The sequence below is a fragment of the Salmo salar genome, chromosome 09 (assembly GCF_965601325.2).
Source record: "Salmo salar chromosome 09, fSalSal1, whole genome shotgun sequence".
Lineage (NCBI taxonomy): Eukaryota > Metazoa > Chordata > Actinopteri > Salmoniformes > Salmonidae > Salmo > Salmo salar.
The window spans coordinates 156,972,717-157,116,895 of record NC_138299.1 but is presented as its reverse complement, the minus strand read 5'-3'; the positions used below and the strand labels follow the sequence as shown (position 1 = coordinate 157,116,895).

Genomic DNA, 144,179 nt, shown 5'->3' with positions numbered 1-144,179 from the left:
CAGTAGTAATGGCCATGTCTCTATCAGTAATAATGTCCATCTCTCATCAGTAGTAATGTCCATGTCTCTATCAGTAATAATGTCCATCTCTCATCAGTAATGATGTCCATGTCTCAGCAGTAGTAATGTCCATGTCTCTATCAGTAATAATGTCCATCTCTCTATCAGTAATAATGTCCATGCCTCTATAAGTAGTAATGTCCATGTCTCTATCAGTAGTAATGTCCATGTCTCTATCAGTAATAATGTCCATCTCTCATCAGTAGTAATGTCCATGTCTCTATCAGTAATAATGTCCATCTCTCATCAGTAATGATGTCCATTTCTCATCAGTAATAATGTCCATCTCTCATCAGTAGTAATGTCCATCTCTCATCAGTAATAATATCCATCTCTCATCAGTAGTAATGTCCATCTCTCATCAGTAGTAATGTCCATGTCTCATCAGTAATAATGTCCATGTCTCATCAGTAATAATGTCCATGTCTCTATCAGTAATAATGTCCATCTCTCATCAGTAATAATGTCCATGTCTCATCAGTAATAATGTCCATGTCTCATCAGTAATAATGTCCATGTCTCAGCAGTAGTAATGTACATGTCTCTATCAGTAATAATGTCCATCTCTCATCAGTAATAATGTCCATGCCTCTATCAGTAGTAATGTCCATGTCTCTATCAGTAGTAATGTCCATGTCTCTATCAGTAGTAATGTCCATGTCTCTATCAGTAATAATGTCCATCTCTCATCAGTAGTAATGTCCATGTCTCTATCAGTAATAATGTCCATCTCTCATCAGTAATAATGTCCATCTCTCATCAGTAGTAATGTCCATCTCTCATCAGTAATAATGTCCATCTCTCATCAGTAATAATGTCCATCTCTCATCAGTAGTAATGTCCATCTCTCATCAGTAGTAATGTCCATCTCTCATCAGTAGTAATATCCATCTCTCATCAGTAGTAATGTCCATGTCTCTATCAGTAATAATGTCCATGTCTCATCAGTAATAATGTCCATCTCTCATCAGTAGTAATGTCCATCTCTCATCAGTAGTAATATCCATCTCTCATCAGTAGTAATGTCCATGTCTCTATCAGTAATAATGTCCATCTCGCATCAGTAGTAATGTCCATGTCTCTATCAGTAATGATGTCCATGTCTCAGCAGTAGTAATGTCCATGTCTCTATCAGTAATAATGTCCATCTCTCTATCAGTAATAATGTCCATGCCTCTATCAGTAGTAATGTCCATGTCTCTATCAGTAGTAATGTCCATGTCTCTATCAGTAATAATGTCCATCTCTCATCAGTAGTAATGTCCATGTCTCTATCAGTAATAATGTCCATCTCTCATCAGTAATGATGTCCATCTCTCATCAGTAATAATGTCCATCTCTCATCAGTAGTAATGTCCATCTCTCATCAGTAGTAATGTCCATCTCTCATCAGTAGTAATGTCCATCTCTCATCAGTAGTAATGTCCATGTCTCATCAGTAATAATGTCCATGTCTCATCAGTAATAATGTCCATGTCTCTATCAGTAATAATGTCCATCTCTCATCAGTAATAATGTCTGTGTCTCATCAGTAATAATGTCCATGTCTCATCAGTAATAATGTCCATGTCTCAGCAGTAGTAATGTCCATGTCTCTATCAGTAATAATGTCCATCTATCATCAGTAATAATGTCCATGCCTCTATCAGTAGTAATGTCCATGTCTCTATCAGTAGTAATGTCCATGTCTCTATCAGTAGTAATGTCCATGTCTCTATCAGTAATAATGTCCATCTCTCATCAGTAGTAATGTCCATGTCTCTATCAGTAATAATGTCCATCTCTCATCAGTAATAATGTCCATCTCTCATCAGTAGTAATGTCCATCTCTCATCAGTAATAATGTCCATCTCTCATCAGTAATAATGTCCATCTCTCATCAGTAGTAATGTCCATCTCTCATCAGTAGTAATGTCCATCTCTCATCAGTAGTAATATCCATCTCTCATCAGTAGTAATGTCCATGTCTCTATCAGTAATAATGTCCATGTCTCATCAGTAATAATGTCCATCTCTCATCAGTAGTAATGTCCATCTCTCATCAGTAGTAATATCCATCTCTCATCAGTAGTAATGTCCATGTCTCTATCAGTAATAATGTCCATCTCTCATCAGTAATAATGTCCATCTCTCATCAGTAGTAATGCCCATGTCTCTATCAGTAATAATGTCCATCTCTCATCAGTAATAATGTCCATGTATCTATCAGTAATAATGTCCATCTCTCATCAGTAGTAATGTCCATCTCTCATGAGTAATAATGTCCATCTCTCATCAGTAATAATGTCCATCTCTCATCAGTAGTAATGTCCATATCTCTATCAGTAATAATGTCCATGTCTCATCAGTAATAATGTCCATCTCTCATCAGTAGTAATGTCCATATCTCTATCAGTAATAATGTCCATCTCTCATCAGTAATAATGTCCATGTCTCATCAGTAATAATGTCCATGTCTCATCAGTAATAATGTCCATGTCTCAGCAGTAGTAATGTACATGTCTCTATCAGTAATAATGTCCATCTCTCATCAGTAATAATGTCCATGCCTCTATCAGTAGTAATGTCCATGTCTCTATCTGTAGTAATGTCCATGTCTCTATCAGTAGTAATGTCCATGTCTCTATCAGTAATAATGTCCATCTCTCATCAGTAGTAATGTCCATGTCTCTATCAGTAATAATGTCCATCTCTCATCAGTAATAATGTCCATCTCTCATCAGTAGTAATGTCCATCTCTCATCAGTAATAATGTCCATCTCTCATCAGTAATAATGTCCATCTCTCATCAGTAGTAATGTCCATCTCTCATAAGTAGTAATGTCCATCTCTCATCAGTAGTAATATCCATCTCTCATCAGTAGTAATGTCCATGTCTCTATCAGTAATAATGTCCATGTCTCATCAGTAATAATGTCCATCTCTCATCAGTAGTAATGTCCATCTCTCATCAGTAGTAATATCCATCTCTCATCAGTAGTAATGTCCATGTCTCTATCAGTAATAATGTCCATCTCTCATCAGTAATGATGTCCATGTCTCAGCAGTAATGATGTCCATGTCTCAGCAGTAATAATGTCCATCTCGCATCAGTAGTAATGTCCATGTCTCTATCAGTAATAATGTCCATGCCTCTATCAGTAGTAATGTCCATGTCTCTATCAGTAATAATGTCCATCTCTCATCAGTAGTAATGTCCATGTCTCTATCAGTAATAATGTCCATCTCTCATCAGTAATGATGTCCATCTCTCATCAGTAATAATGTCCATCTCTCATCAGTAGTAATGTCCATCTCTCATCAGTAGTAATGTCCATCTCTCATCAGTAGTAATGTCCATCTCTCATCAGTAGTAATGTCCATGTCTCATCAGTAATAATGTCCATGTCTCATCAGTAATAATGTCCATGTCTCTATCAGTAATAATGTCCATGTCTCTATCAGTAATAATGTCCATCTCTCATCAGTAATAATGTCCATGTCTCATCAGTAATAATGTCCATGTCTCATCAGTAATAATGTCCATGTCTCAGCAGTAGTAATGTCCATGTCTCTATCAGTAATAATGTCCATCTATCATCAGTAATAATGTCCATGCCTCTATCAGTAGTAATGTCCATGTCTCTATCAGTAGTAATGTCCATGTCTCTATCAGTAGTAATGTCCATGTCTCTATCAGTAATAATGTCCATCTCTCATCAGTAGTAATGTCCATGTCTCTATCAGTAATAATGTCCATCTCTCATCAGTAATAATGTCCATCTCTCATCAGTAGTAATGTCCATCTCTCATCAGTAATAATGTCCATCTCTCATCAGTAATAATGTCCATCTCTCATCAGTAGTAATGTCCATCTCTCATCAGTAGTAATGTCCATCTCTCATCAGTAGTAATATCCATCTCTCATCAGTAGTAATGTCCATGTCTCTATCAGTAATAATGTCCATGTCTCATCAGTAATAATGTCCATCTCTCATCAGTAGTAATGTCCATCTCTCATCAGTAGTAATATCCATCTCTCATCAGTAGTAATGTCCATGTCTCTATCAGTAATAATGTCCATCTCTCATCAGTAATAATGTCCATCTCTCATCAGTAGTAATGCCCATGTCTCTATCAGTAATAATGTCCATCTCTCATCAGTAATAATGTCCATGTATCTATCAGTAATAATGTCCATCTCTCATCAGTAGTAATGTCCATCTCTCATGAGTAATAATGTCCATCTCTCATCAGTAATAATGTCCATCTCTCATCAGTAGTAATGTCCATATCTCTATCAGTAATAATGTCCATGTCTCATCAGTAATAATGTCCATCTCTCATCAGTAGTAATGTCCATATCTCTATCAGTAATAATGTCCATCTCTCATCAGTAATAATGTCCATGTCTCTATCAGTAATAATGTCCATGTCTCATCAGTAATAATGTCCATCTCTCATCAGTAATAATGTCCATCTCTATCAGTAATAATGTCCATCTCTCATCAATAATAATGTACATCTCTCATCAGTAGTAATGTCCATGTCTCTATCAGTAATAATGTCCATCTCTCATCAGTAATAATGTCCATGTCTCTATCAGTAATAATGTCCATGTCTCTATCAGTAATAATGTCCATCTCTCATCAGTAGTAATGTCCATGTCTCTATCAGTAATAATGTCCATCTCTATCAGTAATAATGTCCATCTCTCATCAGTAGTAATGTCCATGTCTCTATCAGTAATAATGCCCATCTCTCATCAGTAATAATGTCCATCTCTCATCAGTAATAATGTCCATGTCTCTATCAGTAATAATGTCCATCTCTCATCAGTAGTAATGTCCATGTCTCTATCAGTAATAATGTCCATCTCTCATCAGTAATAATGTCCATGTCTCTATCAGTAATAATGTCCATCTCTCATCAGTAGCAATGTCCATGTCTCTATCAGTAATAATGTCCATCTCTCATCAGTAGTAATGTCCATGTCTCTATCAGTAATAATGTCCATCTCTCATCAGTAATAATGTCCATGTCTCTATCAGTAATAATGTCCATGTCTCTATCAGTTATAATGTACATCTCTCATCAGTAGTAATGTCCATGTCTCTATCAGTAATAATGTCCATCTCTCATCAGTAATAATGTCCATGCCTCTATCAGTAGTAATGTCCATGTCTCTATCAGTAGTAATGTCCATGTCTCTATCAGTAATAATGTCCATCTCTCATCAGTAGTAATGTCCATGTCTCTATCAGTAATAATGTCCATCTCTCATCAGTAATAATGTCCATCTCTCATCAGTAGTAATGTCCATCTCTCATCAGTAATAATGTCCATCTCTCATCAGTAATAATGTCCATCTCTCATCAGTAGTAATGTCCATCTCTCATCAGTAGTAATGTCCATCTCTCATCAGTAGTAATATCCATCTCTCATCAGTAGTAATGTCCATGTCTCTATCAGTAATAATGTCCATGTCTCATCAGTAATAATGTCCATCTCTCATCAGTAGTAATGTCCATCTCTCATCAGTAGTAATGTCCATCTCTCATCAGTAGTAATGTCCATGTCTCTATCAGTAATAATGTCCATCTCTCATCAGCAATGATGTCCATGTCTCAGCAGTAATGATGTCCATGTCTCAGCAGTAATAATGTCCATCTCGCATCAGTAGTAATGTCCATGTCTCTATCAGTAATGATGTCCATGTCTCAGCAGTAGTAATGTCCATGTCTCTATCAGTAATAATGTCCATCTCTCTATCAGTAATAATGTCCATGCCTCTATCAGTAGTAATGTCCATGTCTCTATCAGTAATAATGTCCATCTCTCATCAGTAGTAATGTCCATGTCTCTATCAGTAATAATGTCCATCTCTCATCAGTAATGATGTCCATCTCTCATCAGTAGTAATGTCCATGTCTCTATCAGTAATAATGTCCATGTCTCTATCAGTAATAATGTCCATCTCTCATCAGTAGTAATGTCCATCTCTCTCTGTAATAATGTCCATGTCTTTATCAGTAATAATGTCCATCTCTCATCAGTAGTAATGTCCATATCTCTATCAGTAATAATGTCCATCTCTCATCAGTAGTAATGTCCATGTCTCAGCAGTAATAATGTCCATCTCTCATCAGTAATAATGTCAATGTCTCTATCAGTAATGATGTCCATCTCTCTATCAGTAGTAATGTCCATGTCTCTATCAGTAATGATGTCCATGTCTCAGCAGTAATAATGTCCATGTCTCTATCAGTAATAATGTCCATGTCTCTATCAGTAATAATGTCCATGTCTCTATCAGTAATAATGTTCATGTCTCTATCAGTAATGATGTGCATGTCTCTATCAGTAGTAATGTCCATGTCTCTATCAGTAATAATGTCCATGTCTCTATCAGTAGTAATATCCATGTCTCAGCAGTAATCATGTCCATTGTTACGCACGCCTCTATGAAGAGGGAATGCAACACCCTGCTACAACTCAACTCTCCGTGGTGTGAAAGAGGTGTGGGACTGTAGGTGCGAGTGAGGATGACAAAGGCAGAGAGTGGTACCGTTTACAGGGAATTAATTCCGTCACGAGGTAATTTGGGGGAAAAGGTGGCTGGACGGAACCAAAGCATAGAAAGTAAATATCAAAGCCCCCTCTCTTACCTTACCTGCCTACCCACTACTTACCTAACTAGCACCACCTGGTGCACTACCCAAAATACAGGGGATGGTCCTCCCAGGTCGTACCTAGTGTGCATGGACAGTGAATACTACGGGTTATGTATGCCCAGGTCTTACCTAGTGTGCATAGACAGTAAATACTACGGGTTATGTATGCCCACGGGCCTCTTGCCTAAGCACTTCCTAGGTGCCTTCCCCTTCCCCCCTGGGAACAAATGAAACAGAATAATCCAAATGTAATTTAAACAATTTCAAGAATCAAAAACACAGTTCTATTAGCACACACATACCTAAAATCAGCGGCTACAACAATACTTAACAAAAACCTGTCTCTGAGCCACAACCAAGACAGGACATCAAATCAGCTCTGTCTCTCAGCAACAACCACAGAACATAACCATCTCTGTTAGCAACAACCAACATAATGACCCTCAGCCATCAGCCTATTCTCTCAGCCATCAGCCTCCTCCATTAGCCATCAGCCTCCTCCATCAGCCTCTCCCTCAGCCATCAGCCTCCTCTCTCAGCCATCAGCCTCCTCCCTCAGCCATCAGCCTCCTCCCTCAGCCATCAGCCTCCTCCCTCAGCCATCAGCCTCTCCCTCAGCCATCAGCCTCCTCCCTCAGCCATCAGCCTCCTCCCTCAGCCATCAGCCTCCTCCCTCAGCCATCAGCCTCCTCTCTCAGCCATCAGCCTCCTACCTCAGCCATCAGCCTCCTCTTTCAGCCATCACCCTCCTCTCTCAGCCATCATCTGGATCTCTTCTGAGCAACAGAGCACTGCTTATATTGCTTCAGAAGGAGTCTGTAATTGAAGACAGCTAACGAGGGGGCGGGGTCAGCTCTCCAATCATCAATGGGGGGCAGACCAATCAACTGCTTGGGGAGAATTTCAGGAAGGCATTTCCTGAAACACACAAATTACAACACAGAAACTGGGGAATGTAACACCATGTCTCAGCAGTAATAATGTCCATCTCTCATCAGTAATAATGTCCATGTCTCTATCAGTAGTAATGTCCATCAGTAATAATGTCCATGTCTCTATCAGTAATAATGTCCATCTCTCATCAGTAATAATGTCCATGTCTCTATCAGTAGTAATGTCCATGTCTCTATCAGTAGTAATGTCCATCTCTCATCAGTAATAATGTCCATGTCTCTATCAGTAGTAATGTCCATGTCTCTATCAGTAGTAATGTCCATCTCTCATCAGTAATAATGTCCACGTCTCTATCAGTAATAATGTCCACGTCTCTATCAGTAATAATGTCCATCAGTAATAATGTCCACGTCTCTATCAGTAATAATGTCCACGTCTCTATCAGTAATAATGTCCATGTCTCTATCAGTAATAATGTCCATGTCTCTATCAGTAGTAATGTCCATCAGTAATAATGTCCACGTCTCTATCAGTAGTAATGTCCATCAGTAATAATGTCCATCTCTCATCAGTAGTAATGTCCATCTCTCATCAGTAGTAATGTCCATCAGTAATAATGTCCTTGTCAGCAGGCTGTTTCCAAAAAGAAGAAGAAATAAAGTCATTGTTCCAGCGGTGAACAGATCAATGGTCACATGGTACTGGTTTTGGTCTATTCAGTCCCTTGGAAAGTATTCAGACCACTTCACTTTTTTCCATATGTTGTTATGTTACAGCCTTATTCTAAAATGGATCTGTCACGTCCTGACCAGTATAAGGGTTAATTGGTATTGTAGTTTGGTCAGGACGTGGCAGAGGGTATTCGTTTTATGTGGTTCGGGGTGGTGTGTTTTGTTGAAGGGGCATTTGGTTTAAGTATTCCGGGGTTTTTGGGCACTGTTTGGTTTTCAGGTATTCTATGATTTGTCTAGTATGTCTGTTTCTATGTTTGGTTAATTGGGGTTGGGACTCTCAGTTGAAGGCAGGTGTTGTCTATCTGCCTTTGATTGAGAGTCCCATATATGAGGGTGTGTTTGTGTTTGTTATTTGTGGGTGATTGTTCTGTGTTGAGCCTTATGCTTTGCCAGACTGTCAGTTTATCGTTCGTTCTTTGTTATTTTGGTGTTTATTTTGTATTTATTAAAAAGCAAGATGAGCATACACATACCTGCTGCGTTTTGGTCCTCCATTTCCAACGACAAGCATGACAGTATTACATAGTTTTTTCCCCTCATTAATCTACACAAAATCCTCTATAATGATAAAGCAAAAACAGTTTTTTTGGAATGTTTGTTAGTTTATTAGTAAAAAAAAAAACGATTATATTTTAATTTACATAAGAATTCAGACCCTTTACTCAGTACTTTGTTGAAGCACCTTTGATAGCAATTACAGCATCGAATCTTCTTGTGTATGATGCTACAAGCTAGGCAGACCTTTATTTGGGAAGTTTCTGCCATTCTTCTCTGCGGATCCTCTCTAGCTCTGTCATCTTGGATGGGGATCGTCGCTGCACAGCTGTTTTCAGGTCAGGAGGGTGAAGAGGAGTCAGGAAGATGAAGAGGGGTCAGGAAGATGAAGAGGGGTCAGGAAGATGAAGAAGGGTCAGGAAGGTGAAGGGAGGTCAAGAGGGGTCAGGAAGATGAAGAGGGGTCAGGAAGGTGAAGGGAGGTCAGGAGGGTGAAGAGGGGTCAGGAAGGTGAAGAGGAGTCAGGAAGGTGAAGAGGAGTCAGGAAGGTGAAGAGGGGTCAGGAAGGTGAAGAGGGGTCAGGAAGGTGAAGAGGAGTCAGGAAGGTGAAGAGAGCTCAGGAGGGTGAAGAGGAGTCAGGAAGGTGAAGAGGAGTCAGGAAGGTGAAGAGAGCTCAGGAGGGTGAAGAGGAGTCAGGAAGGTGAAGAGGAGTCAGGAAGGTGAAGAGGGGTCAGGAAGGTGAAGAGAGGTCAGGAAGGTGAAGAGAGGTCAGGAAGGTGAAGAGAGGTCAGGAAGGTGAAGAGGGGTCAGGAAGGTGAAGAGGGGTCAGGAGGGTGAAGAGAGGTCAAGAGGGTGAAGAGGGGTCAGGAAAATGAAGAGGAGTCAGCAGGGCGAAGAGGGGTAGGAAATAGTAGAAGGTAAAGGAATGGTTAGATAGAAGAGATTAGAGGAGAGAAGAGAGGATGAGAGATGTGAAGATTGTCAGGGAAGTGATGCTTTAGCATAGCTGTCATTCCGCTGAATTCTGGGTTCTGGCCCACTCAGGAAGGCAAGATCTGGTGAAACTGACAGGAGCTGGGAGGCGTGGGAGGAAAGAGGAGAGGGAGAGAAAGAGAGAATAGCTGAAGGTTATCTGTGGCATGACTCAGCAATTATGCATGGGGGGGGGATTGCTTTCCCGATGCATACCTTCTTGACGCTCAGCCCACGTTCCTACAGATGTGTGGCCCTTGCCCTGCCTCTTTAACTTGACTAATTCACTTGGGAACAGTCACACACAAACACATCAACAACACGCGCACGCACACAGACACACCTCTGACTCACACAGCTGTTACCGTGACAACCCTTGGCATGAAACCCAGTGTCGTGCGTCAATCACAATCAGCCTCATAACAGAACTCATGCTTGACCTCCAACCCACTCTCTTCTTGTTATCGCTCAGATACTCTCTGTCTCCCGCACCTTGTCCTGTCCTGCCCTCTATGGAATTAGCAGCCTAGGGCAGAGCTTTCTCTATATTTTCTATCTTCTCTCCCTCTACCATCTCTCTCGCTCTCTCTCTCTCTCCCTCTACCATCCCTGTCTCTCTCTCTCTCTCTATCTTCTCTCCCTCTACCCTCTCTCTCTCTCTCTCTCTCTCTCTCTCTCTATCTTCTCTCCCTCTACCATCCCTCTCTCTCTCTCTCTCTCTCTATCTTCTCTCCCTCTACCATCCCTGTCTCTCTCTCTATCTTCTCTCCCTCTACCCTCTCTCTCTCTCTCTCTCTCTACCATCTCTCTCTCTCTCTCTCTCTCTCTCTCTATCTTCTCTCCCTCTACCATCCCTCTCTCTCTCTCTCTCTCTCTCTCTCTCTCTATCTTCTCTCCCTCTATCATCCCTGTCTCTCTCTCTATCTTCTCTCCCTCTACCCTCTCTCTCTCTCTCTCTACCATCTCTCTCTCTCTCTCTCTCTCTCTACCATCTCTCTCTCTATCTTCTCTCCCTCTACCATCCCTGTCTCTCTCTCTCTCTCTCTCTATCTTCTCTCCCTCTACCATCCCAGTCTCTCTCTCTCTCTCTCTATCTTCTCTCCCTCTGCCATCCCTGTCTCTCTCTCTCTATCTTCTCTCCCTCTACCATCCCTGTCTCTCTCTCTCTCTCTCTCTCTCTCTCTCTCTTCTCTCCCTCTACCATCCCTGTCTCTCTCTCTCTCTCTCTCTCTCTTTTAGTCTGACTCACATAGAGGAGTCGTGATGAGGAGTGTTTGGGCTGTATAGGTTATTTGGAGTGTGTATGAGTATGTTATTGTGTCTAAGTTCTCGTGTGTGTGTATGTGTGTGTGTGTGTGTGTGTGTGTGTGTGTGTGTGTGTGTGTGTGTGTGTGTGTGTGTGTACGTGTTTGTGTGTGTGTGTGTGTGTGTGTGTGTGTGTGTGTGTGTGTGTGTGTGTGTGTGTGTGTGTGTGTGTGTGTGTGTGTGTGTGTGTGTGTTGAAAGCTTCCTTGATTATACAGTATGTTTGTTATGTAGCCAGAGACATGTCTGGGGACTGATGGTTGGACTGCACGGTTCAACATAGGGCAGCAATCAGCCTTAACGACAATACTGACTATTAACCCTGAGCTAATAGGACAGGCTTAATAGGACAGATGTCATTGGACAGTTTTAATAGTACTGGTTTATTAGGATAGGTTTATTAGGACAGGTTTAATAGGGCAGGTCTAATAGGACAGGTTTCATAGGACAGGTTTAATAGGACAGGTTTACTAGGGCAGGTTTCATAGGACAGGTTTAATAGGGCAGGTCTAATAGGACAGGTTTCATAGGACAGGTTTAATAGGACAGGTTTACTGGGGCAGGTTTCATAGGACAGGTTTACTGGGGCAGGTTTCATAGGACAGGTTTAATAGGACAGGTTTAATAGGACAGGTTTACTGGGGCAGGTTTCATAGGACAGGTTTCATAGGACATGTTTAATAGGACATGTTTAATAGGACAGGTTTAATAGGACATGTTTAATAGGGCAGGTCTAATAGGACAGGTTTAATAGGACTGGTTTAATAGGGCAGGTTTAATAGGACATGTTTAATAGGACAGGTTTAATAGGACATGTTTAATAGGACAGGTTTAATAGGACATGTTTAATAGGGCAGGTCTAATAGGACAGGTTTAATAGGACTGGTTTAATAGGACAGGTTAAATATGACTGGTTTAATAGGACATGTTAAATAGGACAGGTTTCATATTACTGGTTTAATTTGGCAGGTCAAATAGGACAGGTTTAACAGGACAGGTTTATTAGGACAGGTATATTGGGACAGGTCTAATATGACATATTTAACAGGACTGATTTAATAGGACAGGTTTATTAGGACAGGTCTAATAGGACATAATTAACAGGTTGGTTTAATAGGACTGGTTTAATAAGACTGTTATGTGGCTATTGAAATTCAATGGGGACTGATAGATGAGAGGGGGTTGCACATTGATTATTCAGTGGTCCTGTGTACAGTATCACACACACACACACACACACACACACACACACACACACAGAGAGAGATACAAAGACAGATTGTAGTTGTTAAATCTCTCAGCGTATGTGAGGCTCTTTCCCACAGTCACACTCCACCACAGGCCCAGTTCTATCTCTCTATCAGGAAGGAATTTATGTTATCGCTGCTTCCTGTTGGAATGTTTGAATGACTGTTTCTCTTGGTTTAGAGAGGGGGGTCATAAAGTGTGGGATGTTTCTCTTGGTTTAGAGAGGGGGGGGGGGGTCATAAAGTGTGGGATGTTTCTCTTGGTTTAGAGAGGGGGGGGGGGTCATAAAGTGTGGGATGTGAAGGATGTGTGAGGATGTATGGAGAACAATATATATTGTTTGCACGAGTGTGTGTGTGTGTGTGTGAGTGAGTGAGTGTGTTTTGCTAATACCTCTGTATTTCCTCCAGATCCAAACTCATCTGAGGCTGTGGCTCTCTACGGACCTCACACACACACACCTCACACACAGACCTCACACACACACCACATACAAACACACACACGCGTACACACATACAGATGTACTCTCCAGTACTCCCACATACTCTTTCAACCAGCACTATAAATACAGACATGAATCGATGCATAAAGGAGGAAGAGAGGACAGTCCATCTCTCCCATCGTATTCACATCCAGGACAGTCCATCTCTGGTTTAACTGTTGGTGGGCCTTGACTTTTGACCTCACAGACAGACAGACAGACAGACAGACAGACAGACAGACAGACAGACAGACAGACAGACAGACAGACAGACAGACTGACTGACTGACTGACTGACTGACTGACTGACTGACTGCTCTCCCTCCAATCTGTGATCAGACAGTAGGCTAAGTGACAGCTCTCCCTCCTCTCTGTGATCAGACAGTAGGCTAAGTGACAGCTCTCCCTCCAATCTGTGATCAGACAGTAGGCTAAGTGACAGCTCTCCCTCCAATCTGTGATCAGACAGTAGGCTAAGTGACAGCTCTCCCTCCAATCTGTGATCAGACAGTAGGCTAAGTGACTGCTCTCCCTCCAATCTGTGATCAGACAGTAGGCTAAGTGACAGCTCTCCCTCCAATCTGTGATCAGACAGTAGGCTAAGTGACTGCTCTCCCTCCAATCTGTGATCAGACAGTAGGCTAAGTGACTGCTCTCCCTCCAATCTCTGTGATCAGACAGTAGGCTAAGTGACAGCTCTCCCTCCAATCTGTGATCAGACAGTAGGCTAAGTGACAGCTCTCCCTCTAATCTGTGATCAGACAGTAGGCTAAGTGACTGCTCTCCCTCCAATCTGTGATCAGACAGTAGGCTAAGTGACTGCTCTCCCTCCAATCTGTGATCAGACAGTAGGCTAAGTGACAGCTCTCCCTCCAATCTGTGATCAGACAGTAGGCTAAGTGACAGCTCTCCCTCCAATCTGTGATCAGACAGTAGGCTAAGTGACTGCTCTCCCTCCAATCTGTGATCAGACAGTAGGCTAAGTGACAGCTCTCCCTCCAATCTGTGATCAGACAGTAGGCTAAGTGACAGCTCTCCCTCCAATCTGTGATCAGACAGTAGGCTAAGTGACTGCTCTCCCTCCAATCTGTGATCAGACAGTAGGCTAAGTGACTGCTCTCCCTCCTCTCTGTGATCAGACAGTAGGCTAAGTGACAGCTCTCCCTCCAATCTGTGATCAGACAGTAGGCTAAGTGACTGCTCTCCCTCCTCTCTGTGATCAGACAGTAGGCTAAGTGACAGCTCTCCCTCCAATCTGTGATCAGACAGTAGGCTAAGTGACAGCTCTCCCTCCAATCTGTGATCAGACAGTAGGCTAAGTGACTGCTCTCCCTCCAATCTGTGATCAGACAGTAGGCTAAGTGACTGCTCTCCCTCCTCTCTGTGATCAGACAGTAGGCTAAGTGACTGCTCTCCCTCCTCTCTGTGATCAGACAGTAGGCTAAGTGACAGCTCTGGGAGTGATAAAAAGTGTTCCTCTTCTCACAGGAACAGCACCCATTTTCCCACGCTAATCATCAATCAATGATCAATCCATCACAAAAAAAATATGTGTAACAGCAACCCAGGCCTAAATGAAAACATAACAGATTATGCAGAGGTGTTGGCGGTCAAGATTAACGTCCTTGAGAGGAACCAAACTAAGCAACCTGGTGTAGACGTAACATGGCAAATGAAAATCCACCCTGATCATCCACCCTCCTTTCGTTTTTGCCTTAAGTAACCTTCTGCCTTCAGTAACCTTCTGTCTTCAGTAACCTTCTGCCTTCAGTAACATTCTGCCTTCAGTAACCTTCTGTCTTAAGTAATCTTCTGTCTTCAGTAACCTTCTGTCTTAAGTAACCTTCTGCCTTCAGTAACCTTCTGCCTTCAGTAACCTTCTGTCTTCAGTAACCTTCTGCCTTCAATAACCTTCTGTCTTCAGTAACCTTCTGCCTTCAGTAACCTTCTGTCTTAAGTAACCTTCTGTCTTCAGTAACCTTCTGTCTTCAGTAACCTTCTGTCTTCAGTAACCTTCTGTCTTTAGTAACCTTCTGTCTTCAGTAACCTTCTGCCTTCAGTAACCTTCTGTCTTCAGTAACCTTCTGTCTTCAGTAACCTTCTGTCTTAAGTAACCTTCTGTCTTCAGTAACCTTCTGTCTTCAGTAACCTTCTGTCTTCAGTAACCTTCTGCCTTCAGTAACCTTCTGTCTTCAGTAACCTTCTGTCTTAAGTAACCTTCTGTCTTCAGTAACCTTCTGTCTTAAGTAACCTTCTGTCTTCAGTAACCTTCTGTCTTCAGTAACCTTCTGTCTTCAGTAACCTTCTGTCTTCAGTAACCTTCTGTCTTAAGTAACCTTCTGTCTTCAGTAACCTTCTGCCTTCAGTAACCTTCTGCCTTCAGTAACCTTCTGTCTTCAGTAACCTTCTGCCTTCAGTAACCTTCTGTCTTAAGTAACCTTCTGTCTTCAGTAACCTTCTGTCTTCAGTAACCATACCAAACCTAACATATCACATTCATTTGAGTGTCCCGGATTTACATTTACTATGTTACATCTAGTCTATACTGTTCCTTTTCTGTTCCAGGTAGAACCCTTTTTGGTTTCAAGTGGAACCCTTTTGGGTTCGATGTAGAACCCTCAGTGGAAAGGGTTTTACATGGAACCCAAAAGGGTTTTTACATAGAACCCAAACGTTTTTTTTTTACATGGAACCAAAAGGGTTCTACCTGGATTCCCTTTTAGGTTTTAGGTTCTGTGTATGAGACCAGGCTGAACTAAGGGAACATTGAGGGTTCTCATGGTAGAACACTCCAGCTCTCTCACATTAGGTCCAGTCTTTATACAGTATATCCCTGTTAAAATGTCAGCCAGTTTACTGTCCCATGACCGACAGGTAGAACCAGACCTTTCTTTGTTGTCACATTTCCTCCTCTCGTATTTATTTTCCAGTCGATGTAATGAGAGAGAAGAATGCGGTGGTGCAGTTGAAAAAGTTGTGAAGCAATTGAGGTGATGATATAGTCTTTGAAACGTCTAAAGACTAAACAAACACTTAACACGTCTCATTTCCTCTTGAAAGACAATAAATCATTTCTTAAATTAATTAGATAGTACATTCATTAATTGATGAATTCCCAGTGTTCTGATCCAGCATCAGGAGATATGAAGTCCTGCTGTCTGTAGAAGGCTGAGTGGATCCCAGGGGAGTGGGGCTGGGAGGGATTTTGCGGAGAAGTTGGCCCTCAGGTACAGATCTAGGATCTGCTAAGCCTCTCACACCAATAAACACAAGCCATGTGTGAGCCATGCTGGGAAGGGAAACAGAGACTCTTGATACAGATACAGTAGGTAGGTTTTTAGTTATGGGGGTTACCAACTTGGCAGAACAGTATTGAGTGTGTTTGAATTTGATTTAAAACAAAAAACAAAAGCATAATCCTAAATGTATAAAAAGAAATGCAGCCAGACTACCATAAACTTTGATTGATTTAGTATTTTGCTGCCTAGAGTAATTTAGTTACATATTGTTGAATGGTGTTTTGCTGCCTGGCGTAATTTAGTTCCATATGGTTGAATGGTATTTTGCTGCATAGAGTAATTTAGTTCCATATGGTTGAATGGTATTTTGCTGCGTAGATTAATTTAGTTACATATTGTTGAATGGTATTTTGTGGAGTCGTGTTACAGTGCATTGTCTAGTTATTCAGATGTCTGCTGTGACTGAAGCTGTTTTAAGGTATAAATGAAATGGAATGTGAGGCATGAAACAGAAGTGCACTGTCGCTGATATTGGGAGAGCACCTCTTCTCTTTTTCCTCCCTCCCTCCCTCCCTCCCTCCCTCCCTCCCTCCCTCCCTCCCTCCCTCCCTCCCTCCCTCCCTCCCTCCCTCCCTCCCTCCCTCTCTCCCTCCCTCTCTGTCTCCCTCTCTGTCTCCCCCCTCTCTCACTCCCGCTCCCTCCCCTTTCTGTCCCACTCCCTCCCTCCCTAACTCCATCTCTCTCTCCCCCCCTCTCTCTCTGTCTCCCCCCTCTCTCTCTCCCGCTCCATCCCCCTCCCCTTTCTGACCCACTCTCTCTCTCCCTCCCTCCCCCTCTCTCTCTCCCTCTCTCTGTTTCTCTCTCTCTCTTTCTCTCTCTCTTTCTGCCTCCCTCCCTCTCTCTCTTTCTGCCTCCCTCTCTCTCCCCCTCTCTCTTTCCCTCCCTCCCTCTCTCTCTTTCTGCCTCCCTCTCTCCCTCCCTCCCTCCCTACCGAGCAAATCTAATCGTCTTCTCTTCAAAGAGGAACTGAAAAGGCTGAAAGCAAAACACGTTATTGTGCAACACACACACACACATGCACCTGCGCACACACAAAAACAATTAAACATGCTATTATAAATCTAACTAATGAGTAACTGTCTGACCCAATGTTCCGTTATCAGAGACACCTTAGGTGCTGTTCTGTTCTGTGATCATGTTGGTGTGCAAAAATGTATTACCTCTCAGAAATTACATTTGTGACACAGCACTTTCTATGTGTGTGTGTGTGCGTGTGTGTGTGTGTGTGTGTGTGTGTGTGTGTGTGTGTGTGTGTGTGTGTGTGTGTGTGTGTGTGTGTGTGTGTGTGTGTCTGTGTGTGTGTGTGTGCGTCTCTGTGTGTGTGTGTCTGTGTGTGTGTGTGTGTGTGTGTGTGTGTGTGTGTGTGTGTGTGTGTGTGTGTGTGTGTGTGTGTGTGTGTCTGTGTGTGTGTGTGTGTGCGAGTGTGTGTGTGTGTGTGTGTGTGTGCGTGCGTGCGTGCATGCGTGCGTGTGTGCGTGTCTCTGACTCCGACTGTCATTCACACCTCAGCATTTTTTTGTACAAAGTCTCACACATGCCCCCTACTGGTTCCAATAGAGAATTAAGGAAAGGACTCCCATTCTCCTTCAATTAGGGCAAAAGGCCATTTCCCTCCTATCAACATTCTTACAGTGTAGGAAATGTATCACTATAATACAAAGCAATAAAGATGTGTGTAAGCAGTGCTTGGAGCACGAGGCCATTCACCCCATCAATGAATCACCTTTATCCCCATTTCCTCCAGAGTGAGTGCGTGAGTGGAACCTGCTCGTACCAACACCACAGGAGGTCGGTGGCACCTTAACTGGGGAGGACGGGCTCGTGGTAATGGCTGGACCGGAATGAGTGGAATGGTATCAAATACATCAAACACGTGGTTTCCGTGTGTGTTTGATGCCGTTCCATTTGCTCCGTTCCAGACATTATTATGAGCCGTTCTCCTCTCGGCAAGCCTCCACTGCAGTTTACATAACTGATCATTTCACCATGGGTGAATCTCAATGTTTTGAAGTTGCCTCCTTGTCCTTGTCACTGATCTAGAAGAGCTGGACAGGTGGAAGCACACCCACCATTCAGCTGCTAGACTTCCACTCATCCCACTCTCATCCATCCTGTCTTTTCAGATCAATTCATGATAACCCAAGGAAACAAGGAGACGAGGAAAATAATCCATTATTGAGATGCACCCTGTGGTAATGCATACAGAACCTGGGTCAAAAAAAAACTGCATTGCACCGGGATGTGGGGAAGTGACATCATTCCCTGAGCGCCCAACCAATAGGCGAACATGTGTGAGGAGTCAAACACAGGTCACCGCGCTGAGGTCAGCCAATCAGCAGACGGCTCATGGACGGTAACAATGATGACCAAATCTGCATATGTGCAGCAGATGCTCCCCTGCGTGTGATTCATATGTACTCATATGTATACGTGGCTGTACTGTAGTAGGCTACTGTAGGACTGTACTATACTGTGAGTGAGTTAGATATGTATGAGAGGGTTTAGTATAGGAGTACAACAGAGGCAGAGGAAGCAGCTGGGAAAGGACTCCACAACCTAATACAATATGCACTACTGTTGCATTCTGGGACTGGGAGGTTATGACCAGAGACCAATGAAATGAAAGGAAGGGTGTTTATGATGGGTTTCATATCCTCTACAAGAACATTTCCCAGGACATAGACATGTCTAATATGGGTAGAAAGCTTAAATTCTTGTTAATCTAACTGCACTGTTCAATTTACAGTAGCTATGACAGTGAAAAAATACCATGCTATTGTTTGAGGAGAGTGCACAGTTATGTACTGCAAAATGTATCAATTGACCAATGAGGCACATTTGGGCAGATTTGATACAACATTTTGAACTGTAATGCAATGGTTCATTGGATCAGTCTAAAACGTTGCACATACAATGCTGCCATCTAGTGGATAGAATCTAAATTGTGCCTAGAGTCCCAAGTCATGTAATGGCCTTTGTCTTGCATTACAAAGATGATGGAACAAATAATAAATAGAAGGCATTTTTTTCTTTGTATTATATTTTACCAGATCTAATGTGTTATTTTCTCCTACATTCATTTCACATTTCACAAACTTCAAAGTGTTTCCTTTCAAATGGCATAAAGAATATGCATATCCTTGCTTCAGGTCCTGAGCAGGCAGTTAGATTTGGGTATGTCATTTTAGGCGACACTACAAGGGTTTATAATGTGTTAGTACTCTCTCTCTCTCTCTCTCTCTCTCTCTCTCTCTCTCTCTCTCTCTCTCAAGAGGCAAACAGCAGTGTTGAGTCAGGAGGAATACAATGAGGAGTGAGTCAGAGTACAGAAGGAACGGACAGGGGTAGGAGGGAAAGGAGGAGATTGAGAGAGTGGAGAAAGCTTATCATTGGAGGTAGAGAGTTGAATGACTGGGTAAGTGAATCATACACAACGCCTCCAAGAGAGTTGATTCACTGGGTAAGTGAATCATACACAACGCCTCCAAGAGAGTTGAATCACTGGGTAAGTGACTCATACACAATGCCTCCAAGAGTGTTGAATCACTGTGTACGTGAATCATACACTCCCTCTTCCAAGAGAGTTGAATCACTGGGTAGGTGAATCAAACACTCCCCCTCCAAGAGAGTTGAATCACTGAGTAGGTGAATCATACAATACCCCTTCAAGAGAGTTGAATCAATGGGTAGGTGAATCATACACTCCCCCTCCAATAAAGTTGAATCCCTGAGTAGGTGAATCATACACTCCCCCTCCAATAAAGTTGAATCCCTGAGTAGGTGAATCATACACTCCCCCTCCAAGAGAGTTGAATCACTGGGTAAGTGAATCATACACAGGTGAGTCACTCACTGCAGAAAGAGGGAGGGAGGAAAAGAGACATTTAAGGAGAAGGAATAGGGAAATAGACATAAACGTTGGAGTGAGACCAGAAATGAGAGAAAGAGATCTCTGATTTACTGTATATACTGTACATATATATCTCTATATATACTGTATATATATATATATATATATATATATATATATATATATATATATATATATTGCACACACTGTATATAGACTTTTTTTTCTTCTATTGTGTTATTGACTGTATGCTTGTTGATTCCATATGTAACTCTGTGTTGTTGTTTGTGTCGCACTGCTTTGCTTTATCTTGGCCAGGTCGCAGTTGTAAATGAGAACTTGTTCTCAACTAGCTTACCTGGTTAAATAAAGGTGAAATAAATAAATACAATTAAATATCTCTGATCTACTGTATATATACATCTCTGATCTCTGATATACTGTATATAATGTATATATCTCTGATCTCTGATATACTGTATATATTGTATATATATCTCTGATATACTGTATATAACATTTTAGTCATTTAGCAGATGCTCTTATCCAGAGCAACTTACAGTAGAGTGCATACATTTTATTACATTTTTAAATACTGGTCCCCCGTGGGAATCAAACTCACAACCCTGGCGTTGCAGGCGCCATGCTCTACCAACTGAGCTACAGAGTATAATGTATGTATATCTCTGATATACTGTATATAATATATATACATCTCTGATATACTGTATATAATGTATATATATCGCTGATCTCTGATATACTGTATATATATCTCTGATATACTGTATATATAAACTCAGCAAAAAAAGAAACGTCCCTTTTTCAGGACCCTGTTTTTCAAAGATAATTCGTAAAAATCCAAATAACTTCACAGATCTTCATTGCAAAGGGTTTAAACACTGTTTCCCATGCTTGTTCAATGAACCATAAACAATTAATCAACATGCCCCTGTGGAATGGTCGTTGAGACACTAACAGCTCACAGACGGTAGGCAATTAAGGTCACAGTTATGAAAAATTAGGACACTAAAGAGGCCTTTCTAGTGACTCTGAAAAACACCAAAAGAAAGATAAACAAGGTCCCTGCTCATCTACGTAGACATGCCTTAGGCATGCTGCAAGGAGGCATGAGGACTGCAGATGTGGCCAGGGCAATAAATTGTCTGTACTGTGAGACGCCTAAGACAGTGATACAGGGAGACAGGACGGACAGCTGATCGTCCTCGCAGTGGCAGACCACATGTAACAACTCCTGCACAGGATCGGTACATCCAAACAGCACACCTGCGGGACAGGTACAGGATGGCAACAACAACTGCCCGAGTTACACCAGGAATGCACAATCCCTCCATCAGTGCTCAGACTGTCCGCAATAGGCTGATAGAGGCTGGACTGAGGGCTTGTAGGCCTGTTGTAAGGCAGGTCCTCACCCGACATCACCGGCAACAACGTCGCCTATGGGCACAAACCCACCGTCGCTGGACCAGACAGGACTGGCAAAAAGTGCTCTTCACTGATGAGTTGCGGTTTTGTCTCACCAGGGGTGATGGTCGAAGGAATGAGCGTTACACCGAGGCCTGTACTCTGAAGTGGGATCCGTCATGGTCTGGGGCGGTGTGTCACAGCATCATCAGACTGAACTTGTTGTCATTGCAAGCGATCTCAACGCTGTGCGTTACAGGGAAGGCATCCTCCTACTTCATTCAGGCTCATCCAGCATGACAATGCCACCAGCCATACTGCTTGTTCTGTGCGTGATTTCCTGCAAGACAGGAATGTCAGTGTTCTGCCAAGGCCAGCAAAGAGCCCGGATCTCAATCCCATTGAGCACGTCTGGGACCTGTTGGATCAGAGGGTGAGGGCTAGGGTCATTCCCCCCAGAAATGTCCGGGAACTTGCAGGTGCCTTGGTGGAAGAGTGGGGTAACATCTCACAGCAAGAACTGGCAAACCTGGTGTAGTCCATGAGGAGGAAATGCACTGCAGTACTTAATGCAGCTGGTGGCCACACCAGATACTGACTGTTACTTTTTATTTTGACCCCCCCCCCTTTGTTCAGGGACACATTATTCCATTTCTGTTAGTCACATGTCTGTGGAACTTGTTCAGTTTATGTCTCAGTTGTTGAATCTTGTTATGTTCATATAAATATTTACACATGTTAAGTTTGCTGAAAAAAACCCGCAGTTGACAGTGAGAGGACGTTTCTTTTTTGCTAAGTTTATATCTCTGATATACTGCATATACTGTCTTTATATATATCTCTGATATACTGTATATATATATATATACTTGAATAGTGCAGTGAATTAAAGAATCTGCAACTCTATCATGTATATACTGTATATACTGTATATATATATATATATATATATATATATATCTGATATACTGTATATATATATATATATATATATATATATATATATATATATTATATATATATATATATATATATATATCTGATATACTGTATATATATTGTGGCGTACAGCAGGTCAGCCACCAGGGGGAGACTCGTCGAGGCCTGGTGACAGAACATGTACATCACGGGGCGATGACTCCATCTGCTGGACGTGCCAGGTGTCGACGGGCTCTCTGGCCAGGACTAATTGGGGCTGATTGGGAGTTGGTGAGTAATAAAGGGCTGATTGCTCACCAGCTGTGAAAGTCCCATAAAGGGAAGAGGAGGAGGGGGGAGGAAGAAGAAAGGACTCCCGTATAGTTGGGGACGGTTGCAGAGGTATGAGGAGGGAGTTGAGTTTTTGTTCCTGACCGGATACAGCAAGACCTGCAGCCCAGAAGACGGTATCCCGGAGAGGGTCTCATGGGGGAGACCTATTCTATCCTTTTCTTTTTGATTTATTTTTTAAATAAACACCCTTGAAAGCGAGCTAATACTACTCTGTCCGTGTCTGTTCTGTGTAAATGTCTTGACCAAACCCCCTGGTCTGCCACAATATATATATATACATGAAAAATACAGTGAATTTAAAAATGTGCAACTCTATCATGTGTCAAACTAAGTGGAGTAAACTCATTCTGAGGGATTTGTCAGACAGGTGACCATTGGGGCTGAGTTTTTCCGTCAGCGTTACCATCTGTACAGAAGAGTGCGTAGAGTCTCAGTAAATGTGCAGCCGGTGAAAGAGTAGATATGGGACCTGGCGTCCACATTGTAAAAGGAGACCTTCCCTCCCTTCATAACCCTTAAACACCCTCACCTTCTGGGGCTTCTCTCTCAGGGTGTTGTTACTTTAATGGGTTACAGAGTTAATGTTTACAGTTAATGCATTGAGCTGTATCTAAAGATATATATTTGTAATATTTTCTTTAAAATGAAGAGGAGCTGTGCGTGCTGAGGATGAAAAGAGTGGTTTTTTCCCCAAGTCCATTCTTGCTGGCAGCTACAATCAGGAAGCACCTGAAACAATATGAAACAGAACAACCAGAAGTTGTAGAGATACCGAGTCGCTCTATGTAGATGACTTGTAGATGTAGATGACTTCATTGCAAGTTCACGCAATGTTGAAGAGGCTTACCTTGTGACAACAACTGTCGATTACAGGCATGAACCTTTGCAAGTGGATGACCAACTCTCCTGAACTGAAAACAAAATGGGAGGAGAGTATGACAACTGACCACCCGTTGAAGGAGTAGTGCTGAAGGTTTTAGGTTTAGTATGGAGACCGGGAACAGATTACTCTTTGTGTTTGACCTCAGGCCACTACTGAGCATTCTAAAGCAAAAGGGAAAACACAAAGAGAAGTGTTCCGCAGTCGTCTGCACGTATCTTCGACCCTCTTGGTTTCCTGACCCCCTTCACCATCAGGATCAAGTGCATGTTCCAGGAAATGTGGAAGAGGAGACAAAGAATTACCACCTGATCTGACATGAGAATGGCAACAGTGGTGTTCAGAACTACCCCAGTTACACCAGCTCACCATACCAAGGTGGTACAGAACAGACATGCAGCCAACAGAACAGCCACACCCTGAAACTACACGTGTTCTGTGATGCATGTGAAGGGGCTTACAGTGCAGAGGCTTACTTGCAAGGTGAATCACAAGATGGGGAAACAACGACAAGTCAAGTCGCATCCAAGTCCAGGGTAGCCCCACTCAAGAAAATGACGCTGCCACGCCTGGAGCTCATGGGAGCTGTGATTGGAGCGAGACTAGCAAACAACCTGATGACCACACTGAAAATGGAAGAAAAACAGATCAAAATGTGGACAGACTCGATGATCGTGCTGCATTGGATTTGCAGCTCAGCTCAGAAATGGAAACAATTTGTCGCGAACAGAGTGACAGAGATCCAGTCCTTGACCAATCCAGAGTCATAGTCACATATTGAAGTGAAAACTAATCCAGCCGAACTCCCTTCAAGAGGACAAACTGTTCGAAACTTGACACAGAGCGAGCTATGGTGGAATGGACCCAGAATTCTGACATCACCCAATCAGTCTGAGGAGACTGATGATAACAAGGTACGAGAAGAGGTAAATACAGAACTCAAGTCCAGTTGCCAGGTTACTGTACAACTCGCAGCAAACAGCACAGATATCACTGAACCTGTGTTGGAGCTTGAAAGGTACAGCAAACTGAAAAGAGTGTTCAGAGTCACCGCCTGGATGAAGAGATTCATAGCCAATGCTCGTACAAACATAAAGATGCAAGGTGAACTGACTGCTGACGAACTGTTCGATGCAGAAAAGTACTGGATCAAGGTAACACAACAACAGAGTTTCGGACAGGAGATCAAGCTACTGAAGGCAGGAAAAAGCCTAAACAATGACTGTAAAATCAGAGAACTGAAACCGTTCTTGGACGAACACGAACTACTCAGTGCAGGAGGAAGACTGCAACAGTCCAACTTCACATTCAGATAGCAGCACCCATGGGTTCTGCCCAACAAGTACAGATACTCAGAAATGCTGATACAATACCAGCATGAGAAGGTGATGCATTCTAGAGCAAGAGACACTCTAGTACAAATCAGAGAGCGATACTGGATCTTGCGTGCTAGCCAGCTAGTCAAGAGCAGTGACAAGATGTATAGTGTGCAAGAGATTCAAGGCAAGGGCCGGACAGCAGGTCACTGCGCCTTTACCAAAAGACAGTTATTTACATATGTAATTGTATTAGAATTCGTGTGTTGGAGATTGAGAGAACTACATACACATTTTTGTTGTATTGGATTACGCTTTTGACTGCAAGTTCCAGAATGCCTTGCGACAGGAAGTAGAGAGAGAACGCATCAGTTATGTTCAAGTGACAAGTGATTATCCTGACTTTCACTAGCAACTTTCTGTTATTGTTTTGTAGAATCTAAAGTTGTTAAATGTAACGTGAACAAGTAGTGTTACTAAAAGAAGCTTTCATTTCAAACCCGACGTCCCAAGTCATTACTTTGAAGATAGTTATTCTATACAGGGAGAGGGTGACATGAGGTTCCATGTAAAGGAAAGATTTCCACCGGTCTAATGTCCATTGCTTGTGTTTCTTGGCCCAAAGCAAGTCTCTTCTTCTTATTGGTGTCCTTTAGTAGTGGCTTCCTTGCAGCAATTCGACCATGAAGGCCTGATTCACATAGTCTTCTCTGAACAGTTGATGTTGAGATGTGTCGGTTACTTGAACTCTGTGAAGCATTTATTTGGATGCAATTTCTGAGGCTGGTAACTCTAATGAACTTATCCTCTGCAGCAGAGGTAACTCTGGGTCTTAATTTCCTTTGGCGGTCCTCATTAGAACCAGTTTCATCATAGTGCTTGATGGTTTTTGCGACTGCACTTGAAAAAACTTTCAAAGTTCTTGACATTTTTCAGATTGAATGACCTTAAAGTAATGATGGACTGTTGTTTCTCTTTGCTTATTTGAGCTGTTCTTGCCATAATATGGACTTGGTCTTTTACCAAATAGGGCTATCTTCTGTAAACAATCCCTACCATGTCACAACACAACTGATTGGCTCAAACACATTAAGAAGGAAAGAAATTCACAATTTCCCTTTCAACATTGCACACCTGTTAATTTAAATGCATTCCAGGTGACTACCTCATGAAGCTGGTTGAGAGAATGCCAAGAGTGTGCAAAGCTGTCTTCAAGGCAAAGGGTGGCTACTTTGAAGAATCTCAAATATAAAATATATTTTGATTTGTTTAACACTTTTTTGGTTACTACATGATTCCATATGTGTTATTTCATAGTTTTGATGTCTTCACTGATATTCTACGATGTAGAAAATAGTAAAAAATAAAGAAAAACCCTTCAATGAGTAGGTGTGTCCAAACTTTTGTACTGGAACTCTAGATCACTGATCTCAGACCAGTCATTGATGTTTTCAAGGGTGCAGAGGGATTGGGAGCTGTGGAAGAGGTGAAGGTGGTCATTAGTGAGAGAGAGCTGCTCCAGCTCAGTGCTTCTCCTCTGTAGCTCAGTGATTTCCTGTTCCAGCTCTCCTATCAGCCATCCAGCCTGCCAATCTACTTTGTTCTGTTTCTCTTCAACCTCCTCAATAAGCTCAACCTGGCTTGTCTGTATGGAGCACACGGGAGCCACACTGTCTGCTATCTCCTTTTCTGCCTCCCTCTTGAAGAGCTCTACTGATCTGTTCTCTCTTGATGAACTGATCTGTTCTACTTGATGAGCTCTACTGATCTGTTCTCTCTTGATGAGCTCTACTGATCTGTTCTTCTTGAAGAGCTCTAATGATCTGTTCTCTCTTGATGAGCTCTACTGATCTGTTCTTGTTGATGAGCTCTACTGATCTGTTCTCTCTTGATGAGCCCTACTGATCTGTTCTCTCTTGATGAGCTCTACTGATCTGTTCTCTCTTGATGAGCTCTACTAATCTGTTCTCTCTTGATGAGCTCTACTGATCTGTTATCTCTTGATGAGCTCTACTGATCTGTTCTCCTTGAAGAGATCTAATCATCTGTTCTCTCTTGATGAGCTCTACTGATCTGTTCTTGTTGATGAGCTCTACTGATCTGTTCTCTCTTGATGAGCTCTACTGATCTGTTCTTGTTGATGAGCTCTACTGATCTGTTTTCTCTTGATGAGCTCTACTGATCTGTTCTCTCTTGATGAGTTCTACTGATCTGTTCTTGTTGATGAGCTCTACTGATCTGTTCTTCTTGGAGAGCTCTAATAATCTGTTCTCTCTTGATGAGCTCTACTGATCTGTTCTCTCTTGATGAGCTCTACTGATCTGTTCTCTCTTGATGAGCTCTACTGATCTGTTCTTGTTGATGAGCTCTACTGATCTGTTCTTGTTGAAGAGCTCTAATGATCTGTTCTCTCTTGATGAGCTCTACTGATCTGTTCTCTCTTGATGAGCTCTACTGATCTGTTCTCTCTTGATGAGCTCAACTGATCTGTTCTTTGTTGATGAGCACTACTGATCTGTTCTTCTTATTGAGCTTACTGATCTGTTCTTCATGATGAGCTCTACTGATCTGTTCTCTCTTGATGAGCTCTACTGATCTGTTCTTGTTGATGAGCTCTACTGATCTGTTCTCTCTTGATGAGCTCTACTGATCTGTTCTCTGTTGATGAGCTCTAATGATCTGTTCTCTCTTGATGAGCTCTATTGATCTGTTCTTGTTGATGAGCTCTACTGATCTGTTCTCTCTTGATGAGCTCTACTGATCTGTTCTCTCTTGATGAGCTCTACTGATCTGTTCTTCTTGAAGAGCTCTAATAATCTGTTCTCTCTTGATGAGCTCTACTGATCTGTTCTTGTTGATGAGCTCTACTGATCTGCTCTTCTTATTGAGCTCTACTGATCTGTTCTTCATGATGAGCTCTACTGATCTGTTCTTCCTGATGAGCTCTACTGATCTGTTCTTGTTGATCATCTCTACTGATCTGTTCTTCTTATTGAGCTCTACTGATCTGTTCTTGTTGATGAGCTCTACTGATCTGTTAATATTGAGCTCTACTGATCTGTTCTTGTTGATGAGCTCTACTGATCTGTTGATCATCTCTACTGATCTCCATAACCTTCTGTTGTCTCTCCTGGATCATCTGCTGTGCTTTACCACTAGTCTTCCCCAGTTGAACTTACTTCTCTCCATACTCTTCCTCTATGGAGAGAGTCTTGTGGTCTGTCTCAGTGCAGATTGGACACGCAGCCGTCTGCTCACTCCTACAGAGCACACGCCAGACACAGCAGACACACCAGACAGGACTACAGGTCCATGAGCATCTTCCCAGTGCAGACTTCACAGCGTACTCTCCACATGGAATGGATACTGAGAGAGTGAACAGACAGATAGAGCACTAGAACTGCTCTTCAGACAGGACACTGCTCTTCAGACAGGACACTGCTCTTCAGACAGGACACTGCTCTTCAGACAGGACACTGCTCTTCAGACAGGACACTGCTCTTCAGACAGGATACTGCTCGTCCTTCTTTATCCGTAGAGTATTTCTGTATTGTTTTAGTTATTCGCCATAGTGAAAGTGTAAGGCTCAGGTTTTCTGGGTCTCTATGTTTTTGGTTGGACAGGTTTCTCAATTTCTATCTTAGGTTTTTGCATTCTTCATCAAAGCATTTGTCATTGTTGTTAATATTCTTAGGTTGTCTACTTGACATTTTTCGAATTGATAGGGAAGCTGAGAGGTCAAATATACTGTTTAGGTTTTCTACTGTGAAGTTTACACCTTCACTATTACAGTGAAACATTTTGTCCAGGAAGTTGTCTAGAAGGGATTTAATTTGTTGTTGCCTAATTGTTTTTTGGTAGATTTCCACACTATTTTCCTTCCATCTATAACGTTTCTTAATATTAATATTACTCAGTTCCTTTGGCTTTGATGCCTCATGATTGAGTATTGCTCTGTTTAAGTAGACTGTGATTTTGCTGTGGTCTGATAGAGGTGTCAGTGGACTGACTGTGAACGCTCTGAGAGACTCTGGGTTGAGGTCAGTGATAAAGTAGTCTATAGTACTACTGCCAAGAGATGAGCTATAGGTGTACCTACCATAGGAGTCCCCTCGAAGCCTACCATTGACTATGTACATACCCAGCGTGCGACAGAGCTGCAGGAGTTGTGACCCGTTTTTGTTGATTATGTTGTCGTAGTTGTGCCTAGGGGGGCATATTTGGGAGGGAATACTGTCACCTCCAGGTAGGTGTTTGTCCCCCTGTGTGCTGAGGGTGTCAGGTTCTTGTCCGGTTCTGGCATTTAGGTCACCACAGACTAGTACATGTCCCTGAGCCTGGAAATTGTTGATCTCCCCCTCCAGGATGGAGAAGTTAACATCTTTAAAATATGAGGATTATTTTGGGGGGATATAGGTAGCACACAGGAGGACATTTTTCTCTGATGAGATCATTTCCTTATTAATTTCTAGCCAGATGTAAAATGATCCTGTTTTGACTAATTTAATAGAGTCATGTCGTTTATCTTCGTCCAATCAGATAAAGGATCCTGAGTGACTGTAGACGTGGTTCAGCTATGAGGAAATATTCTTTAAGTGTCCAATATTCTGTTGATCCTCTTTATGATACTTAGCTTTCCACTTTTAGTTCAGCAGTGACTTCATTAAGCCCCTCCCTGCCCTTAGCTAACAGTCAAACAGTCAATGTCCCTGGGGACACTTCCTTTCATCCACCTTTCAAATAGCAGCCGCTGCCAGATCAGCCCACAAAATGTCCAAGGGGATGACAAGAAAAGCAGGAAGCGATGAGAGTCTATTTACCGTCATCTGTGAGGATAGAGAATAGAGTCTATTTACCTTCATCTGTGAGGACAGAGAATAGAGTCTATTTACCTTCATCTGTGAGAATAGAGTCTATTTACCTTCATCTGTGAGGACAGAGAATAGAGTCTATTTACCTTCATCTGTGAGGATAGGTAGAGTCTATTTACCTTCATCTGTGAGGATAGAGAATAGAGTCTATTTACCTTCATCTGTGAGGATAGAGAATAGAGTCTATTTACCTTAATCTGTGAGAATAGAGTTTATTTACCTTCATCTGTGAGGATAGAGAATAGAGTCTATTTACCTTCATCTGTGAGAATAGAGTCTATTTACCTTCATCTGTGAGGATAGAGAATAGAGTCTATTTACCTTCATCTGTGAGGATAGAGTCTATTTACCTTCATCTGTCAGGATAGAGAATAGAGTTTATTTACCTTCATCTGTGAGGATAGAGAATAGAGTTTATTTACCTTCATCTGTGAGGATAGAGAATAGAGTTGATTTACCTTCATCTGTGAGGATAGAGAATAGAGTTTATTTACCTTCATCTGTGAGGATAGAGAATAGAGTTTATTTACCTTCATCTGTGAGGATAGAGAATAGAGTTTATTTACCTTCATCTGTGAGGATAGAGAATAGCAGTAGCAGTAGCAGGGTGATTTGGGTCTGTTACTGAGTAGAGATTTAGAAATAGCTGAAAAACGGTGTTGTATGTGTGTGCTCGTACGTTTGTGCATAATGTGCATTTTTCCTGTATCTACATGTAGTGTGCTCACATCCGCTTAGCTGAAAGGAGTCGCATTGAAACACTTATGGAGACGTTTCCTGTATTAAAGCAGAGGACATGTACAGTATAGGGCCTTAGCCCATAGAGCAGGACAGGAAGGACTTCCCTCTGCATGGGGTACACTGGGGACTACTGATGGAAATATATAGTGTATGGACTCTAAAGACATTAGCAACATACAGTATGGGCATCATCGATGATGATGATGAATATTATGGTGGTGGTGCTGCTGCTTTTTATATTGATGATGATAACAGTTAAACACAGATTGACATAAGAAACAATAAACAAACCAATAGTAAAACACTTCACTCAGAATCAAATAGCTCTGTAGCTGGCTCCTCTCCTCTCTTCTCCTGTCTCAGTCTGTATCTGTCACGTTCACTATCTTCAAACTCCCGATCATAAATAAACCAAGGTGCAGCGTGCATGGAATTCCACATCTTTTAATGAAGATGAAACTCACCAAACAACACAGGAGAAAAACGAAACGTGATGTTCTGGGGCTGCTCACAGGCAGCTACACAAAAACAAGATCCCACAAACACAGGTGGGAAAAGGGCTGCCTAAGTATGATCCCCAATCAGAGACAACGATAGACAGCTGCCTCTGATTAGGAACCATACTCGGCCAAAAACAAAGAAACAGACAACATAGAATGCCCACCCCACATCACACTCTGACCTAACCAAATAGAGAAATAAAACGGCTCTCTAAGGTCAGGGTGTGACAGAATCTGGCTCCTCTCCCTTCTCAGTCTGTATCTGGCTCCTCTCCTCTCTTCTCCTCTCCTGTCTCAGTCTGTATCTGGCTCCTCTCCCTTCTCAGTCTGTATCTGGCTCCTCTCCTCTCTTCTCCTCTCCTGTCTCAGTCTGTATCTGGCTCCTCTCCCTTCTCAGTCTGTATCTGGCTCCTCTCCTCTCTTCTCCTCTCCTGTCTCAGACTGTATCTGGCTCCTCTCCTCTCCTGTCTCAGACTGTATCTGGCTCCTCTCCTCTCCTGGCTCAGTCTGTATCTGGCTCTTCTGCTCTCCTGTCTCAGACTGTATCTGGCTCCTCTCCTGGCTCAGTCTGTATCTGGCTCCTCTCCTGGCTCAGTCTGTATCTGGCTCCTCTCCTGGCTCAGTCTGTATCTGGCTCCTCTCCTGGCTCAGTCTGTATCTGGCTTCTCTCCTGGCTCAGTCTGTATCTGGCTCCTCTCCTGGCTCAGTCTGTATCTGGCTCCTCTCCCGGCTCAGTCTGTATCTGGCTCCTCTCCCGTCTCAGTCTGTATCTGGCTCCTCTCCCGGCTCAGTCTGTATCTGGCTCCTCTCCCAGCTCAGTCTGTATCTGGCTCCTCTCCCGGCTCAGTCTGTATCTGGCTCCTCTCCCGTCTCAGTCTGTATCTGGCTCCTCTCCCGTCTCAGTCTGTATCTGGCTCCTCTCCCGTCTCAGTCTGTATCTGGCTCCTATTCCGTCTCAGTCTGTATCTGGCTCCTCTCCCGTCTCAGTCTGTATCTGGCTCCTCTTCCGTCTCAGTCTGTATCTGGCTCCTCTCCTGTCTCAGTATGTATCTGGCTCCTCTCCTGTCTCAGTCTGTATCTGGCTCCTCTCCTGTCTCAGTCTGTATCTGGCTCCTCTTCCGTCTCAGTCTGTATCTGGCTCCTCTCCTGTCTCAGACTGTATCTGGCTCCTCTCCTCTCCTGTCTCAGACTGTATCTGGCTCCTCTCCTCTCCTGGCTCAGTCTGTATCTGGCTCCTCTCCCGTCTCAGTCTGTATCTGGCTCCTCTCCCGTCTCAGTCTGTATCTGGCTCCTCTCCTGTCTCAGACTGTATCTGGCTCCTCTCCTCTCCTGTCTCAGACTGTATCTGGCTCCTCTCCTCTCCTGGCTCAGTCTGTATCTGGCTCCTCTCCCGTCTCAGTCTGTATCTGGCTCCTCTCCCGTCTCAGTCTGTATCTGGCTCCTCTCCTGTCTCAGACTGTATCTGGCTCCTCTCCTCTCCTGTCTCAGACTGTATCTGGCTCCTCTCCTCTCCTGTCTCAGACTGTATCTGGCTCCCCTCCCGTCTCAGTCTGTATCTGGCTCCTCTCCCGGCTCAGTCTGTATCTGGCTCCTCTCCCGTCTCAGTCTGTATCTGGCTCCTCTCCCGTCTCAGTCTGTATCTGGCTCCTCTCCCGTCTCAGTCTGTATCTGGCTCCTCTCCCGTCTCAGTCTGTATCTGGCTCCTCTTCCGTCTCAGTCTGTATCTGGCTCCTCTCCCGTCTCAGTCTGTATCTGGCTCCTCTCCCGTCTCAGTCTGTATCTGGCTCCTCTCCCGTCTCAGTCTGTATCTGGCTCCTCTCCCGTCTCAGTCTGTATCTGGCTCCTCTCCCGTCTCAGTCTGTATCTGGCTCCTCTCCCGTCTCAGTCTGTATCTGGCTCCTCTCCCGTCTCAGTCTGTATCTGGCTCCTCTTCCGTCTCAGTCTGTATCTGGCTCCTCTCCTGTCTCACTTCACAGGGTTTCCTTTCCCTCTCTACCTCCTGCATCAGTGGGAAAACACTATAAGCCTCTTTTAAAAAGCTGTCAGCTGAACAGAAACCTTGTCATTGTTTAACGATCAGAGCTGTTACACAGCTCCCTTTAGTGTGTGTTTCCCTCAACACCTCCCACACATATACATTCATGCCCTGACCCTTTTCCTCTTACACACACCTACACACACATAACAGTGTGGGACTACAACCTACAAATAAATATGGCACTCTTTAGAGCCCGCTCCAGCTGTTCCAGGAGCCGTTTCTATAACAGGAAGTGTCCTACAACACTACAAGGGTTTATGATGTGTTAGTGCTCGACATTGTAGAGAAAGAGAGGAAGTAAGAGAGGTGCTGCTCTCCTCAACTCGTCCCCTTAGAATTCCTTTTGATCCCTGTCTGTCTGTCTGTCTGTCTGTCTGTCTGTCTGTCTGTCTGTCTGTCTGTCTGTCTGTCTGTCTGTCTGTCTGTCTGTCTGTCTGTCTGTCTGTCTGTCTCTCTCTCTCTCCCTGTCTGTCTCTGTCTGTCTGTCTGTCTGTCTCTCTCTCTCTGTCTCTCTCTCAATCTGTCTCTCTCTCTCTGTCTGTCTCTCTCTGTCTCTCTCTGTCTGTCTCTCTCCCTCTGTCTCTCTCCCTCTGTCTCTGAAGAGAGAGAGAGAGATCATCGGTCTCTATTACCCCCCCTACATACACCTTAGCCAAATACATTTAAACTCAGTTTTTCACAATTCCTGACATTTAATCCTAGTCATTTAATCCTAGTCACTTCCTGACATTACTCCTAATGCCACTCCCTCTGTCCCCTCTCCTCTTCCCAGATACCTGCCTCTGCCACTCCCTCTGTCCCCTCTCCCCTCTTCCCAGATACCTGCCTCTGCCACTCCCTCTGTCCCCTCTCCTCTTCCCAGATACCTGCCTCTGCCACTCCCTCTGTCCCCCTGCTCCTCTTCCCAGATACCTGCCTCTGCCACTCCCTCTGTCCCCTCTCCTCTTCCCAGATACCTGCTCCCTGCACCTCATCACATCTAAAGCCCCCGCTTGTCCTGAGGGTGTCTGATGGAAGAAGGCAGGTGGACTGGCCCTGGGGGTGTCTGCTGGAAGAAGGCAGGTTGACTGGCCCTGAGGGTGTCTGATGGAAGAAAACAGGTTGACTGGCCCTAAGGGTGTCTGCTGGAAGAAGGAAGGTGGACTGGCCCTGGGGATGGTTGTTGAGTAGCTTGGTGAGGAGGGAGGGACAGGTGCTTATCACAATAAATGGAAACTAGTTTGTTTTGTGGCACAGCTGTTGTGGCACATTCAGAAGAGGACTGGCCACCCCTCATAGCCTGGTTTCTCTCTAGGTTTCTTCCTATGTTTTGGCCTTTCTAGGGAGTTTTTCCTAGCCACCGTGCTTCTACACCTGCATTGCTTGCTTTTCGGGGTTTTAGGCTGGGTTTCTGTACTGCACTTTGTGACATCAGCTGATGTTTGTTTTTCAAAATGCTCCTGTGGGTCCACCTATCACTCAATGGAGAGGTAGAGGTGATGTTTAACCATAGACAACAAGACAAATGGCGCCACTTAGTGGAAACATGAAAGGCTACAGCAACAACAACAACAAAGTCTGGCATGTAGGGTCAAAGATAATTCAACTGGGGGTGCGTTCAGTGGGACGCAACGTTTTGGAACGTTCAGATAGAAAGGCTCTACACACCCTGTTCTGACATGTAGAATAATGGACCACATCTACTCTCTGCATGGCATTTATACACTGGACAAAAATATAAATGCAACAATTTCAACAAAACTGCACATTCAATAGTGGCCTTTTATTGTCCCCAGCACAAAGCGCATCTATGTAATGATCATGCTGTTTAATCAGCTTCTTACATTTACATTTACGTCATTTAGCAGACGCTCTTATCCAGAGCGACTTAGAAATTGGTGCATTCAGCTTATGATTTCCAGTGGAACAACCACTTTACAATAGTGCATCTAAATCTTTTTTTTTGGGGGGGGGGGGGGGTTAGAAGGATTACTTAATCCTATCCCAGGTATTCCTGTCAGGTGGATGGATTATCTTGGCAAAGGAGAAATGCTCACTAACAGGAATGTAAACACATCTGTGCACAACATTTTAGAGTAATTTCCGGGATCTTTTTATTTCAGCTCATGAAACCAACACTTTACATGTTGAGTTTATATTTTAGTTCAGTATATTTGCAACTTTCGATTTTCAATTGGAAACTGAACATGGTCCTGGTAGAGTTCCTAAATTCCTAAATGGCATATTGTTACGGGACTGGGAAGCAGATCATTTTACAGGGAGACAAAATATGCTTTGTTGTTTAGCGCTCAGCTTATTATAAAAACCATAAAATTGGCCATGAGAACGTATTTGTTTTCAGTCTGTTTGGGAAGTGACTGGTAAAGCATGAGAGCACATTGCGTAATATCACTACGACAAGGCGTGCCATGAATGTAGACCGCAACCGCACAAAACCGAGGAGCTGGAGAGAGCTTGCGTGCGATGGGCCACTGCCTGTAGGGCGGCTGCAAATCATTAAAGTTCGACTATGAGAAGAATGTTTTGTTTTCCACACACTTTCTGGTTATGTCATGGACAAATATTCAATTCATTAAAACAGCAAATGTTGATTTCAGATAGCCTAGCTTAGTCTACAAAATAAAAGTGTTTTGTTTTTTAGGCTGCTTTCGTTGGCAGATTGTCATTCAGTGTAGGTATAACTCTTATTCATAGAGCTATTGGATGTCCCCTAGCCTCGTAATGGACATTGGATGTCCCCTAGCCTCGTAATGGACATTGGATGTCCCCTAGCCTTGTAATGGACATTGGATGTCCCCTAGCCTTGTAATGGACATTGGATGTCTCCTAGCCTCGTAATGGACATTGGATGTCCCCTAGCCTTGTAATGGACATTGGATGTCCCCTAGCCTTGTAATGGACATTGGATGTCCCCTAGCCTTGTAATGGAAATGGTCTGATGCTGCCCAACGCTGACCAAATGCTTTTTCTTAACACAATAAGGCTCGCACATGATACAGTTTTGGAAACATTTAAAACTTAACTTTAATAAAAGCAATACGTATTTTTTTCGAATATAAAAGACACACTTACTGTATGCAGTTTAGGAAAGTTGCACCTTGGCTGTAGTTTGAGAAACACATGTGATCCAGATGGAAAACGTGGAAAGGAATTGTCAATGGAAATGCAAGCAAAAGGTGAGAGGATGTGTCAGCTGAGGCAGCTTTGCAAAACGGAGCACTGTAAGAATCTTTCATATTTCAACGATTCTTTCTCGCTTATATGAAAGTTAAGTTTCAAAGGTTTACAAATCAGTATCGTTAGCGAAGATCAATAACATTTTAACCGTTAAAACAGAGCGTGGGGATTGTAGTTCACACGGAGACAGTCCTGTCCTCCATACCATCAGCTGAGAACCCAAGTCAGGGACAGGCTGTGAGACACCTTGGATTCTCCAGAGCTAATGTAGGTTTAGCCTACTGTATTTAAAATAAAATCGCACCTCCTTGGTTAAGATTTTCTAAAATGTATCACTCAGAAGTCTTGAGTTACCACTGTCATTGGAATCTGTGTAGGCATAGTTTTGTACTTATGTATTAGTAGAAACACATGGAACAAGCGTTCTATTCTAGACTTCTTGTAGTCCACTGTGGCTGTACTCTATAGAACCACAGGGTGGCGCTAAATCACTGAACATTTATACATTGTCAACTAAATCCCACACTTCACTTTACAAACTTGTCCCCAAATGTAAATCATTTTTTCTCCTTATGGACGCTGTGATTTTGTTGACTAAATATTCCTACATTATTTAGGACGTTTTCTTTCCCCTTAGAAATGTTAATAGCTTCCCTTTTCTTTAGTTTACAAGTCCAACTGGGTCGAGTTGTAGTGCACATGACGTCAGGTGAACTTGGGATGGCTTGTGTGCTGCTTGGCATTCAGCACTCCCCCCTCCTCTTCCTCATCTCTCTGTCCCAGCGCTCAGTCCTCCTGATCACTCCGATAGTACACAACTAAATACACGACTTCGAGATATTGTGAAAACAGCCGACGGTCCCCGGATTACCGATAAAACAACTCTTTTTGCACAAAGGAATAGTTTACCTCAAGCATAAATAAGCTGTCAAACAACAAGAAAACGCTGCCTGGTCTATTGAGAAGTGCAGGACACAGGGACCATGACGAGCCAGTAGAAAGGTAAAGTCTCGCTTGTCCCTCACGGGTTAATAGAAGACTACGCTCTCCGTGGGAACTGTTTCCCCCTCTTTCTGTGGGTACAATAGCCAGTCTACTTCTCTGCATAGACAACATTCACATGTGTTGTCTGAACATGTTCTGCTGCATAGCTTTTAACCTTAACTCATTTCGAGGTTTCTCATTTAGGGTAAACGTTCCTCCGCTGTCTGCATGCCTGTCTGTCACTGTCAGGCAGTGATCCTCTACTGTATCAGAGATCTGTTGTGCTCCAGTACTATTCATGGTACTAGGCTATTGGTGCAGTGGTGAAGGATCGACCCAGGTCTTGATCATGACTTTAAGGTCCATTTCACTAAGAATCATTAGACGAAGGCCGGTTTTGGTCCAATCTCCCAACGCTATGAATATTTACATGCATGTCTTGCACTACTGTTCTGGAAGCATATCAGCGAAAAATCATTTTCATAAAAAAAAATATATATATTTAACAAAGGGTTATTAAATTGATACACACCTTGACACGTTTTTGGGTTAGTGTTCCCACACGACCATATATCGATGTTACAGCGCTTGTTCATGGAAAACAGATGGAAGACGAGGCGATCGATCACCTGTGCTAATGAGCTATGTATCATGCACCAAACAGATGTGTGATCATAACTCAAGCATAACACGGATATGTAGTGGATCTGTAACTGCTACAGTGTAGTTCAGTAGGATGAAGGCTCCATAGCTGTATGGATCTGTAACTGCTACAGTGTAGTTTAGTAGGATGGAGGCTCCATAGCTGTATGGATCTGTAACTGCTACAGTGTAGTTTAGTAGGATGGAGGCTCCATAGCTGTATGGATCTGTAACTGCTACAGTGTAGTTTAATAGGATGGAGGCTCCATAGCTGTATGGATCTGTAACTGCTACAGTGTAGTTTAGCAGGATGGAGGCTCCTATAGCTGTATGGATCTGTAACTGCTACAGTGTAGTTTAGTAGGATGGAGGCTCCATAGCTGTATGGATCTGTAACTGCTACAGTGTAGTTTAGTAGGATGGAGGCTCCATAGCTGTATGGATCTGTAACTGCTACAGTGTAGTTTAGCAGGATGGAGGCTCCATAGCTATATGGATCTGTAACTGCTACAGTGTAGTTTAGTAGGATGTAGACTCCATAGCTGTATGGATCTGTAACTGCTACAGTGTAGTTTAGTAGGATGGAGGCTCCATAGCTATATGGATCTATAACTGCTACAGTGTAGTTTAGCAGGATGGAGGCTCCATAGCTGTATGGATCTGTAACTGCTACAGTGTAGTTTAGTAGGATGAAGGCTCCATAGCTGTATGGATCTGTAACTGCTACAGTGTAGTTTAGTAGGATGGAGGCCCTATAGCTGTATGGATCTGTAACTGCTACAGTGTAGTTTAGCAGGATGGAGGCTCCATAGCTGTATGGATCTGTATCTGCTACAGTGTAGTTTAGTAGGATGGAGGCTCCATAGCTGTATGGATCTGTAACTGCTACAGTGTAGTTTAGTAGGATGGAGGCTCCATAGCTGTATGGATCTGTAACTGCTACAGTGTAGTTTAATAGGATGGAGGCTCCATAGCTGTATGGATCTGTATCTGCTACAGTGTAGTTTAGTAGGATGGAGGCTCCATAGCTATATGGATCTGTAACTGCTACAGTGTAGTTTAGTAGGATGGAGGCTCCATAGCTATATGGATCTGTAACTGCTACAGTTAGTGTATCTTTTTCATTTGAAGGATTCTTTCTCGCTGATGAAAGATAAGGGCCATATGTTTTGAAAACCATATTCCAAGCGATGATTATTGACGTTTCTAAACGTTTAAACAGCGTTGGGATTGTAGTTTACATGAGGCAGTTGTGGGCAGAGCTAAATGCCTGAGAACTGCAGGGAGAAGGCAGAGTGACTGAGAACTGTAGGGAGAAGGCAGAGTGACTGAGAACTGTAGGGAGAAGGCAGAATGACTGAGAACTGCAGGGAGAAGGCAGAGTGACTGAGAACTGCAGGGAGAAGGCAGAGTGACTGAGAACTGCTAGGGAGAAGGCAGAGTGACTGAGAACTGCAGGGAGAAGGCAGAGTGACTGAGAACTGTAGGGAGAAGGCAGAGTGACTGAGAACTGTAGGGAGAAGGCAGAGTGACTGAGAACTGCAGGTAGAAGGCAGAGTGACTGAGAACTGTAGGGAGAAGGCAGAGTGACTGAGAACTGTAGGGAGAAGGCAGAGTGACTGAGGTGACTGAGAACTGTAGGGAGAAGGCAGAGTGACTGAGAACTGCAGGGAGAAGGCAGAGTGACTGAGAACTGTAGGGAGAAGGCAGAGTGACTGAGAACTGTAGGGAGAAGGCAGAGTGACTGAGAACTGTAGGGAGAAGGCAGAATGGCCAAACTCGTGACCTCACAGACAGCCCTAACCAATGAATAATAAGGACTTACTCTGCTCCCCCTCTTGCTTTGTTTTTGATTGATCTCTCTCTGTGTTTACATCCAGGCATTATTGCAGTTCTCTGTGGGGTTGGGATGTTTGCACAGTGACCAGTCGTGTCAGACGAGACTCCAGCTCCGCAGTGAGAAACAAAAGACAATCGTGATTGATGCGCCATGGAGGGCGGGAACGAAGTGGATCTGTCCAACAATAACATCAGCCCGCTGTGGAAGCGGCACTCAGCCAATCACACTGGCCCCAGCCAGCCAAAGGCCCGGCCCCTCAGCTACCAGATAGACAGACTCCACATGACTGACTTCCCCGTAGAGGACAGTAAGTGCAGCTTTACCCTGAGCCAGCCTGCAGAGACACTGGTGGCTACGCCGGGAGGAGGGACGGTCATTCTGAAGCACGTTCTCAACCAACCCACCAGGAGAACACGGGTTGTCAGGAGTATTAGCATTGGACATCTGGCCAAAGGACGTTTCTCTCTGTCCAAGTTCAAGTCGGAGGACAAGTTTTCGTCATTGGACAATAAGGCGTACCATGGTGGGAGTGTTGGTAAAATCGCTAACAAGGAGAAGGTGTGGTCAGACAAGCGGCCACGGGATGCCCTGAAGCGACTCTCCAGCCCGTTCACCCTCACCTCTCACAGAGACCAGATAGTATTTGGAACAAGTTCCTCACTGCCGGACCCTGCCTCCTCCAATCACCCCTCTCCCCCTGCCACCCCCAATAACAACCACCACCACAACCAGACCCCCCCTTCTTCCTACCACCCCTTAACCCCTGTCCCCTCTCCCCCTAACCCCAGCCCCCTCCCCTCCCCGCCCTCCCCCCAGTCTCCACACCCCTACCCCATCTCACAGCTCCACCTGCAGTATCTCCTCCCTCACCTCCACCTCCACCCCTTCTGACCCCCCCACACCCCGCAGCCCCTCCCCTGCTGACATGTCTTCCCCCTCCCTCTCTCCTCCTCCCTCCATTGTCCTCAGCACCCACAGTGCAGCTGCCCTGAAGATGGGCACACAGCAGCTGATCCCCAAAGGGCTGGCGTCCCTGAGCAAGGCCTCTCCTGCTGGGGTACAGAGCCAGGGTCTGCTGGGCCTGGATCCTACCAAGCGGGCCCTACGAGCACTCAGTATGGTGGAGACTGGAACATTCTTCTCCACGGACGGAGGGGGAGAGGGGACAGACCAGGATGAGAGCCCTGGGAGTCTGAAGAGAGGGTTGAGGTCTACCTCGTACAGGAGAGCAGTGGTGAGTGGAGTGGAAATGGAAGTACCGTCTGTAGACCCCAAATCTCACCGCCTATCCCAACCTGTAGACCCCAAGTCTCATTGTCTGTCTCAGTCTGTACTCAAAGGACTACAGGAAGTCAAGGAGACACCTACCAGCCCTGGGAAGAAGAACAAGGTAGGAACAGATGTATTATTTTCCAGGAAATTGTCATGATACCGTTCTCTCCTTGCTTTGCCCCATGTACCTGGATATTACTGTCTGTTACCTTGCAGTTACACTGTACAGTTTACTACAGTTTACTACAGTTTACCACAGTTTACTACCACCCATCTGCCTGATGGATTCATGTTTGATTAACTGCTCTCCTGAAGTTCACGTCAGGACCAAAGTCCACAGCTAGCTTGACTTTGGAACATTGTCGGGAGGAGCTTGTGTTGAAGTCAGGCTAATGATTGCAACACACACACAAACACACACACACTCCAGTCCACTGCTCTTTAATTAGGCGGGGTCAGGTTGACAGGTCAGTGCAGAGGTCAGGGGTCAACAGCAGGTGACAGGGGACCTTCTACCACCCGTCATTTAGAATGTGACAGGTGTGTGTGGAGACGGGTGGACGTTGTTAAGGTAACCAACGTGGTACAATAATGTCATTCATAACCAGATTTGGCTAATAAAGCATCATTTAGGATATTGTGATGACTATGCTCACAATAACTGATCTAGTGACGGTCTTATTTCTCAGTTCATAATGGTAATATAAGTCTGGGTCAGGGAGAGCTGATCCTAGGCCTGTTGTTAATAGTTGAAATGTCTTCTCGTCTCTCAGAGACCTGATAAGAAGCCAGGACTGGTCACACAGAGGACTTTTGACAGGGAAGGTGAGTGTCTCTGTGTCCATCGTGGATATCAACTCCTCATCACTGTCATGTTCTATCCACATGTTTAAGGTCTTGTCCTCAATGGGGACTGTTCTATTGTGATGCGCCCTCAACCTGTCTGTCTGTCTGTCTGTCTGTCTGTCTGTCTGTCTGTCTGTCTGTCTGTCTGTCTGTCTGTCTGTCTGTCTGTCTGTCTGTCTGTGGTGTGATCCACCCTCAACTTGTCTGTCTGTCTGTGGTGTGATTCAACCTGTCTGTGGTTTGATCCAACCTGTCTGTCTCTGTGGTTTGATCCAACCTGTCTGTCTCTCTGTGGTGTGACCCAACCTGTCTGTCTCTCTGTGGTTTGATCCAACCTGTCTGTCTCTCTGTGGTGTGATCCAACCTGTCTGTCTCTCTGTGGTGTGACCCAACCTGTCTGTCTCTCTGTGGTGTGATCCAACCTGTCTGTCTCTCTGTGGTGTGATCCAACCTGTCTGTCTCTCTGTGGTGTGACCCAACCTGTCTGTCTCTCTGTGGTGTGATCCAACCTGTCTGTCTCTCTGTGGTGTGATCCAACCTGTCTGTCTCTCTGTGGTGTGATCCAACCTGTCTGTCTCTCTGTGGTGTGACCCAACCTGTCTGTCTCTCTGTGGTGTGATCCAACCTGTCTGTCTGTCTGTGGTGTGATCCAACCTGTCTGTCTCTCTGTGGTGTGATCCAACCTGTCTGTCTCTCTGTGGTGTGATCCAACCTGTCTGTCTCTCTGTGGTGTGATCCAACCTGTCTGTCTCTCTGTGGTGTGATCCAACCTGTCTGTCTCTCTGTGGTGTGATCCAACCTGTCTGTCTCTCTGTGGTGTGATCCAACCTGTCTGTCTCTCTGTGGTGTGATCCAACCTGTCTGTCTCTCTGTGGTTTGATCCAACCTGTCTGTCTCTCTGTGGTTTGATCCAACCTGTCTGTCTCTCTGTGGTTTGATCCAACCTGTCTGTCTCTCTGTGGTGTGATCCAACCTGTCTGTCTCTCTGTGGTGTGATCCAACCTGTCTGTCTCTCTGTGGTTTGATCCAACCTGTCTGTCTCTCTGTGGTGTGATCCAACCTGTCTGTCTCTCTGTGGTTTGATCCAACCTGTCTGTCTCTCTGTGGTTTGATCCAACCTGTCTGTCTCTCTGTGGTGTGATCCAACCTGTCTGTCTCTCTGTGGTGTGATCCAACCTGTCTGTCTCTCTGTGGTGTGATCCAACCTGTCTGTCTCTCTGTGGTGTGATCCAACCTGTCTGTCTCTCTGTGGTGTGATCCAACCTGTCTGTCTCTCTGTGGTGTGATCCAACCTGTCTGTCTCTCTGTGGTGTGATCCAACCTGTCTGTCTCTCTGTGGTGTGATCCAACCTGTCTGTCTCTCTGTGGTGTGATCCAACCTGTCTGTCTCTCTGTGGTGTGATCCAACCTGTCTGTCTCTCTGTGGTGTGATCCAACCTGTCTGTCTCTCTGTGGTGTGATCCAACCTGTCTGTCTCTCTGTGGTGTGATCCAACCTGTCTGTCTCTCTGTGGTTTGATCCAACCTGTCTGTCTCTCTGTGGTTTGATCCAACCTGTCTGTCTCTCTGTGGTTTGATCCAACCTGTCTGTCTCTCTGTGGTGTGATCCAACCTGTCTGTCTCTCTGTGGTGTGATCCAACCTGTCTGTCTCTCTGTGGTTTGATCCAACCTGTCTGTCTCTCTGTGGTGTGATCCAACCTGTCTGTCTCTCTGTGGTTTGATCCAACCTGTCTGTCTCTCTGTGGTTTGATCCAACCTGTCTGTCTCTCTGTGGTGTGATCCAACCTGTCTGTCTCTCTGTGGTGTGATCCAACCTGTCTGTCTCTCTGTGGTGTGATCCAACCTGTCTGTCTCTCTGTGGTGTGATCCAACCTGTCTGTCTCTCTGTGGTGTGATCCAACCTGTCTGTCTCTCTGTGGTGTGATCCAACCTGTCTGTCTCTCTGTGGTGTGATCCAACCTGTCTGTCTCTCTGTGGTGTGATCCAACCTGTCTGTCTCTCTGTGGTGTGATCCAACCTGTCTGTCTCTCTGTGGTGTGATCCAACCTGTCTGTCTCTCTGTGGTTTGATCCAGAGGAGGAACTGTATCAGAACTACCAGGAGAAAGCTCTTCACAATGACTCTGATGAGGACCAGTCCAGAGAGCCCAAACCTGACGACGGCATCGTGGTGCAGTACAGACCCATACGCACCTCCTGGAGCCAACTCAGTGTGGTGAGACACACATTCACACACACACACATTCACACACACACAGACACAGTGGTGCGGTGCCTGTCTGCACATACAGTACAGAGACACACAGTGTCTGGTTGGGAGATGGAATGCCAGTGCTGGCCAGGATGTTGTCCCATCTGATCTGGCTGCAGTCCTTACACTGTGTCTCTGTCTGTCTCTGCCTGTCTCTCTCTGTCTGCCTGTCTGTCTCTGCCTGTCTGTCTGCCTGTCTGTCTGTGGGGGGGGCGAGAGAGAGAAAATACAAAGATGGGACGAGAAAGAAGGAAAATGGGGGGAGGGGGAGAGAGGAGTGAAGGGGAGGGGGAGAGAGGAGTGAAGGGGGAGAGCGGGGAAGGGGGAGGGGGAGAGAGGAGTGAAGGGGGAGGGGGAGAGAGGAGTGAAGGGGGAGAGCGGGGAAGGGGGAGGGGGAGAGAGGAGTGAAGGGGAAGGGGGAGAGAGGAGTGAAGGGGGAGAGCGGGGAAGGGGGAGGGGGAGAGAGGAGTGAAGGGGTAGGGGGAGAGAGGAGTGAAGGGGGAGGGGGAGAGAGCAGGGAGATCTGGGCCAGCAGACTAAGAGCACCAGCCGGCACGGCGCCAGCCTGCTGGTAATCACCAGGGAGTCTTCTCAATGGAAGAATGTGAAATATGTTTCCCCTAGAGAGCAGCGTGGCCACTCCGATTATGACATCATGTAATGCAGTGTGGGCCCAGGATGGTAGGATGGAGGGAGGGAGAGAACGGAGGAGGGAGGCAGGGCTGTTTTCCCACTTAGGTGTTGATGTTTACTCTTATCTGGAGCTGCTTAAGATGGTATGTCAGGGAGACGGAGGGAGGGAGAGAGATATGCACAGATACACATGGAGACAGATACTTTTAGAGGGGAGGAGCAGGACATGGAAGGAAATTAAACTGACGAGAGAGATAGAGATGTTACCGGAGAACCCTTGTTTCTGATGTTGCTCTGCAGACAGTAGAGGACACTTAGTTCTGATAGAGATATTCACACTTATCCAGTTGTTTCCAGCGTGTAGAAAAGAGAGGAGGGGAGGTAAAGGAGGATAAAGAGGTAGACAATACCACTAATCTGTCCCTATCCTGTCCTGTCCCTGTCCCTGTCCCTGTCCTGTCCCTGGCCTGGCCTGTCCTGTCCTGTCCTACTATAAAAACGCTACGGCTGTAGTGGTTTATAGTAGTTAGATGTTCACACTGTGAACAGGGAAGGCTGTAGTGGTTTATAGTAGTTAGATGTTTACACTGTGAACAGGGAAGGCTGTAGTGGTTTATAGTAGTTAGATGTTCACACTGTGAACAGGGAAGGCTGTAGTGGTTTATAGTAGTTAGATGTTTACACTGTGAACAGGGAAGGCTGTAGTTGTTTATAGTAGTTAGATGTTCACACTGTGAACAGGGAAGGCTGTAGTGGTTTATAGTAGTTAGATGTTTACACTGTGAACAGGGAAGGCTGTAGTGGTTTATAGTAGTTAGATGTTCACACTGTGAACAGGGAAGGCTGTAGTGGTTTATAGTAGTTAGATGTTTCCACTGTGAACAGGGAAGGCTGTAGTGGTTTATGGTAGTTAGATGTTCACACTGTGAACAGGGAAGGCTGTAGTGGTTTATAGTAGTTAGATGTTCACACTGTGAACAGGGAAGGCTGTAGTGGTTTATAGTAGTTAGATGTTTACACTGTGAACAGGGAAGGCTGTAGTGGTTTATAGTAGTTAGATGTTCACACTGTGAACAGGGAAGGCTGTAGTGGTTTATAGTAGTTAGATGTTTACACTGTGAACAGGGAAGGCTGTAGTGGTTTATAGTAGTTAGATGTTTACACTGTGAACAGGGAAGGCTGTAGTGGTTTATAGTAGTTAGATGTTCACACTGTGAACAGGGAAGGCTGTAGTGGTTTATAGTAGTTAGATGTTCACACTGTGAACAGGGAAGGCTGTAGTGGTTTATAGTAGTTAGATGTTCACACTGTGAACAGGGAAGGCTGTAGTGGTTTATAGTAGTTAGATGTTCACACTGTGAACAGGGAAGGCTGTAGTGGTTTATAGTAGTTAGATGTTCACACTGTGAACAGGGAAGGCTGTAGTGGTTTATAGTAGTTAGATGTTCACACTGTGAACAGGGAAGGCTGTAGTGGTTTATAGTAGTTAGATGTTCACACTGTGAACAGGGAAGGCTGTAGTGGTTTATAGTAGTTAGATGTTCACACTGTGAACAGGGAAGGCTGTAGTGGTTTATAGTAGTTAGATGTTCACACTGTGAACAGGGAAGGCTGTAGTGGTTTATAGTAGTTAGATGTTCACACTGTGAACAGGGAAGGCTGTAGTGGTTTATAGTAGTTAGATGTTTAGCTGTTTCCACTGTGAACAGGGAAGGCTGTAGTGGTTTATAGTACTAGATAGCTAACTAGATACTAAATTAACTTCTTAAGGTATAAGGGGCAGTATTTTCACGGCCGAATGGAAAAACATACCCAAATTAAACTGGTTACTACTCTGGCTCAGAAACTAGAATATGCATATTATTAGTAGATGTGGATAGAAAACACTCTGAAGTTTCTAAAACTATTTGAATGGTGTCTCTGAGTATAACAGAACTCATATGGCAGGCAAAAACCTGAGAAAAACCCAACCAGGAAGTGGAAAGTTTGAGAATTGTAGTTCTTCTTTTGGATCTCTATCGAAACTACAGTTTCTGTGGGGTCACGTTGCACTTCCTAAGGCTTCCATTGGCTGTCAAAAGCCTTCAGAAAGTTCTTAAGGCATTCTCCTGTTACTGGGCAGATAATAGGAGCTCAGTCACTGAGTGGACTGCCTGAGGACAAAGGGATTGGATATGCGCGGTCCCGCGAGCACGCTGTTCCTTCTTTTTCTCCTTGAATGAATATGCTATTATCCGGTTGGAATATTATCACAATTTTACATAAAAAATACCATAAAGATTGATTTTAAACAATGTTTGACATGCTTCTAAGTACGGTAATGGAACATTTTGACTTTCGTCTCTGGTACCGCGCTCGCGCGTTATGCCATTGGATAGTGCTCTGAACGCACGAACATAACGGAGGTATTTGGACGTAAATATGGATTATTTCGAACCAAAACAACATTTCTTGTAGAAGTAGCAGTCTTGGGAGTGCATTCTGACAAAGGTCAGCAAAGGTAAGAGAATATTTATAATACTAATTCTGAGTTTAGGTGACCCCGAACTTGGCGGGTGTCTGTATAGCTTGCTGTGATGGCGAGCTATGTACTCAGAATATTGAAAAATGTGCTTTCTCCGTAAAGCTATTTTAAAATCTGACACAGAGGTTGCATCCAGGAGTAGTCAATCTATAATTCTTTAAATAATTGTTCTATATTTTGTCAAAGTTTATGATGAATATTTTTGTAAATTGATGTGCACATTCACCGGTGGTTTTGGTGGGAATACGTTTTCTGAACATCACGCGCCAATGTAAAATGCTGTTTTTGGATATAAATATGAACTTTATCGAACAAAACATACATGTATTGTGTAACATGATGTCCTAGGAGTGTCATCTGATGAAGATCGTCAAAGGTTAGTGCTTCATTTAGCTGTGTTTTGGTTTTTTGTGACATATATCCTTGCTTAGAAAATGGCTGTGTGGTTATTTTTGTCTATGTACTCTCCTAACATAATCTAATGTTTTGCTTTCGCTGTAAAGCCTTTTTGAAACGGGACAATGTGGTTACATTAAGGACAAGTGTATCTTTAAAATGGTGTAAAATAGTCGTATGTTTGAGAAATTTGAATTGTGAGATTTTTGTTGTTTTGAATTTGCCGCCCTGATATTTCACTGGCTGACGCTAGCGTCCCACGTAGCCCATAGAAGTTAACAAACCAAATGCAGAACTGCAGAGCATTTAGTACATTTTAGAAAGTTAACTTAATATTTATAAGATATCAACACCAGGTTTGTGGGTTCGATTCCCATGGGTGACAGGTACGAACTAATATGAAAATATATGTGCTCTAATATGAAAATATATGTCTCTCTGGATAAGAGCGTCTGCACAATAAAGTTACCAGTAACATCTGTAGGGTCAGACTATTATCTGTTTCCTGGAATCTCTAGTTTCCAGTAACATCTGTAGGGTAGGACTGTTCTCTGTTTCCTGGAAGTCTCTAGTTTCCAGTAACATCTGTAGGGTAGGACTGTTCTCCGTTTCCTGGAATCTCTAGTTTCCAGTAACATCTGTAGGGTAGGACTGTTCTCCGTTTCCTGGAATCTCTAGTTTCCAGTAACATCTGTAGGGTAGGACTGTTCTCTGTTTCCTGGAAGTCTCTAGTTTCCAGTAACATCTGTAGGGTAGGACTGTTCTCTGTTTCCTGGAAGTCTCTAGTTTCCAGTAACATCTGTAGGGTAGGACTGTTCTCTGTTTCCTGGAATCTCTAGTTTCCAGTAACATCTGTAGGGTAGGACTGTTCTCTGTTTCCTGGAAGTCTCTAGTTTCCAGTAATATCTGTAGGGTAGGACTGTTCTCTGTTTCCTGGAATCTCTAGTTTCCAGTAACATCTGTAGGGTAGGACTGTTCTCCGTTTCCTGGAAGTCTCTAGTTTCCAGTAACAGTAGGGACAGGAGGAAGTGGTATATCTAAGAGTGTTGACACCATACTCTTGGATGAGAGGTTTAACCCCCTCCCTGGTTAAGGATAGGACAGGGGAGGGATGCCTACAGCCAACCTCTTACCCCAAGCAATCCCTATTGACTGAAAAACGAGTTTCGGTTGTCACAGTTACGCCTGTCTCTCTGTGTTCTCAGGGAAACTACAAAAGCAGGGCGAAGTTCAGTTGCCGTGGCAGGAAGGTGTTTACTAGGACACTAAAGACATGCGAGTCCATAGATGCAGTAGATAAATAGAAGTTGATTGCCCTTAAAGGGAATTTGTCTTGCAAATTGAAACAAGCTTGGCAAGCTTTTGTGTGTGTGTGTGTGTGTGTGTGTGTGTGTGTGTGTGTGTGTGTGTGTGTGTGTGTGTGTGTGTGTGTGTGTGTGTGTGTGTGTGTGTGTGTGTGTGTGTGTGTGTGTGTGTGTGTGTGTGTGTTTTGAACATCTGCTGGCCCAGGAGGAGGTCGTTGAGGACACTGATATTGTCCCAACCTGTCAGCAACACAAAGATGACTCCTTTGTGTGTGTGTCCCAAGTGTGGATGTGTTTGCAAAGGTCTCCATTAGGGTTGTTACAATACCGGTATCGTGAAACTCAGAGGTTTCATGACAAGGACAAAACATGAAGCAGACTACATTTCCTGAAGAAAACAGTCCTGATGTCAGAAACAAACAGCCGCTGTTGTCACCCAGAAATATGTTTATTTTCCAAACTATATCACACTGTTACATACAGCAGGTTTTAAACAACCAAAGATTTAGACCCACTTTGTGTTTTCCTTTTTTCCATGGAAAATCAGGTATGGTAGTATCACCATGCTGGTATAGTGTCAACCCTAGTCTCTGGTGGCAAAGGTCTCCTTGGTAAATATCTTCATGGCTGGGACTAAGGAGCAGAGAGGGGTAAATATCATCATGGCTGGGACTAAGGAGCAGAGAGATTGGTAAATATCATCATGGCTGGGACTAAGGAGCAGAGAGATTGGTAAATATCATCATGGCTGGGACTAAGGAGCAGAGAGATTGGTAAATATCTTCATGGCTGGGACTAAGGAGCAGAGAGGGGTAAATATCTTCATGGCTGGGACTAAGGAGCAGAGAGATTGGTAAATATCATCATGGCTGGGACTAAGGAGCAGAGAGATTGGTAAATATCATCATGGCTGGGACTAAGGAGCAGAGAGATTGGTAAATATCTTCATGGCTGGGACTAAGGAGCAGAGAGATTGGTAAATATCATCATGGCTGGGACTAAGGAGCAGAGAGATTGGTAAATATCATCATGGCTGGGACTAAGGAGCAGAGAGGTTGGTAAATATCATCATGGCTGGGACTAAGGAGCAGAGAGATTGGTAAATATCATCATGGCTGGGACTAAGGAGCAGAGAGATTGGTAAATATCATCATGGCTGGGACTAAGGAGCAGAGAGATTGGTAAATATCATCATGGCTGGGACTAAGGAGCAGAGAGATTGGTAAATATCATCATGGCTGGGACTAAGGAGCAGAGAGGTTGGTAAATATCATCATGGCTGGGACTAAGGAGCAGAGAGATTGGTAAATATCATCATGGCTGGGACTAAGGAGCAGAGAGGGGTAAATATCATCATGGCTGGGACTAAGGAGCAGAGAGATTGGTAAATATCATCATGGCTGGGACTAAGGAGCAGAGAGATTGGTAAATATCATCATGGCTGGGACTAAGGAGCAGAGAGATTGGTAAATATCATCATGGCTGGGACTAAGGAGCAGAGAGATTGGTAAATATCTTCATGGCTGGGACTAAGGAGCAGAGAGATTGGTAAATATCATCATGGCTGGGACTAAGGAGCAGAGAGATTGGTAAATATCATCATGGCTGGGACTAAGGAGCAGAGAGATTGGTAAATATCATCATGGCTGGGACTAAGGAGCAGAGAGATTGGTAAATATCTTCATGGCTGGGACTAAGGAGCAGAGAGATTGGTAAATATCATCATGGCTGGGACTAAGGAGCAGAGAGATTGGTAAATATCTTCATGGCTGGGACTAAGGAGCAGAGAGATTGGTAAATATCATCATGGCTGGGACTAAGGAGCAGAGAGATTGGTAAATATCATCATGGCTGGGACTAAGGAGCAGAGAGATTGGTAAATATCATCATGGCTGGGACTAAGGAGCAGAGAGATTGGTAAATATCATCATGGCTGGGACTAAGGAGCAGAGAGATTGGTAAATATCATCATGGCTGGGACTAAGGAGCAGAGAGATTGGTAAATATCATCATGGCTGGGACTAAGGAGCAGAGAGATTGGTAAATATCATCATGGCTGGGACTAAGGAGCAGAGAGATTGGTAAATATCATCATGGCTGGGACTAAGGAGCAGAGAGATTGGTAAATATCTTCATGGCTGGGACTAAGGAGCAGAGAGATTGGTAAATATCTTCATGGCTGGGACTAAGGAGCAGAGAGGGGTAAATATCATCATGGCTGGGACTAAGGAGCAGAGAGATTGGTAAATATCATCATGGCTGGGACTAAGGAGCAGAGAGATTGGTAAATATCATCATGGCTGGGACTAAGGAGCAGAGAGATTGGTAAATATCATCATGGCTGGGACTAAGGAGCAGAGAGATTGGTAAATATCATCATGGCTGGGACTAAGGAGCAGAGAGATTGGTAAATATCTTCATGGCTGGGACTAAGGAGCAGAGAGATTGGTAAATATCATCATGGCTGGGACTAAGGAGCAGAGAGGGGTAAATATCATCATGGCTGGGACTAAGGAGCAGAGAGATTGGTAAATATCATCATGGCTGGGACTAAGGAGCAGAGAGGGGTAAATATCATCATGGCTGGGACTAAGGAGCAGAGAGATTGGTAAATATCATCATGGCTGGGACTAAGGAGCAGAGAGATTGGTAAATATCATCATGGCTGGGACTAAGGAGCAGAGAGATTGGTAAATATCATCATGGCTGGGACTAAGGAGCAGAGAGGGGTAAATATCATCATGGCTGGGACTAAGGAGCAGAGAGATTGGTAAATATCTTCATGGCTGGGACTAAGGAGCAGAGAGATTGGTAAATATCATCATGGCTGGGACTAAGGAGCAGAGAGATTGGTAAATATCTTCATGGCTGGGACTAAGGAGCAGAGAGATTGGTAAATATCATCATGGCTGGGACTAAGGAGCAGAGAGATTGGTAAATATCATCATGGCTGGGACTAAGGAGCAGAGAGATTGGTAAATATCTTCATGGCTGGGACTAAGGAGCAGAGAGATTGGTAAATATCATCATGGCTGGGACTAAGGAGCAGAGAGATTGGTAAATATCATCATGGCTGGGACTAAGGAGCAGAGAGGGGTAAATATCATCATGGCTGGGACTAAGGAGCAGAGAGGGGTAAATATCATCATGGCTGGGACTAAGGAGCAGAGAGATTGGTAAATATCATCATGGCTGGGACTAAGGAGCAGAGAGATTGGTAAATATCATCATGGCTGGGACTAAGGAGCAGAGAGGGGTAAATATCTTCATGGCTGGGACTAAGGAGCAGAGAGATTGGTAAATATCATCATGGCTGGGACTAAGGAGCAGAGAGATTGGTAAATATCATCATGGCTGGGACTAAGGAGCAGAGAGGGGTAAATATCATCATGGCTGGGACTAAGGAGCAGAGAGATTGGTAAATATCATCATGGCTGGGACTAAGGAGCAGAGAGATTGGTAAATATCATCATGGCTGGGACTAAGGAGCAGAGAGGGGTAAATATCATCATGGCTGGGACTAAGGAGCAGAGAGATTGGTAAATATCTTCATGGCTGGGACTAAGGAGCAGAGAGATTGGTAAATATCATCATGGCTGGGACTAAGGAGCAGAGAGATTGGTAAATATCATCATGGCTGGGACTAAGGAGCAGAGAGATTGGTAAATATCATCATGGCTGGGACTAAGGAGCAGAGAGATTGGTAAATATCATCATGGCTGGGACTAAGGAGCAGAGAGATTGGTAAATATCATCATGGCTGGGACTAAGGAGCAGAGAGATTGGTAAATATCATCATGGCTGGGACTAAGGAGCAGAGAGATTGGTAAATATCATCATGGCTGGGACTAAGGAGCAGAGAGATTGGTAAATATCATCATGGCTGGGACTAAGGAGCAGAGAGGGGTAAATATCTTCATGGCTGGGAATAAGGAGCAGAGAGATTGGTAAATATCATCATGGCTGGGACTAAGGAGCAGAGAGATTGGTAAATATCTTCATGGCTGGGACTAAGGAGCAGAGAGATCACTTCCTGTTATCAGTTGGAGTTGGACAGGAGTTTTAAGGTTGTTTGTATGGTGGCTGTATGGAGGAGTGGCATGGTGCTTGGGGACGATGATGGTGGCTGTTTGGAGGAGTGGCATGGTGCTTGGGGACGATGATGGTGGCTGTTTGGAGGAGTGGCATGGTGCTTGGGGACGATGATGGTGGCTGTATGGAGGAGTGGCATGGTGCTTGGGGACGATGATGGTGGCTGTTTGGAGGAGTGGCATGGTGCTTGGGGACGATGATGGTGGCTGTATGGAGGAGTGGCATGGTGCTTGGGGACGATGATGGTGGCTGTATGGAGGAGTGGCATGGTGCTTGGGGACGATGATGGTGGCTGTATGGAGGAGTGGCATGGTGCTTGGGGACGATGATGGTGGCTGTATGGAGGAGTGGCATGGTGCTTGGGGACGATGATGGTGGCTGTATGGAGGAGTGGCATGGTGCTTGGGGACGATGATGGTGGCTGTATGGAGGAGTGGCATGGTGCTTGGGGACGATGATGGTGGCTGTATGGAGGAGTGGCATGGTGCTTGGGGACGATGAAGGAGGACTGTGTGTTGTTAGGTATTAACAGGAAGTGCTCCAGGTAGCTCCTGTTTTATAGACTCCAAAGCCCGTAGCACGAGTGTATCTAATTTTCCATTGGCCTTCGTCCTGAAGCCCAAGAAGTTATCCTCAGTGTCCCTGGCCAGCGGAACCTTCCTCCTTCGTAGGTCCAGAAGAAGGGAGGCTCTGACTAACTCCCTGACTGTCACATTGTCACTGTTGAGCATGTTCAACAGATGATTCAGTCTGGTAGCAGTGTAAATCCACTCAACATTCTGGACACCTAAACACCCCTCTCTTTGGCTCAGGAAGACAACATCACGTGTGGTGTGTTGAAGCATAGACACTTTCTCACCTCTTGAACAGGTTTGTTATTCATTTCCCTCAGAACCTTCTGTGGGAGAGGCACATTGGCAAGCAGATGTTGAATCTTTACCAGGGTCACCTTTCTCACAGCTTCTAGCTTCATGACCACAGGCAGAGGGGAAACGTCAATCACATCAAGCGTGGTTGAATACTCATGGACAAGCTCCTCAATTTGTCGTCTCCCCTCCCCCACTCGCCAGCAACATTATGTAACCGATGTGAAATGGCTAGTTAGTTAGCGGTGGTGCGCGCTAATAGCGTTTCAATCGGTGACGTCACTCGCTCTGAGACCTGAAGTGGTTGTTCCCCTTGCGTTGCAAGGGCCGCGACTTTTGTGGCGCGATGGGTAACGATGCTTCGTGGGTGTCAGTTGTTGATGTGTGCAAGGGTCCCTGGTTCGAGCCCGGGTTGGGGCGAAGAGAGGGACGGAACCTACACTGTTACACTGATGCTGTTGACCCGGATCATTGGTTGCTGCGGAAAAGGAGGAGGTCAAAGGGGGGGTGAGTGTAACCGATGTGAAATGACTAGTTAGTTAGCGGTGGTGCGCGCTAATAGCGTTTCAATCAGTGACGTCACTCGCTCTGAGACTTGAAGTAGGGTTTCCCCTTGCATTGCAAGGGCCGTGGCTTTTGTGGCGCGATGGGTAACGATGCTTCGTGGGGTGTCAGTTGTTGATGTGTGCAAGGGTCCCTGGTTCGTGCCCAGGTTGGGGCGAAGAGAGGGACGGAACCTACACTGTTACAATTACACGTATGACCAGGGTTCTGGGGTATGCGCTGTTGGTCAGAATAATGATGTTGCAATTGGTATGCCAATTTCTCCCTGCATACCTTTCTCTGTTCTCTTTCGTGTTGAGTCCCACTGCTACAAGTGATGGTTGAATGGAATCCCGATTTATAACGCACAGCTGCTTCTTGATCCAGTCAGCGAGGGAGGTCACGGTCACCTCCGCTGGGCATTCCAAGATTGTAGGCAACTTTCTCAGGATCCGTACAACATCTTTCAGGAGTGGAGCACCAGAGGGTCTCCCGTTCCGATGTTCTGAGGAACAGATGGCTTTCCTGTAGAAAGTTCTATTCAGAATAGCCGCCACTCTATTCCATTTCCCTGGATCTCCGGAAGAGACAAAGATGGTTTTCTCCTGGAGAACTTTAGTGTCTAGGCTTTTTCTCCATGAGTCTGGAATTGTTTCCATTCATGTTGCGACAGTCGATGTTCATACTCAGAGAGAACTGGCCAGGTATCTCCGCCCACCAGATGAACCCGGGGGATGGGTCGTGAATGCTCCATTGCCGCTGGTAGATTCGGCCACTGAGTAGGGCTTGTCGATGTTTTTAGCATTGCGACAAGGCACATCTGGTCCTAAAAGTGTCCAAGAAATCATCTGACCTTTTACTGCGCTAACGGTGGGAATTACAATGGGTGAGCTTAAGTTATGTTAGTAGATAACCATGAGCTGCAACACTCACATCTTGCTTAGGGTCACACACACACACACACACACACACACACACACACACACACACACACACACACACACACACACACACACACACACACGTGCACCACACACGTGCACCTAAACTATCCTGTGCACACTCCCAGACTTCCCCAATGAGAACCTTTCTCTCTCTAAACGTAGACTGTGGTCAGCTCTTATAAGTCTGGGGTCTTACTTCAGCTCTTACAGGTCTTTATTCAGCTCTTACAGGTCTTTATTCAGCTCTTACAGGTCTTTATTCAGCTCCTACAGGTCTTTATTCAGCTCCAACAGGTCTTTATTCAGCTCTTACAGGTCTTTACTCAGCTCCTACAGGTCTTTATTCAGCTCTTACAGGTCTTTATTCAGCTCTTACAGGTCTTTATTCAGCTCTTACAGGTCTTTATTCAGCTCCAACAGGTCTTTATTCAGCTCCGACAGGTCTTTATTCAGCTCCGACAGGTCTTTATTCAGCTCCGACAGGTCTTTATTCAGCTCTTACAGGTCTTTATTCAGCTCTTACAGGTCTTTATTCAGCTCTTACAGGTCTTTATTCAGCTCTTACAGGTCTTTATTCAGCTCTTACAGGTCTTTATTCAGCTCCAACAGGTCTTTATTCAGCTCTTACAGGTCTTTACTCAGCTCCTACAGGTCTTTATTCAGCTCCGACAGGTCTTTATTCAGCTCCGACAGGTCTTTATTCAGCTCCGACAGGTCTTTATTCAGCTCCGACAGGTCTTTATTCAGCTCCTACAGGTCTTTACTCAGCTCCTACAGGTCTTTATTCAGCTCCTACAGGTCTTTATTCAGCTCCTACAGGTCTTTATTCAGCTCCTACAGGTCTTTATTCAGCTCCTACAGGTCTTTATTCAGCTCCGACAGGTCTTTATTCAGCTCCGACAGGTCTTTATTCAGCTCCGACAGGTCTTTATTCAGCTCCGACAGGTCTTTATTCAGCTCTTACAGGTCTTTATTCAGCTCCGACAGGTCTTTACTCAGCTCCTACAGGTCTTTACTCAGCTCTTACAGGTCTTTATTCAGCTCCGACAGGTCTTTATTCAGCTCCCACAGGTCTTTATTCAGCTCTTACAGGTCTTTATTCAGCTCCGACAGGTCTTTACTCAGCTCCTACAGGTCTTTATTCAGCTCTTACAGGTCTTTATTCAGCTCCTACAGGTCTTTACTCAGCTCGTACAGGTCTGGTATGATAACTACTCCCTTTGTTACAGTTAGTGGACTCATGAACATTGTTTGTGTGACTGTCTTGCCCCTTTCACTGACAGACATAATGTGTGTGTGCTGCCACAGTGGGCCCCTAGCTCTGAGAGTTAGGCTGAACACACAGTAGCTATCATTTCTCTAAAAGCGGACCCGTAGCTCTGAGAGTTGGGACTACCTGTGATGGATACAGATAGAGACAACCTTGACGGACACAGAGGTCTACCTCACCTTAAACAATTCCTTTCATTCCTTAAGGCACAGCATGTACCTGGTTATGTGTAAGTGGTGGCATGTAGCCATTAGACTTGTGTTGTTAGAGATGTTCTTCCTCGTGTTGATACTAAAACCTATGTTCTAAACTGTGTTTTTCCTGCAGGTAAAGAAGAGTGGAATTAAGCTCAGCCAGGAGGAGCGGAAAAGACAAGAGGTAACAGCCTTATTTAGTGTGTGTGTGTGAGAGATGGGGTGTGTTTGTGTGTGTGTGTATGCGCGTGACCCTTTCCCTTCAAACATGGACAGTTCCTACAAAGGATAAAGCAGACTGCCTCCACAGGGTTAGAAATGTGTACACACACACACAGAAAAGTCACTTACTGTAGCACCCTGGGAAATGTAATATACGGAGCCTGAACTCCTCTTCCTGTAACCTCTCCACAGCAATAATAAACCCTTCTTAAAGGGGAGGGCTAGAAAATATGGACCATAGACAAAATAAACCAGTTTATATGTCAGGGACAGATGAATTCATAGAACGGCTGTCTAAGCAAATAAATGTCTACAGAGGACAGAGTTTTGATAAAATGTACAGAGGCGTAACATACCAGTCTTCCCCTTACTAACATATGGCCTTTTAAATTGGAAGTTTTATTTGAATTCTGTCTTGAATGTTGCCCGCTGGCCTTTGAGCCCCGCTATGACATCTTCTAGCCTGCACCTCGCACACGCGTTATTGCCCAATGACATGCCAGAGATATTAATACAGCACGCAGATGTTAGGTACATGAATGAATTTCATTTACACCCACTTCGTTTATATTGAGTCATAACCTGCTGTGGGAAGTCTGCATGTTCTGATCTGCTGAGGAGGTTATTGGGGAGAGTATCAGTTCTGAGGATACACACGGGACGTTTTGTTGGACGTCTCTCTCTCTCTACTGGATGTGTCTAAGAGTTTGTAACGTAACGTATTTTTAAAGTTGCGTTACTGATTACTCTCCCTCTCTCTCTCTGTCTCCCTCCCTCTCTCTCTCTCTGTCTCCCTCCCTCTCTCTCTCTCTGTCTCCCTCCCTCTCTCTCTCTCTGTCTCCCTCCCTCTCTCTCTGTCTCCCTCCCTCTCTCTCTGCCTCCCTCCCTCTCTCTCTGTCTCCCTCTCTCTCTCTCTCTCTGTCTCCCTCCCTCTCTCTCGCTCTGTCTCCCTCCCTTTCTCTGTCTCCCTCCCTCTCTCTCTCTCTCTGTCTCACTCCCTCTCTCTCTCTCTGTCTCCCTCCCTCTCTCTCTCTCTGTCTCCCTCCCTCTCTCTCTCTCTCTCCCTCTCTCTGTCTCCCTCCCTCCCTCCCTCCCTCTCTCCCTCCCTCCCTCCCTCTCTCTCTGTCTCCCTCCCTCTCTCTCTCTGTCTCCCTCCCTCTCTCTCTGTCTCCCTCCCTCTCTCTCTCTGTCTCCCTCCCTCTCTCTCTCTCTGTCTCCCTCCCTCTCTCTCTCTCTGTCTCTCTCTCTCCCTCCCTCTCTCTCTGTCTCCCTCCCTCCCTCTCTCTCTGTCTCCCTCCCTCTCTCTCTCTCCTGTCTCCCTCCCTCTCTCTCTCTCTGTCTCCCTCCCTCTCTCTCTCTCTGTCTCCCTCCCTCTCTCTCTCTCTGTCTCCCTCCCTCTCTCTCTCTCTGTCTCCCTCCCTCTCTCTCTCTCTGTCTCCCTCCCTCTCTCTCTCTCTGTCTCCCTCCCTCCCTCTCTCTCTGTCTCCCTCCCTCCCTCTCTCTCTCTCTGTCTCCCTCCCTCCCTCTCTCTCTCTCTCTCTGTCTCCCTCCCTCCCTCTCTCTCTCTCTGTCTCCCTCCCTCCCTCTCTCTCTCTCTGTCTCCCTCCCTCCCTCTCTCTCTCTCTGTCTCCCTCCCTCCCTCTCTCTCTCTCTGTCTCCCTCCCTCCCCCTCTCTCTCTCTGTCTCCCTCCCTCCCCCTCTCTCTCTCTGTCTCCCTCCCTCCCCCTCTCTCTCTCTGTCTCCCTCCCTCCCCCTCTCTCTCTCTGTCTCCCTCCCTCCCTCTCTCTCTCTCTGTCTCCCTCCCTCCCTCTCTCTCTCTCTGTCTCCCTCCCTCCCTCTCTCTCTCTCTGTCTCCCTCCCTCTCTCTGTCTCCCTCCCTCTCTCTCTCTCTGTCTCCCTCCCTCTCTCTCTCTCTGTCTCCCTCCCTCTCTCTCTCTGTCTCTCTGTCTCTTCTGTCTCTCTCTGTCTCTCTGTCTCTCTGTCTCTCTGTCTCCCTCTCTCTCTCTCTGTCTCTCTGTCTCCCTCTCTCTCTCTGTCTCTCTGTCTCCCTCTCTCTCTCTGTCTCTCTGTCTCCCTCCCTCTCTCTCTCTCTGTCTCCCTCCCTCTCTCTCTCTCTGTCTCCCTCCCTCTCTCTCGTTCTCTGTGTCAGGCCATATTTGAGTTGATATCGTCAGAACACTCCTACCTCCACAGTCTGGAGGTTCTGATCCGGATGTTCCAGAACTCAACGGAGCTCAGTGACACCATGACCAAGACCGAGCACCACCACCTCTTCTCCAACATCACAGATGTGTGTGAGGCCAGCAAGAAGTAGGTCCAGTGTGTGTGTGTGTGTGTGTGTGTGTGTGTGTGTGTGTGCTTGACTTAGCTAGAGCAAGGGGTATTGTGGGTATTGTAGTTGATGTTCTTGTGGTGTATGAGGTCAGTGTGAGAACTAGGGCTGTCCCCGACAAAAAACATGTTGGTCAACCGAAAGTTGTTTGTTCTTAAACATGTATTTTTCCATATATAGACACACACTATGTGTTTTAATCAAATCAACTATATATGTTTTGAGCTTGTTTGATGCTTTAAGCTTACGGTTTAATATAATAAGACAAATGACTCAAGAGGGAGCCAGAGATCAAGATAACCAGAAGAAAAAAACCTTAACCTGTCCGGACCATCCTCTTCCCTCTCCTGCTGGCTTTCACAGATTCTGCCGTTACTCTCCTGAAGTTGGCGGTAATAAGCTACATGATGATTCGGCAAACTTTCTCATGTGGAATGTCAATTTATTTGACCATTTCTACCGATCTACTTGTCAGTTATGGTTTTCATATGCAAATATTTGTGAAACAGTTTCATTTAATTTATTATAATGTCATTGTCATGTGGTTAATCAAAATTCTATCCAAATCTAAATAAAAATAACTTAAAAAGTAACTTCTGTTGCCATTGGCAACTATGTAAAAATAGCCTACATAAAGCCAACAAATAAAAACATTGCAGGTAGAAAATATCCTGATAAAAATAAATATATTATAAATCACATTGGCTACACATGGCCTGTCTGCAACAAACTTGAAACAGTAACTTGTGTCAGGCCTGAAGCCTTTTGAAACATTGTATCAACTATTAACTTCTGTCTGGCATGAAGCTTGCACTAGCAAACCTGCAACGTTGTATAAAATATTCTGGGCCCTCAGTTTCCTTCCCCAGTGAGATCGGAACAGACACAGCTGCAGGTTATTTATCACAAGGTGATAAGAAGCAGTGGTTGACTTTGGCAGGAGCTCAACGCAGCTGAGTACCGACACCTCACATGTTCTACTGCTTCAGCTCCTGTTCCTCTTATAGAATATTATCTCTACAGTATTGTACAGTTCCCGTTCCTCCTTATAGAATATTATCTCTAAAGTATTGTAGAGTTCCTGTTCCTCTTATAGAATATTATCTCTAAAGTATTGTGGAGTTCCTGTTCCTCTTATAGAATATTATCTCTAAAGTATTGTGGAGCTCCTGCACCTAAATATAAACAGTACCAGCACCCAAAATGAGTACCGGAACCTATTTCGGTCCAAGTCAAGCACTGATGAGAGGTAATCAGGTAGGCCTATTTTATGACATTTCCACTGGATCAGAACATGACATTTTTCCCTTTCACGCTGAGTGGTCATCGAAAGGGAGAGCGCTGGAAAGATTTTGAGGAACTATAGTAATTCTCAATGGATGTAAAAACAGACTTAGTTTGCTCGCTGTTTGAGGTGAAGAAAACAACATGACTTTGAGAAGCTCCACAGGTCGTTAGTGGTGGTGCGTTAAGCCGATCAGAAATACTATCAGATCCCCAAATGGGCACATTTATGTCTACATTTGTGCACAGGTCAGGTAGCCAGTAGGACCACTTCTATATGTGTAAATCAGGCCATGACTCCTCCCTCTCTCTACATGGCTCCTCCCTTTCTCTCTGCATGTCTCCTCCCTCTCTCTACATGACTCTCCCCCCTCTCTACATGACTTCCCCCCCTTACATGACTCTCTCCTCTCTCTACATGACTCCCCCCCCCTCTACATGACCCCCCCCCCCCTCTACATGACCCCCCCCCCTCTCTACATGACTCTCCCCCCTCTCTCTACATGACTCCCCCCCTCTCTACTTGAATTCCCCCCCTCTCTCTACATGACTCTCCCCCCCTCTCTACATGACTCTCCCCCCCCTCTACATGACTCTCCCCCCCTCTCTACATGACTCTCCCCCCCTCTCTACATGACTCTCTCTCTCTCTCTACATGACTCTCTCCCCCCTCTCTACATGACTCTCTCCCCTCTCTCTACATGACTCTCTCCCCTCTCTCTACATGACTCTCCCCCTCTCTCTACATGACTCTCCCCCTCTCTCTACATGACTCTCCCCCTCTCTCTACATGACTCCCCCCCTCTCTCTACATGACTCCCCCCCTCTCTCTACATGACTCCCCCTCTCTCTACATGACTCCCCCCTCTCTACAGGACTCTCCCCCCCTCTCTACAGGACTCTCCCCCCCCTCTCTACAGGACTCTCCCCCCCTCTCTACAGGACTCTCCCCCCCTCTCTACAGGACTCTCCCCCCCTCTCTACAGGACTCTCCCCCCCTCTCTACAGGACTCTCCCCCCTCTCTACATGACTCTCCCCCTCTACATGACTCCCCCCTCTGTCTACATGACTCTCCCCCCTCTCTACATGACTCTCCCCTCCTCTCTACATGACTTTCCCCTCCTCTCTACATGACTCTCCCCTCCTCTCTACATGACTCTCCCCCCTCTCTACATGACTCTCCCCTCTCTCTACATGACTTTCACCCCTCTCTACATGACTCTCCCCCCTCTCTACATGACTCTCCCCCCCTCTCTACATGACTCTCCCCCCCTCTCTACATGACTCCCCCCCCCCTCTCTACATGACTCTCCCCCCCTCTCTACATGACTCTCCCCCCCTCTCTACATGACTCTCCCCCCCTCTACATGACTCTCCCCCCCTCTCTACATGACTCTCCCCCCCTCTACATGACTCTCCCCCCTCTCTATATGACTCTCCCCCCTCTCTACATGACTCCCCCCCTCTCTCTACATGACTCTACATGACTCTCCCCCCCTCTACATGACTCTCCCCCCTCTCTACATGACTCTCCCCCCTCTCTACATGACTCCCCCCCCCCTCTCTACATGACTCTCCCCCCCTCTCTACATGTTCTCCCCCCCCTCTCTCTACATGACTCCCCCCCTCTCTCTACATGACTCCCCCCCCCCTCTACATGACTCTTCCCCCCTCTCTACATGACTCTCCCCCTCTCTACATGACTCTCCCCCCTCTCTACATGACTCTCCCCCCTCTCTACATGACTCTCCCCCTCTCTACATGACTCTCCCCCCTCTCTACATGACTCTCCCCCCTCTCTACATGACTCTCCCCCCTCTCTACATGACTCTCCCCCCTCTCTACATGACTCTCCCCCCCTCTCTACATGACTCTCCCCCCTCTCTACATGACTCTCCCCCCCCTCTCTACATGACTCTCCCCCCTCTCTACATGACTCTCCCCCCTCTCTACATGACTCTCCCCCCTCTCTACATGACTCTCCCCCCCTCTCTACATGACTCTCCCCCCTCTCTACATGACTCTCCCCCCCTTTCTACATGACTCTCCCCCTCTCTACATGACTCTCCCCCCCCCTCTCTACATGACTCTCCCCCCTCTCTAAAAATTGTTTTTAAATCTTTATTTTAACAGGGAAAACAGACTGAGACCTGGATCTCTTCTACGGCTGTGCCCTGTGTAAACATGTTGACATGTACAGTTTTAGACATACAGACAAGAACATTTCAAACATACAAAACAAAGACACAATTCAACAGAAACAATCACAGACAACATCATATTGATCCTCCATAACATTTTTGAAATGGGCAAGGGACACCAGAGTGTCTAACTGAAGTTGGATCGGCAAGTTTGTTCCATAAATAAGGTGCAAAGGAACTGAAGGCAGTCCTACCCAACTCTGTGGAGACCGCAGGAGTCTCTAATGTAATCCACATCTGTGATCTGCTTTTAAAATTAGTATATCTAGTGGAAATGAATGATGATATATATGGAGGTAGTTTTAAAAGAAGTGCTTTATAAATAAACTAGAGAGCATGTTGCTCTCGCCTCACAGATAGAGAGGCCCAACCCACATGTTGATATAAGATACAGTGATGAGTTTTGTAACTATCACCCGTGATAAACCTGAGTGCACAATGGTAAATAGCATCCAGTGGTTTTAATGTGTTTGCCGATGCATGCATATAGATAATATCACCGTAATCTAAAACGGACATAAAAGTAGCCTGCACAATTTGTTTTCTATTTACGGAGGACAGACAAGCCCTGTTTCTGTAAAGGAACCCTATCTTGAATTTGAGCTTTTTTCCCAATTCAGTAACATGTTTTTTTTTATAGAAAGCCTATCATCTAACCATACCCCTAAGTATTTATATGCAGATACCTGTTTGATTTGAGTACCATCCAAGCTAGTGATTACAAAAGTGTTTCTAACTGAGAGTTTAGACCTAGACAAAAACATGACATTTGTTTTCTTAGCGTTTAAAACAAGTTTAAGCTGTATAAGAGACCCCTGTAGTATCCTAAAATCAGACTCCAACTGCATTAAAGCTTGGTCCTCTGTTGGAGCAATAGAGTACATCACTGTGTCATCTGCATATAAAATGGAATTTACAATATCTGACATCATCACCAATGTTGTTTATATAAAGTGAGAACAATAGTGGGCCAATTATTGAACCCTGAGGGACACCTTTAAGTAACTGTATGGGGTCAGACTTGACCCCGTCGACCATGACGGCCTGAGTTCTATCTTTAAGATAGTCATAAAACCATCGGCAGGCATCAGTGCCCAGTCCTATAGATGACAGCATGGTCTAAGTGTCAACAGCTTTTGACAAATCTACAAACAACGCAGCACAGTGCTTTCTATCATCTAAGGCATTTGCAATATCATTTACAACAAGCATAGTGGCCGATGTGGTACTGTGTTTAGATCTAAAACCAGATTGGTTGGTGCTAAGAATACTGTTAGCAAAAACAAAAGATTGTAACTGTTTGTTGACTATAGATTCTAGGATCTTTGCCAGACAAGGGAGCCTAGAGATGGGTCGATAGTTATCCAAATCACTACCGTCACCTCCCTTATGTAATGGCGGAACAAAAGCCGCTTTCCACACCTTAGGGATAATTCCTGTGCTTAATGTTAGATTAAAAATGTGTGTCACTGAACCAGCAATGATAGGTGCAGCACACTTAAGTAAGTACGGGTGTAAATTGTCAGCGGCTAAGGATTTCTTAGTATCAATGGCACACAGGGCAGCGAGAACCTCTGCTTCGATATTTTCTGGAAACTAAAAACAGGGTTACCATTTTTCAGAGTAACGGTTGAAAAGCACGACGAAAAAAATGACTCCCCCCTCTCTACATGACTCCCCCCTCTCTACATGACTCTCCCCCCTCTCTACATGACTCTCCCCCCTCTCTACATGACTCTCCCCCCTCTCTACATGCCTCTCTCCCCCCCTCTCTACATGCCTCTCCCCCCTCTCTACATGCCTCTCTCCCCCCCTCTCTACATGCCTCTCTCCCCCCCTCTCTACATGCCTCTCTCCCCCCCTCTCTACATGCCTCTCTCCCCCCCTCTCTACATGCCTCTCTCCCCCCCTCTCTACATGCCTCTCTCCCCCCCTCTCTACATGCCTCTCTCCCCCCCTCTCTACATGACTCTCCCCCCTCTCTACATGACTCTCCCCCCTCTCTACATGACTCTCCCCCCTCTCTCTACATGACTCTCCCCCCTCTCTCTACATGACTCTCCCCCCTCTCTCTACATGACTCTCCCCCCTCTCTCTACATGACTCTCCCCCCTCTCTACATGACTCTCTCCCCTCTCTACATGACCCTCCCCCCCTCTCTACATGACCCTCCCCCCTCTCTACATGACTTTCCCCTCTCTACATGACTTTCCCCTCTCTACATGACTCTCCCCCCCTCTCTACATGACTCTCCCCCCTCTCTACATGACTCTCCCCCCTCTCTACATGACTCTCCCCCCTCTCTACATGCCTCTCTCCCCCCCTCTCTACATGCCTCTCCCCCCTCTCTACATGCCTCTCTCCCCCCTCTCTACATGCCTCTCTCCCCCCCTCTCTACATGCCTCTCTCCCCCCCTCTCTACATGCCTCTCTCCCCCCCTCTCTACATGCCTCTCTCCCCCCTCTCTACATGCCTCTCTCCCCCCCTCTCTACATGCCTCTCTCCCCCCCTCTCTACATGACTCTCCCCCCTCTCTACATGACTCTCCCCCCCTCTCTACATGACTCTCCCCCCCTCTCTACATGACTCTCCCCCCTCTCTCTACATGACTCTCCCCCCTCTCTCTACATGACTCTCCCCCCTCTCTCTACATGACTCTCCCCCCTCTCTACATGACTCTCCCCCCTCTCTACATGACCCTCCCCCCCTCTCTACATGACTCTCCCCCCTCTCTCTACATGACTCTCCCCCCTCTCTCTACATGACTCTCCCCCCTCTCTACATGACTCTCCCCCCTCTCTACATGACCCTCCCCCCTCTCTACATGACTTTCCCCTCTCTACATGACTCTCCCCCCTCTCTACATGACTCTCCCCCCTCTCTACATGACTCTCCCCCCCTCTCTACATGACTCTCCCCCCCTCTCTACATGACTCTCCCCCCCTCTCTCTACATGACTCTCCCCCCTCTCTCTACATGACTCTCTCCCCTCTCTCTACATGACTCTCTCCCCCCTCTCTACATGACTCTCCCCCCTCTACATGTTCTCCCCCCCTCTCTCTACATGACTCTCCCCCCTCTCTCTACATGACTCTCCCCCCTCTCTCTATATGACTCTCCCCCCTTTCTCTACATGACTCTCCCCCCTCTCTCTACATGACTCTCCCCCCCTCTCTCTACATGACTCTCCCCCCCTCTCTCTACATGACTCTCCCCCCCTCTCTACATGACTCTCTCCCCCTCTCTACATGACTCTCCCCCCCTCTCTACATGACTCTCCCCCCCTCTCTACATGACTCTCCCCCCCTCTCTACATGACTCTCCCCCCCTCTCTCTACATGACTCTCCCCCCTCTCTCTACATGACTCTCTCCCCCCCTCTCTACATGACTCTCCCCCTCTCTACATGACTCTCCCCCCTCTACATGTTCTCCCCCTCTCTCTACATGACTCTCCCCCCCTCTCTCTACATGACTCTCCCCCCCTCTCTACATGACTCTCCCCCCCCTCTCTACATGACTCTCCCCCCTCTCTCTACATGACTCTCTCCCCCCTCTCTCTACATGACTCTCCCTCTCTCTACATGACTCTCCCCCCTCTACATGTTCTCCCCCTCTCTCTACATGACTCTCCCCCCTCTCTACATGACTCTCCCCCCTCTCTCTACATGACTCTCCCCCCTCTCTCTACATTTACATTTTACATTTACATTTTTAGTCATTTAGCAGACGCTCTTATCCAGAGCGACTTACAGTAGTGAATGCATACATTTCATACATTTTTTTTTTTTTTCTGTGCTGGCCCCATGACTCTCTCCCCCTCTCTCTACATGACTCTCCCCCCTCTCTACATGACTCTCCCCCCCTCTCTCTACATGACTCTCCCCCCCTCTCTCTACATGACTCTCCCCCCCTCTCTCTACATGACTCTCCCCCCCTCTCTCTACATGACTCTCCCCCCCTCTCTCTACATGACTCTCTCCCCCCCCTCTCTCTTCATGACTCTCTCCCCCCTCTCTCTACATGACTCTCCCCCCTCTCTCTACATGACTCTCTCCCCCCCTCTCTACATGACTCTCTCCCACCCTCTACATGTTCTCCCCCCCCCCTCTACATGTTCTCTCCCCCCTCTCTACATGTTCTCTCCCCCCCCTCTCTACATGACTCCCCCCCCCCCTCTCTCTCATAAACACACAAAGCCCTCTGTTCCTCTGTAACAGTGTGTTCATGGTCCCCTGGTTTAGCTCATAGTGGCAGCTGTGTGTCAGTCAGTCATACTAACCTCTTTCTGTTCAGGCCTGTTCTGCTTCATAGTCCTCCCCACCTCGTTCCTATGGAAACCACAGACACGTGCAACTTCACCCCACAGACACGTGTCACTAAGCTGCTAGCCGTCAAGCTAACGAAGTTGGTACCAGATGAGTTTTGTAATGGAGCAGTAAAGGAACGGTTCCAGCGCTGTAGGAGCTGTATCTACTACACTTTTGTTTCTGGACAAACCGGATCACTCAGAGTTCCAATGCGGCGATAGTTTACCTGCTGAGGATTATAGGCTTGAAGTGGCTTCCTTGATCACCCAGGTCGCCTGCCTACGTAAGAAACTGGGGGGAAACGCAGAGTGGAATGTTTACATTTTCTACGCCGGTGGCTAGACTGCGTTCACGCTTGTTGGATGGGCATTCCCTGTAGCTCAGTTGGTAGAGCATGGTGTTTGCAACGCCAGGGTTGTGGGTTCGATTCCCACGGGGGGCCAGCACAGAAAAAAAAATGTATGAAATTGTATGAAATGTATGCATTCACTACTGTAAGTCGCTCTGGATAAGAGCGTCTGCTAAATGACTAAAATGTAAAAAAAAATGTAAAAAATGGATGCATCTCCGTCTTGTTGTTTGTCATTATCCGACTGGCCGGTGTTGCCCGGAGATCCCCCATCTGATAGCGGAGTCGAAGGAGCAAGACATTCAACGATGGTCACATGTCACGAGCCATGGAAGCTGAAGACAGAGGCCTCCCGCAAAGCAGTCTACAACAAATAGTTTTGCCGTCCTGGAGCCTGATCTTCCTGCACCTTCGTCTCTGGGGGAGCCTTTGTCTGTGCTCGCAGTGCCTTTCCCTACGATGTCGAGGTCGACGTTGGCAACCTTCCGTCCCTGCTCTGGATCGAGCGGGGCTTCACCGTCTGTTAGAGGCCTGCACCAGGCACCGGGAGCCACGGGCTCAAGTTATCCTGCCTCTCGCCTGTCCATAAAGGGTTCTCCGAATCCTGTGAAGCGTGTTAGTGGGTGGATTTCCTCGTCCTTATCGTCAGCCGTGATTTTGGGCAGCTCAATGGTAAGAAACTCTTCCTGACACAAAAACAGTGTCCTATCCCGAAGCTGGAGTAAATGACATTACTAAGCTGCTCCTGGATGTACTACACCAGGACGTGGAAATCATTTCTATCGTAGTCCATGTGGGTTTTAATGACATTATGAAGGGTCAGTTCTGAACAGTTGAAACTGGATTTCAAAGCGCTGATTTGACTCTCTGCTAGACACTAGTAAAAGACCCATCATATCTGGCCCTGTGCCCTCTCTGAACGCTTTAGTAGGATTCTTTCTCTTCACAACTGGCTATGTGATTATTGCAGCTGAATGGGTGTAACTTTTGTTGACAATTTCGATACCTTTTGGAAACAAAACCGGTTTTAATAAGGAGGATGGGATCCTCCCAAATCATTTGGGTTCCTGGATCCTTTCACAGCGTTATAAGGCTGCGTTGAGACAATGACTTATCAATGACCCAAGCCCAGCTCAGTTAATCCCTACCATTGTGATGCAGAGTTGTCATAATGCTGCATCAAATGTACATTATACCAGGGGCGTTGGAAGACACAATGTAAGTAACCTAATGTATGTCCCTCTTACAGCCCTGAGTGCCTCTGTTAATCCTACAGCTATTGTATGCAGTAATCATGAGCCTATGAACCAGATTTATACTGTTAGCACTGAGGTGGTGTGCCCTAGCAGGAAGACCACTGTGTGCAGCTCACCCTGCACTAACATAAATAACATGAGAATATATACTTCTCCTAAACTTCCCAGTAAAGCAATAAAACGAAGTAAGCATCCCAGAAGAAAAGTGCTCTAAATAGCCCACGTTAACATATGTAGCTTAAGAAACAAATCAATAATTTGCTAGCAACAGATGACATTCATATTCTGACTCTCTCTGAAACTCACTCAGATAATACCTTTGATGATACAGTGGTAGCAATACAAGGTTATAACATTTACAGAAAAGACAGAAATGCCAATGGTGGAGGTGTTGCTGTTTATATTCAGAACCACATTCCTGGATTAGAGACGATCTCATGTTAAATACTGTTGAAGTAATCTGGCTACAGGTCCATCTGCCTCACCTAAAGCCCATTCTGGTGGGAAGCTGCTATAGACCACCAAGTGGTAACAGTCAGTATCTGGATAACATGTGTGAAATGCTTGATACTGTATGTGACATCAACAGAGAGGTATATTTTCACTATGACATGCCAGCAACAAACGGTGACACTACACATCCAAGTATATCTGACCAAATGATGAAAGACAAGCATTGTAATTTAGAATTCTGTAAAGTGAGTGTGGAAGAGGTGAACAAATGTATTGTTGTCTATCAACAATGACAAGCCACCGTGGTCTGACAACTTGGATGGAAAATGACTGAGGATAATAGTGGACGATATTGCCACTCCTATTTGCCATATTTTAAATTGAAGCCTACTAGAAAGTGTGTGCCATCAGGCCTGGAGGGAAGCTAAAGTCATTCCGCTACCTAAGAATAGTAAAGACCCCTTTACTGGCTCAAATAGCTGACCAATCAGCCTCTTACCAACCCCAAGCAAACTTTTGGGAAAAAATGTGTTACAATGCTATCTATTTTACAGTAAACAAATTGACAACAAGCTTTCAGCATGCTTATGGGAAGGACATTCAACAAGCACAGCACTCTCAGCCAATCATCAGTCACAAATGACTGATGATTGGCTGAGAGATCATAGTCTGCTGCTGGAAAAACGTGTGTTATGGCTTCTCTGCTATGATGTGGATAAAGAGTTACCTGTTTAACAGAACACTGAGGGTGTTCTTTAATGGAAGGCTCTCCAACATAATCCAGGTAGAATCAGGAATTCCCCAGGGCAGCTGTTTAGGCCCCTTAAATTTTTCAATCTTTACTAATTATATGAGTAAAGCCAGTGTGTCTATGTATGCGGATGACTCAACACTATACATGTCAGCTACTACAACGACTGAAATGACTGCAACACTTAAAGCGCTGCAGTTAGTTCCAGAGTGGGTGGAAAGGAATAAGTTAGTCCTTAAATATTTCAAAAACTAAAAGCATTGTATTTGGAACAAATCATTCATTAAACCCTAAACCTCAACTAAATAATGTGGAAATTGAGCAAGTTGAGATGACTAAACTGCTTGGAGTAACCCTGGATTGTAAACTGTCATGGTCAAAACATTGATACAATAGTAGCTAAAATGGGGAGAAGGATGTTGATACTACCAGCACTATCAACAAGGCAAGTCCTACAGGCCCTAGTTTTGTCACACCTGGACTACCGTTCAGTCGTGTGGTCAGGTGCCACAAAAAGGGACTTGGCTTAAAAGACGACAGCACGGCTGGCCCTTGGATGTACACAGAGAGCTAATATTAATAATATGCATGTCAATCTCTCAAAGTGGAGGAGGAATTGACTTCATCACTACTTTTATTTATATTGACATGTTGAATGCCCCAAGCTGTCTCTCTAAACTACTGGCACACAGCTTGGACACCCATGCATATCCCACAAGACATCTCTTCACAGTCCCCAACTCCAGAACAGACTATGGGAGGCGCACAGTACTACATAGAGCCATGACAACATGGATCTCTATTCCACATTAAGTAACTGACGCAGCAGTCGAATCAGATTTAAAAACAGATAAAAATACACCTTATGGAACAGCAGGGACTGTGAAGACACACACATAGATACATGCATATACAAACACACACACGATAACATACACACATGTACACATGGATTTTGTACTGTAGATATGTGGTAGTGGAGTAGGGGCCTGAGGACACACCGTGTGTTGTAAATGTTTTGTCATGTTTTTACATTTGTATAAACTGCCTTAATTTGGCTGGACCCCAGGAAGAGTAGCTGCTGCCTTGGCATAATAAATGCCCATCTCTTGTGAAATGGGGAAGGTCACTATGAGGTGGAACAAGCCCCAATTGATTAAGGTCAACTTCCTGTGGTTGTGTGTCAGTTTCCTGTATGTCACAGTGGGGATCAGATTTTGTCGTTAAAGCGGCCATCTGCCCTATGCCGACAGGAAGAGGAAGCCCTGTGTGTTACCTGTTAATGGTTCCCCCAGGCTATTTTAGGGGGTCCAGGAGGGTTCTCTCCAGTGATGTTATGGCAAAACGGGGACAGAGGTGTCAGATGCACTTCCTGTGTTTGTGTGTGTGTGCGTGTGTTTGTGCGCATGCGCCTGTGTGTGTGGGTAAGATGACCAAAACAGGCAGATCATTCTGATTTAGTCCGTTGTTATGGCATCTCTGACATGCTAGTCCTTCCTGAGACGTGTGGAAGGAGAACTGATCTGATGTTAAATGCTCTAGACTGTGTTTGTTGATTTCCCACTGAGTTCTAAATGATGTGTACATGCAGACCTCCGATTATCAAAACTTAATCCATCGCTTTTTCTGTCTGTCTGTCTGTCTGTCTGTCTGTCTGTCTGTCTGTCTGTCTGTCTGTCTGTCTGTCTCTGTCTGTCTCTGTCTGTCTCTGTCTGTCTCTGTCTGTCTCTGTCTCTCTCTCTGTCTCTCTCTCTGTCTCTCTCTGTCTCTCTCTGTCTCTCTGTGTCTCTCTGTCTCTCTCTGTCTCTCTGTGTCTCTCTGTCTCTGTCTGTCTCTCTCTCTGTCTCTCTGTGTCTCTCTGTCTCTCTGTGTCTCTCTGTGTATCTGTGTCTCGTTAGGTTCTTTAAAGAGTTAGAGGACATGCACCAGCAGAATGTTGTTATAGATGACATCAGTGACATCGTGTTCAGACACGCCCAGTCCAACTTTGACCCCTACATCACCTACTGCTCCAATGAGGTTTACCAGCAGAGGACCCTACAGAGGCTAATGTGAGTACAACACACACACACACACACACACACACACACACACACACACACACACACACACACACACACACACACACACAGACGTTTGAACTGTGACTGATGACGCCCTGTCTCTCTGTCTCTCTGTCCCAGCAGTAGTAAGAGTCCAGTGTTTAAGGAGGTGTTGACTCGTATTGAGGGCCACCCAGACTGCAGGAACCTCCCAATGATCTCCTTCCTAATCCTGCCAATGCAGAGAGTCACCCGCCTGCCTCTGCTGATGGATGTGAGCCAACACACAACACTCACATACTGGACACACGTCTAGCACACTCATATACCCTCCCTTGATTAGGTACACCAAAATGGTTCGCTCCTACAGACAGTTAGTCACGTGGTCGTGGCTTCCTATATAAAGCAGGCAGACGGGCATCAAGGCATTCAGTTACTGTTCCATTGAACGTTAGAATGGACAAAACAAGTGACTTTAGCGACTTTAAGCGTATCGTCGTCAGATTAACACCTGCTAACCATGTGTATGTGACAAATAAATTTGATTTGATTTGAGACCCAGTATCTCAGAAACAGCCGGCCTCCTGGGCTTTTCATGCACAACAGTGTCTAGGGTTTACAGAGAACAGTGCGACAAACAAACAACATCCAGTTAGCGGCAGTCCTGTGGGTGAAAACAGCTCGTTGATGAGAGGTTGAAGGAGAATGGAAAGAATCGTGCAAGATAACAGGCGTGTCACAAAGAGACAAATAACGACACAGTACAACAGTGGTGTGCAGAACGGCATCTCAGAACACACAACTCGTCGGTCCTGGTCACGGATGGGCTTTTGCAGCAGACGACCACACCAGGTTCCTACCAGATAAAAACAAGAAGAGGCTCCAGTGGCCAGGCCATCACCAACACTGGGTTCCTACCAGATAAAAACAAGAAGAGGCTCCAGTGGCCAGGCCATCACCAACACTGGGTTCCTACCAGATAAAAACAAGAAGAGGCTCCAGTGGCCAGGCCGTCACCAACACTGGGTTCCTACCAGATAAAAACAAGAAGAGGCTCCAGTGGCCAGGCCATCACCAACACTGGGTTCCTACCAGATAAAAACAAGAAGAGGCTCCAGTGGCCAGGCCATCACCAACACTGGGTTCCTACCAGATAAAAACAAGAAGAGGCTCCAGTGGCCAGGCCATCACCAACACTGGGTTCCTACCAGATAAAAACAAGAAGAGGCTCCAGTGGCCAGGCCATCACCAACACTGGGTTCCTACCAGATAAAAACAAGAAGAGGCTCCAGTGGCCAGGCCGTCACCAACACTGGGTTCCTACCAGATAAAAACAAGAAGAGGCTCCAGTGGCCAGGCCATCACCAACACTGGGTTCCTACCAGATAAAAACAAGAAGAGGCTCCAGTGGCCAGGCCATCACCAACACTGGGTTCCTACCAGATAAAAACAAGAAGAGGCTCCAGTGGCCAGGCCGTCACCAACACTGGGTTCCTACCAGATAAAAACAAGAAGAGGCTCCAGTGGCCAGGCCATCACCAACACTGGGTTCCTACTAGATAAAAACAACAAGAAGAGGCTCCAGTGGCCAGGCCGTCACCAACACTGGGTTCCTACCAGATAAAAACAAGAAGAGGCTCCAGTGGCCAGGCCGTCACCAACACTGGGTTCCTACCAGATAAAAACAAGAAGAGGCTCCAGTGGCCAGGCCATCACCAACACTGGGTTCCTACCAGATAAAAACAAGAAGAGGCTCCAGTGGCCAGGCCATCACCAACACTTGGTTCCTACCAGATAAAAACAAGAAGAGGCTCCAGTGGCCAGGCCGTCACCAACACTGGGTTCCTACCAGATAAAAACAAGAAGAGGCTCCAGTGGCCAGGCCGTCACCAACACTGGGTTCCTACCAGATAAAAACAAGAAGAGGCTCCAGTGGCCAGGCCGTCACCAACACTGGGTTCCTACCAGATAAAAACAAGAAGAGGCTCCAGTGGCCAGGCCATCACCAACACTGGGTTCCTACCAGATAAAAACAAGAAGAGGCTCCAGTGGCCAGGCCGTCACCAACACTGGGTTCCTACCAGATAAAAACAAGAAGAGGCTCCAGTGGCCAGGCCGTCACCAACACTGGGTTCCTACCAGATAAAAACAAGAAGAGGCTCCAGTGGCCAGGCCATCACCAACACTGGGTTCCTACCAGATAAAAACAAGAAGAGGCTCCAGTGGCCAGGCCGTCACCAACACTGGGTTCCTACCAGATAAAAACAAGAAGAGGCTCCAGTGGCCAGGCCATCACCAACACTGGACAATTGAGGAGTGGAAAAACATTACCTGGTCCGACGAATCCCGGTTCCTGGGGGGGGTGATGTTTAGTTACATAGACGTATATAACCATGCAGAAAGGAACGTACACACCCTGTCTATGACGGTCTCACTCTCTAAAGGACTTTCTCTTACGTAACACTGAAGATTTGATTACACTAAACTGGTCTCTCGTTTCCTCCCCCCTCCATTCAGTTCCCCCAGTGAAATCACTTTCACCCACACTACAGTAGCCTTCGCCTGCAGTAGTCTTTGTCTAATGTAGCCTTCACCTACAGTAGTCTTTGTCTAATGTAGCCTTCACCTACAGTAGCCTTCACCTACAGTAGCCTTCACCTACAGTAGCCTTTGTCTAATGTAGCCTTCACCTACAGTAGCCTTCACCTGCAGTAGCCTTCACCTACAGTAGCCTTTGTCTAATGTACCCTTCACCTGCAGTAGCCTTCACCTGCAGTAGCCTTCACCTACAGTAGTCTTTGTCTAATGTAGCCTTCACCTACAGTAGCCTTCACCTACAGTAGCCTTCACCTACAGTAGTCTTTGTCTAATGTAGCCTTCACCTACTGTAGCCTTTGTCTACTGTAACCTTCACCTACAGTAGTCTTCACCTACAGTAGCCTTCACCTACAGTAGTCTTCACCTGCAGTAGCCTTCACCTACAGTAGCCTTTGTCTAATGTAACCTTCACCTGCAGTAGCCTTCACCTGCAGTAGCCTTCACCTACAGTAGTCTTTGTCTAATGTAGCCTTCACCTACAGTAGCCTTCACCTACAGTAGCCTTCACCTACAGTAGTCTTTGTCTAATGTAGCCTTCACCTACTGTAGCCTTTGTCTACTGTAACCTTCACCTACAGTAGTCTTCACCTACAGTAGCCTTCACCTACAGTAGTCTTCACCTGCAGTAGCCTTCACCTACAGTAGCCTTTGTCTAATGTAGCCTTCACCTGCAGTAGTCTTCACCTACAGTAGCCTTCACCTACAGTAGCCTTTGTCTAATGTAGCCTTCACCTGCAGTAGCCTTTGTCTAATGTAGCCTTCACCTGCAGTAGCCTTCACCTACAGTAGTCTTTGTCTAATGTAGCCTTCACCTACAGTAGCCTTCACCTACAGTAGCCTTCACCTACAGTAGTCTTTGTCTAATGTAGCCTTCACCTACTGTAGCCTTTGTCTACTGTAACCTTCACCTACAGTAGTCTTCACCTACAGTAGCCTTCACCTACAGTAGTCTTCACCTGCAGTAGCCTTCACCTACAGTAGCCTTCACCTACAGTAGCCTTCACCTACAGTAGCCTTCCCTCGTGCCTGCAATGTAGCCTCCACCTACAGTAGCCTTTGTCTAATGTAACCTTCACCTGCAGTAGCCTTCACCTACAGTAGCCTTCACCTACAGTAGCCTTTGTCTAATGTAACCTTCACCTGCAGTAGCCTTCACCTACAGTAGCCTTCACCTGCAGTAGCCTTCACCTACAGTAGTCTTCACCTACAGTAGTCTTTGTCTAATGTAACCTTCACCTACAGTAGCCTTTGTCTAATGTAACCTTCACCTACAGTAGCCTTTGTCTAATGTAGCCTTCACCTACAGTAGCCTTTGTCTAATGTAGCCTTCACCTACAGTAGCCTTCACCTGCAGTAGCCTTCACCTGCAGTAGCCTTCACCTACTGTAGCCTTCACCTGCAGTAGCCGTCACCTACAGTAGCCTTCACCTACAGTAGCCTTCACCTGCAGTAGCCTTCACCTACAGTAGTCTTTGTCTAATGTAGCCTTCACCTGCAGTAGCCTTCACCTACAGTAGCCTTCACCTACAGTAGCCTTCACCTACAGTAGTCTTTGTCTAATGTAGCCTTCACCTACTGTAGCCTTTGTCTACTGTAACCTTCACCTACAGTAGTCTTCACCTGCAGTAGCCTTCACCTACAGTAGCCTTCACCTACAGTAGCCTTCACCTACAGTAGTCTTTGTCTAATGTAACCTTCACCTACAGTAGCCTTCACCTACAGTAGCCTTCACCTGCAGTAGCCTTCACCTACAGTAGTCTTCACCTACAGTAGTCTTTGTCTAATGTAGCCTTCACCTACTGTAGCCTTTGTCTACTGTAACCTTCACCTACTGTAGCCTTTGTCTACTGTAGCCTTCACCCCTACAGTAACCTTCACCTACTGTAGCCTTCACCCCTACAGTAGTCTTCACCTACAGTAGCCTTTGTCTAATGTAGCCTTCACCTACAGTAACCTTCACCTACTGTAGCCTTCACCTACAGTAGCCTTTGTCTAATGTAGCCTTCACCTACTGTAGCCTTTGTCTACTGTAGCCTTTGTCTTAACTGGGTCAAAGAGTTCAGCTCCTAACTCTATTGACCTAGAAATGTTTGTTTATTCTGTCATTCATTGGTCCCTCATTTTTTTTACCAATTCTTTTACTAATGTTTTCACTTACTGTTCTATCTCTCTCCTTCTCTCTCCTTCCCTGTTTTAGTTGTTCCCTTGAGGTTTAAGGCAGGATACTAGGCCATGAAGTAGGAGGCTTTTGAGCCATGGGAAAGTTTTGGTAACACTTAACGATTCCAACCGCATTGCGTGCGTGCGTTTGTGCGCGCGTGCGTGTGTGTGCGCTTGTGCGCGTGCGTGCGTGCATGTGAGTGTGTTCATGACAGCAGTGTTAGTGAGAGATGTGTTCTGGAAGCCTCTCCCAGGAATAACAAAGTGGATAACTAGCTGATCTCACACACACACTACTTTATGACATCATACTCTGTGTACACAGCCTTTGACATCATAATCTGTGTATACAGCCTTTATGACATCATACTCTACTGTGTACACAGTCTTTATGACATCATACTCTACTGTGTACACAGGCACTGTGTGCGCGTGTGTGATCTGCTCTGACCTCTGACCTCTCTCTGTTTTTCAGGTAATTTGTCAGAAGGCTTCTAAAGGCTCATCTCAGTATGAGGCCTGTAAGAAAGCCCTTCAATCAGTCAGCAAGGTGAGAGGTCAACTGGTGTCAAACCCAAATTGATGCCAAGTCAAAGGTCAAAGGCCCATCTCAACATGAGATCAAGGAAGGAGCCTGTGTTTTCCCCTGTGGTCTTTGTATGTGAGCCTGCTTGTATCTGCACGTGTCTGTGAGAGCTAATAACTGTGTGTGTTAGGTGGTGCGTAAGTGTAACGAAGGGGCCCGTACCATGGAGAGAACTGAGATGATGTACACTATCAACTCTCAACTGGACTTTAAGATCAAGGTATGGAGATGGTCTTGGAATGATCCCCAGTGGGGTCTATAGCTGGGTTTATAACTGTCTCTATAGCTGGGGTTTATAACTGTCTCTATAGCTGGGTTTATAACTGTCTCTATAGCTGGGTTTATAACTGTCTCAATTGCTGGGTTTATAACTGTCTCTATAGCTGGGGTTTATAACTGTCTCTATAGCTGGGTTTTATAACTGTCTCTATTCACCCCAGTGTGTCTATAGCTGGGTTTATAACTGTCTCTATAGCTGGGTTTATAACTGTCTCTATAGCTGGGTTTATAACTGTCTCTATAGCTGGGGTTTATAACTGTCTCTATTCACCCCAGTGGGTCTATAGCTGGGTTTATAACTGTCTCTATTCACCCCAGTGGGTCTATAGCTGGGTTTATAACTGTCTCTATAGCTGCGGTTTATAACTGTCTCTATAGCTGGGTTTATAACTGTCTCTATAGCTGGGGTTTATAACTGTCTCTATAGCTGGGGTTTATAACTGTCTCTATAGCTGGGTTTTATAACTGTCTCTATAGCTGGGGTTTATAACTGTCTCTATAGCTGGGTTTATAACTGTCTCTATAGCTGGGTTTATAACTGTCTCTATAGCTGGGGTTTATAACTGTCTCTATAGCTGGGTTTATAACTGTCTCTATTCAGCCCAGTGGGTCTATAGCTGGGGTTTATAACTGTCTCTATAGCTGGGTTTATAACTGTCTCTATAGCTGGGTTTATAACTGTCTCTATAGCTGGGTTTATAACTGTCTCTATAGCTGGGTTTATAACTGTCTCTATTCACCCCAGTGGGTCTATAGCTGGGTTTATAACTGTCTCTATAGCTGGGTTTATAACTGTCTCTATAGCTGGGTTTTATAACTGTCTCTATTCACCCCAGTGTGTCTATAGCTGGGTTTATAACTGTCTCTATAGCTGGATTTATAACTGTCTCTATAGCTGGGTTTATAACTGTCTCTATAGCTGGGTTTATAACTGTCTCTATAGCTGGGGTTTATAACTGTCTCTATAGCTGGGGTTTATAACTGTCTCTATAGCTGGGGTTTATAACTGTCTCTATAGCTGGGGTTTATAACTGTCTCTATAGCTGGGGTTTATAACTGTCTCTATAGCTGGGGTTTATAACTGTCTCTATAGCTGGGTTTTATAACTGTCTCTATAGCTGGGTTTTATAACTGTCTCTATAGCTGGGGTTTATAACTGTCTCTATAGCTGGGGTTTATAACTGTCTCTATAGCTGGGTTTATAACTGTCTCTATTGCTGGGGTTTATAACTGTCTCTATAGCTGGGTTTATAACTGTCTCTATAGCTGGGTTTTATAACTGTCTCTATAGCTGGGGTTTATAACTGTCTCTATAGCTGGGTTTATAACTGTCTCTATAGCTGGGTTTATAACTGTCTCTATTCACCCCAGTGTGTCTATAGCTGGGTTTATAACTGTGTCTATAGCTGGGTTTATAACTGTCTCTATAGCTGGGTTTATAACTGTCTCTATAGCTGGGGTTTATAACTGTCTCTATTCACCCCAGTGGGTCTATAGCTGGGTTTATAACTGTCTCTATTCACCCCAGTGGGTCTATAGCTGGGTTTATAACTGTCTCTATAGCTGGGGTTTATAACTGTCTCTATAGCTGGGTTTATAACTGTCTCTATAGCTGGGGTTTATAACTGTCTCTATAGCTGGGGTTTATAACTGTCTCTATAGCTGGGGTTTATAACTGTCTCTATAGCTGGGGTTTATAACTGTCTCTATAGCTGGGTTTATAACTGTCTCTATAGCTGGGTTTATAACTGTCTCTATAGCTGGGTTTATAACTGTCTCTATAGCTGGGGTTTATAACTGTCTCTATAGCTGGGTTTATAACTGTCTCTATTCAGCCCAGTGGGTCTATAGCTGGGGTTTATAACTGTCTCTATAGCTGGGTTTATAACTGTCTCTATAGCTGGGTTTATAACTGTCTCTATAGCTGGGTTTATAACTTTCTCTATAGCTGGGTTTATAACTGTCTCTATAGCTGGGTTTATAACTGTCTCTATTCACCCCAGTGGGTCTATAGCTGGGTTTATAACTGTCTCTATAGCTGGGTTTATAACTGTCTCTATAGCTGGGTTTATAACTGTCTCTATAGCTGGGTTTATAACTGTCTCTATAGCTGGGTTTATAACTGTCTCTATTCACCCCAGTGGGTCTATAGCTGGGTTTATAACTGTCTCTATAGCTGGGTTTATAACTGTCTCTATAGCTGGGTTTATAACTGTCTCAATTGCTGGGTTTATAACTGTCTCAATTGCTGGGTTTATAACTGTCTCTATGGCTGGGTTTATAACTGTCTCTATAGCTGGGTTTATAACTGTCTCTATAGCTGGGTTTATAACTGTCTCTATTCACCCCAGTATAGCTGGGTTTATAACTGTCTCTATAGCTGGGGTTTATAACTGTCTCTATAGCTGGGGTTTATAACTGTCTCTATTCAGCCCAGTGGGTCTATAGCTGGGTTTATAACTGTCTCTATAGCTGGGTTTATAACTCTCTCTATAGCTGGGTTTTATAACTGTCTCTATAGCTGGGTTTATAACTGTCTCTATAGCTGGGTTTATAACTGTCTCTATAGCTGGGTTTATAACTGTCTCTATAGCTGGGTTTATAACTGTCTCTATAGCTGGGTTTTATAACTGTCTCTATTGCTGGGGTTTATAACTGTCTCTATAGCTGGGTTTATAACTGTCTCTATAGCTGGGTTTTATAACTGTCTCTATTGCTGGGGTTTATAACTGTCTCTATAGCTGGGTTTATAACTGTCTCTATAGCTGGGGTTTATAACTGTCTCTATAGCTGGGGTTTATAACTGTCTCTATTCACCCCAGTGTGTCTATAGCTGGGTTTATAACTGTCTCTATAGCTGGGGTTTATAACTGTCTCTATAGCTGGGTTTATAACTGTCTCTATAGCTGGGTTTATAACTGTCTCTATAGCTGGGTTTTATAACTGTCTCTATTGCTGGGTTTTATAACTGTCTCTATTGCTGGGGTTTATAACTGTCTCTATAGCTGGTTTTTATAACTGTCTCTATAGCTGGGTTTATAACTGTCTCTATAGCTGGGGTTTATAACTGTCTCTATAGCTGGGGTTTATAACTGTCTCTATAGCTGGGGTTTATAACTGTCTCTATAGCTGGGTTTATAACTGTCTCTATAGCTGGGGTTTATAACTGTCTCTATAGCTGGGGTTTATAACTGTCTCTATAGCTGGGGTTTATAACTGTCTCTATAGCTGGGGTTTATAACTGTCTCTATAGCTGGGGTTTATAACTGTCTCTATAGCTGGGGTTTATAACTGTCTCTATAGCTGGGGTTTATAACTGTCTCTATAGCTGGGGTTTATAACTGTCTCTATAGCTGGGTTTATAACTGTCTCTATTCACCCCAGTGGGTCTATAGCTGGGTTTATAACTGTCTCTATAGCTGGGGTTTATAACTGTCTCTATTCACACCAGTGGGTCTATAGCTGGGGTTTATAACTGTCTCTATAGCTGTGTTTATAACTGTCTCTATTCACACCAGTGGGTCTATAGCTGGGTTTATAACTGTCTCTATTCACACCAGTGGGTCTATAGCTGGGTTTATAACTGTCTCTATAGCTGGGGTTTATAACTGTCTCTATAGCTGGGTTTATAACTGTCTCTATAGCTGGGGTTTATAACTGTCTCTATAGCTGGGGTTTATAACTGTCTCTATTCACACCAGTGGGTCTATAGCTGGGTTTATAACTGTCTCTATAGCTGGGGTTTATAACTGTCTCTATAGCTGGGTTTATAACTGTCTCTATAGCTGGTTTTTATAACTGTCTCTAGCTGGGTTTATAACTGTCTCTATTCACACCAGTGGGTCTATAGCTGGGTTTATAACTGTCTCTATAGCTGGGGTTTATAACTGTCTCTATAGCTGTGTTTATAACTGTCTCTATTCACACCAGTGGGTCTATAGCTGGGTTTATAACTGTCTCTATTCACACCAGTGGGTCTATAGCTGGGTTTATAACTGTCTCTATAGCTGGGGTTTATAACTGTCTCTATAGCTGGGTTTATAACTGTCTCTATAGCTGGGGTTTATAACTGTCTCTATAGCTGGGGTTTATAACTGTCTCTATTCACACCAGTGGGTCTATAGCTGGGTTTATAACTGTCTCTAGCTGGGTTTATAACTGTCTCTATAGCTGGGTTTATAACTGTCTCTATTCACACCAGTGGGTCTATAGCTGTTAACCTACTGTAAACCCTGAAGAAGAACTGTTAAGCTCCTATGAGATACGATGGACACTTAAGAATACATGCTAGAGAGAAGCATTGACATGCAGAAGTGTTTTGTTTTTAAAGGTAGAATCCTTAATGGTGAAAGTACCATTGTTTTTAAAGGTAGAATCCTTAATGGTGAAAGTACCATTGTTTTTAAAGGTAGAATCCATAATGGTGAAAGTACCATTTGTTTTTAAAGATATAATCCATAATGGTGAAAGTACCATTGTTTTTAAAGATAGAATCCTTAATGGTGAAAGTACCATTGTTTTAAAAGGTAGAATCCTTAATGGTGAAAGTACCATTGTTTTTAAATGTAGAATCCTTAATGGTGAAACAACTCTCCCCCGTGACATCACTGCATGTGTGATAGAACAGGATATGCAGATGTTTTGACCATGCTGCGCCACGCTCCCGTCCTCCGTTTGTCAACAAAACCAAGGCGGTGGGGGCAAACCGTGGCGCCGTTTCCCCTCATGTGATTTCATCTTAAATAGAAACAATAACAAAAGCGTCCCTCTGCCTCTGTTTTGGGTGAAAAAGCTGAGGGTTGGGTCTGAAGAAACCACTTTCAAATTCGTAGACAGAGCTGTGGATGCAAGGACTGACCATGATATCAAAATGATAGTTTTAATCATGTTATGAGGCTGTACAGTGTTTGTTTTACATGTAGGTTGTTTACAAACAGAGTAAAACAAGCTGATGTTTTGTGTTTCGATGGGATACGACAATTAAACTGAACTCTCGCCCCTCTATCATTCATTTATAAGTCAAAAAATGAATGTAGAAACTAAGGATTGTATCTTTAACAGCCTGTACCATGAGGTACAGTGAAGACATTACCATTAGCTGTCTGCTTTTGAGGAACATTTAGGTATTCCTGGTCATACATGACATTTCCCCAGCAGTCTCCCAGGGGACACAGGGAGGGAACAGGACGTTTCTCTACTGGTGTGAAATGGAGAGGAATAAGGGTCCTATAAAACTGTTGCTGCTGCATTACAGAATAAAACACACACACACACACTCTCATTAACACAGGCATGGTGTTATGTTCTGTACAAACTGTACGTTCACAAGGTCTTTTCCCAGCATCCTCTTTGAATCACACACCATTTCTTTATCTGTTGATATGGACAAGTGTGTTTCCAGCAGTGTGCTAGAAAGGCTTACATATTTCTTTCTCGCATAGACACACACACACACAGATATATATTCAAACAGATGTACATAAATACACACACGCTTCGGCAGGCACAAGTGTGGGAAAGTGCTGTTGGCACATGTGGGCCTAACAGATATCTGCAGGGCTGTGAACATACATTCTGCTCTCATAGCCAGCTGTTCACACACACTACACAGGAATGTCTGGAGTACATTACATTTGTAAACCTTGATATTGATCATCCGTCCTCTCTCTTCTCTCCCCTCTGTCCCTCCTCTCCCCTCTGTCCACCCTCTCTCCTCTCCCCTCTGTCCCTCCTCTCCCCTCTGTCCCCCCTCTCTCCTCTCCCCTCTGTCCCCCCTCTCTCCTCTCCCCTCTGTCCTCTGTCCTCTCTCTCTCCTCTGTCCTCTCTCCCTCCTCTGTCCTCTCTCTCTCCTCTGTCCTCTCTCTCTCCTCTCCCCTCTGTCCCTCCTCTCCCCTCTGTCCCTCCTCTCCCCTCTGTCCCTCCTCTCCCCTCTGTCCCCCCTCTCTCTTCTCCCCTCTGTCCTCTCTCTCTCCTCTGTCCTCTCTCTCCCCTCTGTCCTCTCTCTCCCCTCTGTCCCATCTGTCCTCTCCCATCTGTCCTCTCCCCTCTCTCCTCTCTCTCCTCTCCTCTCTCCCCTCTCTCCCCTCTGTCCTCTCTCCCCTCTGTCCTCTCTCTCTCTCCCCCCTCTGTCCTCTCTCTCTCCCCCCTCTGTCCTCTCTCTCTCTCTCCCCCTCTGTCCTCTCTCTCTCTCTCCCCCCTCTTTCCTCTCTCTCTCTCCCCCCTCTGTCCTCTCTCTCTCCCCCCTCTGTCCTCTCTCTCTCTCTCCCCCTCTGTCCTCTCTCTCTCTCTCCCCCCTCTTTCCTCTCTCTCTCTCTCCCCCCTCTGTCCTCTCTCTCTCTCCCCCTCTGTCCTCTCTCTCTCTCCCCCCTCTGTCCTCTCTCTCTCTCCCCCCCTCTGTCCTCTCTCTCTCTCCCCCCCTCTGTCCTCTCTCTCTCTCCCCCCCTCTGTCCTCTCTCTCTCTCCCCCCTCTGTCCTCTCTCTCTCTCCCCCCCTCTGTCCTCTCTCTCTCTCTTCCCCCTCTGTCCTCTCTCTCTCTCCCCCCCTCTGTCCTCTCTCTCTCTCCCCCCCTCTGTCCTCTCTCTCTCTCCCCCCTCTGTCCTCTCTCTCTCTCCCCCCTCTGTCCTCTCTCTCTCTCCCCCCTCTGTCCTCTCTCTCCTCTCCTCTCCCCTCTGTCCTCTCTCCCCCTCCCCCCAGCCCTTCCCATTGGTGTCGTCCTCTAGGTGGATGGTGAAACGAGGGGAGCTCACAGCCTTCGTGGAGGAGAACGGCATCTTCTCCAAGAGGATGTCACGTCATCAGGTCTACTTCTTCCTCTTCAATGATGTCCTCATCCTCACCAGGAAGAAGAGGTGGGTCCACAGTCTCACTAGCCAATCACAGCCAATCCCACAGTCTAACCAAGCATTCACAGTCAACTCCACAGTCTCACTAGCCAATCACACAGATGGGGAGGGTGGTGATGATAAAATCTTTAAGTATGCTAGATGTAAAGATTGCGAGCTGGCAAGCCCAAACTGTCTGTAAGTCATTGCGACAGAGTTTGTGCAGGAAATGCCACGTGTTCATCCATGTGTCTTTGTGTGAGTGATTTGTCTCTGGGATGAGTCAAGTGTGACCTTACACCTCCCATAACACTCGTACTAAAGACTAAGTAATTAACCTATTCAAATGTTGATATGACTCTATAAAGATATTAAAATACACAAGCAAGCATTAGACAATGAGTTGACGTTGACTAGCAAGAATGGGTCTGAGAATTGTCTATATCAAAGGCAGATGTTTAATTAACATTGAACAATGAATGAATTTAACATACCAGGCATGAAGCTTAAGTTACAAACATGAACCTCTCTGGTATCATTGGGACGCTAGCGTCCCACCTCGACAACAGCCAGTGAACTTGCAGGGCGCCAAATTCAAACAACAGAAATCTCATAATTAAAATCCCTCAAACATACAAGTATTATCCACCATTTTAAAGATGAACTTCTTGTTAATCCAACCACAGTGTCTGATTTCAAAAAGGCTTTACGGCGAAAGCAAACCATGCGATTATCTGAGGACAGCACCCCATCAAACAAACACAGACAATCATATTTCATCCCGCCAGGCGTGACACAAAACTCAGAAATAACGATATAATTCATGCCTTACCTTTGAAGATCTTCTTTTGTTGGCACTCCAATATGTCCCATGAACATCACAAATGGTCCTTTTTGTTCGATTAATTCCGTCGTTATATCTCCAAAATGTCAATTTATTTGGCGCGTTTGATCCAGAAAAACACAGGTTCCAACTCGCGCAACATGACTACAAAATATCTCATAAGTTACCTGTAATCTTTGTCCAAACATTTCAAACAACTTTCCCAATACAACTTTAGTTATTTTTTTACGTAAATAATCGATAAAATGTAAGACAGGATAAACTGCGTTCAGTTTAATACCGGATGAAAACAAAGTGGAGCGTGGTCACGCTCCTCTAATAAACAGTACACTTCACTCGACCCTCGTTCTGAACAGCAATACTTCTTCATTACACAAAGGAAAAACATCAACCAATTTCTAAAGACTATTGACATCCAGTGGAAGCGATAGGAACTGCAAGCAAGTGCCTTAGAAATCTAGATCCCCATAGAACACCCATTGAAAAGAGAGTGACCTCAGGGTTTCGCCTGCCAAATAAGTTCTGTTATACTCACAGACATCATTCAAACAGTTTTAGAAACTTCAGAGTGTTTTCTATCCAAATCTACTAATAATATGCATATCCTAGCTTCTGGGCCTGAGTAGCAGGCAGTTTACTTTGGGCATGCTTTTCATCCCGACGTGAAAATACCGCCCCCTATCCCAGAGAGGTTAACAAGCATTACAAGCCATTATTCCAACCATATGGATCCTCAAGTTAACTTACAGGACAAAGCATGAACAAAGAGATGCTTATGTCACGAACTGGCTCGAAGTTCGTTACAAAAAGGGAGACAACGTGGAGATAAATATATTTTTGTTATTCCTTATTAACTGAAGTAAACTAAATACAATTAACAACGGTGTGTGTAGTCAGTAATCAGCAGTGTAAGTGAGTGGTTGCATGTATAGATGTGATAATGAGGGGTGTTGAAAGGTGCCAAAGCAAACAAAATGGCCACAAAAATACCACAACCAAAATCTGCATGGAGAGAGTCTCCTCAATGAATGGGGAAGAGGTGTATTTATCCCAGAATATAATTCTAGGAAATGACAACTGATCATACAACCTTCCTCCATGAACTGGATACAGGATAAGAGAGACAACAAATGCATTTAATTACATGTGTAACATCTGAAGGTGGAACCTTCTCAACCCAAAACCAACCACAATTGACCAATCAAACAATACCAAGTTTACAGTAACCTAAACACTCCCAGGCCCAATCTCCACAGGGTGTCACAGCATTTAAAGGCTGGTGTGATGAGGGGATGAGACCAATGTAAATAAGACAGCATTTCTGAGAGAAACATAAAACCCCTTTGAGTAATTCAGAGTTGACCCTGTCCAGATACAAGTTACCACAGAGATCATACATTCATATAGAGTCCTCTTTAGGAGACAAGTTACCATAGAGATAATACATATAGTCCTCTTTAGGGGACAAGTTACCATAGAGATAATACATATAGAGTCCTCTTTAGGGGACAAGTTACCACAGAGATAATACATATAGTCCTCTTTAGGGGACAAGTTACCATAGAGATAATACATATAGTCCTCTTTAGGGGACAAGTTACCATAGAGATCATCCATATAGAGTCCTCTTTAGGGGACAAGTTACCATAGAGATCATACATATAGAGTCCTCTTTAGGGGACAAGTTACCATAGAGATCATCCATATAGAGTCCTCTTTAGGAGACAAGTTACCATAGAGATCATACATATAGAGTCCTCTTTAGGGGACAAGTTACCACAGACATCATCCATATAGAGGCCTCTTTAGGAGACAAGTTACCACAGAGATCATATATATACATAGCTTCAGAGTCCTCTTTAGGGGACAAGTTTCAGATACCAGACATGGATACTATAGTATTATTCTGTCACAGTAGTCATTCCTCTGCGTACTGTAACAGAGAGATACATTTTGGCTCCTCAGAGGGGGGAAGGGCAGACTAGTCCTTTGTGTTCCTGCATCGTTTTTTCATGCAGCTTCAGGTGTCAGAGAGCACATGCATTAGGGCCGAGCCTCCAGCATTGGAGTGCGGGCCGTTTCCCAGAACACACCTCACCACCCTGTCCCAACATGCTGACAGTGAAAGTGTAGCCACATGGCTCCAGTGCTAGGGACAGACAGGGTGGGACAGACAGGGTGGGACAGACACACCCATACAGAGCATCCTGAAAATGTTCAGACCCCTTGACTTTTTCCACATTTTGTTACGTTACAGCCTTATTCTAAAATTGATTAAATTATTTTTATACCTCATTAATCATCCCACAATACCCCATAATGGCAAAGCAAAAACAGGTTTTCAGACATTTTTGCATTTTTGCAAAAGAAATAGCTTATTTACATGAGTATTCAGACCCTTTGCTATGAGACTCAAAATTGATTTCAGGTGGATCCTGTTTTCATTGATCATCCTTGAGATGTTTCTACAACTTGATTGGAGTCCACCTGTGGTAAATTCAATTGATTGGACATGAATTGGAAAGGCACACACCTGTCTAGATAAGGTCTCACAGTTGAAAGTGCTTGTCAGAGCAAAAACCAAGCCATGAGGTCAATGGAATTGTCCGTAGAGCTTCGATACAGGATTGTGTCGAGGCACAGATCTGGGGAAGGGTACCAAAACATTTCTGTAGCATTGAAGGTACCCAAGAAAATAGTGGGCTCCATCATTCTTAAATGGAAGAAGTTTGGAACCACCAAGACTCTTCATAGAGCTGGCTGCCTGGCCAAACTGAGCAATCGGGGGAGAAGAGCCTTGGTCAGGGAGGTGACCAAGAACCTCACTCTGAAAGAGATTTTTTATACATTTCTAACATTTTCTAAAAACCTGTTTTTGTTTTGTCATTATGAGGTATTGTGTGTAGATTGATTGAGGTGGAAAAATTTTAGAATAAGTCTGAATACTTTCTGACGGCACCGTACGTACTTGAGTGACCATTTCTGGAAAATGTAACATCAAATGTCTTGGCTAAACATACAAACCTGTCTCTATTGGTGTCCTCAGAATCAGGGTGTCTGTTGTGTGTCTGTGGTGTATTTGGCCTGTGTGTCTGTACATATGTGTGTCTGTATTGAACTTAACCCAAGGAGCTGCACATTGTCAGCGGGATCAGAATGGAAGCTTGTTTCCCCCCCCAAAAAACAAATTCAGGAACATTCTGCACGCCATGAATAAAGTTTGTCTTCCTGGAAACCATATGGCTCATTCATGTGTGTGGTGTGTGGTGTGTGTGTGTGTTTCTCATTTCCTGAATCTCCAGCTGTGTCTGAGACGGATCGCCATGCCGCTCTCTCTCAAAATACCTCAAATCTTTTCTTTCTTTCTGGGAATTTGATCCAATGCAACAGGTTCCAGCAGTATGCTGCCACTGGCGTGTGTTGAGGGCTGGGAGTGTTTGGGTTTGTTCTGTGGAGGCACGGGAACCCTGCTGTGGCACGCTACTACCTCTCTCTCTCTCTCTCTCTCTCTCTCTCTCTCTCTGTGCTCTCTCGCTCTCTCTCTGCGCTCTGCTCTCCTGCTCGCTCTCTGTCTCTCTCTCGCTCGCTCTCTCTGTGTCTCTGTCTCTCTCTCTCTCGCTCTCTCGCTCGCTCTCTCGCTCGCTCTCTCTCTCTCTCTGTCTCTCTGTTTGTCTTTGCATGAAGAGAAAGTACTAGATACATTGTCGGCTAGGTCACGGTACATTAGGCCAACAGTAGAGCTTGATAGAGAGAGTTTAGCCAACGTTAACCCTGAACGCCATGCTGCTGGCCAGTCTCTCTTGGACTACCTCTTCTCATAGCCTCAGGAGATGGCTCTGATGTGTAGTTCCCCAGCCCAGCTACCTCTTCTCAGGAGATGGCTCTGATGTGTAGTTCCCCTGCCCAGCTACCTCTTCTCAGGAGATGGCTCTGATGTGTAGTTCCCCAGCCCAGCTACCTCTTCTCAGGAGATGGCTCTGATGTGTAGTTCACCTGCCCAGCTACCTCTTCTCAGGAGATGGCTCTGATGTGTAGTTCACCTGCCCAGCTACCTCTTCTCAGGAGATGGCTCTGATGTGTAGTTCCCCTGCCCAGCTACCTCTTCTCAGGAGATGGCTCTGATGTGTAGTTCACCTGCCCAGCTACCTCTTCTCAGGAGATGGCTCTGATGTGTAGTTCCCCAGCCCAGCTACCTCTTCTCAGGAGATGGCTCTGATGTGTAGTTCCCCTGCCCAGCTACCTCTTCTCAGGAGATGGCTCTGATGTGTAGTTCACCTGCCCAGCTACCTCTTCTCAGGAGATGGCTCTGATGTGTAGTTCCCCTGCCCAGCTACCTCTTCTCAGGAGATGGCTCTGATGTGTAGTTCCCCAGCCCAGCTACCTCTTCTCAGGAGATGGCTCTGATGTGTAGTTCCCCTGCCCAGCTACCTCTTCTCAGGAGATGGCTCTGATGTGTAGTTCCCCAGCCCAGCTACCTCTTCTCAGGAGATGGCTCTGATGTGTAGTTCCCCGTGGTTAGAGTGTAGAGGAGGTAGGTAGCCTAGTGGTTAGAGTGTAGAGGAGGCAGGTAGCCTCGTGGTTAGAGTGTAGAGGAGGCAGGTAGCCTAGTGGTTAGAGCGTAGAGGAGGCAGGTAGCCTAGTGGTTAGAGTGTAGAGGAGGCAGGTAGCCTAGTGGTTAGAGCGTAGAGGAGGCAGGTAGCCTAGTGGTTAGAGCGTAGAGGAGGCAGGTAGCCTAGTGGTTAGAGCGTAGAGGAGGCAGGTAGCCTAGTGGTTAGAGCGTAGAGGAGGCAGGTAGCCTAGTGGTTAGAGCGTAGAGGAGGCAGGTAGCCTAGTGGTTAGAGCGTAGAGGAGGCAGGTAGCCTAGTGGTTAGAGTGTAGAGGAGGCAGGTAGCCTAGTGGTTAGAGTGTAGAGGAGGCAGGTAGCCTAGTGGTTAGAGTGTAGAGGAGGCAGGTAGCCTAGTGGTTAGAGTGTAGAGGAGGCAGGTAGCCTAGTGGTTAGAGTGTAGAGGAGGCAGGTAGCCTAGTGGTTAGAGTGTAGAGGAGGCAGGTAGCCTAGCGGTTAGAGGGGGCAGGTAGCCTGGCGGTTAGAGGGGGCAGGTAGCTTAGCGTTTAGAGGGGGCAGGTAGCCTAGCGGTTAGAGTGTAGAGGAGGCAGGTAGCCTAGCGGTTAGAGGGTAGAGGAGGTAGGTAGCCTAGTGGTGAGAGCGTTGGACCAGTAACCGAAAGGTTAGTAGATCAAATCCCCAAGCTGACAAGGTAAAAATATTTAGTTCTGTCCCTGAACAAGGCAGTTAACCCACTGTTCCCCGGTAGGCTGTCTTTGTAAGTTAGAATGTGATCTTGTCTGACTTGCCTAGTTAAATAAAGGTTAAATAAAGGTTAAATAAATAAGAAAAGTTTGTCTCCTTTCACATCATCATCATCTGGTGAAGTTAGACATGAGTGGAATCTCTGTTTTTCTTTTTCATTTCTACAATTGTAAAGTGACTGTGGGTTCCTTGACAAGCACTATTTAAGTCTCATGTTTTATTATTTATTAGTATTATTTAAATGCTTGCTTGCCTTAACTTGTGAACTTGTTATCTTAACTTTGCGAGTCCACCTCGAGGGACCTATCAGATGACAGGATCTTAAAACAGAAGCAGAGAATTTCACCCACACAGTTGTTGTGGACAGATGCACGGCAGAGAGTGAGAGTTCAGGAACACTGGATGCTACAGGAACACCACTATTACACACCAGCTGGCCTCTCCTCTTTTTTTGTTTCCCTCTGTTTTCTGTCTTCCAAGCTTATCTCCCATCTGTGTTTGTTTGAGTAGGCCCCGATCTGCCCAGGACATTCTGCTCTCTCTCTCTATTGGTCGGTCTCTGTGTCTCGCGCTGTCTCTCTATTGGTCGGTCTCTGTCTGTCTGTGTCTCTCTCTGTTTCTCTCTCTGTTTCTATGTCTGTCTGTCTGTCTGTCTGTCTGTCTGTCTGTCTGTCTGTCTGTCTGTCTGTCTGTCTGTCTGTCTGTCTGTCTGTCTGTCTGTCTGTCTCTATCAATCTGTCTCTGTGTGTGTGTGACTAAGCTAGCGTCTCAGTACTCCCACTTAGCACCAGAACATTCTGCTCTCTCTCTGTCTGTCTGTAAACATCCTCTCTTCCTCCCCTCCGTCTCTATCTCTCTTTCTCTCCCTCCATCAAAGATGGGTAACTGGTCGTACAGTTAATATTCTGATGATGTCTGTTCAGTCACCGAGGAGGAGGAGAAGCCTTTCTCACAAACCGCCGCTATCAAAGGACAGTGTGTGTGTGTGTGTGTGTGTGTGTGTGTGTGTGTGTGTGTGTGTGTGTGTGTGTGTGTGTGTGTGTGTGTGTGTGTGTGTGTGTGTGTGTGTGTGTGTGCACATATTGCAGCTCTTATCTATATTTGTATGACAGTTAAGTCCTCCTCGCTACTGTTCTCATTCAGTACTTCTGCATTCTACCCCCACCCCCATTCCACAGAGGAATGTAAATGGGATTCCATACATTGTAGCAGGAGGGGATTCTGGGAAAGGTTAGAATTCTTTAGCGACACTTTACACACCAGACACTTCGTCCCCTTTCTGCCCCCCCATTTTAACCTCTTCTCCTCCTCTGAGCCGTCAGACTGGTTGCCGTGGGGATTCAGTAATTGAGTGTAGGGTGTGATGGGTACCAGAGGTCCCTGCCTCCAACCTCTCAACTGTGACAGGTCTTCTCAACCAGTCGTAGGAAAGGGCCCCCACGGAATTGGGGCGTGTGTGTTCACGTGCAGGGAAGTCGATTCATGGACTGTAGTCCTTTGGCTGTCATTCCATATCCCAATTGGACCCCAGCCGACCCCTAACTCGGCCTCCCAGCCGGCCCCTAACTCGGCCTCCCAGCCGGCCCCTAACTCGGCCTCCCAGCCGGCCCCTAACTCGGCCTCCCAGCCGGCCCCTAACTCGGCCTCCCAGCCGGCCCCTAACTCGGCCTCCCAGCCGGCCCCTAACTCGGCCTCCCAGCCGACCCCTAACTCAGCTTCCTCTCTCTCTCCCTCTCCTTCTCTCTCCCTCTCCTTCTCTCTCCCTCTCCCCCTCTCCTTCTCTCTCCCCCTCTCCCTCTCTCCCTCAGTGAGGACAGCTATGCAGTGATAGACTATGCTCTGAGGGACCATATCTGGGTGGGACCCTGCCAGGCCCAGGATATCAACCTATCACCCGTCAGAACCACCGCTGGAATGCTGACATCACGGCATCCTGGGGCCAGCCACCTCTTCCGCCTGCGTTTCCGTAGCAACCATTCTGGAGACAAGGTGCCCATGGTCCTGGGGGTGGAGCTAATGTAAGTCGTCACCTTCTAGTGTGCGATCCTTGACCTTTGTATATCTGTGTTTGTTTTCCTCTCTATCTCTCCGATCTGGGTTCTTCTCTCTCTGATCTGGGTCCTATCTCTGAGTCCTTCTCTCTGAGCTGGGTCCTATATGGGTCATTCTCTATTAGCTCAGTCCGATTTGAGTCCTTCTTTCTTAGCTGGTCCTATATGGGTCCTTCTTTCTTAGCTGGTCCTATATGGGTCTCTCTCTCTCTCTGTCTCTCCTGTCTTTCTATCCTGCTGTCTGTCTCTCTCCTGTCTTTTCATCCTGCTGTCTGTCTCTCTCCTGTCTTTTCATCCTGCTGTCTGTCTCTCCTGTCTTTCTATCCTGCTGTCTGTCTCTCCTGTCTTTCTATCCTGCTGTCTGTCTCTCCTGTCTTTCCATCCTGCTGTCTGTCTTTCTCCTGTCTTTCTATCCTGCTGTCTGTCGTTCTATCCTGCTGTCTGTCTTTCTATCCTGCTGTTTGTCTCTCCTGTCTTTCTATCCTGCTGTCTCTCTCTCCTGTCTTTCCATCCTGCTGTCTGTCTTTCTCCTGTCTTTCTAACCTGCTGCCTGTCTTTCTCCTGTCTTTATATCCTGCTGTCTGTCTCTCTCCTGTCTTTCTAACCTGCTGTCTGTCTCTCTCCTGTCTTTCTAACCTGCTGTCTGTCTCTCTCCTGTCTTTCTAACCTGCTGTCTGTCTCTCTCCTGTCTTTCTAACCTGCTGTCTGTCTCTCTCCTGTCTTTCTAACCTGCTGTCTGTCTCTCTCCTGTCTTTCTAACCTGCTGTCTGTCTTTCTATCCTGCTGTCTGTCTCCTGTCTTTCCATCCTGCTGTCTGTCTTTCTATCCTGCTGGCTGTCTCTCTCTTGTCTTTCTAACCTGCTGTCTGTCTCTCTCCTGTCTTTCTAACCTGCTGTCTGTCTCTCTCTCGTCTTTCTATCTTGCTGTCTCTCTCTCTCCTGTCTTTCTATCCTGCTGTCTGTCTTTCTATCCTGCTGTCTGTCTCTCTCCTGTCTTTCAAATCTGCTGTCTGTCTTTCTATCCTGCTGTCTGTCTTTCTATCCTGCTGTCTGTCTCTATCCTGTCTTTCTATCCTGCTGTCTGTCTCTCCTGTCCTTCTATCCTGCTATCTGTCTTTCTATCCTGCTGTCTGTCTCTCCTGTCTTTCTAACCTGCTGTCTCTCTCCTGTCTTTCCATCCTGCTGTCTGTCTCTCTCCTGTCTTTCTATCCTGCTGTCTGTCTCTCTCCTGTCTTTCTATCCTGCTGTCTGTCTCTCTCCTGTCTTTCCATCCTGCTGTCTGTCTTTCTAACCTGCTGTCTGTCTTTCTAACCTGCTGTCTGTCTTTATATCCTGCTGTCTGTCTTTCTATCCTGCTGTCTGTCTCTCCTGTCTTTCTATCCTGCTGTCTGTCTCTCCTGTCTTTCTTTCCTGCTGTCTGTCTCTCCTGTCTTTCTATCCTGCTGCCTGTCTTTCTATCCTGCTGTCTGTCTCTCCTGTCTTTCTATCCTGCTGTCTGTCTCCTGTCTTTCCATCCTGCTGTCTGTCTCTCCTGTCTTTCTATCCTGCTGTCTGTCTCTCTCCTGTCTTTCTAACCTGCTGTCTGTCTTTCTATCCTGTCTTTCTATCCTGCTGCCTGTCTTTCTATCCTGCTGTCTGTCTCTCTCTCCTGTCTTTCTTTCCTGCTGCCTGTCTTTCTATCCTGCTGTCTGTCTCTCTCCCGTCTTTCTATCCTGCTGTCTGTCTCTCTCCTGTCTTTCTATCCTGCTGTCTGTCTCTCCCTGTCTTTCTATCCTGCTGTCTGTCTCTCTCCTGTCTTTCTATCCTGCTGTCTGTCTTTCTATCCTGCTGCTGTCTTTCTATCCTGCTGTCTGTCTCCTGTCTTTCCATCCTGCTGTCTGTCTTTCTAACCTGCTGTCTGTCTTTCGATCCTGCTGTCTGTCTCTCCTGTCTTTCCATCCTGCTGTCTGTCTCTCCTGTCTTTCTAACCTGCTGTCTGTCTCTCTCCTGTCTTTCTATCCTGCTGCCTGTCTTTCTATCCTGCTGTCTGTCTCTCTCCCGTCTTTCTATCCTGCTGTCTGTCTCTCTCCTGTCTTTCTATCCTGCTGTCTGTCTCTCCTGTCTTTCTATCCTGCTGTCTGTCTCTCTCCTGTCTTTCTATCCTGCTGTCTGTCTTTCTATCCTGCTCTCTGTCTCTCTCCTGTCTTTCTATCCTGCTGTCTGTCTCTCTCCTGTCTTTCTATCCTGCTGTCTGTCTCTCCTGTCTCTCTATCCTGCTGTCTGTCTCTCTCCTGTCTTTCTATCCTGCTGTCTGTCTCTCCTGTCTTTCTATCCTGCTGTCTGTCTCTCTCCTGTCTTTCTATCCTGCTGTCTGTCTCTCTCCCTGTCTTTCTAACCTGCTGTCTGTCTTTCTATCCTGCTGTCTGTCTCTCTCCCGTCTTTCTATCCTGCTGTCTGTCTCTCTCCTGTCTTTCTATCCTGCTGTCTGTCTCTCCTGTCTTTCTATCCTGCTGTCTGTCTCTCCTGTCTTTCTATACTGCTGTCTGTCTCTCTCCTGTCTTTCTATACTGCTGTCTTCTCTCTCCTGTCTTTCTATCCTGCTGTCTGTCTTTCCATCCTGCTGTCTGTCTCTCCTGTCTTTCTATACTGCTGTCTGTCTCTCCTGTCTTTCTATCCTGCTGTCTGTCTCTCCTGTCTTTCTATACTGCTGTCTGTCTCTCTCCTGTCTTTCTATACTGCTGTCTTCTCTCTCCTGTCTTTCTATCCTGCTGTCTGTCTTTCCATCCTGCTGTCTGTCTCTCTCCTGTCTTTCTATCCTGCTGTCTGCCTCTCCTTTATTTCTATCCTGCTGTCTGTCTCTCCTGTCTTTCGATCCTGCTGTCTGTCTCTCCTGTCTTTCGATCCTGCTGTCTGTCTCTCTCCTGTCTTTCTATCCTGCTGTCTGTCTCTCTCCTGTCTTTCTATCCTGCTGTCTGTCTCTCTCCTGTCTTTCTATCCTGCTGTCTCTCTCTTTCCTGTCTTTCTATCCTGCTGTCTCTCTCTCTCCTGTCTTTTTAACCTGCTGTCTGCCTTTCTATCCTGCTGTCTGCCTCTCCTGTATTTCTATCCTGCTGTCTCTCTCTCTCCTGTCTTTCTATCCTGCTGTCTCTCTCTCTCCTGTCTTTCTATCCTGCTGTCTCTCCCTCTCCTGTCTTTCTATCCTGCTGTCTGTCTCTCCTGTCTTTCGATCCTGCTGTCTGTCTCTCCTGTCTTTCGATCCTGCTGTCTGTCTCTCCTGTCTTTCTTTTCTACATATTTTCCTGTTATCACTTCGTCCTTCTGTCAGTTGGGTGAAATATGAGATGCCCTGGGAGTGTTCCATCAGGAACATGTTTGTTTATGTCCCTCAGTACATCTGATGGGATGGGCGTCAGAGGCCGGCCTCACTCAGATCAAAGTCTACTCTGAGTTTATAGAGACCAATTTTCTTTCTCTCAATTCAATTCAAGGGTCTTTATTGGCATGGGAAACATATGTTAACATTGCCAAAGCAAGTGAAGTAGATAATAAACAAAAGTGAAATAAACAATATAAAATAAACAGTAAACATTACACTCACAACAGTTCCAACAGAATAAAGACATTTCAAATGTCATATTATGTCTATATACAGTGTTGTAACGATGTGAAAATAGTTTAAGGACAAAAGGGAAAATAAATAAGCATAAATATGGGTTGTATTTACAATGGTGTTTGTTCTTCACTGGTTGACCTTTTCTTGTGGCAACAGGTCACAAATATTGCTGCTGTGATTGCACAATGTGGTATTTCACCCAGTAGATATAGGAGTTTATCAAAATTGGATTTGTTTTCTAATTCTTTGTGGGTCTGTGTAATCTGAGGGAAATATGTGTCTCTAATATGGTCATACATTTGGCAGGAGGTTAGGAAGTACAGCTCAGTTTCCACCTCATTTTGTGGGCAGTGTGCACATAGCCTGTCTTCTCTTGAGAGCCAGGTCTGCCTACGGCGACCTTTCTCAATAGCAAGGCTATGCTCACTGAGTCTGTACATAGTCAAAGCTTTCCTTAAGTTTGGGTCAGTAACAGTGGTCAGGTATTCTGCCACTGTGTACTCTCTGTTTAGGGCCAAATAGAATTCTAGTTTGCTCTGTTTTTCTGTTAATTCTTTCCAATGTGTCAAGTAATTATCTTTTTGTTTTCTCATGATTTGGTTGGGTCTAATTGTGTTGTTGTCCTGGGGCTCTGTGGGGTCTGTTTGTGTTTGTGAACAGAGCCCCAGGACCTGTTCTCTTTCTCTCTCACACACACACACTGATCAAAGTCCCCTGGTATCAGAGTGTATAGCCTTCCCTCCTCACAGCCTATCATTAAGACTCTCAGGGTAATGACCCACAGTAGAAAACAGCTGAGCTTGGCCTTTTACATTTCTGTCTGTAATGGAACAATGTTTCCCCCAGCAAACACTGACCATACAGGGAGAGGGACAGGGAGAGGGGGAGGGACAGGGAGAGGGAGAGGGGGAGGGACAGGGAGAGGGGGAGAGGGACAGGGAGAGGGGGAGGGACAGGGAGAGGGACATGGGGAGGGACAGAGAGAGGGACAGAGAGAGGGACAGGGGGAGGGACAGGGAGAGGAACGGGGGATACCTAGTCAGTTTTACAACTGAAATGTGTCTTATGCATCTAACCCAACCCCTCTGAATCAGAGAGGTGTGGGGGGGCTGCCTTAATCAACATTGGTGCCATGGGACCAGTGTGTTAACTGCCTTGTTCAGGGGCAGAATGACAGATTTTTACCTTGTCAGCTCGGGGATTCGATCCAGCAACCTTTCGGTTACTGGCCCAACGCTCAAACCACTTTTCAATGTCATAGCAGTCTATTTTGGGCAATAGTTTAATATTACCCACAACCATTCTCTCGTTTGGGGTAGTTCTGGTTCTCTGTTTTTGGTTGGATAGTTTTCTCACTTCCTTTCTTTAGGTTTTTACACTCTTCTTCATTTCTAATTGCTATTGATTTTCTTAGGTTTTCTTTTTTAAATTTGATATGTTAGCTTATATGTCAACTATACTGTTCAGGCTTTCTACTGCTAAATGTACACCTTCACTATTGCAGGGAAACATTTTGTCCAAGAAGTTGTCTAGGATTTTGCTGTGGATTTTGCTGTGATCTGATAGGGGTGTCAGTGGACTGACTGTGAACGCTCTGAGAGTCTGAGTTGAGGCCTACCATTTCTCTCTCTCACTTTCTCTCTCTCTCTCTCTCTTTCTCTTTCTCTCTCTTTCTCCCCCCCTCTGTCTCTCTCTGGTTCTTGTCCTGGCTGTAGACCTGTTGTACTGTCTCACCCACACAAAGACGCCTGCCAATTACTGGTCTTTATTTAAAGGGCGTGTTCAGTTTACTTCCTTTGTCAGCACGCGTTTGCAGAAAACACACACACACACACACACACACACACACACACACACACACACACACACACACACACACACACACACACACACACACACACACACACAACGCGGCCAGATCTCCCTCATTCCTCTATCTGTTTAGGTAAACCTCCCGTTGGAATCACTTCTCTACAGCTCTTACCTCTGTACTGTAGACACCTAGCATAAACATGACATTAACTAGTAGTCAAATAGCTAAACGCATCTGTATCCAATTCTTAGACTGCTCGATTTTTGTGGTTGATAGGCTGTTGGTCGCCTGAGCTTTTGTTTTTGTTTTTGTCGAGCAGTAGCAAATATACACTACATGACCAAAAGTATTTTATTTTTATTTATTTTATTTTGTTTAACCATTTAACTAGGCAAGACAGAACAAATTCTTATTTACAATGACGGCCTACCAAAAGGCAAAAGGCCTCCTGTGGGGACTGGGATTAAAAAAATCATGAGAAACAACACAACGCTACATAAAGAGAGACCTAAGACAACAACATAGGCAGAAACACATGACAACACACAAGTATGTGGACACCACCTCCAACATCTCATTCCAAAATCAGATTACATACCAGAGAGAATACTACAGACATTAAGAAAGCCAGTCAGTTGATTATTGACATGTTTTTCCATCACTTTTGATAAACTGGGAAAAATAGAAATAGGCCTATAACAGTTAGGATCAGTTTGATCTCCCCTTTTAAATAAAGGATGAACCGTGGCTGCCTTCCAAGCAATGGGAACGTCCCCAGGGAGGAGAGACAGGTTAAAAAGGTCAGAGATAGGCTTGGCGATGATAGGGGCTGCAACCTTAAAGAAGAAAGCATCTAAACCATTTGACCCTGATGGTTTTTTGGGGTCAAGTTTAAGGAGCTCCTTTGGTACCTCGGACTCAGTGACTTCCTGCAGGGAGAAACTTTGTAGCGGGGCAGGGGAAAAAGAGGGAGGAGCATCAGGGTTAGTCGCATTAGAAGGGGTGGGAGATGAGGAAATGTTGGACGGGCAAGGAGGCATGGCTGAGTCAAATAGGAATCCTGACTTCATGAAGTGGTGATTTAAAAAGCTCAGCCATGTGCTTCTTGTCAGTAACAACCACATCACCAACATTCAGGGACATGGGCATCTGTGAGGAGGAGAGTTTATTCTCCAGGTCTTTAACCGTTTTCCAGAACATCTTGGGGTTTCGACCCACAGAGAGAGAACTGCTCCTTAACCTTTTCACAGTTCCAAATATCTCTAATGGTCGACCCCAACGAGAGTTGTTTTATACACGTCAAAATGCACTCACTGTTCCAAAATGTGATTATTCCGCAACGGGACTATTAACACTGCTACGTTTTACTTTTTTTAAACATTTTAGTAATTTAGCAGACGCTCTTATCCAGAGCGACTTACAGTAGTGAATGCATACATTTCATACATTTATTATTATTTTATTTATTTTGTACTGGCCCCCTGTGGGAATCGATCCCACAACCCTGGCGTTGCACACACCATGCTGGCGTTGCAAACACCATGCTCTACCAACTGAGCCACAGGGAAGACATCTGCTAATTATCTATAGGCTATTTTTCAACTTGTCAATTTAAAATAATTTTGGGTTTGAATGGAGGTGTGTTCCGCCTCTTCATTAATTCACATAGAAATAACCCATTTCAGTGTTGCGGACTTTGGAAGATCTGTCTTTCTGAAAAAGGTTATAACCAGAAAGGTTAACGTCAGTGTTCAAAACACTATTTCTTAACCATGTCTCAGTAATGACCAACACATCTGGATTGGAGCTGTGAATCCACACTTTCAATTGATACATTTTAGGTAATAAGCTTCTAGTGTTAACGTGCAGAAAACCCAGGCTTTTACGAGAGCAGATATCAGTGAAGCAGATATCAGAGCACAAGTCAGAATTGGGGCTGGCAACAGTAGATGGGCCAGGGTGTACATGCACATTTCCAGATATCATCAGCAATATAACAATCAGTGCACGGCAGAGGACAGGCAGAGCTCTGCAACAAGACCATATTGTACAGCAATTTCATCAGGTAACATGAATACAAATCCTGCGAGAGGTGGTTAGAATAGGATGGGAGGACAAGAGTCCGGGTAACCAATAGAGAGTCAGAGTCCCGAGTGTGGGAACAAACAGACTGTATCACGGTCGGGTAAACAAGCAAGTTCGTAGTCAACAAAGCACGCATGAGTCATTAGGCAAATAGCATAAAGCACAAGAAAAAAATATAACAGCTTGGGGCTAGCCATTGAAAGTTCAAGGAGTCACTCGCCCCAACAAGATAACTTGAGAAAGTACATCTCTATGAGTCCAGTAGGCTATAAAAGTCTTGAATAAATATATATAAATAGTAGGCCTATGCAACGAAAAAATATATATGTTTTTATTTAACTAGGCAAGTCAATTAAGAACACATTTTTATTTACAATGACGGCTTACCGGGGAACAGTGGGTTAACTGCCTTGTTCAGGGGCAGAACGACAGATTTTTACCTTGTCAGCTCGGGGATTCGATCTAGCAACCTTTCGGTTACTGGCCCAACGCTCTAACCACTAGGTTACCTGCCTCCTCTAACCACTAGGCTACCTGCCTCCTCTAACCACTAGGCTACCTGTCCCCCCTCTAACCACTAGGCTACCTGCCTCCTCTAACCACTAGGCTACCTGCCTCCTCTAACCACTAGGCTACCTGCCTCCTCTAACCACTAGGCTACCTGCCTCCTCTAACCACTAGGCTACCTGCCTCCTCTAACCACTAGGCTACCTGCCTCCTCTAACCACTAGGCTACCTGCTGCCTAGTTTCTGAGTAGGCGCACATAATAAGCTTCACAAGTTAATTAACCTACCTAAAATTCAGATAATTCCAAAGTCTGCGGTGTGTGTGTGTGTGTGTGTGTGTGTGTGTGTGTGTGTGTGTGTGTGTGTGTGTGTGTGTGTGTGTGTGTGTGTGTGTGTGTGTGTGTGTGTGTGTGTGTGTGTGTGTGTGTGTGTGTGTGTGTGTGTGTGTGTGTGTGTGGGGGCTGGAGGCGAGCGAAAGCTCAGGAGAGTGTGTTGTGGTACCTGTACCAGACAGGGGAGACAGGCCAGGGCAGACGGTGAACAGAGAGGGGTGAGTGTGGTGGAGGTACCTGTACCAGACAGGGGGAGACAGGCCAGGGCAGACGGTGAACAGAGAGGGGGGTACCTGTACCAGACAGGGGGAGACAGGCCAGGGCAGACGGTGAACAGAGAGGGGTGAGTGTGGTGGAGGTACCTGTACCAGACAGGCCAGGGCAGACGGTGAACAGAGAGGGGTGAGTGTGGTGGAGGTACCTGTACCAGACAGGAGGAGACAGGCCAGGGCAGACGGTGAACAGAGAGGGGTGAGTGTGGTGGAGGTACCTGTACCAGACAGGGGAGACAGGCCAGGGCAGACGGTGAACAGAGAGGGGTGAGTGTGGTGGAGGTACCTGTACCAGACAGGGGAGACAGGCCAGGGCAGACGGTGAACAGAGAGGGGGGTACCTGTACCAGACAGGGGGAGACAGGCCAGGGCAGACGGTGAACAGAGAGGGGTGAGTGTGGTGGAGGTACCTGTACCAGACATGGGAGACAGGCCAGGGCAGACGGTGAACAGAGAGGGGTGAGTGTGGTGGAGGTACCTGTACCAGACAGGGGAGACAGGCCAGGGCAGACGGTGAACAGAGAGGGGTGAGTGTGGTGGAGGTACCTGTACCAGACATGGGAGACAGGCCAGGGCAGACGGTGAACAGAGAGGGGTGAGTGTGGTGGAGGTACCTGTACCAGACAGGGTAGACAGGCCAGGGCAGACGGTGAACAGATCGCCAGGTGGAATCCAAGCAGCAGTGCAACAGGTAACGGAAGTAGGTGTTATACCTGCTTAGGAGAAGCTTTTTTCGGGAGGCAGATTCCTTGTAGAAAATCCCACCTAGCTAGCTAACAAGTCTCTGTCCACTTTTTTCCCCCCCATTTGCAAAAGAAGGTTAGTTAGCTATATCTCTTCAGTTTCGGTGAATGGTCCTTTACAACATCCAAACAAAGTTGTCCTGTGGCTGTTGTATTTGGAAGATTGCGAGGAGGCCTTCAAAGGCCTCTGCATTTGGATGGGGGAGGCTGTGAAACTCTCCTGCAGTTGTTGGGCTCAAGGGCTTTGACACCTCTCACTTCACACCTCAGTGCTAATTCAAGTTGCAGTCAGATCTGTTCTGTCCTAACAAGCTTGGTAGCCTTAACTTAGCATTCAGTCCTTACAAAGTCAAATATATCATTGGAATGTATTTTTCTTCTTGGCTTACAAGTACTATTAATAGTATGTGTGTGTGTGTGTGTGTGTGTGTGTGTGTGTGTGTGTGTGTGTGTGTGTGTGTGTGTGTGTGTGTGTGTGTGTGTGTGTGTGTGTGTGTGTGTGTGTGTGTGTGTGTGTGTGTGTGTGTGTGTGTGTGTGTGTGTGTGTGTTTTTTGAGCCGTTTACCACCCACTGTAGTAGCCTAGTGTATGATCTGGAGTAGAGATCCCCCGGCGACCAGCCATTGTTACAGTGGTTGCTACACATTGTGAGGCTGGTTGCCTAGCAGAGTAACCCATTGTTGAATTGGCTTGTTCCCACGATTCACACTGACCCCCTCGTCCTACCTCACCCCCCTCATCCCTCTCTCTTCACCCCCTCTCCACCTTTTATTGAGGCCTGTATCTCGTCCTTCACTGTGTGTTGTTATAGGACAGAACAGAGGCTGGAAACACTATTATAGACCAGAACAGAGGCTGGAAACACTATTATAGACCAGAACAGAGTCTGAAAACACTATTATAGACCAGAACAGAGTCTGAAAACACTATTATAGACCAGAACAGAGGCTGGAAACACTATTATAGACCAGAACAGAGGCTGGAAACACTATTATAGGACAGAACAGAGGCTGGAAACACTATTATAGACCAGAACAGAGGCTGGAAACACTATTATAGGACAGAACAGAGGCTGAAAACACTATTATAGGACAGAACAGAGGCTGAAAACTGGCACTTAGAGAGAATAAGAGGAAATAAGACGGACTGCTGGAGCAGTGTTGTGTGCAGACTGTCTCTGTGTTGAGTCTGAATCTGTGTCTGCACTATGAGACAGGCACACAGCTGTTGCTGGCTCTGTGTTGTCTGAATCTGTGTCTGCACTATGAGACAGGCACACAGCTGTTGCTCTCTCGCTCTGTCATTGTTTGTTACATGCTTTTCACTGCAGGCTACAGATGCTCTGTCTGTCTCTGTCTCCTCTCGTTCCCTGTCCAGCCCTGGTCTGGGCTAGAGGTAGTTCCCTGGTCAGCCCTGGTCTGGGCTAGAGGTAGTTCCCTGGCCAGCCCTGGTCTGGGCTAGAGGTAGTTCCCTGGCCTGGTCTGGTTTGGGCTAGAGGTAGTTCCCTGGCCTGGTCTGGTCTGGGCTAGAGGCAGTTCCCTGGCCTGGTCTAGAGGTAGTTCCCTGGTCTGGTCTGGGCTAGAGGTAGTTCCCTGGCCTGGTCTGGGCTAGAGGTAGTTCCCTGGCCTGGTCTGGGCTAGAGGTAGGTCCCCGTCCAGCCCTGGTCTGGGCTAGAGGTAGGTCCCCGTCCAGCCCTGGTCTGGGCTAGAGGTAGGTCCCCGTCCAGCCCTGGTCTGGGCTAGAGGTAGGTCCCCGTCCAGCCCTGGTCTGGGCTAGAGGTAGGTCCCCGTCCAGCCCTGGTCTGGGCTAGAGGTAGTTCCCCGTCCAGCCCTGGTCTGGGGTAGAGGTAGTTCCCTGGCCTGGGCTAGAGGTAGTTCCCCGTCCAGCCCTGGTCTGGGCTAGAGGTAGTTCCCCGTCCATCCCTGGTCTGGGCTAGAGGTAGTTCGCCGTCCAGCCCTGGTCTGGGCTAGAGGTAGTTCCCCATCCAGCCCTGGTCTGGGCTAGAGGTAGTTCCCCGTCCAGCCCTGGTCTGGGCTAGAGGTAGTTCCCTGGTAGTTCCCTGCCCAGCCCTGGTCTGGGCTAGAGGTAGTTCCCTGGCCAGCCCTGGTCTGGGCTAGAGGTAGTTCCCTGTCCAGCACTGGTCTGGGCTAGAGGTAGTTCCCCGTCCAGCCCTGGTCTGGGCTAGAGGTTGTTCCCTGGTAGTTCCCTGTCCAGCCCTGGTCTGGGCTAGAGGTAGTTCCCTGTCCTGGTCTGGTCTGGGCTAGAGGTAGTTCCCTGGTCTGGGCTAGAGGTAGTTCAAATCAAATTTATTTTTATATAGCCCTTCGTACATCAGCTGATATTCTCAAAGTGCTGTACAGAAACCCAGCCTAAAACCCCAAACAGCAAGCAAAGCATGTGAAAGAAGCACGGTGGCTAGGAAAAACTCCCTAGGAAAAACTCCCTAGAAAGGCCAAAAACCTAGGAAGAAACCTAGAGAGGAACCAGGCTATGAGGGGTGGCCAGTCCTCTTCTGGCTGTGCAGGGTGGATATTATAACAGAACATAGTCAAGATGTTAAACTGTTAAAATGTTCATAAATGACCAGCATGGTCAAATAATAATAATCATAGTAGTTGTCGAGGGTGCAACAAGCACGTCCGGTGAACAGGTCAGGGTTCCATAGCCGCAGGCAGAACAGTTGAAACTGGAGCAGCAGCACGGCCAGGTGGACTGGGGACAGCAAGGAGTCATCATACCAGGTAGTCCTGAGGCATGGTCCTAGGGCTCAGGTCCTCCGAGAGAAAGAGAGAAAGAGAGAATTAGAGAGAGCATATTTAAATACACACAGGACACCGGATAAGACAAGAGAAATACTCCAGATGTAACAGACTGACCCTAGCCCCCCGACACATAAACTACTGCAGCATAAATACTGGAGGCTGAGACAGGAGGGATCAGAAGACACTGTGGCCCCATCCGATGATACCCCCGGACAGGGCCAAACAGGCAGGATATAACCCCACCCACTTTGCCAAAGCACAGCCTACACACCACTAGAGGGATGTCTCCAACCACCAACTTACCGTCCTAAGACAAGGCCGAGTATAGCCCACAACGATCTCCGCCATGGCACAACCCAAGGGGGGGCGCCAACCCAGACAGGAAGACCACGTCAGTGACTCAACCCACTCAAGTGACGCACCCCTCCCATGGACGGCATGGAAGAACACCAGTAGGCCAGTGACTCAGCCCCTGTAAAAGGGTTAGAGGCAGAGAATCCCAGTGGAAAGAGGGGAACCGGCAAGGCAGATACAGCAAGGGCGGTTCGTTGCTCCAGCCTTTCCGTTCACCTTCACACTCCTGGGCCAGACTATACTTAATCATAGGACCTACTGAAGAGATAAGTCTTCAGTAAAGACTTAAAGGTTGAGACTGAGTCTGCGTCTCTCACATTGGTAGGCAGACCATTCCATAAAAATGGAGCTCTATAGGAGAAAGCCCTACCTCCAGCCGTTTGCTTAGAAATTCTAGGGACAATTAGGAGGCCTGCGTCTTGTGACCGTAGCGTACGTGTAGGTATGTAGGGCAGGACCAAATCGGAAAGATAAGTAGGAGCAAGCCCATGTAATGCTTTGTAGGTTAGCAGTAAAACCTTGAAATCAGCCCTTGCCTTAACAGGAAGCCAGTGAGCCAGGGAGGCTAGCACTGGAGTAATATGATCAAACCCCAACCCTGGTCTGGGCTAGAGGTAGGTACCTGGCCTGGTCTGGTCTGGGCTAGAGGTAGGTCCCTGGCCTGGTCTGGTCTGGGCTAGAGGTAGTTCCCTGGCCAACCCTGGTCTGGGCTAGAGGTAGGTCCCTGGCCTGGTCTGGTCTGGGCTAGAGGTAGTTCCCTGGCCTGGTCTGGTCTGGGCTAGAGGTAGAGCAGTGTGTTGTCTGAATGTCAGGAGTTTTGTGTCGCCTGATGTGTGGTTAGGTGAGATGGAGGAAGAAGGGGAAGGTGGGAAACAAACAGCCTCTGCTAAACTCCAGTCAGTCCAGCTCCGGTCTCTCTACTAAACTCCAGTCAGTCCAGCTCCGGTCTCTCTACTAAACTCCAGTCAGTCCAGCTCCGGTCTCTCTACTAAACTCCAGTCAGTCAGTCCAGCTCCGGTCTCTCTGCTAAACTCCAGTCAGTCAGTCCAGCTCCGGTCTCTCTGCTAAACTCCAGTCAGTCAGTCCAGCTCCGGTCTCTCTGCTAAACTCCAGTCAGTCCAGCTCCGGTCTCTCTGCTAAACTCCAGTCAGTCCAGCTCCGGTCTCTCTGCTAATCTCCAGTCAGTCAGTCCAGCTCCGGTCTCTCTGCTAAACTCCAGTCAGTCCAGCTCCGGTCTCTCTACTAAACTCCAGTCAGTCCAGCTCCGGTCTCTCTACTAAACTCCAGTCAGTCCAGCTCCGGTCTCTCTACTAAACCCTAGTCAGTCAGTCCAGCTCCGGTCTCTCTGCTAAACTCCAGTCAGTCCAGCTCAGGTCTCTCTACTAAACTCCAGTCAGTCCAGCTCCGGTCTCTCTACTAAACTCCAGTCAGTCCATCTCCAGTCTCTCTACTAAACCCTAGTCAGTCCAGCACCAGCCTCTCTGACAACCTCTCTCTGCTAAACTCCAGTCAGTCCAGCTCCGGTCTCTCTACTAAACTCCAGTCAGTCCAGCTCCGGTCTCTCTACTAAACTCCAGTCAGTCCAGCTCCGGTCTCTCTGCTAAACTCCAGTCAGTCCAGCTCCGATCTCTCTGCTAAACTCCAATCAGTCCAGCTCCGGTCTCTCTGCTAAACTCCAGTCAGTCCAGCTCCGGTCTCTCTGCTAAACTCCAGTCAGTCCAGCTCCGGTCTCTCTGCTAAACTCCAGTCAGTCCAGCTCCAGTCTCTCTACTAAACCCTAGTCAGTCCAGCACCAGCCTCTCTGACAGCCTCTCTCTACTAAACTCCAGTCAGTCCAGCTCCGGTCTCTCTACTAAACTCCAGTCAGTCCAGCTCCGGTCTCTCCACTAAACTCCAGTCAGTCCAGCTCCGATCTCTCTGCTAAACTCCAGTCAGTCCAGCTCCGGTCTCTCTGCTAAACTCCAGTCAGTCCAGCTCCAGTCTCTCTACTAAACTCTAGTCAGTCCAGCACCAGCCTCTCTGACAGCCTCTCTCTGCTAAACTCCAGTCAGTCCAGCTCCGGTCTCTCTACTAAACTCCAGTCAGTCCAGCTCCGGTCTCTCTACTAAACTCCAGTCAGTCCAGCTCCGGTCTCTCTGCTAAACTCCAGTCAGTCCAGCTCCGATCTCTCTGCTAAACTCCAGTCAGTCCAGCTCCGGTCTCTCTGCTAAACTCCAGTCAGTCCAGCTCCGGTCTCTCTGCTAAACTCCAGTCAGTCCAGCTCCGGTCTCTCTGCTAAACTCCAGTCAGTCCAGCTCCAGTCTCTCTACTAAACCCTAGTCAGTCCAGCACCAGCCTCTCTGACAGCCTCTCTCTACTAAACTCCAGTCAGTCCAGCTCCGGTCTCTCTACTAAACTCCAGTCAGTCCAGCTCCGGTCTCTCTACTAAACTCCAGTCAGTCCAGCTCCGGTCTCTCTACTAAACTCCAGTCAGTCCAGCTCCGATCTCTCTGCTAAACTCCAGTCAGTCCAGCTCCGGTCTCTCTGCTAAACTCCAGTCAGTCCAGCTCAGGTCTCTCTGCTAAACTCCAGTCAGTCCAGCTCCGGTCTCTCTGCTAAACTCCAGTCAGTCCAGCTCCAGTCTCTCTACTAAACCCTAGTCAGTCCAGCACCAGCCTCTCTGACAGCCTCTCTCTACTAAACTCCAGTCAGTCCAGCTCCGGTCTCTCTACTAAACTCCAGTCAGTCCAGCTCCGGTCTCTCTACTAAACTCCAGTCAGTCCAGCTCCGGTCTCTCTACTAAACCCTAGTCAGTCAGTCCAGCTCCGGTCTCTCTACTAATCTCCAGTCAGTCCAGCTCCAGTCTCTCTACTAAACCCTAGTCAGTCCAGCACCAGCCTCTCTGACAGCCTCTCTCTGCTAAACTCCAGTCAGTCCAGCTCCGGTCTCTCTACTAAACTCCAGTCAGTCCAGCTCCGGTCTCTCTACTAAACTCCAGTCAGTCCAGCTCCGGTCTCTCTGCTAAACTCCAGTCAGTCCAGCTCCGATCTCTCTGCTAAACTCCAGTCAGTCCAGCTCCGGTCTCTCTGCTAAACTCCAGTCAGTCCATCTCCGGTCTCTCTGCTAAACTCCAGTCAGTCCAGCTCCGGTCTCTCTGCTAAACTCCAGTCAGTCCAGCTCCAGTCTCTCTACTAAACCCTAGTCAGTCCAGCACCAGCCTCTCTGACAGCCTCTCTCTACTAAACTCCAGTCAGTCCAGCTCCGGTCTCTCCACTAAACTCCAGTCAGTCCAGCTCCGGTCTCTCTACTAAACTCCAGTCAGTCTCAATGTGAAACATGAAGATCTCACATTAGTGTTTTTTTCATATAGTGATGACTGGTTTAGACATGTAGGCTGTAGCCTTGAACAGTCTGATATTGGATTAATTCGTAGGGTGAATGAGAGGTGAAGTGGTTTGAAAGAAGTAAGGATTATCTTGCTACACACACACACACACACACAAGAGAGAGAGAGAAAGCTTGATGGCTGTTTTAACTGGAGATCCATCGGTATGTGCCTTCCATTCCACACACAACCATTAAACCACGGTGCACACATGATGCCTGTATGCGGCTGTGTGTTCCAACTGGAATATGTTCCATCAGGAATGTGTGTGTATTGGCTCCTTTACTATATATGAATGAGAGTGTGTATTGATAGTCCTGATACCTCAGCTGGCATGTTTTATCTTGGGAACCCTGTGTGTGTGTGTGTGTGTGTGTGTGTGTGTGTGTGTGTGTGTGTGTGTGTGTGTGTGTGTGTGTGTGTGTGTGTGTGTGTGTGTGTCCATCTGCCAAGGCCAGCAATGAACAGATGTCATTCCCACGTCTCCCTTAGACTCAGACAGCCACACAAACATTCAGTCACGCTGAGAAACGTGTGTATTTTCTCCCAGCACTGTGTTATATGACCTGTGTTACTCAGTACAGGTTTACCTGAGGGCAGCCAGGGAACCAACCTCTCAGTCCATGAACCCTAGTTAACACACAGGTTCTATTCACTGTGACCAGGATAGATAAGGATGTAATTGAGGTCACAACGTCCACCTGCGATCATCCAATCACAGTCCTGAGGAATGCTTGATCGTGGGGAAATGTCCTGAATGATAGTTGTGGTCCTATTGAGCCTCCGACAGGACACTGACCACAGGACACTGACCACAGGATACTGACCACAGACCACAGGATACTGACCACAGACCACAGGACACTGACCACGGGACACTGACCAAATGACACTGACCACAGGACACTGACCACAGGACACTGACCACAGGACACTGACCACTGACCACAGGACACTGACCACAGGACACTGACCACAGGACACTGACCACAGGATACTGACCACAGGACACTGACCAAAGGACACTGACCACAGGACACTGACCACAGGATACTGACCACAGACCACAGGACACTGACCAAAGGACACTGACCACAGGACACTGACCACAGGATAGTGACCACAGACCACAGGACACTGACCACAGGACACTGACCACAGTATGTGGCTTAGCACCTGACCTAGATGACTTTAGTACAGGTGACTTCTGTTCACGGTAAGGTTTACACTTGTTTTATTTGGCGGATGTGACAAATAAAGTTAGATTTGATTTCACTAGGGTGATGAGAGTAGAGATAACCGCTACATAATGAATTTGGAGTCGTTAAAACTGTCCAGTGGAATTACAGTCTAGAAATTACACCGTTTTTACCAACTTAAGGAGTTACGTTAATGATGAATGATTAATCAGGGTTTATGAGTAGATTATATAACGTTGAGACGTTTTCTGTCCTGTACAGTTAGGTGCTGACACGGTGTGTTGTAAGGGGAGAGAAATATTCCGGATTTAGCCGGAACAGAACTGGAATGAGAAACAGAATGATGGAAGTCTGAGTCATGGAGTTTTCTGATTGCTCCTGGGTCAGTGGTCAGATTCTCCACACAGACTTCCTTCACTCTGCCTGGTCTGACCTGTGGTGGGGTTCTGGGTCAGTATCTCTGAGTCCTGTGTGTGCAACCCAAAGTGCACCCTATTCCCTACTTTCAAATCAAACTTTATTTGTCACATACGTCGAGTACAACGAGTGTTAACTTTACCGTGAATTTGCTTACTTACAAGCCCTTAATCAAGAAAGAGTTAAGAAAATATTTACCAAATAGACTAAAGTAAAAAATTATAAAAAGTAACACAATAAAATGACAATAATAAGGCTATATATAGGTGGTACCAGTACAGAGTCAATGTGCAGGGGTACAGGTTAGTAATGAGACTATATACAGGGGGTACAGGTTAGTAATGAGACTATATACAGGGGGTACAGGTTAGTAATGAGGCTATATACAGGGGGTTCAGGTTAGTAATGAGGCTATATACAGGGGTACAGGTTAGTAATGAGACTATATACAGGGGTACAGGTTAGTAATGAGACTATATACAGGGGGTACAGGTTAGTAATGAGACTATATACAGGGGTACAGGTTAGTAATGAGACTATATACAGGGGTACAGGTTAGTAATGAGACTATATACAGGGGTACAGGTTAGTAATGAGACTATATACAGGGGGTACAGGTCAGTAATGAGGCTATATACAGGGGTACAGGTTAGTAATGAGACTATATACAGGGGGTACAGGTTAGTAATGAGACTATATACAGGGGTACAGGTTAGTAATGAGGCTATATACAGGGGGTACAGGTTAGTAATGAGGCTATATACAGGGGTACAGGTTAGTAATGAGACTATATACAGGGGGTACAGGTTAGTAATGAGGCTATATACAGGGGTACAGGTTAGTAATGAGACTATATACAGGGGGTACAGGTTAGTAATGAGACTATATACAGGGGTACAGGTTAGTAATGAGACTATATACAGGGGTACAGGTTAGTAATGAGACTATATACAGGGGTACAGGTTAGTAATGAGACTATATACAGGGGGTACAGGTCAGTAATGAGGCTATATACAGGGGTACAGGTTAGTAATGAGACTATATACAGGGGGTACAGGTTAGTAATGAGACTATATACAGGGGTACAGGTTAGTAATGAGGCTATATACAGGGGGTACAGGTTAGTAATGAGGCTATATACAGGGGTACAGGTTAGTAATGAGACTATATACAGGGGGTACAGGTTAGTAATGAGGCTATATACAGGGGTACAGGTTAGTAATGAGACTATATACAGGGGGTACAGGTTAGTAATGAGACTATATACAGGGGGTACAGGTTAGTAATGAGGCAATATACAGGGGTACAGGTTAGTAATGAGACTATATACAGGGGGTACAGGTTAGTAATGAGGCTATATACAGGGGGTACAGGTTAGTAATGAGACTATATACAGGGGGTACAGGTTAGTAATGAGACTATATACAGGGGTACAGGTTAGTAATGAGACTATATACAGGGGGTACAGGTTAGTAATGAGGCTATATACAGGGGTACAGGTTAGTAATGAGACTATATACAGGGGGTACAGGTTAGTAATGAGGCTATATACAGGGGGTACAGGTAGTAATGAGACTATATACAGGGGGTACAGGTTAGTAATGAGGCTATATACAGGGGTACAGGTTAGTAATGAGACTATATACAGGGGGTACAGGTTAGTAATGAGGCTATATACAGGGGGTACAGGTTAGTAATGAGGCTATATACAGGGGGTACAGGTTAGTAATGAGACTATATACAGGGGGTACAGGTTAGTAATGAGACTATATACAGGGGTACAGGTTAGTAATGAGACTATATACAGGGGTACAGGTTAGTAATGAGGCTATATACAGGGGGTACAGGTTAGTAATGAGGCTATATACAGGGGGTACAGGTTAGTAATGAGGCTATATACAGGGGGTACAGGTTAGTAATGAGGCTATATACAGGGGGTACAGGTAGTAATGAGACTATATACAGGGAGTACAGGTTAGTAATGAGGCTATATACAGGGGTACAGGTTAGTAATGAGACTATATACAGGGGGTACAGGTTAGTAATGAGGCTATATACAGGGGGTACAGGTTAGTAATGAGACTATATACAGGGGGTACAGGTTAGTAATGAGACTATATACAGGGGGTACAGTTTAGTAATGAGACTATATACAGGGGTACAGGTTAGTAATGAGACTATATACAGGGGTACAGGTTAGTAAGGAGGCTATATACAGGGGGTACAGGTTAGTAATGAGACTATATACAGGGGTACAGGTTAGTAATGAGACTATATACAGGGGGTACAGGTTAGTAATGAGACTATATACAGGGGGTACAGGTTAGTAATGAGACTATATACAGGGGTACAGGTTAGTAATGAGACTATATACAGGGGTACAGGTTAGTAATGAGACTATATATAGGGGTACAGGTTAGTAATGAGACTATATACAGGGGTACAGGTTAGTAATGAGGCTATATACAGGGGGTACAGGTTAGTAATGAGGCTATATACAGGGGGTACAGGTTAGTAATGAGGCTATATACAGGGGGTACAGGTTAGTAATGAGACTATATACAGGGGTACAGGTTAGTAATGAGGCTATATACAGGGGGTACAGGTTAGTAATGAGACTATATACAGGGGTACAGGTTAGTAATGAGACTATATACAGGGGTACAGGTTATTCGAGGTCATTTGTACAGCACTACATTTGACCAGAGTCCTTTGGGGTCAAAATGAACACACTATATAGGGAATAGGGTGCACTTTGTGCCGCAGCCTCTGAGTCTCTTGGTCCTGGCTGGCTGTCCACAGTGGGGGTGAGACAGAGACGGGTCCTGGCTGGCTGTCCACGGTGGGGGTGAGACAGAGACTGGTCCTGGCTGGCTGTCCACGGTGGGGGTGAGACAGAAACTGCCACCCCCTCTATCCCCTCTCGCTATGTTTTCATTCCCTTTCCACCCAGGCTTTCTTTCTTTTTCTCTCTCCATCCGTCAATCTAGCTCAGTCCTCTATAAATCACTATATTCTACCTGTTTCTTTCTTTATGTCTCTCTTTTTCTCTGACCACCCCCTCTCTCTTTCTCTAAATCTTCCTCTCTCCTTTGGTGTGTGCAGGTGAGGTGGCAGGTAGAGTTACCTGGTGAAACCTGACCTGTGTCCCTCCTTCCATTCACCAGAGACTGTTCTGTCCCTGTTCAACTGAATCAAAACTCCTCTGTTCTCCCTCTCTCTCAGGGTTGAGCACTGGGAGGGGATGAGGGGGGTGAGAGCTCACAGGATGACAGAACATGCACATTTCTCCCTTTATGGACTAATACAGCTGTGGTCTAGTGTGTGTTGTATGACTGACTGACTGACTGACTGACTGTTGGTCAAGCCTCTTATTTTAAGTCGATTGAATCAGAAACAAAAGACCTAAGGAGAGGGGCGGGGGGAGAGGAGTAGAGGGAAGGGGAGAGGAGTAGAGGGAAGGGGAAATGACTAAAATGTAAAAAATGTAAATTTAGGAGGAGAGGGGCAGGGGGAGGATGAGAGGAGTAGAGGGAAGGGGAGAGGAGAGGAGGAAACGGGGAGGGAGAGGAGAGGGGGAGGATGAGAGGAGGAGAGGAGAGGAGGGGGAGGATGAGAGGAGGAGATGGGCAGGGGGAGGATGAGAGGAGAAGAGGGAAGGGGAGAGGAGGGGGAGGGGAGAGGAGGAGAGGAGGGGAGGGGCGGGGAGAGGAGGAGAGTGGCGGGTGGGGTGAGAGATGGAGAGGGACATGGGAAGAAGAGGAGCTGATGCTGTGAGGTTGTTGTGTGCGATGCTGTGAGGTTATTGTTGTTGTGTGTGATGCTGTGAGGTTATTGTTGTTGTGTGCGATGCTGTGTGGTTGTTGTCTGCGATGCTGTGAGGTTTTTGTTGTTGTGTGCGATGCTGTGAGGTTGTTGTGTGCGATGCTGTGAGGTTGTTGTGTGCGATGCTGTGAGGTTGTTGTGTGCGATGCTGTGAGGTTGTTGTGTGCGATGCTGTGAGGTTATTGTTGTTGTGTGCGATGCTGTGAGGTTATTGTTGTTGTGTGCGATGCTGTGTGGTTGTTGTGTGCGATGCTGTGAGGTTGTTGTGTGCGATGCTGTGAGGTTATTGTTGTTGTGTGCGATGCTGTGAGGTTATTGTTGTTGTGTGCGATGCTGTGTGGTTGTTGTGTGCGATGCTGTGAGGTTATTGTTGTTGTGTGCGATGCTGTGAGGTTATTGTTGTTGTGTGCGATGCTGTGAGGTTATTGTTGTTGTGTGCGATGCTGTGTGGTTGTTGTGTGCGATGCTGTGAGGTTTTTGTTGTTGTGTGCGATGCTGTGAGGTTGTTGTGTGTGATGCTGTGAGGTTGTTGTGTGTGATGCTGTGAGGTTGTTGTGTGCGATGCTGTGAGGTTGTTGTGTGCGATGCTGTGAGGTTATTGTTGTTGTGTGCGATGCTGTGTGGTTGTTGTGTGCGATGCTGTGAGGTTGTTGTGTGCGATGCTGTGAGGTTATTGTTGTTGTGTGCGATGCTGTGAGGTTATTGTTGTTGTGTGCGATGCTGTGTGGTTGTTGTGTGCGATGCTGTGAGGTTATTGTTGTTGTGTGCGATGCTGTGAGGTTATTGTTGTTGTGTGCGATGCTGTGAGGTTATTGTTGTTGTGTGCGATGCTGTGTGGTTGTTGTGTGCGATGCTGTGAGGTTTTTGTTGTTGTGTGCGATGCTGTGAGGTTGTTGTGTGTGATGCTGTGAGGTTGTTGTGTGTGATGCTGTGAGGTTGTTGTGTGCGATGCTGTGAGGTTGTTGTGTGCGATGCTGTGAGGTTGTTGTGTGCGATGCTGTGAGGTTGTTGTGTGCGATGCTGTGAGGTTGTTGTGTGCGATGCTGTGAGGTTGTTGTGTGCGATGCTGTGAGGTTGTTGTGTGCGATGCTGTGAGGTTGTTGTGTGCGATACTGTGAGGTTGTTGTGTGCGATGCTGTGAGGTTGTTGTGTGCGATGCTGTGAGGTTGTTGTGTGCGATACTGTGAGGTTGTTGTGTGCGATGCTGTGAGGTTGTTGTGTGATGCTGTGAGGTTGTTGTGTGATGCTGTGAGGTTGTTGTGTGTGATGCTGTGAGGTTGTTGTGTGCGATGCTGTGAGGTTGTTGTGCGATGCTGTGAGGTTGTTGTGTGCGATGCTGTGAGGTTGTTGTGTGCGATGCTGTGAGGTTGTTGTGTGCGATGCTGTGAGGTTGTTGTGTGCGATGCTGTGAGGTTGTTGTGTTATGCTGTGAGGTAGTTGTGTGATGCTGTGAGGTTGTTGTGTGATGCTGTGAGGTTGTTGTGTGCGATGCTGTGAGGTTGTTGTGTGCGATGCTGTGAGGTTGTTGTGTGCGATGCTGTGAGGTTGTTGTGTTATGCTGTGAGGTAGTTGTGTGATGCTGTGAGGTTGTTGTGTGATGCTGTGAGGTTGTTGTGTGTGATGCTGTGAGGTTATTGTTGTTGTGTGCGATGCTGTGTGGTTGTTGTGTGCGATGCTGTGAGGTTGTTGTGTGCGATGCTGTGAGGTTATTGTTGTTGTGTGCGATGCTGTGAGGTTATTGTTGTTGTGTGCGATGCTGTGTGGTTGTTGTGTGCGATGCTGTGAGGTTATTGTTGTTGTGTGCGATGCTGTGAGGTTATTGTTGTTGTGTGCGATGCTGTGAGGTTATTGTTGTTGTGTGCGATGCTGTGTGGTTGTTGTGTGCGATGCTGTGAGGTTTTTGTTGTTGTGTGCGATGCTGTGAGGTTGTTGTGTGTGATGCTGTGAGGTTGTTGTGTGTGATGCTGTGAGGTTGTTGTGTGCGATGCTGTGAGGTTGTTGTGTGCGATGCTGTGAGGTTGTTGTGTGCGATGCTGTGAGGTTGTTGTGTGCGATGCTGTGAGGTTGTTGTGTGCGATGCTGTGAGGTTGTTGTGTGCGATGCTGTGAGGTTGTTGTGTGCGATGCTGTGAGGTTGTTGTGTGCGATACTGTGAGGTTGTTGTGTGCGATGCTGTGAGGTTGTTGTGTGCGATGCTGTGAGGTTGTTGTGTGCGATACTGTGAGGTTGTTGTGTGCGATGCTGTGAGGTTGTTGTGTGATGCTGTGAGGTTGTTGTGTGTGATGCTGTGAGGTTGTTGTGTGTGATGCTGTGAGGTTGTTGTGTGCGATGCTGTGAGGTTGTTGTGCGATGCTGTGAGGTTGTTGTGTGCGATGCTGTGAGGTTGTTGTGTGCGATGCTGTGAGGTTGTTGTGTGCGATGCTGTGAGGTTGTTGTGTGCGATGCTGTGAGGTTGTTGTGTTATGCTGTGAGGTAGTTGTGTGATGCTGTGAGGTTGTTGTGTGATGCTGTGAGGTTGTTGTGTGCGATGCTGTGAGGTTGTTGTGTGCGATGCTGTGAGGTTGTTGTGTGCGATGCTGTGAGGTTGTTGTGTTATGCTGTGAGGTAGTTGTGTGATGCTGTGAGGTTGTTGTGTGATGCTGTGAGGTTGTTGTGTGTGATGCTGTGAGGTTGTTGTGTGTGATGCTGTGAGGTTGTTGTGTGCGATGCTGTGAGGTTGTTGTGTGCGATGCTGTGAGGTTGTTGTGTGCGATGCTGTGAGGTTGTTGTGTGATGCTGTGAGGTTGTTGTGTGATGCTGTGAGGTTGTTGTGTGCGATGCTGTGAGGTTGTTGTGTGCGATGCTGTGAGGTTGTTGTGTGCGATGCTGTGAGGTTGTTGTGTGCGATGCTGTGAGGTTGTTGTGTGCGATGCTGTGAGGTTGTTGTGTGTGATGCTGTGAGGTTGTTGTGTGTGATGCTGTGAGGTTGTTGTGTGCGATGCTGTGAGGTTGTTGTGTGCGATGCTGTGAGGTTGTTGTGTGATGCTGTGAGGTTGTTGTGTGATGCTGTGAGGTTGTTGTGTGCGATGCTGTGAGGTTGTTGTGTGCGATGCTGTGAGGTTGTTGTGTGCGATGCTGTGAGGTTGTTGTGTGCGATGCTGTGAGGTTGTTGTGTGCGATGCTGTGAGGTTGTTGTGTGCGATGCTGTGAGGTTGTTGTGTGCGATGCTGCTTGTCCTCTGGATTGTATCCGATGTCGCTCTGAAAAAGAAGCGTCTGCTTAATGGCTAAAGTGTAAAGGTCAAATGGATCGACTGATTCCATACGTTAAAGCAGGCCCCTGGGTTGACAATATCAGCGATGGTGAAAAAAGGAAAGTAAAACTGAAATGAAGTTGTGTTTTTTCCTGGCCACACGAACATGTATATTGTTATGGCGAATGACTCACTAACAAGTAAGACAAAGTATTGAAAAATGATGGTTGTCTGTCCAACAGGAATGAGCGTGCTCGCTGGATCACTGCTCTGGGCCAGAGCAGCAATGACGAGAAGAACCAAGACCGGACCAGTGAGTTCAACACCACACACACACCTACCTACATTCAGACAGTACTATCCAACCTGGGGCGGCAGGTAGTCTAGTGGTTAGAGTGTATCCTAGTGGTTAGAGCGTTGGACTAGTTACCGAAAGGTTGCAAGATCGAATCCCCGAACTGACAAGGTAAAAATCTGTTGTTCTGCCCCTGAACAAGGCAGTTAACCCACTGTTCCTAGGCTGTCATTGTAAATAAGAATTTGTTTGTAACTGACTTGCCTAGTTAAATAAAGGTTAAATAAAAATTGACTGGTCACATGTAGTCCCACAGCACCACCTAGTGGTGAAGTTGTTGAACAGTCTCCCTGTCTGAGGGAGTCTACATTCGGACAGGAGTATTCAAATCCAAGCTGTAGGTCTGGAGTACTGCTGCTTTTCTGTCTAAATCAGTCCTTAAAGCGATACTGTGGGAATTTGTTATGTCTCTGTGTCCAGTATGAAGGAAGTTAGAGGTAGTTTTGCAAGTCAATTGCTAAAATCCCGAACTACTAATTAGAGAGGAAGAATGAAAATCAGCAGTGAACTGGTTTCCAGGTCCAGATTGTAATTTGTCTGCAGTAAAGCATTAGGAGGTACAACCTGTTTAACTGGTTGAATGATTAATCAGTTCTTGTGCATTTGGTAGTAAACACATGAGTCATAACATTTTCAGGGCTTTTCTATAGAACTTAATAAACAAAACAAAAAACACTGCTACGGATCAAATACAAGTATTATAACTTTTGGAACTAGTTAGTTACTTAAAAAGCCAGGACTGAAGGGTAAACTGTGTTGTCCAGGGTTAGAGTTTAAACTCTGTGTTGTGTTTGTGTTGTCCCAGACTTAAAATGTAAACTCTGTTATGTTTGTATTGTCCCAGAGTTAGTTTAACTCTGTGTTGTGTTGTCCTAGGGTTAGAGTGTAAACTCTGTGTCTGTATTGTCCCAGAGTTTAACTCTGTGTTGTGTTTGTGTTGTCCTAGAGTTTAACTCTGTGTTGTGTCTGTATTGTCCCAGAGATTAACTCTGTGTTATGTTTGTGTTGTCCCAGGGTTAGAGTGTAAACTCTGTGTTGTGTTTGTGTTGTCCCAGATGCCATGCAGGTGGTGGTGACGAGGACGTACACAGCCAAGCAGCCTGATGAGCTGTCACTGCAGGTGGCTGACGTGGTCCTGGTGGCACAGACTGTGGAGGATGGTACGTTACACTGTTACTCTCATCTCTCCATCTGTCTGCTTCTCTCTCTCTCTCTGCCTCTCTCTCTCTCTGCCTCTCTCTCTCTCTGCCTCTCTCTCTGCGTCTCTCTCTCTGCCTTTCTCTCTCTGCCTCTCTCTCTCTGCCTCTTTTTCTGTGTCTCTTTGTGTCTCTCTCTCTCTGCCTGCCTCTCTCTCTCTGCCTGCCTCTCTCTGTGTCTCTCTCTGCCTCTCTGCCTGCCTCTCTCTCTCTGCCTGCCTGTCTCTCTCTGCCTGCCTCCCTCTCTCTCCTCTCTCTCTCTGCCTGCCTCTCTCTGTGTCTCTCTCTGCCTGCCTCTCTGCCTGCCTCTCTCTCTGTCGTTCCTCTTTCCACCCCCTCTTATTGGTCTCTCGCTCGTTTTTTTCTCCTTGTTTCTATTCTCCCTGGAAAATCATTGAGAGATGCATCTGTGTAATGTTGATGTGCACACAGTCACACACTTAAGGTTAAAGGTAATTTACCTTTGTGTCTCCATGGCAACCATCTCATGTGAAAGGGCTTTCTAGAACAGACAGAATAGTACATCAAACGGATGCATTTTAAGAGTTCAAGAGCTAGCTTAGTGCTCACTTCCTGCTTTGAACAGGAAACTATTTCCTTGAGCCCTGTGAAGTGATTTTCTGAAGGATAAATTAATGATTATAGAGTGGTGTGTGTCTCTCTTTCAGGCTGGTATGAGGGCGAGCGACTCCGTGATGGCGAGAGGGGTTGGTTCCTGTCAGAATGTGCTGAACCAATCACGTGCCAGGCCACTATTGAGCGCAACATGCAGAGGATGGACCGCCTCCAGGGGCTGGAGACCAATGTGTGATCTGGAACTGCAGGCTCCACCCACTAATTACACAAGTGAGCTACCTGCCTGTTCTCAGACAGACCAATGAGTGAACCTTATGCCAACGACGGTCTTTTTCCGAACGTTGAGCGGACCTTCGCTAAATACACCAATTTAAAAGTCTTTGGTCAACAGAGCGATGTGTGAGCTCTTTCCACCAGCGACTGAATACACAAATGAGCTGCCTTCAAGCACTATCAACCAATGAGAGAGCCGACTGACACTAAATGCACCAATATAATCTCTCTGTGGGTCAACAGATAAATGTATGTGTGATCCTTGACTGCATCTATTAGAATGGCTTTTTGATTGTTACCCCTGCAGTGTAACGTTCTCTGCCTTCTACCACTCTATATCGTAAGGAAATGTAACCCTATGTCCTGTCAACAATACTCTGATTCCTCCCACTGATGGGAGACTGGCCAACCGAAGGACATCCCCCTTGGACAGACACATGACATGCTGGGGTCAAAGTTTAAAACTGCCACATACAGAGTGGACACCTATAGTAGGACGGCGCATTAAAACTAATAGGACACGGATTCATTTGATCAACTATTTCCTTCTGAAAGACTCCCCAGGAGTTTCCATGAATGAAACTTACCCTCTCTACTACATAGTAACTAACAATTTATATGAACAAAACAACTGTTGTTGATCTGTATATACATTTGTTTTAATTGTCATGCTTTTTAAAGTGCCTGGTTGTCCTGGGTCCAGTTCAGTTTCACCTCTGCTCTGTGGTCAGGCTATAGTGTGTGAGGAGACTGATGGGGAAGAGGCTCATTGTAAAGATACACAAATGGCACTATACTTCCAACTTATCTGTGTGTGCAGCTGGGAGGCCTTTTGTAATGTAACTGAATGTGACAAATGTTTCAAAATGACCAAATAACACATCCCTGTGTGGTTAGTAGGAGGCTGTGTGACTGCTGAAGAGGCTGAATGTACAGTAAGGAGCCAAAATGGTGGACTGAACGGTCCAGTTTCCACACTTCCCTCTGGTTAGAAGGTTACAGTATAGTGAGGCTGAATGTTATGATGGCCTACAAAGGCAAAAAGAAACTCCCACCATCATGCCTACTCCCAATTCCCAAACCCGATTCCCAAACCCTACTCCCGATTCCCAAACCCTACTCCCGATTCCCAAACCCTACTCCCGATTCCCAAACCCTACTCCAGATTCCCAAACCCTACTCCAGATTCCCAAACCCTACTCCAGATTCCCAAACCCTACTCCCGATTCCCAAACCCTACTCCCGATTCCCAAACCCTACTCCCTACCTGTGACCATTTTAGATGCCTAAAACTATTAGACAGGTATTAGCAATATGGGAGTATCTCCACCTTGGTCTCTGGTAAAGCTTTGTTCAACTGACCCATATAGTCCTACGCAGTCCTTTCAGAGGTACACAATACAGTTGATCTGTAATTGGGCACTTTGTCTCTAGCTTAATGTCACTTTACATAAATAGAACCATTTCCATCCCACAGACCTCCGTCAGTCTGCCACTCGGTGTGATTAAGCCCAGTGATGCCAGAGATGGACGTTTTTAAAAATACCCTCATGATTTCAGTGACGTGCGTCAGGAGAGAAAATGAAATGGTGTGACGCTGTCGGTTCTAAAACTGGAAAAGCCAGCTGTGATTGTCCAGCATGGTTCATCTCTTAAGTGTGTAATGTTGTGTGTAATGTTGTGTGTAATGTTGTCTCACATCGCTGAAGGAAACAAGTAATGGCCTGATCAGCTTCCTGTTGTAACACCGTTCAGCAGACCAGACCACTACTCTCTCTCCATGTGGTTTGACCCAGACAAAAAGCTTTGCACTCAGGGAAAAACTGATACAACATGCATTTAACCAATGTTCATCATTCATGTAAATATGTAACTAATAGCAACCTCTGTTTAAACATGCATGTAATCCACGGCTATAGATTTATATTGTAGATGATGAAGCCTTCAGATATTTAATCAACTTTTGTAGGTTTTTTTTGTCGTTTTCTCCCCAATTTCGTGGTATCCAATTGTCTCATCGCTGCAACTCCCGTACGGACTCGGGAGAGGCGAAGGTCGAGAGCCGTGTGTCCTCCGAAACACAACCCAACCAAGCCGCACTGCTTCATGACACATTGCCCACTTAACCCAGAAGCCAGCTGCACCAATGTGTCAGAGGAAACACCGTACACCTGGTGACGGTGTCAGAGTGCACTGCGCCCGGGCCCGCCACAGGAGTCGCTAGTGCGCGATGGGAAAAGGACATCCCTGCCGGCCAAACCCTCCCCTAACCCGGACGACGCTGGGCCAATTGTGCGTCGCCCTATGTGTCTCCCGGTCGCGGCCGGCTACGACAGAGCCTGGACTCGAACCCAGAATCTCTAGTGGCACAGCTAGCACTGTGATGCACTGCCTTCGACTACTGCGTCACTCGGGAGGCCCTTTTAATCTATACTTAACTTAAATGTGAACGCAACATTTAAAGTGTTGGTCCCATGTTTCATGAGCTGAAATAAAAGATCCTAGAAATTTTCCATATGTACAAAAAGCTTATTTTGCTCAAATGTGTTTACATCCCTGTTAGTGAGCATTTCTCTTTGGTCAAGATAATCCATCCACCTGACAGGTGTGACATATCAAGAAGCTGATTAAACAGCATGATCATTACACAGGTGCACCTTGTGCTGGGGACAATAAAAGGCCACTATTGAATGTGCAGTTTTGTCACAGAACACAATGCCACAGATGTCTCAAGTTTTGAGGTAGTGTGCAATTGACATGCTGACTGCAGGAATGTCCACCAGAGCTGTTGCCACAGAATGTGATGTTCATTTCTCTACCGTTTCCAACGTCATTTTAGAGAATTTGGCAGTACGTCCATGAGCTTTTCCCTGCAAAAGGGCTTTATTACAGACAGAAATACTGCTCAGTTTCATCAGCTGTCCGGGTGGCAGGTCTCAGAAGATCCCACAGGTGAAGAAGCCAGATGTGGTGGTCCTGGGCTGGCGTGGATACAAGTACGACCACTTGTAACCACGCCAGCCCAGGACCGCCACATCTGGCTTCTTCACCTGTGGGATCTTCTGAGACCTGCCACCCGGACAGCTGATGAAACTGAGCAGTATTTCTGTCTGTAATAAAGCCCTTTTGTGGGGAAAAAAACTCATTCTGATTGGCTGAGCCCGGCTCCCCGTGAAATCCATAGATTAGAGCCTAATACATTTATTTCAGTTGAATGATTTCCTGATATGAACTGTAACTCAGTAAAATTGTTAATTGTTGCATTTACTCTTGTTCAGTATATATTTCTTTTTAATAAAAGTCCCTTGGCATATTTGCGATCTGTTGTTTTCTTTCAGAATGCTGATGTATCTTTGAAGAATCGCTCTGTGAATTTAGGGGACCAGGGAACAGACACCTGTTATGGCTGGGGACCAGGGAACAGACACCTGTTATGGCTGGGGACCGGGGAACAGACAACTGTTATGGCTGGGGACCAGGGAACAGACACCTGTTATGGCTGGGGACCAGGGAACAGACAACTGTTATGGCTGGGGACCGGGGAACAGACAACTGTTATGGCTGGGGACCGGGGAACAGACAACTGTTATGGCTGGGGACCGGGGAACAGACAACTGTTATGGCTGGGGACCGGGGAACAGACAACTGTTATGGCTGGGGACCAGGGAACAGACAACTGTTATGGCTGGGGACCAGGGAACAGACACCTGTTATGGCTGGGGACCGGGGAACAGACACCTGTTATGGCTGGGGACCGGGGAACAGACAACTGTTATGGCTGGGGACCGGGGAACAGACAACTGTTATGGCTGGGGACCGGGGAACAGACAACTGTTATGGCTGGGGACCAGGGAACAGACAACTGTTATGGCTGGGGACCAGGGAACAGACAACTGTTATGGCTGGGGACCAGGGAACAGACAACTGTTATGGCTGGGGACCAGAGAACAGACCGAGAAGAGAGAGTGTATAGGTTTTAATTTAAGTGAAGCTGTTTTGAAGGTGGATGCATAATTCTCACAGTGCTCCAGATCTAACAGCACAAATTGATTCTATTAAAGACAGGCTCTGGTATTTAGTAAGTGTTGTTTAAATCTTCCTCTTTGGGCTGGATGTGTCAATGTGTAGTTCATACATTCATTATCTGAGCAGAAATACTGTTTTACCTCAATTAGCCACGAAATCCATAATTTTAAAGCGACATCTCTGGAAGATGTGCCATTTTACCCCATGTGAGCTAGCCCCGTAGCAATTTGATTTCCAGCCAATGACATTCAGCCCCTGGCCATTTGAGTGACAGCTAGCAAGAATCGCACACCGAGCGAGGACGCAATGATGTAGTACGCAATTTTTGGAGGACCACTTTTGGCTCATGGTCACTACTTTCAGAACTACTGGCTAAAAAAGTATACTAAAGTAACGGAGAATCTCTTTAATGTAGGATTTGATCTGTTTATGTCCCAACTGTTTCTTAGTTAGAAAACACAGATGTACATTTATCACGGCTGTTATGTTTTAATAAGGAGCCAATTTCGTAAAGTTCTAGATTCTGGAATATATCTGTTTAACTGCTACAAACGTAACATCTTTAACTTCGGGTCAGGATCCAATCTGATTGCCCCCTTTTTTTGGCTTTGCACCTCAAAGGCAATGTTTTCTTTGTTCGCAGGGATCACTTTCAAGGTAAACACTGCCGATATCTCCTCAATTAGAAATTACCTTTAAAAATGATTACCTTTAAACGCTATAATGTGGATCTAGTGTAGATTGGAATGAATCTAGGCCTTGAATCTCTACAATTTCACCACATACTGCAATAAGTTTAAGCAACGGCAAGTGAACCATTAGTCAGCTAGCCTTTCATTGTCAGCCAAATAGTCTATTTTACAAAATGTGAGAACATATTCAAGCAATGTCAACAAAACAGCATTCATTACGATTAACTTTTATATAACATATTGTTGCTAATAAATGCAAATATACATTAATCTGCTGCTCAGCCTTTTCCAGTTGGCTTATAGAATGATGTTAAAACGTTTGGGGACAGCGTCCAGACCAGTCCTTAATTTCTTCAAACACCATCCTGCCCATACATGGGTGGATTTCAATTGAAACGTGTCAATGTGTCTAAACCATAGAGATGTATAGAGCTCTCTACTTGTAAATAACCTATTTTTTCATGGACATTGCCATTGAGGGCTTCAACCATTTTTAAAGTAGTCAACTGGGTGGGGATTCCTATGGGTTGGGAGTGATCAGCCAATGATCAGAGAACATTGTCTTCTTTAAATTGGTTTGCCTAGTTTGTAAATGGCATTAAGCTACATCACCACCATCTAGTGGCCACAATAAATGAATGACACACAAGATTTGGTTTAAGACACCAATATTCAATTTTTTTCAAACATAAAAAGATCTACTTTGAAATGGAGATCGACGCCATTAAGGCACAGATACAAAGCTGAGCCCTCTTTCCATCTCTGTGGCCGGAGCCCTTCTCTGGGTTGAGAAGGGATGTACTCGTTATGTCCTCTAGGGGCAGTGTTCCCCAACTAGTGTTAGCCGCCTTAGATTTGGGCCTCACCTGGGTGGTGATGAGGTCTATGATGGCTGTGATGACAGCACAGTCTTTGGATTGGCGGTTGCTCCAGTCTAAAGGGGCGGGGCTTCTCTAATAGAGAGTCCAACTCCTTCTTCAGATTCTACAGGCAGAGGTGGAGAAGGAAAACGGTCAGGTGTGTGTGTGTGTGTGTGTGTGTGTGTGTGTGTGTGTGTGTGTGTGTGTGTGTGTGTGTGTGTGTGTGTGTGTGTGTGTGTGTGTGGGTGTGTGTGTGTGTGTGTGTTCGTGCATCTTGACGAGGTGAGCGATGAGTGCAGGGGACTGGAAGACGATCCAGTCATCCACAGCGATGGTCTACTGGTCCTGATCCATCTGGATGGTGACGTCACCTCCAAAGAACAGCCCGGAGAACGGAGACACCTCAGTAAGGTCGCATCTGGGGACAGACAGGGACACAGTATTAACGCACACACACTTACAGGAAAATCTGAAGAAAAATCACTTGGAAACAACCAGTGAAGACTATTTATTTAACTTGGCAAGCCAGTTAAGAACAAATTCTTATTTTCAATGATGGCCTAGGAACAGTGGGTTAACTGCCTTGTTCAGGGGCAGAATGATAGATTTTTATCTTGTCAGCTCGGGGATTCAATCTAGTAACCTTTCGGTGCCTGGCCCAACGCTCTAACCACTGGGCTACCTGCCGCCCCAGTGAAACTGGTGAAATGCTTACTGACGGGCCCTTCCCAACAATGCAGAGAGAAGGAAACAAAATAAATACTAGAAAAATGAGGAATACATTCGGAAACTATTCAGACCCCTTAAATTCTTCCACATTTTGTTACGTTACAGCCTTATTCTAAAATGTATTAAATTGTATTTTCCCCTCATCGATCTACACACAAAACCCTACAATGACAAAACAAAAACAGGTTTTTAGATTTTTCAACTGAAATATCACATATTCGTATTCAGATCCTTTACTCATTACTTTGTTGAAGCACCTTTGGCAGCAATTACAGCCTCAAGTCTTCTTTGGTATGATGCTACAAGCTTTGCATACCTGTATTTGTTGCTCCCATTCTTCTCTGCAGATCCTCTCAAGCTCTGTCAGGTTGGATGGGGAGCGTTGCTGCACAGCTATTTTCAGGTCTTTCCAGAGATGTTTGATCGGGTTCAAGTCCGGGTTCTGGCTTCGTCCCGAAGCCACTCCTACTCTGTCTTGGCTGTGTGCTTAGAGTCATTGTCCTGTTGGAAAGTGAACCTTCGCCCCAGTCTGAGGTCCTGAGAGCTCAGGAGCAGGTTTTCATCAAGGATCTCTGTCTACTTTGCTCCGTTCATCTTCCCCTCGATCCTGACTAGTCTCCCAGTCCTTGCTGCTGAAAAACATCCCCACAGCATGATGCTGTCACCACCATGCTTCCCCTCGATCCTGTCTAGTCTCCCAGTCCCTGCCGCTGAAAAACATCCCCACAGCATGATGCTGTCACCACCATGCTTCACCGTAGGGGTGGTGCCAGGTTTCCTCCAGACGTGAAGCTAGGCATTCAGGCCAAAGAGTTCAATCTTGGCTTTATCAGATGAGAGAATCTTGTTTCTCATCGTCTGAGAGTCTTTTGGTGTCTTTTGGCAAAGTCCAAGAGGGCTCTCATGTGCCTTTTACTGAGTACTGGTTTCCGTCTGGCCGCTGTACTATAAAGGCCTGATTGGTGGAGTGCTGCATAGATGGTTGTCCTTCTGGAAGGTTCTTCTGTCATTTTACGCGCTACGTGCTTCAGCACTCGGTGATTCTGTTCTGTGTGACCCAGCACTTCTCGGCTGAGCCATTGTTGACCACTTACTGTTGACCGGGGCAGCTCTAACAGGGCAGAAATTCACACACAGGAAGATGTGGAGGCGGACAGGAACACAGCATTAACACACACACTCCCTCTCTTCCTCCAAGCTCCCCTTCTCTCCATGTCCTCCCACTCTCACTCCCTTAGCGTTGTGAATGTGTCCATTCTATCCTCTCTTCTCCTTGTAAACGTTGAACACACACACACAGCTAGAGGCTCAGGTCAAAAGGGCTTGTGTAGACTGGGGCCTGTTAACAGAAGGTGGTCCTATGTGGCTCAGTCGGTAGAGCATGGCGATGGCAATGCCAAGTGGTTGTGGGTTTGAGTCCCACTGGGGCCACCACCACATAAAATATCTGGATTAAAGTTGGGGATTCAGAGCAACACTTTTATGCTAACAGAGCACGAGAGACAGAGGGCGCTAGAGAGAGACTGAGGGCGCTAGAGAGAGACTGAGGGCGCTAGAGAGAGACAGAGGGCGCTAGAGAGAGACAGAGGGCGCTAGAGAGAGACAGAGGGCGCTAGAGAGAGACAGAGGGCGCTAGAGAGAGAGACAGAGGGCGCTAGAGAGAGAGACAGAGGGCGCTAGAGAGAGAGACAGAGGGCGCTAGAGAGAGAGACAGAGGGCGCTAGAGAGAGACTGGGGGCGCTAGAGAGAGACTGGGGGCGCTAGAGAGAGACTGAGGGCGCTAGAGAGAGACTGAGGGCGCTAGAGAGAGACTGAGGGCGGCAGAGAGAGATAGAGGGCGGCAGAGAGAGAGAGACTGAGGGCGCTAGAGAGAGAGAGAGGGCGCTAGAGAGAGAGAGAGGGCGCTAGAGAGAGAGAGAGGGCGCTAGAGAGAGACAGAGGGCGCTAGAGAGAGACTGGGGGCGCTAGAGAGAGACTGAGGGCGCTAGAGAGAGACTGAGGGCGCTAGAGAGAGACTGAGGGCGCTAGAGAGAGACTGAGGGCGGCAGAGAGAGAGAGACTGAGGGCGCTAGAGAGAGCGAAAGGGCGCTAGAGAGGGAGAGAGGGCGCTAGAGAGAGACAGAGGGCGCTAGAGAGAGACAGAGGGCGCTAGACAGAGACAGAGGGCGCTAGAGAGAGACAGAGGGCGCTAGAGAGAGACAGAGGGCGCTAGAGAGAGACAGAGGGCGCTAGAGAGAGACAGAGGGCGCTAGAGAGTGAATTTACTGTGTTAAATGAGGCCTCACCCCCTGGTTACATTAGTGACCATACCCCCCGTGCATCCGGCAAAGGCGGAGGTGTTGCTAACATTTACGATAGCAAATTTCAATTTACAAAAAAAAACAACAATGACGTTTTCGTCTTTTGAGCTTCTAGTCATGAAATCTATGCAGCCTTCTCACTCACTTTTTATAGCTACTGTTTATAGGCCTCCTGGGCCATATGCAGTGTTCCTCACTGAGTTCCCTGAATTCCTATCGGATCTTGTAGTCATAGCAGATAATATTCAAATTTTTGGTGACTTTAACATTCACATGGAAAAGTCCACAGACCCACTCCAAAAGGCTTTCGGAGCCATCATCGACTCAGTGGGTTTTGTCCAACATGTCTCTGGACCTACTCACTGCCACAGTCATACTCTGGACCTAGTTTTGTCCCATGGAATAAATGTTGTGGATCTTAATGTTTTTCCTCATAATCCTGGACTATCGGACCACCATTTTATTACGTTTGCAATTGCAACAAATAATCTGCTCAGACCCCAACCAAGGAGCATTAAAAGTCGTGCTATAAATTCTCAGACAACCCAAAGATTCCTTGATGCCCTTCCAGACTGCCTCTGCCTACCCAAGGACGTCAGAGGACAAAAATCAGTTAACCACCTAACCGAGGAACTCAATTTAACCTTGCGCAATACCCTAGATGCAGTTGCACCCCTAAAAACTAAAAACATCTGTCATAAGAAACTAGCTCCCTGGTATACAGAAAATACACGAGCTCTGAAGCAAGCTTCCAGAAAATTGGAACGGAAATGGCGCCACACCAAACTGGAAGTCTTCCGACTAGCTTGGAAAGACAGTACCGTGCAGTATCGAAGAGCCCTTACTGCTGCTCGATCATCCTATTTTTCTAACTTAATTGAGGAAAGTAAGAACAATCCGAAATTTCTTTTTGATACTGTCGCAAAGCTAACTAAAAAGCAGCCTTCGCAAATGGAGGATGGCTTTCACTTCAGCAGTAATAAATTTATGAACTTCTTTGAGGAAAAGATCATGATCATTAGAAAGCAAATTACGGACTCCTCTTTAAATCTGGGTATTCCTCCAAAGCTCCATTGTCCTGAGTCTGCACAACTCTGCCAGGACCTAGGATCAAGGGAGATACTAAAGTGTTTTAGTACTATATCTCTTGACGCAATGATGAAAATAATCATGCCCTCCAAACCCTCAAGCTGCATACTGGACCCTATTCCAACTAAACTACTGAAAGAGCTGCTTCCTGTGCTTGGCCCTCCTATGTTGAACATAATAAACGGCTCTCTATCCACCGGATGTGTACTAAGCTCACTAAAAGTGGCAGTAATAAAGCCTCTCTTGAAAAAGCCGAATCTTGATCCCGAAATTATAAAAAACTATCGGCCTATATCGAATCTTCCATTCCTCTCAAAAATTTTAGAAAAAGCTGTTGCACAGCAACTCACTGCCTTCCTGAAGACAAACAATGTATACGAAACGCTTCAGTCTGGTTTTAGACCCCATCATAGCACTGAGACTGCACTTGTGAAGGTGGTAAATGACCTTTTAATGACGTCAGACCGAGGCTCTGCATCTGTCCTCGTGCTCCTAGATCTTAGTGCCGCTTTTGATACCATCGATCACCACATTCTTTTGGAGAGATTGGAAACCCAAATTGGTCTACATGGACAAGTTCTGGCCTGGTTTAGATCTTATCTGTCGGAAAGATATCAGTTTGTCTCTGTGAATGGTTTGTCCTCTTACAAATCAATTGTAAATTTCGGTGTTCCTCAAGGTTCCGTTTTAGGACCACTATTGTTTTCACTATATATTTTACCTCTTGGGGATGTCATTCGAAAACATAATGTTAAATTTCACTGCTATGCGGACGACACACAGCTGTACATTTCAATGAAACATGGTGAAGCCCCAAAATTGCCCTCGCTAGAAGCCTGTGTTTCAGACATAAAGAAGTGGATGGCTGCAAACTTTCTACTTTTAAACTCGGACAAAACAGAGATGCTTGTTCTAGGTCCCAAGAAACAAAGAGATCTTCTGTTGAATCTGACAATTAATCTGGACGGTTGTACAGTCGTCTCAAATAAAACTGTGAAGGACCTCGGCGTTACTCTGGACCCTGATCTCTCTTTTGAAGAACATATCAAGACTGTTTCAAGGACAGCTTTTTTCCATCTACGTAACATTGCAAAAATCAGAAATTTTCTGTCCAAAAATGACGCAGAAAAATTAATCCATGCTTTTGTTACTTCTAGGCTGGACTACTGCAATGCTCTACTTTCCGGCTACCCGGATAAAGCACTAAATAAACTTCAGTTAGTGCTAAATACGGCTGCTAGAATCCTGACTAGAACCAAAAAATTTGATCATATTACTCCAGTGCTAGCATCCCTACACTGGCTTCCTGTTAAGGCAAGGGCTGATTTCAAGGTTTTACTGCTAACCTACATAGCATTACATGGGCTTGCTCCTACCTATCTTTCCGATTTGGTCCTGCCGTACATACCTACACGTACGCTACGGTCACAAGACGCAGGCCTCCTAATTGTTCCTAGAATTTCTAAGCAAACGGCTGGAGGTAGGGCTTTCTCCTATAGAGCTCCATTTTTATGGAATGGTCTGCCTACCAATGTGAGAGACGCAGACTCAGTCTCAACCTTTAAGTCTTTACTGAAGACTTATCTCTTCAGTAGGTCCTATGATTAAGTATAGTCTGGCCCAGGAGTGTGAAGGTGAACGGAAAGGCTGGAGCAACGAACCGCCCTTGCTGTCTCTGCCTTGCCGGTTCCCCTCTTTCCACTGGGATTCTCTGCCTCTAACCCTTTTACAGGGGCTGAGTCACTGGCCTACTGGTGTTCTTCCATGCCGTCCATGGGAGGGGTGCGTCACTTGAGTGGGTTGAGTCACTGACGTGGTCTTCCTGTCTGGGTTGGCGCCCCCCCTTGGGTTGTGCCATGGCGGAGATCGATGTGGGCTATACTCGGCCTTGTCTTAGGACGGTAAGTTGGTGGTTGGAGACATCCCTCTAGTGGTGTGGGGGCTGTGCTTTGGCAAAGTGGGTGGGGTTATATCCTGCCTGTTTGGCCCTGTCCGGGGGTATCATCGGATGGGGCCACAGTGTCTTCTGATCCCTCCTGTCTCAGCCTCCAGTATTTATGCTGCAGTAGTTTATGTGTCGGGGGGCTAGGGTCAGTCTGTTACATCTGGAGTATTTCTCTTGTCTTATCCGGTGTCCTGTGTGTATTTAAATATGCTCTCTCTAATTCTCTCTTTCTCTCTTTCTGTCTTTCTCTCGGAGGACCTGAGCCCTAGGACCATGCCTCAGGACTACCTGGTATGATGACTCCTTGCTGTCCCCAGTCCACCTGGCCGTGCTGCTGCTCCAGTTTCAACTGTTCTGCCTGCGGCTATGGAACCCTGACCTGTTCACCGGACGTGCTTGTTGCACCCTCGACAACTACTATGATTATTATTATTTGACCATGCTGGTCATTTATGAACATTTTTACATTTTAACATTTTGACCATGTTCTGTTATAATATCCACCCTGCACAGCCAGAAGAGGACTGGCCACCCCTCATAGCCTGGTTCCTCTCTAGGTTTCTTCCTAGGTTTTTGGCCTTTCTAGGGAGTTTTTCCTAGGGAGTTTTTCCTAGCCACCGTGCTTCTTTCACATGCTTTGCTTGCTGTTTGGGGTTTTAGGCTGGGTTTCTGTACAGCACTTTGAGAATATCAGCTGATGTACGAAGGGCTATATAAAAATAAATTTGATTTGATTTAGAGAGAGACAGAGGGCGCTAGAGAGAGACAGAGGGCGCTAGAGAGAGACAGAGGGCGCTAGAGAGAGACAGAGGGCGCTAGAGAGAGACAGGGGGCGCTAGAGAGAGACAGAGGGCGCTAGAGAGAGACAGAGGGCGCTAGAGAGAGACAGAGGGCGCTGGAGAGACAGAGGGCGCAGAGAGAGACGAGGGCGCAGAGGGCGGGGCGCTGGAGAGACGAGGGCGCAGAGGGCAGAGGGCGCTAGAGAGAGAGACAGAGGGCGCTAGAGAGAGAGCAGAGGGCGCTAGAGAGAGACAGAGGGCGCTAGAGAGAGACAGAGGGCGCTAGAGAGAGACAGAGGGCGCTAGAGAGAGACAGAGGGCGCTAGAGAGAGACAGAGGGCGCTGGAGAGAGACAGAGGGCGCTGGAGAGAGACAGAGGGCGCTAGAGAGAGACTGGGGGCGCTAGAGAGAGACTGGGGGCGCTAGAGAGAGACTGAGGGCGCTAGAGAGAGACTGAGGGCGCTAGAGAGAGACAGAGGGCGCTAGAGAGAGACAGAGGGCGCTAGAGAGAGAGACAGAGGGCGCTAGAGAGAGACTGAGGGCGCTAGAGAGAGACAGAGGGCGCTAGAGAGAGAGACAGAGGGCGCTAGAGAGAGACAGAGGGCGCTAGAGAGAGAGACAGAGGGCGCTAGAGAGAGACAGAGGGCGCTGGAGAGAGACAGAGGGCGCTAGAGAGAGAGACAGAGGGCGCTGGAGAGAGACAGAGGGCGCTGGAGAGAGACAGAGGGCGCTAGAGAGAGACAGAGGGCGCTAGAGAGAGACAGAGGGCGCTGGAGAGAGACAGAGGGCGCTGGAGAGAGAGACAGAGGGCGCTAGAGAGAGACAGAGGGCGCTAGAGAGAGACAGAGGGCGCTAGAGAGAGACAGAGGGCGCTGGAGAGAGATAGAGGGCGGCAGAGCGTGCTAAAGAGAGGTAGAGAGGAGGGATCAGTTCTAGAATGTGTCATGTAGAAGACCAGAAGACAAGTGCATCGGCGAAAAGACAGGATCCAGCTGCATGTCTTGCCCTCTTGCTCTTTCTCCAGTTTCCCCCCTCTCTCTTTCTGCTGTTTTCACCCCCTCTCTCTCTTTCCCCAGTTTCCACCCCCCCTCTCTCTCTTTCTCCAGTTTCCACCCCCCCTCTCTCTCTTTCTCCAGTTTCCACCCCCCCTCTCTCTTTCTCCAGTTTCCACCCCCCCTCTCTCTCTTTCTCCAGTTTTCACCCCCCTCTCTCTTTCTCCTGTTTTCACCCCCTCTCTCTCTTTCCCCAGTTTTCACCCCCCCTCTCTCTTTCTCCTGTTTTCACCTCCCCCTCTCTCTTTCTCCTGTTTTCACCCCCCCTCTCTTTCTCTTGTTTTCACCCTCTCTCTCTTTTCCCGCTGTACACCAGTGACTACTAGACTCCAGGGATGCTACCTTTCTCTCTCCCTTCACCCCCCCACATCTTTGTCTTCTTGTGCGAAGGCACACACACACACACACACACACACACACACACAATAAGACATACTGTACATTATAACCAATAAAAACTCTACGCCCCCAGAAAGGGTATCGTTCTGATAACTCATAACTATGCAGAAATAGAGTATGAGACAAGGACTGGAGAGAAAGCTGATAACAGTCAGGGCAGCAGGGTAGAAGAGGACAGAGATCAGACAGAAAGGTTGGAATTGACTGTTCCTCTTCCCTGGTAACTGTTGTCTGGGAGCTTTGATCTGCCAGAGAGGGAGTTGAAAGCCACTGGTTTTAATCAAATATTCATAATGTCTACAAATGGCACCAGAGTTAACCTTTAACCCCATCTTCTTATTGGTTCATGGATTTGATGCAGCAGTGCTGTGTGTATGCTGTAATGTCTACTCACACTGAGAGGACATCCAGCCAACTTGACAACTGTTGGAAGCAGCAGAGTCAACATGGGCCAGCGTCCTTGTGGAACGCCTTTGACACCTTGTAGACTCCATGCCCCGATGAATTGAGCCTGTTCTTAGGGCAAAATGAAGGTATTCCTAATGTTTTGTCCACTCAGTGTGTGTGAAGTTTTAGTGTTAATGTTTGAAAAACAGAGTTGTATTATCAGTGCACTGCCTCAAGGCTAGTTCGTAGGTCTATTCTGCTGCCGTCTGCTAAGTGTTATGATGAGTTATTGATGCATCTGTCTGGCTGGCTGAGTTTACGATTTATGGTCTGTCATCTATCGTGGGCTGGGGAACTTCTCAGGTATAAATCAATAGGAAGTTGACAAAGAGATTACATTTCAGGTCTGAGCGAATTTCACTTCCTCTGCAGAATCTGTGGTATCCTTTTGTCACTGCCAGTGTCTGTCTGTCTCTTGTACCTGTGAGTGCTCTATAAGGAGTGCTACTGTAGGTTCATGCTGACTCAAGGTCTCTTCTTTCCATGCTGTCACAGTCACTAGCCCATTCAAGCTTAACATCCTTATCATTTATCGCCCTCCAGGTTCCCTTGGAGAGTTCATCAATGAGCTTGACGCCTTGATAAGTTCCTTTCCTGAGGATGGCTCAACCCCTCACAGTTCTGGGTGACTTTAACCTCCCTACGTCTACCTTTGACTCATTTCTGTCTGCCTCCTTCTTTCCACTCCTCTCCTCTTTTGACCTCACCCTCTCACCGTTCCCCCCCTTTACTCACAAGGCAGGCGATACGCTTGACCTCATCTTTACTCGATGCTGTTCTTCTACTAATCTCACTGCAACTCCCCTCCAAGTCTCCGATCCCTACCTTGTATCCTTTTCCCTCTCGCTCTCCTCCAACACTACTCACTCTACCCCTACTCAGATGGTATTGTGCCGTCGCAACCTTCGCTCTCTCTCTCCTGCTACTCTCTCCTCTTCCAGCCTATCATCTCTTCCCTCTGCTCATTCCTTCTCCAACCAATCTCCTGATTCTGCTTCCTCAACCCTCCTCTCCTCCCTTTCTGCATCCTTTGACTCTATGTCCCCTATCCTCCCGGCCGGCTCGGTCCTCCCCTTCTGCTCCGTGGCTTGACGACTCATTGCGAGCTCACAGAACAGGGCTCCGGGCAGCCGAACGGAAATGGAGGAAAACTAGCCTCCCTGCAGACCTGGCATCTTTTCACTCCCTCCTCTCTACATTTTCTTCCTCTGTTTCTGCTGCTAAAGCCACTTTCTACCACTCTAAATTCCAAGCATCTGCCTCTAACCCTAGGAAGCTCTTTGCCACCTTCTCCTCCCTCCTGAATCCCCCCCCCTCCTCCCTCTCTGCGGATGACTTCGTCAACCATTTTGAAAAGAAGGTTGACGACATCCGATCCTCATTTGTTAACCTGTTAGGGCTAGGGGGCAGTATTGACACGGCCGGATAAAAAACGTACCCAATTTAATCTGGTTACTACTCCTGCCCAGTAACTAGAATATGCATATCATTATTGGCTTTGGATAGAAAACACCCTAAAGTTTCTAAAACTGTTTGAATGGTGTCTGTGAGTATAACAGAACTCATATGGCAGGCAAAAACCTGAGAAGATTCCAAACAGGAAGCGCCCTCTCTGACAAGTTGTTGTTCATCTTGGCTCTTTTTATTGAAGACTGAGGATCTTTGCCATAACGTGACATTTCCTACGGCTCCCATAGGCTCTCAGAACCCGGGAAAAAGCTGAATGATATCGAGGCAGCCTCTGGTTGAAACACATTATCGCGTTTGGATAGTGGCTGGTCAGAGTACTCTGAGACTCACGCTCGTGCACGAGGGCACGAGATGTATTTATTTTCTCTCTCTTTGTACGTATACAGGCTTTCCCGGTCGGAATAGTATCGCTTTTTTACGAGAAAAATGGCATAAAAATTGATTTTAAACAGCGGTTGACATGCTTCGATGTACGGTAATGGAATATTTAGAATTTTTTTGACACGAAATGCGCCATGCTCGCCACCCTTATTTACCCTTTCGGATAGTGTCTTGAACGCACGAACAAAACGCCGCTGTTTGGATATAACAATGGATTATTTGGGACCAAACCAACATTTGTTATTGAAGTAGCAGTCCTGGGAGTGCATTCTGACGAAGAACACCAAAGGTAATCAAACTTTTCTAATACTAAATCGGAGTTTGGTGAAGGCTAAACTTGCTGGGTGTCTAAATAGCTAGCCCTGTGATGCCGGGCTATCTACTGAGAATATTGCAAAATGTGCTCTCACCGAAATGCTATTTTAAAATCGGACATATCGAGTGCATAGAGGATTTCTGTATCTATTGTTCTTAAAATAATTGTTATGCTTTTTGTGAACGTTTATCGTGAGTAATTTACTAAATTCACCGGAAGTTTGCGGGGGGTATGCTAGTTCTGAACGTCACATGCTAATGTAAAAAGCAGGTTTTTGATATAAATATGAACTTGATTGAACAAAACATGCATGTATAGTATAACATAATGTCCTAAGATTGTCATCTGATGAAGATCAAAGGTTAGTGCTGCATTTAGCTGTGGTTTGGGTTTATGTGACATTATATGCTAGCTTGAAAAATGGGTGTCTGATTATTTCTGGCTGGGTACTCTGCTGACATAATCTAATGTTTTGCTTTCGTTGTAAAGCCTTGAAATCGGACAGTGTGGTTAGATTAATGAGAGTCTTGTCTTTAAAATGGTGTAAAATAGTAATATGTTTGAGAAATTGAAGTAATAGCATTTCTAAGGTATTTGAATAACGCGCCACGGGATTCCACTGGCTGACGAAATCGTCCCACTGGCCCTAGAGAAGTTAAGGCTAATCTGAAGATGGTGCTGGCTAAAACTAAAACTGGCGAGTGTAGAGAGTATAGGGATATTGTTATCCACGTCGGCACCAATGATGTTAGGTTGAAACAGTCAGAGGTCACCAAGCGTAACATAGCAACATAAATGCATAGCAACATAAATGCAACATAGCTTCAGCGTGTAAATCAGCTAGAAAGATGTCGGCATCGAGTAATTGTCTCTGGCCCCCTCCAAGTTAGGGGGAGTGATGAGCTCTACAGCAGAGTCTCACAACTCAATCGCTGTTTGAAAACTGTTTTCTGCCCCTCCCAAAAGATAGAATTTGTAGATAATTGGCCCTCTTTCTGGGACTCAGCCACAAACAGAACCAAGCCTGGCCTGTTGAGGAGTGACAGACTCCATCCTAGCTGGAGGGGTGCTCTCATCTTATCTATGAACATAGACAGGGCTCTAACACCCCTAAATAGGCTGTTAGCCAGCCTGCCAGCTTAGTGGAGTCTGCCACTAGCACAGTCAGTGTAGTCAGCTCAGCTATCCCCATTGAGACTGTGTCTGTGCCTCGACCTAGGTTGGGCAGAACTAAGCATGGCGGTGTTTGCCTTAGCAATCTCACTAGAATAAAGACCTCCTCCATTCCTGCCATTATTGAAAGAGATTGTGATACCTCACATCTCAAAATAGGGCTACTTAATGTTAGATCCCTCACTTCCAAGGCAGTTGTAGTCAATTAACTAATCACTGATCATAATCTTGATGTGATTGGCATGACTGAAACATGGCTTAAGCCTGATGAATTTACTGTGTTAAATGAGGCCTCACCTCCTGGTTACACTAGTGACCATATCCCCGCGTTTCCCGCAAAGGCGGAGGTGTTGCTAACATTTACGATAGCAAATTTCAATTTAAAAAAAGAAGTTTTTATCTTTTGAGCTTCTAGTCATGAAATCTCTGCAGCCTACTCAATCACTTTTTATAGCTACTGTTTACAGGCCTCCTGGGCCATATACAGCATTCCTCACTGAGTTCCCTGAATTCCTATCGGACCTTGTAGTCATAGCAGATAATATTCACATTTTTGGTGACTTTAATATTCACATGGAAAAGTCCACAGACCCACTCCAAAAGGCTTTCGGAGCCATCATCGACTCAGTGGGTTTTGTCCAACATGTCTCTGGACCTACTCACTGCCTCAGTCATTCTCTGGACCTAGTTTTATCCCATGGAATAAATGTTGTGTATCTTAATGTTTTTCCTCATAATCCTGGACTATCGGACCACCATTATATTACGTTTGCAATCGCAACAAATAATCTGCTCAGACCCCAACCAAGGATCATCAAAAGTCGTGCTATAAATTCTCAGACAACCCAAAGATTCCTTGATGCCCTTCCAGACTTCCTCTGCCTACTCAAGGATGTCAGAGGACAAAAATCAGTTAACCTCTCTGGGGTAGGGAGCAGTATTTTGACATCCGGATGAAAAGCGTGCCCAAAGTAAACTGCCTGTTCCTCAGGGCCAGAGGCTAGGATATCCATATAATTGGTAGATTTGGATAGAAAGCACTCTAAAGTTTCTAAAACTGTTGAAGTAATGTCTGTGAGTATAACAGAACTGATTTTGCAGGCGAAACACCAAGTACAAACCATCAAGGAGGGAAAAAAATTGAGGTCATAGGATTGTCCAATGATTTCTATGGGACTCCCTTTTTATTAGGAACCTGGTTGCAGTTCCTATGGCTTCCACTAGATGTCAACCGTCTTTAGAAATTGTTCAATGTTTTTCTTTTGAGAAATGAAGAAGTAGTGCTATTCATTGTGAGTGTCATTCCAGGTGGACTCTACTGTTTTGGTGCGCGTGAACTGGGACGCGCTTCACATAGTTTTTTTTCCTGTATTAGAAACAGTTTATTCCGTCTTAAATTTTATCACTTATTTACGTTTTAGGGTACCTGAGGTTGGATTAGGAACATTGTTTGAAATGTTTGGACCAAGTTTACAGGTAACTTATTAGATACTTTGTAGGCATGTTGGGCGAGTTGAAACCGGTGTATTTCTGAATCAAACGTGCCAAATAAATTGACATTTTTGGGACATAAAGGACATTATCGAACAAAAGGACCATTTGTGATGTTTCTGGGACATTTTGGAGTGCCAACAGAAGAAGATCTTCAAAGGTAAGGCATTAATTATATCGCTATTTCTGACTTTTGTGGCGCACCTGCCTGGTTAAAATATGATTTTCATGTGTTTGTATGTGGGACGCTGTCCTCAGATAATCGCATGGTTTGCTTTCGCCGTAAAGCCTTTTTGAAATCTGACACGGCGGCTGGATTAACAAGAAGTTAAGCTTTATTTTGATGTATAACACATATTTGAATTTAGCATTTTTGAATTTCGCGCTCTGCAATTTCACCGGATGTTGGCCCTACCCTAGAGAGGTTAACCACCTAACTGAGGAACTCAATTTAACCTTGCACAATACCCTAGATGCAGTCGCACCCCTAAAAACATTTGTCATAAGAAACTAGCTCCCTGGTATACAGAAAATACCCGAGCTCTGAAGCAAGCATCCTGAAAATTGGAATGGAAATGGCGCAACACCAAACTGAAAGTCTTCCGACTGGCTTGGAAAGACAGTACCGTGCAGTATCGAAGAGCACTCACTGCTGCTCGTTCATCCAATTTTTCCAACTTGAGGAAAATAAGAACAATACAATATGTATTTTTGATACTGTCGCAAAGCTAACTAAAAAGCAGCATTCCCCAAGAGAGGATGGCTTTCACTTCAGCAGTAATAAATTCATGAGGATTCATTCTTTGAGTAAAAGATAATGATCATTAGAAAGCAAATTACGGACTCCTCTTTAAATCTGCATATTCCTCCAAAGCTCAGTTGTCCTGAGTCTGCACAACTGTGCCAGGACCTAGGATCAAGGGAGACACTCAAGTGTTTTAGAACTATATCTCTTGACACAAGGATGAAAATAATCATGGCCTCTAAACCTTCAAGCTGCATACTGGACCCTATTCCAACTAAACTACTGAAAGAGCTGCTTCCTGTGCTTGGCCCTCCTATATTGAACATAATAAACGTCTCCCTATCCACCGGATGTGTACCAAACTCACTAAAAGTGGCAGTAATAAAGCCTCTCTTGAAAAAGCCAAGCTTTGACCCACTAAATATACAAAACTATCGGCCTATATCTAATCTTTCATTCCTCTCAAAAATGTAAGAAAAAGCTGTTGTGCAGCAACTCACTGCCTTCCTGAAGACAAACAATGTATATGAAATGCTTCAGTCTGGTTTTAGACCCCATCATAGCACTGAGACTGCACTTGTGAAAGTGGTAAATTACCTTTTAATGGTGTCAGACCGAGGCTCTGCATCTGTCACCATTCTCCTAGACCTTAGTGCTGCTTTTGATACCATCGATCACCACATTCTTTTGGAGAGATTGGAAACCCAAAGTGGTCTACACGGACAAGTTCTGGCCTGGTTTAGATCTTATCTGTAGGAAAGATATCAGTTTGTCTCTGTGGATGGTTTGTCCTCTGACAAATCAACGGTAAATTTCGGTGTTCCTCAAGGTTCCGTTTTGGAACCACTATTGTTTTCACTATATATTTTACCTCTTGGGGATGTCATTCGAAAACATAATGTTAACTTTCACTGCTATGCGGATGACACACAGCTGTACATTTTGATGAAACATGGTGAAGGCCCAAAATTGTCCGCGCTGGAAGCCTGTGTTTCAGACATAAGGAAGTGGATGGCTGCAAACTTTCTACTTTTAAACTCGGACAAAACAAAGATTCTTGTTCTAGGTCCCAAGAAACAAAGAGATCTTCTGTTGTATCTGACAATTAATCTTGATGGTTGTACAGTCATCTCAAATAAACTGTGAAGGACCTCGGCATTACTCTGGACCCTGATCTCTCTTTTGACAAACAAATCAAGACTGTTTCAAGGACAGCTTTATTCCATCTACGTAACATTGCAAAAATCAGAATTTCTGTCCAAAAATGATGCAGAAAAATTAATCCATGCTTTTGTCACTTCTAGGTTAGACTACTGCAATGCTCTACTTTCCGGCTACCCGGATAAAGCACTAAGTAAACTTCAGTTAGTGCTAAATACGACTGCTAGAATCCTGTGACGGATGAATCAGAATTAGTTGGGTAACATATATAATTAAGATGTTTTATTTGCATAATATGCTTATGTGAGATACTTGTCATATGTGAATGTATCTGTTAAACCATGTGAAGGGATGGCGTGATGAATGGGGAACCAATTACTTGTCTCCACAATGTCTGTGCGCAATGTCTGTGCGCAAGTCACTCCCTCCTTTGGCATTGGGGGAAGGTGTATGGCAGTGTCTGGACCATTGTATGTCCCCTCTGATGTTGCACTTATCTTGGGATAGTGTATGACCTAGAGGCTCACTCTCCAGGAGTGGAGTCAAGAGGGGGTTTACTTGAAATGGGAGTATCTAGAGTTGTCAATTGATTTATGCCACTGGATGAGCTAATGGTTCTGTTCTATACCGTACCAGGGAGAGACGGTTCCAGTTTGGGGTAGGAGGACCAGAAACTGGTCTATACAATAAAAACTGTTGACACAGCAGTTGCTGTCTGCTATGTTTTATAGATATCTTTCATACAAAACTTAACCTTGTGACCCATTCTATGTATCTGTGGTTCGTCATGGAAGTTGACAGGGGTGTATCTTGGCTATAAAAGATCTTTGTACTTTTGTGTAATCACTTTTCAATGGTTCATTAGAGATAGCGCATCATTGAAAGTCAAAGTGCTTTTGCAAAAGCTCTTAATAATTAAAGATGTAGTTTACCTGTTGGGGATAGGGGGCAGTATTTGCACGGACGGATAAAAAACGTACCCGATTTAATCTGGTTACTACTCCTGCCCAGTAACTAGAATATGCATATAATTATTGGCTTTGGATGGAAAACACCCTAAAGTTTCTAAAACTGTTTGAATGGTGTCTGTGAGTATAACAGAACTCATATGGCAGGCCAAAACCTGAGAAGATTCCATGCAGGAAGTGGCCTGTCTGACAAATTGTGTTTCATCTTGGCTCTTTTTATTGAAGACTGAGGATCTTTGCAATAACGTGACACTTCCTACGGCTCCCATAGGCTCTCAGAGCCCGGGAAAAAGCTGAACGATATCGAGGCAGGCTCTGGCTGAAACACTTTATCGCTTTTGGCAAGTGGCCGATAAGAGTACTATGGGCTTAGGCGCGTGCCCGAGTCGACCAAATGCTTTATTTTCTTTCGTCTGTTTACCTAAACGCAGATTCCCGGTCGGAATATTATCGCTTTTTTATGAGAAAAATGGCATAAAAATTGATTTTAAACAGCGGTTGACATGCTTCGAAGTACGGTAATGGAATATTTAGAATTTTTTTGTCACGAATTGCGCCATGCTCGTCACCCTTATTTACCCTTTCGGATAGTGTCTTGAACGCACGAAAAAAACGCCGCTGTTTGGATATAACAATGGATTATTTTGAACCAAACCAACATTTGTTATTGAAGTGGAAGTCCTGGGAGTGCATTCTGACGAAGACAGCAAAGGTAATAACATTTTTCTTATAGTAAATCTGACTTTGATGAGTGCTAAACTTGCTGGGTGTCTAAATAGCTAGCCCTGTGATGCCAGGCTATCTACTGAGAATATTGCAAAATGTGCTTTCACCGAAAAGCTATTTTAAAATCGGACATATCGAGTGCATAGAGGAGTTCTGTATCTATAATTCTTAAAATAATTGTTATGATTTTTGTGAACGTTTATCGTGAGTAATTTACTAAATTCACCTGCAGTGTTCGGTGGGAATGCTAGTCACATGCTAGTCACATGCTAATGTAAAAAGCTGGTTTTTGATATAAATATGAACTTGATTGAACAAAACATGCATGTATTGTATAACATAATGTCCTAGGGTTGTCATCTGATGAAGATCATCAAAGGTTAGTGCTACATTTAGCTGTGGTTTGGGTTTATGTGACATTATATGCTAGCTTGAAAAATGGGTGTCTGATTATTTCTGGCTGGGTACTCTGCTGACATAATCTAATGTTTTGCTTTCGTTGTAAAGCCTTTTTGAAATTGGACAGTGTGGTTAGATTAACGAGAGTCTTATCTTTAAAATGGTGTAAAATAGTCATATGTTTGAAAAATTGAAGGTTTTGCATTTTTGAGGAATTTGAATAACGCGCCACGGGATTACACTGGCTGTTGAGTAGGTAGCCCATAGAGGTTAAGTATAACTCTGACTGGTGTGTGAAGTTTGTAACTCTCCTCATTTGGTAATGCAGAAATTAGCCACCACAATCCTGACTAGAACCAAAATAATTGATCATATTACTCCGGTGCTAGCCTCCTTACACTGGCTTCCTGTTAAGGCAAGGGCTGATTTCAAGGTTTTACTGCTAACCTACAAAGCATTACATGGGCTTGCTCCTTCCTATCTTTCCAATTTTGTCCTGCCGTACATACCTACACGTATGCTATGGTCACAAGATGCAGGCCTCCTAATTGTCCCTAGAATTTCTAAGCAAACAGCTGGAGGTAGGGCTTTCTCCTATAGAGCTCCATTTTTAAGGAATGGTCTGCCTACCAATGTGAGAGACGCAGACTCGGGCTCAACCTTTAAGTCTTTACTGAAGACTCATCTCTTCAGTAGGTCCTATGATTGAGTGTAGTCTGGCCCAGGAGTGTGAAGGTGAACGGAAAGGCACTGGAGCAACGAACCGCCCTTGCTGTCTCTGCCTGGCCGGTTCCCCTTTCTCCACTGGGATTCTCTGCCTCTAACCCTATTACAGGGGCTGAGTCACTGGCTTACTGGTGCTCTTCCATGCCGTCCCTAGAAGGGGTGCGTCACTTGAGTGGGTTGAGTCACTGACGTGGTCTTCCTGTCTGGGTTTGCCCCCCCCCCCCCCCCCCCTTGGGTTGTGCCATGGCGGAGATCTTTGTGAGCTATACTCGGCCTTATCTCAGGATGGTAAGTTGGTGGGTGAAGGTATCCCTCTCGTGGTGTGGGGGCTGTGCTTTGGCAAAGTGGGTGGGGTTATATCCTGCCTGTTTGGCCCTGTCCGGGGGTATCATCGGATGGGGCCACAGTGTCTCCTGACCCCTCCTGTCTCAGCCTCCAGTATTTATGCTGCAGTAGTTTGTGTCGAGGGGCTAGGGTCAGTCTGTTATATCTGGAGTATTTCTCCTGCCTTATCCGGTGTCCTGTGTGAATTTAAGTATCCTCTCTCTAATTCTCTCTTTCTTTCTTTCTCTCTCTCTCGGAGGACCTGAGCCCTAGGATCATGCCTCAGGACTACCTGGCATGATGACTCCTTGCTGTCTCCAGTCCACCTGGCCATGCTGCTGCTTCAGTTTCAACTGTTTTGCCTGCGGCTATGGAACCCTGACCTGTTCACTGGACGTGCTACCTGTCCCAGACCTGCTGTTTTCAA

General features: G+C 45.8%; 2 protein-coding genes across 2 annotated transcripts; both read left to right on the top strand.

Moving 5' to 3' along the window:
• Positions 1–36,949: 36,949 nt before the first annotated feature.
• Positions 36,950–40,482, top strand: LOC145857963 (uncharacterized; the record flags this gene model as incomplete). Its single annotated transcript, XM_082955554.1, has 2 exons — positions 36,950–37,214; positions 39,719–40,482. A coding segment is annotated over exon 2 (654 nt), but the record flags the coding sequence as incomplete, so codon positions are not given.
• A 3-nt stretch (positions 40,483–40,485) lies between these two features.
• Positions 40,486–122,867, top strand: LOC106613293 (rho guanine nucleotide exchange factor 26). The gene is made up of 15 exons (XM_014215381.3): positions 40,486–40,912; positions 41,006–41,068; positions 41,724–41,775; positions 43,871–44,010; positions 56,946–56,996; positions 59,184–59,344; positions 71,869–72,021; positions 72,154–72,286; positions 77,246–77,320; positions 77,487–77,576; positions 84,329–84,483; positions 92,417–92,626; positions 117,397–117,467; positions 118,565–118,669; positions 119,374–122,867. The coding sequence occupies exons 1-15, from the start codon at positions 40,604–40,606 to the stop codon at positions 119,514–119,516; spliced, it is 1,911 nt and encodes a 636-aa protein (XP_014070856.3). The 5' UTR covers positions 40,486–40,603; the 3' UTR covers positions 119,517–122,867.
• The last annotated feature ends 21,312 nt before the right edge of the window (positions 122,868–144,179 follow it).

What these genes read in the sequence shown, in the direction of transcription:
- LOC106613293 (XM_014215381.3), top strand. Translation starts at nt 40,604, where the DNA reads ATGTCTTCCCCCTCCCTCTCTCCTCCTCCCTCCATTGTCCTCAGCACC. An exon ending in GTGTGTGAGGCCAGCAAGAA is followed by an intron (nt 59,345 to 71,868) that starts GTAGGTCCAGTG and finishes GTGTCTCGTTAG; the next exon opens with GTTCTTTAAAGAGTTAGAGG. An exon ending in GAAGAACCAAGACCGGACCA is followed by an intron (nt 117,468 to 118,564) that starts GTGAGTTCAACA and finishes GTGTTGTCCCAG; the next exon opens with ATGCCATGCAGGTGGTGGTG.